General features: G+C 37.9%; 1 protein-coding gene across 1 annotated transcript; it reads left to right on the forward strand.

The window, feature by feature from the left end:
- Positions 1-59,893: 59,893 nt before the first annotated feature.
- Positions 59,894-115,716, forward strand: LOC149302799 (hepatocyte growth factor receptor-like). The gene is made up of 20 exons (XM_089481989.1): positions 59,894-61,084; positions 72,530-72,721; positions 75,916-76,050; positions 78,359-78,532; positions 84,068-84,225; positions 84,329-84,431; positions 84,527-84,663; positions 84,857-85,021; positions 85,666-85,765; positions 91,548-91,766; positions 94,388-94,534; positions 95,474-95,630; positions 95,748-95,888; positions 98,221-98,451; positions 99,266-99,346; positions 101,617-101,798; positions 102,490-102,599; positions 106,245-106,410; positions 114,594-114,730; positions 115,506-115,716. Exons 1-20 carry the CDS (start codon positions 59,894-59,896, stop codon positions 115,714-115,716), a joined length of 4,137 nt encoding a protein of 1,378 aa, XP_089338115.1.
- The last annotated feature ends 6,180 nt before the right edge of the window (positions 115,717-121,896 follow it).

Here is a 121,896-nt window from a genome sequence, read left to right on the forward strand (position 1 = left end):
TAACACAACTGTTAGTTTATATGAATGAGAATGTAAGAATTGTAAAGAAAACTTGTGAACAACAGCTGGAAGACCACTTTGCCCTACAGTGTACTATATAAAACATTTAAAAAATATATAAAACATACTTGCGAAATTAGATATAATGAGGCTTATGAATAAATAGCCATTTTGGTGAAAAAGTGATAAAATGGAGGAATCTGCAGAAACATTCCATTAGTCGCTATGGAATAATAATAATTACAGTGAAGTACTGTATTATTAATTGTACAGCGCTAATAGTTTACAAAGTGATGCAAAACATGGAATGTGCCAAATATTTACAGGGCAGAGTTAGAAGAGTACATTTTATTCACTAGTAATACTTTAAAAACCGGAAATTTAAATCATATATTTCAGAATAATTTAAAACATTATCCTACATTAACACCGGAAAAGAGTGAGGAATAGGGGAGAGATGTATTACCTGGCCTAAGGCTTTTTATGTAGCACTTAAATCTTACGTCTAAGCTTCTTTCCACAGATGATTCATTACATGGTACAAAACATACCGGTTAATAAACATATGTGACTAATAACGAGAAGATTGGAGGGGAATAAAAAGAATTGTAAAACATTTTAAGACAACGCAAAAGGATTGAATTTTACAATATATACATATATATATAATTCAAATATATATATCTGTTTTAGTACAGTTTGTCAACATAAACATCTATTTCTGTTAAATACACATGGCTTATACATACACATACAGTATATACACAGTGACACAGTATCTTGGCCTAGGCCGTATCTTGGCCCCCAGTGTCCTGCTGAACAACAGGCCTATCTACACTATGGAGGTTGTGATAGCTGTGCTCCTATAATGTCATATCCCTGAACCTGGTTCTTACTTATTGTACTCCAGGTTGATTTAATTTCTATCCGACCCAACTGCGCTTGGTTTGGAAATAGAGGGAGTGGCCACTGCCCTCCTTGGTTAACATTGGGTGCTGAGGACACCTTTTTTTTCCTATTTTTTATTATTTATGTATTTTCATGTTTTTTGTACAGGGGAAGGAGTGTTGGCTCACAATTTCATACATTGTCTTTGCTTTTTCTTTTTTCAAAATTTGAAGCAGAAATCTGCATTTTATGGTGACAAAGGACACGGACCATTCATACTCATGGAAATCTATTGGGTGACCTTGATTTGTTAAAAGCGGTATTGCAGTTCATATACATTTTTGCTTTTCGAAATATATATATATATATACATATACTGAATAAATGCTCTTTTGGCCTGTGATCTCCCCAAGCGGCCCATTTTCACCATAGAGGCTGTCCACAGCCTCTCTACACAGCTTTAAAAGGCGCTCCTCAGTGAAGATGACGGCCATAGCTGGGGTAAATAGGTGACTGTCTATATGTATATCCTGCTGGTAATGTTATGCTCCACATCAAAATATTTGTTTGTCTACTGCTCTAAAAAATACACATATACTAGGTTTCAAAGAGTCTAGACTATGAAGAGCTGAAGAAGGAGTCCCTCGAAGACTTTTGTCCCTCTGCCATACAGAACCGACAGCAGAATCTCAAAAAACCTGTGCCAGTCACTTACTGCCAGCAGCTATGTTTGTCAGATCCAAAATCGCTCCTCCTTACAGCTTATCTGTCAGACTTTATTGAATGCGCATTCTTCTAATTATTCTAGCACCAGGAAGATGAGTTGACTTTGTTTCTCTGAAAAACAGGAGTGTCGTTTTTTTAATACCTTGCAATTATTGCACAATTTCCTGGGTGTAGGATAGATAAAGAGATCTCCTAACAGTTATGAGCTCTGTGGGTCTACTGAAATATCATGTTGGTATTTGCTAATAAGACAGGCAGCCATTAAGTAATGCAATCCTGTAGCAATTACTGGGACTGTTTCAGGCTTTAGCACAAAGCTACGTGCCCCAATAGTGACCTGCAGCCATGACAGATCCTGCGCTTACATGTTTTGCTTTTATAAACATGATTCATAACATATATATTTACTATTTTACTGCAAGTCAGACCTTGTTCAAACACATTTACACTATTGTTATAATTAAGGAACAAAATGTATGACATTTTTCTAAGACACAGTAATACGTTTGTTTAAAAATATACTATAAAATTCAGTTACCCTCATAAAACCATGGATGTCCATTCAACCATCTGTGCTAGTAAATGTTAGACAACTGTGTATGTACAACCCTCCCAGTATTTCAGACAAGGGGACACTTGTTTTAGAAGGTGTCATCAGAGGCTGGGCTTTGGGATCACCTATTGATAGTTTATGTAGCCCGGTGATTTGTCTAGAAGTATATTTCATTTTACTTACACAATTTATTTTATTTACACATTTTAATTATAAAACTCATTGGGCAGCAGTTTCTGAAACACTCAGACCAGCCCATCTAGCATCAACAACCATGCAATGTTCAAAGTCACTTAAATCCCCTTTCCTCCCCATTCTGATGCTCAGTTTGAACTTCAGCAATATCTTGACCACGTCTACATGCCTTAATGCATTGAGTTGTTGCCATGCGATTGGCTGATTAGCTATTTGTGTTAACAGGTGTACCTAATAAAGTGGCCAGTGAGTGTATATATATATATATATATATATATATATATATATATATATATATATATGTGTATATGGGTAGTAGAAGCATTATTAAACACTTATCTACAGACACCAGTCAAGCCAGAAGGCTGGTTTTTCCCTCAAAATCTCATGGTGTTGCCACAACCACAAGTGATTCTGGGCAGGCACATGCAAATAAGGTCAACAATAATCACCTTTTGCCTCTGTATCCACTTTATACATGATTGTGTTTTTGGCAGTAATGATGGAACACAGTATTGTTCAGCCCTGTATCTTGCAACACATGTTTAGTCTGCAATCATTTCTTTTATATATACCGTATTTGCTTGATTATAAGACAAGGTTTTTTTTCAGAGTCCCGGCGTGTAGCTGGGGCAGCGTGTAGATGTCTACGCGATTCGCGTAGACAACTTCCACTGCAGCAGGAAGGAGGTGTGGCTAGCAGCAGGGGTTGTCTGCGTCGATCGCCCAGACCTTCCCCAGTTGTCAGAGATCAGAGTTCCCCGCCGGTGCGGGGAACTCTGATCTCTGACAGTCGGGGAAGGTCTGCGCGATGGACGCAGACAACCCCCGCTGCTAGCCACGCCTCCTTCCAGCTGCAGCGTAAGTGCGTGGGATCTACACGCTGCCCCGGCTACATGACAGGGAAGTCAGAAGCAGCGGTAAGTTGGGGGGGGCAGGGGGGAGTGTTACATGGGGGGCATAAGGCATTTCTGGAGGCAGAGTGCTTTGTGAAATGCCTTTTAACCCCCTTAATGCCACTCTGCCTCCAGAAATGCCTTTTTAACCCTCTATACGCCACTCTGCCTCCTGAATGCCTTAAACCTCCCTATATGCCACTCTTCCCCATAATATGCCTTTTAACCCTCTAAATGCCAGTGGCATATAGGGGTATAAGGCATTTCTGGAGGCAGAGTGGCACATAGGGTTAAAAGGCATATCATGGGGCACAGTGGCATATAGGGTTAAAAGGCATATCATGGGGCACAGTGGCATTTAGAGGGTTAAAAGGCATTTCATGGGGCACAGTGGCATATAGGGGGTATAAGGCATTTCTGGGGCAGATGTGCATAACTGGGGGGCAGGTTGGAAAATAGAAGGAAATAAAACCAAAATATTTTTCTCAATCATAGCTTTTATTTAAAAAAAATAGTTTAGATGAATTAACATTTACTGGTAAAACTTTTTTCCTATAGGGTCGTCTTATATTCAGGCTTTTTCTTTTTTTCCTAAATTAATATTCAGATTTGCGGCAAATCAGATAATCGAGCAAATACGGTATATATTTTGGAGGGTTTTGAGAATCGTTGCAAAGATAACTATTCGTAGCACTTTTCGTTCTAGTACAATGTGGAACATTGAAACTGTTAAAAATGGGTCCTTCCTCTGATGTGTTTGTTTCAAAAGCCGCATGATAAAAACACACTAAAAGTACAATACTTGTCATTTTGTTTTCCGCTTCCCTTTATTCTAGATCTTCTCAGTTGATTTCCTTATATGGAAATCTTCAATACTGATACACAGCTTTCAATCTTAATAAATACTGTATGATTATGCATAGAAATAAAAAATCAATTTAGAAACAATTTAGCTGTTTTTTGTTATATGGCCAGTCCAGTAAAATAAGACAGCTAATCTTGTTTTGTTTTGAGTTTTTTTAAATAGCTAGCAGCAGCTACAGTGATTTTTTTTTGGTTTCCTTGGTAACCGGATAGCCATCATACTACAGGATGCAGGCTATAGGCACGTAGCATTTCACAATGCTTTATGTACCCTTTTAGAATATGAAATTCATGTGCAAGTTGAACAGAAGAATTAAATCGAATGCAGTATGTCATTTCAAACAAGAATAAAAACAAACTGAGCAGCGGCAAGAAAAAAGCTTGTAGACTGTAACTCTCAAAGGCTCGCTGGGGATGATGAGTGTTGTAGTCCACAGCAGATGGAACTTCATGTTGTTATCAGCACATACAATAGATTACACTAGAGAAAGAGAGCAAGTTAAAACCCAAAATCTGGTCAAGATCTAAAATAAATATTTTCTCTGGCATGGAGAAAAGGGTGCGTGCTTTACATTTATAATATGTTCAAATGTTTGCTAAGTACTTACACGTGTTACAACATCCCAACTATTTTAGCGACTGGTTAATCATTTAATAGTAATTATGGTCCCAGAAATATTTCACCTTTTTAGAGCTTTGTTGTTAAAGTATGATATCATAGGTCTACGGCATTAAACGTTATTTTTATGTAGATGTTTTTACATAAGTCATGTTATGACTTATCGAAAAATATAAAGATGGTATTAAGTATGTTTTGATTATAGTGTTTATTATTTTACAGATCAAGTATTTATTAAAAGAAAAGGAGTTAATTACACTGTGTGAATGTCTTCTTGACATTTGTAGACAGCTTTAAGGGGAATCTTTGACAACATTTATGTCAAATACCATATTATTTGCAAATATAGACATAAGAATAAACAGATGTATAGTTTGCATTGAACCTTTTTTAATATAATTATGATCTAATCTTCCTAAGGAGTAGTATTCCAAATTTTAGCAAACGACAAGCTTTGAACTAAAAGTTATAATTATGAATAGGAAATATCTGACATGTTGGACAGGAAGAATAAAGGAGGTGATTAATCATTCTAAAATGCAGTGACTAAGTTAAATCAAAGTTATAGCTGCGATATATAAGGGCTAATATTAGTCACTCTTCAGGTATTATATTACCTAAGGACTTTTGTACTCATTGCCACTGCTTAGTTTTTTTACAGTTTGGCAGTTTAGGGTGCATGTATATACTAATGTTTATTATAGTATAGTTATTGGAGTTATTTAGATTTTCATTGTATGGTATGTCTTTAAGCAAAATGCTCAAGACTGTAAATCTGTGGTGTGATTACTAGCAGGCATAAGCATTTGTGTAAATAACTTCTTTAGGACATGTTGTTATTGTTATTGACAGCGTCATTATTCTCACGGAAGACCCTGGATATTTGCACGCACATAAAGTTAACAATGGTGTGTGTGACTGTGAGCCTAATCAGAATTACAGTTTGTTACAGATGTATTTAATGCATCCTATTTCTGCTGTTAATGTATCCAAAAGCTTGCATTGGGGGGCTTTTGTTTTCACATTTTTCTTTGCAACACTGATAGCTACACTGATGGCCATCTTTTAAGTAAATAGGTAGCTCTTTTTTAAGGTGTTAGCAGCTGCTGGACAGCTTTTGGTCGGCAGCAATGCCAGGACTGTGAGCGAGGCTCTACAAATTGTACACCGAAATACTGTGCTAATCGGAATGGGGGACTGATATTTGTTTCAATAATATATTACAACATGGGATGAATGTACCAGTGGCATCCAGTGGTAACCAGGTAGATGTCTTCCCTCCCAGGCACATCATATTATTAAATTAATATAGCCCCCTGTCCTATATTGCTAGTCCCAGAAGTAATAGAAGATAAGTGCGGGGACAGATTACAGTGTGACAGATTACTTTCATTGTATGGACATTACATCTCCTGTAGCTGGAGGACCGATACCACTGCAATAGTTAGATCAGAAGCCACTGGGCTCTGGCACTATAAAGGTTCTGTAAGAGCACATACTCATATCCACGTCAGACCCTCAGGTTGGGCCCATACAGCTGTACCAGCCATATTCCCCTGATGGTGCCTTTAAGAGGAGTACCAATTTCTGACTGTAGTGACCACCAAGAGAAATGTCCCAAGACATCCTTTTTACCCTTATGCGTAAATGCTGCCAGGAGTAAGGAAAAAGCTTTTTAGGGAGTGGAACATGTACTAATGAAACTACAATTTCAATATATATATATACAAAAATAATAAAACCTAGTAAAGAATAAAGGGGCACTAAACATCCATGGTACAATGAATTCATTTGTAGCATGTGTCTTTTTTTCACTTTGTGAGACTTTTTTCCTTAATCATATCCCTACCTCCACAATCAACCCCAACTGTACTACTGTTTCGTAATATACTTTGCTGATCTTGATGTGCGGTCATTTCGGTAAAATAGGCATACTCAACTTTAACACAGGTTCTTCTTACTCTTTTCACTCATTGGCTCATTTAACCACATCTAACTTTTTTACACCATTACCCATGCACGCGCATGCATGCTCTTTGTTAATAAACAAGCATTGCATAAACAAAATAAGCATTTGCAAAAACATGAAAGCACTGCTTTAGGACATGCTTAATCACCATGACAACTTCATGCACGACAAGTAAATCTCAGCTCTTGTGACTAAACAACATTAGCATACTGTGCCTGTGCATATTTCCTTAGTGATTGTGAATTGACACTCTTTCTCTGAAGTTTAAAGTAGCTAAAACTTTTAGGCAGCAAACTGATGGTACACTGTAAATAATAATGAGACAAGACTACATTGAGTCCTCAGGTCCCAACCTGTGTCAATATAGAAATAGTGAATACGTATAAATCTGTTATGAGCGCAGATCTACTGATTGGGGAGTATTTAGCCTTCTCGGTAATCAATTTGTAAATAATTTTGTCAATTTGTGGTTTAACATTAAAGGCTTTTTGACCTCTACAGTTCTTCCTGCTGACCTTGACTATTTCACCATACTGATTGCTTCCTGATTTTGACCGTAGTTATTGATTTGATTTTGGTTGCTATCGTCCTTGCTGCTGACCATCTTATACAAGTTCCAGACTATTGTCTTCTGGGTTCCAATGTACCTAGATGGTCATCAAGGTCCACTGGTAAAAGAAACCTCAAAGAGCTCAACCTCTGGGGAAAGATGGTTATTGGCGATTAATGCTAGCTGAAGAGACAGAACTAAGAGACACAGCCTCTCTGGGTTCATCTTTTCTGTTTTGGTAATACAGAAACACAATAGCATGTCTCAGAGAAACCGTCTGACTAATTAAGGTCTATGGGGAAAGGGAGAATATTAATATATACAGTGATGTACCAGCATTAGCCCAGTGTAGTATTTGGAGTTTGGAATGTAAATCTAAATATCACATGCCTGTCTTCAATGGTAACTTCCATATCTGCAGATTTATTGGAGACATGTAAAAACTCAGGTCTCTACTAAGGTATACTGCACTGTATTTTAAATTCAAAATTAAAATATTTTTCATATGACTTTCCCTTTAACCAGTGGCTGTGGTATAATTGCTGTTAACTTATCTTATTGAAATAGGAGAAACAAATCAAAGCTGCAGTAATGTTACCGAAAAACATTGTCATCAGCTAAGGTATCTCAAGCTCATTTTGTTAGGGATGTCCAACAGCTTGGCCCCTTTCCAAATGGAATGCACCCTAGCTGAAAATTAAAGGTCAGTTATTAATTTCCTATATACATTTACCTGTAGATGAGTTATTGATAATATTTCTGGTTGCTGTTGCCCTTGTTTTGGGCTCCTATATCTTTTTACATTGAGGTTGCTTATCTGACATGAAATCTAAATTGCTATTTTGCTAATTTGCTTTGAATTAACTGTTTTCCCCCAGGGTGAAATGGACAGTCCAATTGTTTTGTTAGATATTTACTAGTGTTAACAGTGTTAACTTGCTCATGTGTATTGTATAAAAACAAGTAGGCTTGTAAGGTGACGAATAGTTGTTAATATCACAGCACATGTATACTGAAGCGGAACTAGAAACTGCTAAACAAAAAGTGAAATTTAGTAGCCAGCATCAAAGGCCCATCTAATTCCCCAAATTGTATTTTTAACCCCTTAAGGACCGGGCTCATTTTTCATTTTGTACCCTGTGGGACCGAGGCTGTTTTGACACTTTTGTGGTGCTTGTGTTCAGCTGTAATTTTCTCCTCACCCATTTAGTGTACCCACATAAGTTATATATTGTTTTTTTCAGAACAAGATGGGCTTTCTTCAGATACCATTATTTTGACCGTATCATCTTACTTACTATAAAAACAATTAAAAAAACATGCTGAAAAATTGAAAAAAAACACATTTTATGACTTTTATTTGAAAAATCTTTTACTCGCCTAAAAAAGCAAGTAAAAAAACTAGCTAAATAGATTCTACTACTTGTCCTGAGTTTAGAAATACCCAATGTTTTTATGTTTTTTTGCTGTTTTTTGTAAGTTATAGGGCAATAAGTACAAGCAGCGTTTTATGATTTCCAAATCTTTTTTAACAAATCTGGTCAGTCTGCCTCCATCTCCTCTTTGGAATATCTTTGAAGTGGGTTAACTCAATTTAACCCATTCAAACCATATATTTTTGAAAACTAGACACCCCAGGGTATTCCAAATGCTGTTATTTTAACCCTTTCCATGCACCAATTATAGAACTACACTTTGTCAAACTTTGTAATAGTAATTTTTTTTATTTTTTTTTTCACACAAATTGTACTTTAGTTATAGGTATACAGGTTCTGGTATATGTCACTGTCAAACAACACCCCAATGTGTGTTCAGGAACATCTCCTGAGTTCAGTGATACCCGACATGCATGGGTTTGTCGGGTTGTTTGAGATTTAAAATTCCACATTTGGGAAGTGCGTTTTTTTTCTCCATTTTGGTCAGTCTGTACCTATGCCCTATCTTTGAGCTCGGCCACTCCAATTTACCCCATCAGCCATTTTTTTTATATATATTAGACACCCCTTGGGTATTTGAAGTGCTTTTATTTTAACTCTTTGTTGAGATTTTTGAGAACTTTTAGCACTTGCTCAAAATAATAAACTTTATTTTTTTATTTTATTTTATTTTTTTAATACTTTTTTTATATTTTTTTTTATACATTTTGCTGGTACTGGATGGTTCATCAATTGACATCACTGTATAATTTTTTTTATTTTTTTTTGAATATTTTACTAATCACATAGTGATTAGAAAGCTGGGTTCCATTGACTTGCTTGGTTGAATGCAGTACCTGTATTCAACCTGCAAGTGGAGCCAGAGTTCTCTAGAGGGTCTGGAGACCGTCTAGCGAACTCTTTCTTCTTTATTGGTTTTTTTCCCGGGCCGCCGCCATCTTGCTGATGGCGAAGATCACCGGCAGCTGCGGCTGTGACCGCTCTCCGGAGCGGTCACAGCCCATCCAAAGGTAAGTGTTTGGTGTCGCTGGATGCCTCCTGATCGAGGCATTCCAGCGACACCATTTAAGTTTGATCGTGTCGCTCCTAAACGCTTTTAAAACGGCCGTCCGCCGCCATTCAAAATGTATGGCGGCTGTTGACGCCCTGGGGAGGGGCCAGACATGGCCCCCGATGCCGATCTCGGCGTTACTGAATGCCTCGACATCGAGGCATTACAGTAACACCGTTTAAGCGAAGAAAGTGATCGTTGATCACTTTCTAAGCTTATTTAATTTTTTGACGGTTCAGGACCGTCAAAGGTCATTTAGTGACCTTCTTGTCATGACGGTCCTGAACCGGCAAAGGTCGCGAAGGGGTTAATGCATGTTGAAGTCCATTTTACATGGATTAGCTTGCATTTTACTAAATGTATTTGTAATATTGTCATAAACTCCAGACACTCAGAGATGACTTTTAACAGCAACTTTCTTTATTTTGTTTCTTAACATCACCATATTCCTCCTTCCATGTCCCAGCTCCCAGCAAGCCAATCCCCCACTTCCTGTTTCCTGACCAGAATCCTCTTCCCTTAAAGGTAGAGAGATGCTTACTGTATGTTACAGTATTGGACCATGCTTTGTTTAGTTATTGGCATTAGAAAGACGTGTATATCACTTTTCTCTTCTTCTGGCTGCCTCTACTAAAACCAGGAATTAGTTTGTACATTTCTTGCAGGTGCTCAGTAGAACTCTCATTGAAGCCACTGAGCAGCACCCAATCTTATGTTTGTTAGCAAAACATCAGTGTTTAGGTTTAGATTATAAACTCATTTGAGCAGGGCCCTCCTCACCTGTTGTCTCTGTTAGTCAATTTGTTATATTACATGCTACTTGTTATGTCCTGTCTACCCATTGTACAGCGCTACAGAATTTGATGGCGCTATATAAAACAATAAATAATAATAATACATGGGATTGGCTTCAGCTACCACTGATTTCATGCTGACCATGCCTCGAATGAGTTTTACTAAGCATGTGCACTGTACTGAGGAATGCTCGCTGCTTCAGCAAAGTCAGCTGGGGGAGGAGTTAAATGAGAGACACCAATAACTAAATAATGCCTGTCAGAAATAATATATTTGGTTACCCTGCTCTCACATATCTTGTTTTAAAACAATGCGGAAAGAGCTAAAAGGTGAGAAATAACTATCCACATAAGATGATGTTTCCTACCTCTCTATGAAAATCTGGGTACAACCCATAAGAGGTTGATCGAGAGATTCAGAAAAGATGGTAGAGGCTTCATTTATGTGAGTATTTTGTTGGGGCTATTTAAATAAAATATAATAACAATAATAATAATAATGTTCTGTGAATATGTTTCATAACCAGAAAATATTAATTTGCCTCATACACACATGTGAATACTATAGACAATGTATATGTAATCATTTATCATGTAATCATGTAGTGATTATTTTCAAAGATAGTTTTAAACTCTTTAGAAAACATTAGTTATAGTTCTGTAACATACATGACTTGTTGAATGAATTGTCATAACTTTTATGGGGCCAAATATTGGGTTATGAAGTCTAATAAAGTTAGGATTCTTGTTTTGGGCTGTTCAGGCATGGAGCCAGGATCACGGTCATATTTTATGGCCTTAACACAATTGAAATCTTCTGTTTTAGAAAGCATGATGTGCTTTTACGAGCCTACACAGTACTTGATCATTCTATATTTTGCTACAAGTAATAGATTTTGTTTTCTTGTAAATTGCCTACGTGAGGAGAGCCTTGAAAAAAACTGAATAAATTCTGATGATTATCCATATACTTCCTAAGAGTCTTTACTTTTCATCTCTTCTCTGATTTGCTCTAGTCTCTACAGTGATAGTCAGTGGAGATGCCCATACAGTATTCTAACACTGGAGGCCACTAGAGTGCAGGAGGAGTATTAAAGAATGTTCCCGCGCAGCCAGCAGCAATTCAAAAGATAATGCCCTTGCGACTTTTTTTTAAAATTTTTTGCAAAGGGACATTTTTTGGGATTGCCCCCTTACATGGAGCCAGAGCTTCATGTATGTGACCGTTTTTCCCTTACACGTCGCACCATTTGGATGACAACCTCATGGCACCGAAAGGCTGTCTAGATGGACCTTATTCCCTCTACCTAGGGGACTTTCGAGTAAGGGGTAGGTAGAGCAATGTATTTTCCCACAAAAAATAAATGGCGGCAAGGCATGAGGTCTGTGCCTCCAAACTGGATTTTACTTTTTAAAACCCTCTTACTCCAGTGGGCAGGGGATGGGGAAAGGAAAGCAGGGGAGGCACGGCTGGGTGTCAATGCTCCCAATAGGGCTTTTTAGATTACCCCATCCACATTAGCAGGGTATAAAAGGACATAAACCCCTAAGGGTTATTTTTTATTCCCCATGCAACCTGTTCAATGCATGGGGTGGTTGAACTGGGAGGCAATTGTCTGATCCCAATTAGTTAATAGGGTCAACAGGGGCAACTTGGAAGTGCATGCAAGTTTTTTTTATTTCATGCGCATGCTAATGCAAAATTGCAAGCATTCGTACTTAAGTGAACAGACAAGTCTGTATACCCTTTACAGATTAATTATGCACTTGCCACATTTACAGAGTAGGTGAAATTGTGATCAAAAGCTAGGCTGAGTCCAAAATATTCTAAGGGCAAATCCTGCATACGCTGAGTTTAATACCAGGGGAACTGCAGCAGATATAGTCAAATGTTTTAAAATCAAAATAGAAACAGAATTTGACAACAGATAAGAACCATTCGGCCCATCTTGTCTGCCCGTTTTTTTCCTGTTGTAAAAACTTCAAGCCTTATTTGGTCCATGATCTTGTCTAATATTCAGTATTTGCCCACCGTACATTTTTAAAGGTTAGTAAGCTTTCTTTCCCAGTACTTATTTCATACTGCCTGTTTACAGATATGGACGATTTGTTCTCACCTACACAAGTACAATCTGTGATGCGTTCTGTGAGTTTTTTTCTGCTTGGCCCCAAGCTATAAAGTAATGTGTATGTGATGCGACAAGATGTGACTATCCACCAGCAAAGTGGAAACATTAGCTAAATGAAGTGGTAGTGCAACTTATAAGGGATTATAGTAGCAGTTTATTGACACACAGTGTGAACTCTGGATTGATCCCATTTCATAGTTGACTGTTCTTACCCTGAAATATGAGAAAACATTTCACTAGCAGCCTTTGATAGCTCATTGAGTAAACAGCATATCATTACTGAAAATCATAGGCATTCAAATGGATTTCATACATTTGTCATTAAACATTTGTATATGATTCTCGAGTCACGTATGGCATAGATATATTGCAAACTCTGTTCGGTCAATGCGGGTGACCTAGGCAGTTGCCTAGGAAGCTGAGCTGGTGGGGACACCATTTTCAGGTTTTCTCCTATATTGGTAAACATGTTAAGGCAGGTGGCTTCCCCGGTTTGCAAGAAATACCAGAACCAGCCCTGCAATGGCCCATTAGCTAACATGTGTAGTAACTGGATATTCTAGCATGGCCTGGTGTGAAGAATGATGTCACTATGAATGTGTCATAATATTGCAATATGTACTATCCCAAACAAGCAAGGTTTAGTACTTTTATTATATGTTCTTAAAAAGATGTCTTATGTTTCTTAACGTATCAATCAATCGTACAGCAATGTACAGTACACCCTTGGGCCTTCAGGCCAGCCATTGGACAATTGGGGAGATCCTCTGATTTCTCATGACCAGCCCAGCAACTTGTAAAATCAGTGGAGGTCTGTGCTGTTAATTAAAAATAAACTTCCGTCTCATTTAACTCCTCATTTGAAATCCACGGGAGTAGTGTCTACCAATCACTGATGTTTAACTAGAACACGTGAAACCGGGCGCTGTTACTTCAACAGAGTTTAAGGGAAAATCCGCTACCACTGATATCATTACAGAGCAGCTACAGGAAGAATGCATCTCGCTTACATTTCCTGGTTTCAAAAGTGGCAACCAGGGGAGGCATTAAATGAGACAGAAGTCTCATTTCCTAACTCCAGTAACTAAAGAATACATGCTCTAATTTGAATACAGTAAAGTGCATTAAAAATGCAAATGCAAAATGAATTTGAAAAAACACTATGTAAAATCGAAGAACAAAAAGGAATGGAATATTTTTGATCTTATCATAGCTAATCTACAACTACAACAAAGTAAACGCCCTAGTTGAAAACTAAGCCAATTTCTTTCTTTGCAGGGATATGTTTATGCCTGTTCTTAACATATCTTCTGAATCCAGAAAGCCAATACCAGAAATATTTTAGTCTGACAATTCTTATAATTTTCTTTACGTTTTTCTCCCACAGCATTGAGGCATTGTATTTCACCAAATGTCACCTAATAGGGAGAAATACAAATATGTTGTCACTGACAGGAATCAGCAATCTTAACCATTAGCTAGTAGAGCTGATAAACTACATGCTGTTTATCTTTGTTTCATGTTTCTTAACATCTTTCATCTTGTAGGGATGTGGAAGATCCCAGACCAGGATGGGTCAGTGGGAGCATGTTCTACTTCCTGGCACAATACCTGTAAACTGGTCATGTTAGTCAAGATCCCGAGTGGCACAAAGCAAACATATTTTGGCTGCATGTTTTGCCCTTTTTAAATGCTAGAGGTGTAGAAGTAAAATTCCCCAACAGCACTCAGTGCAAGAAACATGTACTTGTTTTATATATAGAATTGGTTGCAGGTAGTTGGAGGAAAGGGGAAATACTCTTGCATACCAACTTGGCGGGTCTTATTCCTTTTGCCTATTCCAGAGTGTTACAAAGTTTTAATAAATTACTCCAAATAGGAAGGATAGTGGATGTCAAAGCACCATTCAGTTAAGAACTACCACTGTAAATTCCCACTGATCCAGTAAGCTATCCTCTTGTCCTAAACAACTGCCGGATACTTATCCAGATTTATCCATGAATTCATACTGAAGTCAAGAGGCTGAGACAACTCTCTCTTCAGTGAATAAATCCCAAACGTATAATTTAGGCTTAATAAAATAGAGCAGATTCAAAGTCAAAGAGCCATGGACAGCATGATATTATATCATTGTTATATCACTACATTGTCCATTGGTTTTAAACAAATGCTGCATAATATGTATATTATTGTCAGGTCATTTATAAATCACACTTTTTTGAAAGTGGCAAAAGGAGTACATGACATTGAAAAGCAATGTTGATCATGTTTTTTAAGAAGTATACATAATTTCCTCAGATCACTTCCAAAACCATTCCAAATCAGCGCTAACAATTGAGCTCATGTACAAAAATAGCCCAATTACAATATTTTGGAGGCCAGGAGTCTTAGAGATGTCTGGAATGTAAATCTGGCCCTGGTAACCCTATAACAGTGTGTGTAGTTCCTCTGTGAAATTGCATACCAAGAGATGTTCAGATATCACGGAGCAATCAACATTGAAACATTCAAGTTTGTGAACAGGTACATAGTTTTCTTAACTCAACAAGTGTTTTATAGAAGCAGAACATATATTTTAATGTATGTATGTATATTTTGATTTAAGTGCTAACGGATGTCTTAGCACTTTACAGTATAATATAAGGCGAAGTACAATAAATGCTCTCATATAAGAAGAATAATTTTTTTTCAGAGAACCATATGAACGAAGACACTATTAAAGGAAGTCCATGTCCCATAGAGCTTACAGTATAAGTAGTAGTAGGTAGTGAGCAGACACAATTAGAGGAAGTAAGTACAATTTACATGTTCTGCAAATGAAGTCAATGTTAAGTGCTAAAATTAAACAAGTTCCTTTAGTCTGCTTTTGAATTTGTGGAGAATTGTAATTTGGCTGATGGCAGGGAGTTCTAGAGATATGAAGCAGTAAGGGAGAATACCTTTAGGTGGGATAGAGCAGTAGCTTTTAATGGGACAGAGAGATGCCAGCTATTGATGGAGTGTAAGAAGAAATATAGGTATATGGCAAGATATAAGAGATGAAATATAGGATGGAGGTGAGCACTAAACGGCTGCAAAGATAAGGAGGACTGTGAATATAATGCACTGTTTATGGGAAGCCAGCACATATGTGTTGTGAGGGTGAATAGTGTTTCAACAACGCCTTTGACTGGCCATACATTTCATCCAAATTGTTACTGATCTATAGTGAGCCCCTACATGACCCTATGAATGTTCTGTTACATCCACAAAAAAGTGTATCAAGATAGCCCTTTGGATGTAGTACTGTATATAATACAAACACCAGTAAATCTTCACAGATCAAATGCCCAATTATACGATTTGGCCATTGCTCCCCAGCAGGGCTCACTGCTGAAAACACCAAGAGGACTAAGGAGAGGAGTAGAGACCCAGTAGAATCTGCCTGGACCCTGATGAAATCCCTGATCACCCCAATCCACAGCATCAACATTATATATATTTATATAGTGCCAGCAGATTCCATAGCACTTTACAATCAGAGTCAGAAGGGGGAATTTGAAATCACAAATCACAAAACTGATACAAAGGGAGAAGAGGGCCATGCTCTTGCGAGCTTACAATCTAGTCAGTAAAGGGGGAAGTGAAACACTAGGAGAGGACTGCTTGGATGAGTTGGTCGAGTCAGGCTGAGCTGTCAGGGTTGTTAGTTGTTCAGATAGCTTGATTAGGATGTTGGCTGCATGTGTCAAATAAAAAGGTTGTAGGCTTCTCGAAAAAGAGGTGGGTTCTTAGAGTGCTTTTGACATTTGCATACGAGGGGTGCTCGTAGTCTAATAGAAAGAGAAACCAAATTCCAGGGAAGGGGTACAGCACGGGTGAAATACTGGATGTGGGAGAGGTAATGATGGTAGAAGAGAGACAAAGGTCATGAGAGGAATGAAGATGGCAGTTAGGTCTGTATTTGGATAGGAGGGTAGAAATATATGGAGGTAATCAGCTAATCACACACACATTACAATCAGAAATGCAGGGCTATGGAGCAAGAAAGCAATGTGGCTCTGGGGTATTACTGTCATTGGGAAGCATTACTGAACATAAATTGTTTAGTTTTATCATTAAATAAAATGCAAAGTGTGTGAACCGAACAAAAATGTAAATGGATATCTAACTGTCCGTGTGAGCATGGATGTGTAATTGTGTGTGTGAGCATTAATGTGTAATTGTGTGTGTGAGCATGGATGTGTAATTGTGTGTGTGAGCATGGATGTGTACTCATGTGTCTGTGAGCATGGATGTCTGTGTGTGTGTGTGTGTGAGCATAGATGTGTAATTGTGTGTGTGTGTGAGCATGGATGTGTAATGGTGTGTATGTGAGCATGAATGTTTAATGATGTGTGTGTGAGCATGGATGTGTACTTATGTGTGTGTGAGCATGAATGTGTAATTGTGTGTGTGTGAGCATGGATGTCTGTGTGTGTGTGTGAGCATGGATGTCTGTGTGTGTGTGAGCATGGATGTATAATTGTGTGTGTGTGTGTGTGTGTGTGCATGGATATGTATTTGTGTGTGTATGTAGGTGTTTGTGTGGACATGTATGTGTTAATTGGGGTGAGATGGAGTGTGTGTTAGAATAAATGTGTATGTGTGTGTTAATGAGTAAGTGTGTATAATTCGTGTGTGTTTACATATGTGTGCCAGAGTGTATGTTGGATGGAGGACAAGGGGCAAAGAAGGGACAGACAAGCCAGTTGTTGGGGGCCCAGGGGCAATTTTCATACCAGGGCCCTGTGGTTTCTAGTTACGCCCCTGCTTCCATGAGAGTTATCTCATTTGCTTCCACAAGGGTTCATTTGGTATGTTGTGGTAATGGGCAGCATTTTTCACATCATGTTTAAATTGTGCTTCTTTACAGTATGTTAAGGTTAGTTACAGCTCCACATTTTAAATTCCTTAGAGTGCACTGTGTAATCTAATTTGCACTCTATAAAATTTTCATTTTTTACAGTAGTTTGTCAAAGCTAGCCCTCAAATATGTGGCCTTTCATTTTTGAAACAATTTGAAAGTCTGTTGCCTACTGAGCTACCTTTGCCCATGTGATGGGATCCTAAAAACATTTGTAATGGACACAGAGAAACCTCTATTCACAGGTACTGCTTACTAAAGAGGGGCGATTAGCTTGAACACTCTGCCTTGGGTGAACGGACTGGATGTCTATGCCAAGCTTTCCAGGTCCAGTCTGTGATATTGGTATAAACTCACAGAAGCCACCAAAGTTCTCCTGAGCTTCCATGGCAAGGAGACACTCTGTACAGTCTAGGCCCAGAAGGACCAGGGGGCTGTTTTGGTGATTCTGTTTTCGGGTTCTCCTTTTGTAAATAAGCACACAGTTTGTAATTCTTGTGCATTATTGCATTAGAGGAAAGTGCGTAAGAACCTTAGTGACGCCTATGGGCCTAAAGCTCTGGTGTTATGTAAAAATGTAGCGCTACTGAAGCTTCTGCTGCACCATTAAAATGTATTTCTTGTGTATGCCCACATTCATAGATTCCAGTCAAGTAGAAACAGCCGTGGAAAGTTGAAACATTGGAGTTATGTGTCATTTTAGGACGACTAAGGCGTTTACCAGCTGATAGATAAAGAAGAAACTCGCATATTATGGTATGTTGTCTTTAGTGAGCAGCATGAAGAGTTCCCACTGAAAGATTTGTTTTTGAAGCATGTTTCATGTCAGTCTGGCTCACAGGCAGCAAGCAACATCTCCTTCAGAAAACTGGTTATAGTTGAAGTAAAGCTCTTGTAAAAACAATTCCCTAAAAATATTTGTGAAATATTTGTGAAATATTTGTGAAAACGGATGGCTACGTAACTCATTAGCACATTTACAAAGCAAAGCAAAATTGTTCAGATTTGTCAAACGGTGTAAAGATTACCCATTTTATTATTTTTTTAGGTCAGATTGTGTTGTGTATCCACTGGCGCATGACTAAATTTATACACAGTGCTGAAAGATGTAAACAACTCCAAAAGTCCTAGAGGCAGTCTGTCAACTGAATAAATGTGACCTGTGTTTCTGAAAGCCCAAGGTAAATATTGGATTGTAACAGTATTCAAAGTTTACAATGCAATGGAATAAGCGTTAACCCTGAGTACACAGTTGAAAGCCACAGTTTGTAAAAAAAAGAATGCTAGGCACTTGCTTCTTCCTGACATTCGTTTCTTTTCACATCTGTAACATGGTCTATCAATATAATGTATAGAGAAACAGTCATATATCCTTTATATCCTTTTATTGCTCAGCTGAACCGCCATCCCATTATTATTTCCCTAGTGTGTTCTCTACATAATGTAAACAGTGATAGATGTGCACAGGGGTTTTTAGGATCTTTCTGTTTTATTTCATTTTGTAAACAACTATTACCCTTTGATTTAAGGTAGATATATGCATGCTAGTTCATTTTGTAAAATCAAGTATATGCAATTTTTAAATGATTTTAATCGGTGTCTTTTTTAACATAGGGAGGTGGGACCCTATATTTTTGAGGTAGCAGTAAATTATATTTGCTATAAGAGATAATAAAATGAAAAGAAATTAAAAATATCCGTCCCTCACAAGGCTTCTTGCTTGGTACCTCAACCCTTCTTCTTGGCATCAGCCACCCTCTACTGCTTCAGCCCTGTTATGCAGAGTGAATTGTTTGTTCGATGTTCTTTTGTCTTCCCACCTCATCACCTGCCCACTTGACCCTATTCCCTCGCATGTATTTCACTACTTCAATCCTTTATAAACACCCCATTACTGGAATAATTTCCTGTCTCATTCCTCTTCATCTGCTGTCTTGCTGTGCCAGTCTGTCCATTGGCTCCCCATACCCCCAGAATTAAACTGACCTAAATAACCCATAACGCTGCACCTCCCTGTATCTTTGCTTTTATCTGCAAATACCATCCTAACAGTCTTGAGTCTGTTGTGAAAACCATTCCAATGGAATTGGAACAATGGAACAAGTTTACTTCACTTTAATTTCAGGAGTAAGAACTTAGCCATACTCTCGTTACATGTGTTCTCTTTCAGATACGGGCTTGCCTTCTTTTTCTTGCAATCAGTTCCAGTTTCCGTTTTCTAATTGATCTAATCCAGTGTCTCAAATTTAAATCTGTTTATAACACCTAATGTTCCATTCTGTTAAACCATGTTTTTTTACTTTGTTTTTTAAAAGGATCACGCTTATGATAAAGTTCATGTTTCTCTGTTGGTTCTTCTTGACCATGCATTGTAAAGATACCTGCAGAATCTTGAATTAGGGTGGCTAACTTCATATTTCTTGCTACTTTTCTTTGTGTTGTGTGTGGCTAGAGGGTTCACAGGTGCAAAGCTTCGCACAGGTGTCATATTCCCCTAGGCGCTCCCCTTAACCCCTTCAGGACCGGGATTTTGATACTAACGTGTCGCTAAAGGACCGGAGCCGTTTTTGTGTTTTTGCCATGTCTTTCTTCAACTGTAATTTCTCTCTTATCAATTGGTGCACCCACACAAATCATATATTGTTTTTTTCAGCACAAGTAGGGCTTTCATTTGAAACCATAGTAAGCTGGGTAGTACATTGTTTTGTTTGAAAAAAAATGGAAAAAGTGGGGAAAAAATGAAAAAAAAACGCATTTTTTTACAGTTTTGTATACATACAAATTGTACACACATTAAACCAATGGGAAAAAATTATCCCAAATATATTCATTAACTTGTCCTGATTTGGAAACCACCCAACATGGCCAGGATTTTTATCTATTTTGACCAGTATAGGGCAAATATTGCAAGGCATGCATCACGTTTTTGAAATGTAATTTTTTTCAAATTTGGCATGGTAGTCTAATAACTCCAATAGTTGTCACAGATACTGATTACCCCCCCAAAATTATATGTTTATGAACAGTAGATAAGTCAAGGTGTACAACTAGCGTCATTTTGACACTTTTCAAACAGGGATTTTATCGCCAATTGCTGCCAAATTTTGAGGTATTTTTATATTTTTGGGGTTTTTTTTGCATATGTTGCAATGTTGCTTTAGATTTTATATTATATTTTGTATAGAATATGTGCAACTGCAGAACAAAACACCAAATTGTGTTCACCAACATCCCCCGGTTCCAACAAGGCCTCACATGCATGGTTCATGCATTTTTTGAGGAAGCTATGAGGGCAAAACTGGAACATGCGCATTTTCGTTTTCACATTTGGAATTTTCAGAAATTGGTTTCCTGGGCCCATATCCCATTTGGGACATTTTGGAAGCCCCCTGCTGTAAATTACCCCATAAAAGTATATATTTATGAACAGTAGACAAGTCAAGGTGTTCAACTACGGTAGTTTTGACAGTTTTCAGCTAGCCTTTTCTTCACTGATGTCTGCCAAAGTTCACGGAAAATTTATTTTATTGCGTTTTTAACAAATACATTTAAATGTTAAAATTTATTTCTTGCACAGCATATGTGCAACAGTGGAAGAAAGCACCACATTTTGTTCACCAACACCCCCCGGTTCCAACAAGGCCTCACATGCATGGTTCATGCATTTTTTGAGGAAGCCATGAGGCCATAACTAGAACATGCGCAAGTTTTCAGAAATTGGTTTCCTGGGCCCATATCCCATTTGGGACATTTTGGAAGCCCCCCACTGTAAAGTACCCCATAAAAGTATATATTTATGAACAGTAGACGAGTCAAGGTGTTCAACTAGGGTAGTTTTGACAGTTTTCAGCCAGCCATTTCTTCACTGATGTCTGCCAAACTTCACAGGGAAATTATTTTATTGCGTTTTTAACGCATACATTTCAATGTTGCAATTTATTTCTTGCACAGCATATGTGTAACACTGGAAAAAAAACACCACATTTTGTTCACCAACACCCCCCTGTTCCAACAAGGCCTCACATGCATGGTTCATGTATTTTTTGAGGAAGCTATGAGGGCAAAACTGGAACATGCGCATTTAAATTTTTTTAAATATTTTTTTTCATCTGATTACTTGTAAGTGACAGGTTTAGGCCGCTGACATCAATCAGGGAGACCGATCAATAATCAGCGACTTAAAATGTCACCGACAAGTGATCAGGTAATAATTATGATTTTTTCATTTATTAATAATTTGTGTTTTTTCATAATTACCCTAGATGACCCCTCTCTCTTTGTAGAGCAGGGTCATCCGTGGGCTGCCATAATGATCCGATCACTCCTATTGGCCAGGAGCGATCTGATCAGCCCAGCATTTGACCTGGAAGCACCCTGGACTTTCAGGTCAGTGCTGTTATTTTTTTTTTAATTATTATTATTATTTTATTAAATTTTTTTTATTTATTTATTTTTTCATTTTTTTTTTAAATTATTATTATTTTTTAAATTATTTTTTTTTAACTCTTTCAATGCTGATGCTCCATTGAAGCACAGCATTGATTGATATTTAGTCCCCCAAGCTTGTGGGGACTAATATTAACCCCTGCAATGCTGCGATGGGGGTCATACACAATCGCAGCATTGAAGGGGTTAATTGAGGAAGAGGGGGGTAGGGGTTAACTGAGGAAGGGTGGGGGTGGGGGGGCTGGTCTCCACACTCATGTGGAGACCAAAGAACCCTGTCTCCCTGTCCCTGAAGCTGCCTCTGGCAGCTGGGACACAATCTCCAATAGACTGGAGATTGTAGGGGAGGAGTCTCTCTGATCAGTCCTACAGGACTGATCAGAGGACTTCTGGGGGCTTGTTTTTGCTGTTGCTGGTCTGCCTGGGCTTCCAGGCAGACCACCAGCAGCAGAACCCCCTAACAAACGGGAATTAACCCCTTCAATGCCGCGATCGCGGCATTGAAGGGGTTAACGCTGCACTGACGCTCTCATGGAGCGATCAGGCAGCAGGGGGGTGTTGGATCAGGCCCCCACACTTGTGTGGGGACCCATTCAATACCCCTTCCCTGAAGCTGCCTGTGGCAGCTGAAACCGCGATTGCAGATTTTTCTGCAATCGCTGTTTCTGCCTACAAAATCACTCCGTGGGAGTGATCGTGGGCTTGGGGGCGGGCTTAGACAGGCTGTGCTGTCTGCCCAGGAGTCCTGGGCAGACAGCAGCAGCAGCGCCCCCACGATCACCGCGATTGTGGTGATGTGGGGGCGTTTTTTGGAGGAGACGTACCTGGTACGTCCCGGTCTACCGGTGACTGTTAACCAGGAAGTACCAGGTACGTCCCGGTACTGAAGGGGTTAAGGTATAGGGTATAGGACTACTTCTGCACTGGGCGGAGGGCAGAGTAACAGAATCCTACTTGCCAAGAGCAAAGATGAAGTAAGCTTAGGGTAGCCGAAGGGGGTCAGGATGGAAGGAATACGACATACAAGTATTGCACATCTGATTAATACAATCACTAAACTGTGGTCGAATAAAACAGAGGATCCTATATCCACATAACTTTAAATGTGACTATTTTAACATATCTCTCCCAAATCAGCTAAATTCCAAGCAGCAAATCGTCCTCCAAATTGGTGTCAGTCGCTTTAAACGAATAACTTTGAAATAATTTGTTAAATTAAATTTAAAAAAATATGTTTTAACTTATGGAGCCTTAGCATGCAACTTACACGCAGTAAAGGCATTTTAATTCATTTCAGTACAGCACCTGCAGGTTTTATTGTACAGACACATGCTGTATATCACACCTAATTAGGACGTTAGAAAATTATTAATTTTGTGTCAAAAGTGCAATTGAAAAACCTGCCATATCTATAATTAGCAGTTTGACTAAACTTTTACAAATGAAACTGTTAAGATAAGATGACAATTCAAGATCTCGCTTCCTGAGTTAACTAAATATATGTTTGACAAAATGCAACTTTCCTTTTTATTCAATTGAAAGTAAAGCTATCAATTCAACACTATACTTTTAACCTTTTGGATGCCAGATGAGGTGAGCAAATCATTGTCATGCTCATTATCATTCCCTCTTATTAGTGACTGAAAGGGTTAACCCGCTACCAAAGGCAAAGAGCTATATTTCAAGAACTAGATTAACATAATGCCTGTGAGTATCAATACAGAAGATTAAATTGAATAATACAGCCATTTTAGTGTATCCAAGAAAGATGAAATGAAAACTAATTTGCACTGTAAAAGCAATTTATATAAAAGCATTGCATAAAATAGGCCAATACATCTACATAACCTGAATGAAAAGCTGACACGTATGTCTCATGAGATCAGTAAAGGTTTATAAAAAAGTATTATGAAACTAAGAACTGACTTCATGGAAAACTAAACTATAATCCAAACTGGCACTTTGCCAACTCGAATTTACTAATCAACACCTGCTTTCACATAATATTCGTGGACTTTGTGATCTTCTTACTGATTAATCGCATGAAAGGACAGTTACACTCTGAGGCTGTCTCTTAGACTGTTAAACAAAAGGCCAACTATCAAGTGTCTGTGGATGGAAATTACCTTAGCGAATACTTTCCTACAAAGACTGAAAAGGATTATAGGCAGATAAAAGGGAGAGAAAAGGAACTAGTTTAATTGTAACAGTTGGATAGACAAGCACTTTATCTATGATGAGAAAAGGTGACTTTGAAATGACCTTATGTTTAGACAACATGCAATCTTGTGGGAAACTGGAACTGTAAATACCATATCTGAGGGCAGGATGATAACAAGCTTTCACATATCTGATAATAGTCAAGTCTGAATATATAGATAGCTTAAGGGAAATCAATTGCGAAATACTGTATTAAGTAGGCAACAAGCTAGGTATACACTTAGGTATATGCTTGTGAACACCCATGCATATGTTCTTGGTATATTCTTATTTAACCACAAAATTTGCGGGACAAACTGATGTGGCAAAGTGTAGAAATATGTTTGCCATATTTTTTCATAATTCTTGCCCCAAGTGTTTCAAGTCTCACCTTGAAATAAATAGCTCCAACAGTAAACTATGAATTTGCAGGGTATTTTAAGCTCCCCATTCTTATTCTAGCCCCACTGTTCTCCATTGAAGGATTTACTCAATTTTAGTCTTTTATTTCTTACAGAATGCAATCATCATCTTTGTTTATTTCTTTATTTTTTTGTTTGCATTAGCCTAAATTTTCACTTAATTTAATTAGACATATATGGTCTTATACTGCTGTCACAAATGTATTAATGTTCATCTATCACACTGCAGTTGAAGGGATTTAGTCCAGCCATGCACCGTGATAGGAATGGTGAGATATGAGTTGATATTCTTTTACAGTAGAAATGATGAATTGTGTCTGCGTGCTTGCTCACAAAACCTGAATATCCCAACTCTATTGACTATGAAGGTCCACTATTTAATAACACAAGACATCGCTGACCGTTTCCTCTTACTATTGTGCATCTAACCATATTTAATCCAAAGTTTAACATTGCCAGGGTCCCACATAAGGACACAATAGTGGAGCCAATTTGCAGTGAATACACACACTTGCAAATCATAGTCTTGCAAGCCACAAATCACACGAACAGTGTGAATAATGGGTTCAAAGCCATGTCCTACAGCACAGTACAGAGAGATAAAGTACAAGCATAGTCAGACGGTACAGATTCAACAACAGACAGCACCCATTCATAGTCAGGTCAACAGGCAAGAAGTCAGATGCTATATAACAGGACACAGCTATGAATTTAGGCTATGAGGGAGGTTTACATAGTCCGTCCAGGTGCCGTGATGAGCCCTGAGTGCAGATACCAAAATAACAGCGCAAGTAGTTATGCAATACTATGCATTAGCAGCACAGCCAGAGAAGTGGTAGGTAGAACCTGCCAGGTGTGACCACGACAAACTGTCTGCGGACATTTAATGTGAGCTGGTGCATAACCATGACACAAATCTTAAAATGTGTAGCAATAGGTTGCTCATATTCATCTCTATTCCAAAAAAGGTTTGCACTTTCACATTATACTAGACACATAGTGGTCTTACCACCTACGTAATACCAACTCACTTTTTGCTCCGTTGTTTGCATGCTTTCGTAAACAAGACTAAGAAATGGATAACCGTAGGAGTATGCACAGGTGTTAAACAGTGAGTCACAAATTATGGTAGCATATATAGCATATTATACACAGTACCACTTATTGCTGTCCGCCTTCAATTGGGCATAAATTAAAATGTATTTCATTGTTGCAAGGCTTGAATGTTGTAAACTGTAAGCAAAGTCGAATGTAGATGCTGAGGTCTCGCACACCAAAGGAAAACCCTCTGTAGATTAATGCTCTAGACAGTTGACCAGCTTTACCTTATCACCGGCTTCTTCCTGATCTAAGACAAAAAAACTAAAGCTAATTGGACGTCTGACCCAACCTATAAAGATAATTACCCTGGTGGTGTTGGTCTAGTGAAGTTACAGATCTCTTTCACTTATTCTGTCTAGCATTTGCAATGTGGCTTACCGAGATTTCATCACATTCTGGTTCTCTGTGCAACGTTAAGAGATCAATGAAAGAGGAACAAAGTCAGTTAAGCCTATCTCCGATTTAACGGTGCCACCCAAGGTACCCTCACACTGCTGATCACAAGCCATACCCATGTGTTAATGATTTTACAAATATCTTTAATGCTTTCCTTAAAACAATATGTTTTGAAAATGACTTTTCAGTAAAGCCCTGTGGCATAAAGGAAAGGACCTGACATAAGCAGAAGTAGCCAAAAATCCAAATTCTACAGAATATATTCTCAGCCATTTCATTCAACCATGGGCTGGCTGGATATTATGAGAGTAGTAGTCCACAGAAGCTAGAATTCCAGCTGCTTCCTACTAGTGCATTAATTGATATGGTTTTGATAAAGTGGCTGCCATTAAAATGAATCTAGTTTTTGTCCTGAGAACTGCAAGGTTAGCCACCTGCATCCTACTGCAAGTTTCTGCTGTGACACATCACACATTTGCAGTAGCAAGGGGCACAACCTGGTTAATTGCTATCTGAGTTTTGCTTACTCTTTCAACCTATCTGATCATAAAGTAAATGAGTAACAGGCACTTGCTGGTTTGTTTTTATTACACTTTTAGGGTCCTGGGTTGTTACTATGCTTCCTCTTGATTCTGTTCCAAGCAGCTTCAAGATTAAATTGTGAAAGATGAAGTATAATTGACTGATGTGACATTTTTCACACAAATGCATGTTTGTGTTCTCCTTTACCGCAAACCAGACTCCGCTTTTGCTTTTTTCATTTCCTTACATCTATAGCATGACTCAATTCAATGGTTAAGAGGTTGGAGTGAATAATATATCATTGGTTTATGTATCACTTCCCTGCACTATGCAGAATCCTCAATAATGTATAAAACATCAGAATCTAAAAAAAACCCCAAGAATAATACTGTTTGTATAAAAGGAATTACTAAGGAAACAAAGTTTCAAATACCTGTCACTTGTTGGTTTATAAAATGTAGACACAGGGGTGTACCTAGAGTGTTTGGCACTTGGGGCATATTCTGTATGTGGCACCCCCACACACAAAAAAAATCATGTTGGCAAGAATATTTGGTTCATAAATTTGTAAACTGTATGTCAACTGGAAACAACTAGAAATCAGAAAAAGTAAATTAACTTTTAAATAAATTACATACATTTACTGAACAGATATGGTACAGCTTAACTCCCATAACTATAAAATAAGCCAGACATTGATGTAGTAGGCCTCTGCCCCCTAAAACAGCCTGCCTGTGCCAGCTCTGCCCCCTCTAATCAGCCCGCCTGTCCCATTTCTGCCCCTAAACACTCACCCATTCAGTGCTGTGCCCCAGTCTCCCAGAAATCCCCTCTTTCTAAATATCTTCCTACCCTCTCCACTGACTGCTTCCGTGTCCCTTTCTCCATTCCTGCAGCTCTGTGTCTTCTCTTGCCTCTTCTTAGTTTTCTGTCTTCTTCTGCTTCTTCCTATGTCTTGTTTTTTTGTCCACTTCTCGTGAACCAGGCCTATCGTAGCACTTCTGCAAAATGGCAGGGCCTTCAGACATGGTGGAAAAGACCATGAAAGAGTGGGTGAGAGCGTGAGAGAATGGATGAGAGCTTGAGACAGCATAAGTGTGAGTGAGGATGTTTTTACATTTAAAAGTGCGTGTAGGGTGCCAAATATAGGATATTCTAGATACACCCCTGTTGTCCCTCTGTAAGAGGCCTGAGATAACGTTTTAACATTGAGCCAGCAACCACATGCAAAAACATTGCAGCCTATCATATGTTATAGACATAGTCCTGTGGCTAACTGTAACTGTGTTAAATATTGATACTCTGCTCCTGATCCAAATTCTTTATTTCCTCTCTAACATGTACTACTTCAGTCCCTGGTATTCTTTGTAACAGTCTTGTTATAAACCTCAAGACCGGCTGTATCAACTGAAGTTTTGAGAAGAAACAATACATTTTTATCTACAATACAAATTATTCCAACTAAAGTGCTTGGGGCAGGCACACTTTCTATAGGCGTGTTTTTGGCCACTAAAACACCTTTTAGATGTATCTTTAAATAGCAAAAGATCCAGGTTTCAGCTGAACATTTTAGTAGAAGAGTGTCAATTTAGTGAGACTTACTTTTTACAACATAAGAACATAAGAAGCTGATTGGACAACTACATATACTAAAATATAAAAAAAACATAGTATCTCTTTTCAGATCATAAGGAGTAATATAATAAAATAAAGCAGGTGAGGTGTTGATATTGAATTATTAACAGATATATAAAGGGATGGATACTGAAAAAGAATATTGTTTGTGGTTCTTAGGCTGTCATCAAGGAATGAGTCAATAATGTCACTTTCTAATCATGAGAAAATGAAAATTGTGTGCTTAGATGCCTCAGATGATGAGCGGATTTCTCAAGAGATAATAAATGCATTGCAGCATGCACTAATTGGGAAGAGACAAAGGAAAGCAGGCTTATTAAAGGTGCAGCTCTAACCTGAAGGAATAATATTACCAGGAAATATGTACTAATGGCATGGGTTTGTTCATCCTTTAGAATGCTAAAAGTATTTAGTCCTGAATACCCTCAGTGTCCGTCAGGAGACAAAATAATTTCTCTTTCTTCCAAGTAATCTAGTTGGAAACGGATGGGACACCTGCAGTTCATAAAACAAGTTTACTTATATAGTGCCAGCAGATTCCATAGCCCAGTTACAATAGGGGACAGTAGAAATATTTAACAATTACATTAGAGTTGACGAGATACAGAATTAATAATACATTAACACACATTAATATACACTGTTACATGAAGAGAAGCTCCCATGCTGGCTTGAGCTATGTTTAAGAGTGCCAGGGTGTAATGTCCTAGCATCTGAAATAAGTAATAAAACAGTGCCATGAGAAGAAGCAGAGGAAGAGAGATCTGTGCCAGGTGATTGAATATTCATGTTTCTACGGAAGGTGTAAGTCTCTCCGAGGCTGTAGTAGTTTTTCACCTCCTCAGGTGACCGGGAGATGGATATGCTTCTGTTATTTATCGGGAGCTCCATGTACAAAACCAATTACAATTTTCCCTTTCAAACCAACACATGGCTGTCATTGAAGGAGATCATGTTAGAGGGCCACTCCTGCCATCATATGCACATTAATCCATATGATAGGATGGGTGGAGGGATTTTGCTGCCTGTGCTAGGGTTGCCACCTTTTTGCCAAGACATTTCCTGAAGACTATTTGAGAGGTTGTGTCTGGGGGGTGTAAATAGAATGTGTTTTTACTAATGGCAGCTAACTGATGATGACTCTCCAGCAGCCACATAACAAAAATAGAAAAAAAAAACCTATTATTTAAAAAAAAAAAAATGAAGCACAACTTGGTCTTAATTTTAGTATGACAAACAGTCCGCACACTAGAAATCACTAGCACATGCACAGAGCAATATTGTAACCTACAATGCTAAACGTTGTCCTTGCACATGCATTCCAAGGCCCTGCTAAGTCCATCAACCAGCCACCTAATGGCTACCCAGTCTCCCCACTTTTCATTTATTTCAATCAGGGATTTTATTTATTAACTTATTTTGAAACACGGTAATTACAAATAAGCATTGTTCATTTGTGAGGATGCTTTGGAGTAGCTCTAATTTTTTCTTAACCCTATTCTGCCACTACTACAATGAAATAGTTATCTGCTACTCATCATTTTCCCTTATGGTGTTGTTTCCATTGTAACAAAACTAATTACCCATTTTAATATTACATTTTTTCTTTGCTTCTCAATGCAATATTACCTTAAATAATTGTACATTTATATGTATTCTGCTGGCCACAAGTCTGCATTGTTGTAATCTACCTTTCCCTGCGCTTCAAATCCCTGACCAAATATCATGGAGGTAAAATAAAAGCTTCTATAATGAATTGGAAAGCCACAAACAATCTTGGTTCAGATTGATATACATAATTCTTTCTGAGAGCCGACCAGCTGCGTCAAATCAAATAAGTCACAAACGTAACTCCTCTTCTTGCTTCTTGTCAGATCTTTGCTGTGCATTTAAATAGATGCAAGTTTATACACACATGAATGTATTCAGAACCATGCGTGTGGGAAACAATAGGAGGTTCTCTTTAATTTATACAGGTCTAGTGACTAGGAAATTATTTTCTTTATTAATCTTTTAGTATCTTTTCTAGCTACAGCACACTTTTATAACATAAAATTATTTATTTAAGATTTATTCAGATGCTTCATTTTTTTAAGTATTAGTCAGGGAAATTTCTAACAATTTTTGTCAAAGAGCTCTTATAGAATAATAAAATTATTATATTGATAATATGAAAATAATGCTACCGCTATGATTTTAAATGTGTGCCTGTACAATAGGTAAGATAGGTCCCTCCCGGGGGTGAATTGGCAATTAAAGTGTGCCCTGCTGCTTTAAGGCCAGCAGATGATAAAATGATGTACATGAGGTTGGCTGTTAGATACAGGTACAGTAGATGCACCACGCTCTTACACTTTTGCAGTATGTGGCCACATGTATTTAGGTGGCAGCTGCACAGGCAAGATCAGGATCTGCTGTATGATCGCCAATAAAGATATGTAGGAAGCACCACCAGAATTTTTCTGGTTTGTCCGATGACTACTCTGGCCCTGGGGCCTCCTGTGATCACTTAAGAAGTAAGAGAATTCCACCCATGAACAATCTTGGTAGCTTTCATTGATCCAGAATAGGAACAGCATCAAGATTCACTATGCCATGGAGCACAAGAAAGCAAAATACATTTGTTTCAGTACAGGGATATCCAAAAAATATATTCACAAAAGTGGAAACAGTTCAATGATGTCTAAGAATTCTAGACTCTACCTTGGGCAAATGAATCTCTGGCTATATAACATTTAGTTAACTCCTAGAGGAGTTTTACAAACACTTTATCCGTGTATCACTGCTTTTAATACAGTGGTAGGGGATTTATCTGTAGATGCACTATATTATTGGCTATTCTTGTATATCCTGCTTCCAGTGTACTGATCAGTGGAATAATTAAAGACAACTCCCTAGAGTGGCATGAAATCCGAGGACACTTCCTGAACCTCACACTTGGGCAGTAGGAAAATAATAGGCATAGGAAAAGAATGTTGCTTAATGGCCAGTAATGCTTTGTAGCGCTCCACCTACGTCCCGTGCAGACACTTTGCTCCATGTGACACTGCCATGCAGATAAGTGCTGGTCATGAGCACGATATACAATTAAAGGGTAATAACAACTGATTCAAGTACTACGATCCAAAATGAAAAATGATATACTGATACTTTACAGTTCAATAGTAGAAAACATGCTGCCAAGCGCTCTTAATGTCTTTTTTATTAGTGCATAAGATATAGTGTTTCACTAATAGTAAATTCTTGTTTAAGTGGATTTCCAAATGGTCATCTTATTGACAGCATCAATATTGACCGTATTTAATTATTCCTTCCAATGGCGTTACAGAAAATACCATTCTCCGTGCAAGCTGAGATGATTGTACCTTTTCTTAAATGTAAATGGCTATGTCTGTTGGGTCTACTCTCAGTCAAGTTGATAACTGAGTTGATTCGCTCAGGCCAAATGACTACAAGTCAAGTCAGCAAAAGTAAAAGGTCCTCTTGTGCAGTAAGAAGCCTTGGTGGCCCCTGGGTCTCAGTGTAAAAAGAATCTAGAGCAGGGGCGTCCAACATGCGGCCCGCGGGCCAAATGCGGCCCGCGTGACCTCGAGGTGCGGCCCGTGTGAGATCGGCAGCCAGGATCACAAGCCCTGCCACTTACTTGTGGGAGGGTCTTTTCTCTGCTCCAGTCCTGCCTCCTCTGTGGGGAGAACGAGGGAGGCCGCGCCCCCTGCTGAAGTCTGTGAGCGGCATCGAGAGCTGTAGTAGGTAAGGGGGTGGGGGAGGTTGTTTGAATGAGTATGCCTGTGAGGGAATGAATGTGTGAATGAATGAGTATATGAATGAATGAGTGTGTAAGTGCTGGAACCTAGGCATGATGGGACTGTGATTGCTGTTAGCAATCACACTCCTAGCATGCTAAGTCAGCCAGTACATGCTGAAACCTGGCTAGCTGCCCCCCTTGTGTATTGATGCTGCCAGCAGTATGGGGTCTGCACTTACAGCCACCCTGTACCAGCATGTACTGGCTGACTTGGCATGATAGGAGTGTGATTGCTAACAGCAATCTGCTAACAGCAATCACAGTCCCATCATCAGGTTCCAGCACTTACTGGTTGCCTGGGTATAAAAAGAGTGTGTTTGCTGTTACCAATCACACTCCTATCATGCCAAGTCAGCCAGTACATGCTGAAACCTGGCTAGCTGCCCCCCTTGTGTATTGATGCTGCCAGAAGTATGGGGTCTGCACTTACAGCCACCCTGTACCAGCATGTACTGGCTGACTTGGCATGATAGGAGTGTGATTGCTAACAGCAATCTGCTAACAGCAATCACACTCCCATCATGCCTAGGTTCCAGCATTTACTGGTTGCCTGGGTATGAAAAGAGTGTATTTGCTGTTAGCAATCACACTCCTATCATGCCAAGTCATATTGTTGATTTTTTTTTTGTCCAATTGTTGTGTGTTACTTTTAATAAAAGTGTGGTTACACACTAAAATTGGACAAAAATTACTGGTACAATGCCCAGCCAACCAGTACATGCTGGAATCTGGGTATGCCAGAGATTGCTGTTAACAATCATAATATATAATTTTTTTTGTACAATTTTGGTGTGCAACTTACTTTTATTAAAAGTATGTGGGGGGTCATTTTCAGTTTTGGCTAAGTGAACCCTGAATTTTCGGTTTTGGTCCAAAATTTTCATTTCGGTGTATCCCTAAAATAAATAGAACTATTTCATTTTAACTTATCCAGAATCCTGAATTTGTAGTCACAAAACTTTCTAGGCCCAGAAATCAGTGAGAGGAAAAGTAAAGGTTTTGTGTCATTTACTTTATTTTACTTTACTTTATTTTAATCTGCATATTTTATTAAAGGCCATATTTTCACGCAGTGAAAAATGAGTGCGGCCCTCGCACGTATACAATTCTGATGAAGTGGCCCACTGCAGAAAAAACTTGGACACCCCTGATCTAGAGGGTATAATGACGTGTATTTAATCTGGATTGACAGATGTACCTACTTCTTTTTCAGTCACATATTTGTCACCATTGCAGCCGTATTTATTATATATAGGAAATTATCCATGAATATGCAACTTTGTTTTTATTTCTTCATTTGCCCATAAATCATTCTATGAATGGAAAAAAAACACATTCAAAATGTAAGCAGTTTTTCCAGGAAAAAGGCCACCGAGCAGGGAGACTGCTGTCAGAATACAATTGATCACTGTGTTATATGAGTACATGTATTAGAAACAACAGGAATATAATTTGCTTTCATAACCACTGCTTTTCCAATATGATGCCTATACCAAACATTAATATATTTTTTTAACGTATGCATAGGGGTTTATTCACTAAGCATAAGTCGACAAGAAGTAGTAATTTCAACACAGTGACTTTACTATACATACATTATAAAATTGTAGGTTTCCTCAGCAAAATGAGATGGACTGGCACTGCTCTATGCGTAGTTCTATTGGTGAGGTGACAAGTACTTGCCCATTATTAAATCTGTATTTACACATGGTCAGATCAGGACAAGGCCACTTTGGTTGGCACTTTATAATGTACTAGCCAGAAAGTTCAAATTTCATTTTCCTGAAAGCTTCCCATTCAACTTTTGCTTTAGTGAATTAAACCCATATGCATGCATTGTTTGGGTATCCCTCCATGCTTAAAATTAGATGATGTTCAAGATAGCCAAGAAGAATTTACTAGAGCACCACGGCTTCATTGATCACGGGATATCTCTATAAATAAAGTGTTATTGTGTGCTTTCAGGGAAGATTCACCAAACTAGGAGTTGAGTTCTCAGCTACCTTACTTCAATATGCACTATGAAGGACCAACCTTAATTAGCTTTCCATTTTCTCTTGCATGATGTCATTTGAGTGAATAAAATGCCAATATCTCTCGAACATATCTATAAGATTTATGTGGGAGAGGGATGTTTGACTAGTGAGATTAATGTTATTGAGAAATCTAGTAGTGTATATTGTGGGGCCTACCAAAAAACAAATAGCAAATAGCTCTTTTTGTGTCCTGAAATGGTGGAACTCTGGGGTATGAAGAAATATAACTCTGAATTAAGGGTTACGGTCACAGAGGTGACCTCCCCAAAATAAATACATCACTGTATATATAGTCATAAAATCATACAGACCATATGGAACAGATTTCTTAGGCAATTGCAAAAACAGAAACCATCAAAACATGCACTTGGGAAAAGACTGAGATATACGCTTTATTTATTTTATAGGTTTTTGTTTTTGTTTTTTTACTTGGAAAGATAAAGGTCTATTTTGACATCTATGACATCGCAAACACTAGTTATACAATGTAAGTCTTTAGAAAAAGTGATCATTACATTTGAGAGTGAGCACAGATATTGCAATGTTAGCCATATACTGTAGCTTGGAAATACAGTACAAAGAAGAGGGGAAAAATGATCTGGAATATTACAAATAACACCATACGATGTGGACTTCCCAACATATGAGAAATAAACAAGTGAAATGCAACTGGATTGCCAACCGATCGTACTCATTGAGTTTGTATTAAAGACGTATATAGACAAGAAAGAAAGCTGCAAGCTTTAAAAAAACTGTCTGTCTGCAATTTGCTATTGTTTCCTTAGGTTATTAAGAACATTGAAACTAAACAAAACTTGGCCCGGGGCTGGACATCAGAGACAGCAAAGTCATAGTGTCAGACTCGAGAAGTTCAGGAGACCAACGTCACAAACACATACTTCTGATGGACCACACTCTGCATGTGCACAAAGGCACAAGCTGCATGCTATAGTTTTAAGATGCCAAAGCCACCTGTGACACTGGATTAATTCTCTTGGTCTCAGACAAGCAATTTCTGCCTCATCAATTTTAAGTTGATAAATTCACAACAGTAATTCTTCTAAATGGCTCATTTATAGCAAATACAATTGTATAAATGTATCAATAGTATTTGGAAGTTCTATGATTCATTGGACTAAAGTTTATATGTTATGAGGTGGAATGGCAAAATCTTGTGGGCACTGTGAAGCCCACTAGGTGCCACTGTCATAGTTAGCAAAAACTGTAGGCTTGTTATGCAGACAGTGTGTCCAAGTAAGCTTGTTTTGCACAAATAGATAACATTTATTAAAATAAACAGTAAACGTGTTTCCAAATGTGCAAACAGTGTAATGTAGCAGGTACTTTGACTATTTTGCCCCAGGTGCCCCGTCTGTTCTTTATCTACCCTCGGATGCAGCACAAAACAAAAACCTATCCAAACAGAAGAAATTACCCAGTATAATCTTTTTTTTAAGGGTGACTAGGAAGATAACAGATTTAAAAAAGATGAGACTTCTTTGCTACTAACACTGTCTGCATTCTCATGGTACTAGAACACATGGAGGTGATCTTGTGCGGAGTTAATCAGTAATACTAACTCACCTTTTCTGTTTGTTTTTGGTTAATTTTAGTTATCTCTGAGGTTACTGGGCATTGTACTTTTGCATGTCATTGTACTTTTGCATGTGCACAAAGAAAAAACCAACCTGCCATTACCAGTCAATAATGTGTACTGTTCCATTTAACATACATTTCTAATATTAAGGAACAGTTTAGTGTACCATGCAGCTTCACCAAAAAGAATGGATATTAAAGTACTCACCCCAGGGCCGGCCGAAGACTTAACGCCGCCTGGGGCGAAGTTTAAAATGCCGCCCCCCGCCGACGCCGGGGGGGGGCGACATTATCTACCCCCCCCACCGGTACTTACCCTTAAACAGTCCTGCGGCGAGTCTCCCTGTGCTGCCACGGTGCTGGCTTGTAATGCTGAGCGCCGGAAATTCACGTCACTTCCGGCGCTCTGCATTACAAGCCGGCACCGAGACCGAACAGGGAAACTCGCCGCAGAGGAGAGAGAGAGGGGCGCCGAGCGGGTAAGCGAAAACCACTCGGTGCCCCTCTCTCTCTCCTCCGCTTCAAAAAAATCCAAAACAAGTGCTTCTGAAGTGCCGCCTGGGGCAATTGCCCCAGTCGGCTCCATTGTAGGGCCGGCCCTGACTAAAAATTTTTTCACTCCACTAAAAATCAAATAAATGGAAGCACTTTTTGTGCATGTACCCTGCGATCCCCCAAGACTCTCATGTGAGCCAGTGGTGGAGCTGGCTGGTGGTGAATAGACTATGTGGACACTTGCAGCATTAAATGTGCTTGGCCAAACACATCTTCTACAAGCTAAACAGCTATTTTATCTTCTTTATCTTTGGCTGCATTCATATAACCTGGCATGAACTTCTGCCTAAATCGTGGCTCTTCCAAGGATGTCCTCCTGCCAGATCAGGTGGACGATGTCACCAAAGGTTTGGCGGAAGTTCACCCCAGGGTGAAATGGTGGCATTTTCAGTGACGGCTTCTCACCCAGTTGGAGGACTGCACATAACCTGGCGTGAGTTTCCGCCAAAATGGCAGCGCCCTAAGGTGAACTTCCACTCAAATAGCGTCACTTTGGTGATGTCATCCTCCTGATTGGAGGATCACGTGATATATATATATATATATATATATATATAAACACTTTAGATTTACTCTTATAAAGTACAAAGGAAATCAAGACAGGATTTCTTTTGCAGGAAATTTTATGTCAATTTATTGAGCTTCCTCATAAACTCAAGACCTCTAGACTGGGTATTAGCCTCACATTTGTAAAATAATCCTTCAACCCAGGATATCCTTCTTGACCTCTAATCATTTTAGATAGGTTTAGATGTGCATGTCCATGCAACCAGTATAGTTCACACTGGCTTCTCTTTGGAGTTCGAGTTAGGCGATCTGAGGGTAATGGTGAAAACGTGCCTTTTATGCCTGCTATCATAGAAACATCCTGCATCAGGATGCAGAAATTACCAGTTTCTATCCACTAACGTTGCGTCACATGAGACACTTCCTTAAATGCGACGTGCATCATGATATCACATTCAGGCATGAAAGGTATGCATCTCTACAGGTTTATCAAATCTGAAAGTGCTATGGGCACATTTCAGTTCTGTTTGAAAGCGTTCTAAAGAAACATCTACTCTGGCCACACACTAGTTACTGCTTATTCTATTAGAGCGATAACTAAAGGGAGATATTAGAATACAAAAGGCTTAGCTCAGTTAGTTGTTTGCTATCTACTTTTAAGATATGTACAATATGTGGCAAAAGGTTGCAGTTTCCTTTCCTTTCTGCTGGCTAAATGCCGCAGAAGAGGGCAGCTGCATGAAACACAGGCATTTCCAAGTAAAGCTTCCTCCCTTAGTCCTCAGGGCCAGTGGCCACACACTGCAGCAACTGAGCAAGTAGCCCTCTTGGCCGTTGGCCCACTAGAATTCCTAATTTCATAAGGACCAGGACATTCAACAAAAGCAAAATCTGGAGCCTAACTATTATATATAAAGAAAAGTTTTCATTATTAGTAATTTATAGCAGGCACAACCCAAAGCACTTACAACTATGCTCACAAAAACTGGAGGTGATAACGCAAAATGACATTGATAAGCCCACAGGTATGCACACCATTGGTAGGGGTAAGCCAGTTTGTTTTCTGCGGACGTACCAAAGAGTAAGTTTTTTTCCTTCAGATCTTTAGATCTTTTGAAGGACATCAATGGTCTTTCTTTAAAGAAGTGGCCCATTCTTTTATCTTTTTGTAAAATATGCCAATATTTGTACATGATATAATGTACAAATGCATATGAGGTGACACACGGAATACGGTTTAAGTTCTTACTGGATCCTGCTAGTATATCGGCCCTATTTTGTACACATGCTTGCTGCACTAATTTTTTAAGTTGGTGAACTTCATAAACCGCGGAGAGAAGTAAATCAGTTAATTCTTTAGATCTAGTACTAAATATGGTGTCATTTGGGATGGCACGTCTAATCCGTAAACAGACCATACGGTAAGTGTCTTACCAAGCTATCCTGGTGGAATGAGGATACACGTAAAAAATAAGACCGGGCTGTAGGTTTTAGGAAATCTGTTCTATCTCTACTATATTCAATAATAAATGAAATTGTCCTTTTTAAATTGATGCTCAGCCACAGTGTAACAAATAGCTTAAATCTAGAGTCTGTCCTATTGTACAGTGCTGTATATATATATACTTATAGATTTTAGGGAGTAGGTAGAAATTCGGGGTACATGGGTTATCACTGATTATCATTAATAATGCTTTGATTTTCATCAACAGGGTCCTGTCAAGGAACGAGGGATTCAGTCAGATAATCTGTACTGGAGCCAATCAATTTTAACGATACTTATGCTTATATTTTGTGTTTGATGAATAATGCATTTTGTTATTTTTAATACAGTGCACAGTTGATTGATTTGCACCAACGCCACAATTCACATAAGTTTATGGTGCTTTCAAAATGTATGTAAACACTTACATCTCCCACCCAGTAGACCCACATACATCAATGAATGTTTTATTACATCTTCTGTAACAGGAAGGTCACCGTATATTTCCGTTTACTCTATAATGAGGTATTCGGTAGCAGCACTGACTTTTTTTTCTTTACAGACCGCTGGGGTGAGCTATGTTCTTCTCACCATGAAAACAAGCCATTGATTTATGACTTCTAAAAAATTTAAGTAAGGGTAAAATCCTGTAATGTGAACAAAACACTTACAACTGACAGGCTAAAATAAATACGATGTCAGGTAGCCCATCAGTTATCCTAATCTATTAGGACACATACATTAAGCTGCCTATCAAGCTCAAGGAATGCCCCCCACATGTGAAGAGGTGGATGTTATATGCACATCATGCTGCTACATTAACCCCTTAATTTCCGATGCAGTAGCCATAAAGCACACAGCAAAAGCGTCCATTGAAAGGAGCATAAAAACATTTTAATATGTCCAAGAAATAAACCACTGTAAGCTCGTTTGAGCAGGGCCCTCCTCACCTGTTGTTTCTGTAAGTCAAATTGTTATGTTACATACTACTTGTTATGTCCTGTCTACCTTTGTACATCGCTATGGAATATGATCAACAATAAGTAATAATAATAATAATAAAATAATGACAGATGTACTATCCAGCCAAAACCGATATAACAAATGAGCTCCATCTCCACAAATAATTTTTTTCACAAACACTGAGCTAGTAATTGGATGGAAACAAAACTATGATAACAAAAACAAATATATGAATAAATCATCACTTTGAAGTGTAGTCTTATCTTAGTTTGCAGGTAAGAAACTAATAAACACTTACTGTGTATTTTACATAACTGAGTGGGGGACAGGTAACAGGTAGTTACATACCTGCAAAGTGCCCCTTTCTCTCTTTAGCACCAAAGTCAGCTCAGAATTTTTGGTTGGTATGAGTATATCGAGGTTTATAACATGTAATATGTTGCAGAGAAAAAACTAAATTCTGTTTATAATTGAATTAATTTTGTTTCTGGCTATTTTACAGATAAAATGTTTCAACAAAGCCTGTAATCTCCTAGCCAAAACTCTTCCCTTTTTGCCATGTGGACTTTTGAGAGTTGTGTAGTTATGGATACCACCGTTTCAGGTGTCCAATTGGGGACACTTGTGGCAGGAGGCGGTAAATGGCAGATCTGGGGTTGGAAGTGGGCAGGAGCAAAGGTATGGCTACTCACTCACCGGCCCCATGGAGCCACTGATCAGTCCCCAATGCCAAATGGGAGCAGCAACGTAGATAGATCTGTGCTGCAACAGAACAGACTTTCATCGGCTCTATAGCTCTCTGGACTATTCAGACTATCCGGTCCCAAGGACTGTTGGGAGTTGTGTAATTAAGAGTTATGATAATGGACTATGTTATAATGGAGACCAGGGCAAGCACCCAGTTAGATATAAAACAAATTCATTTTATTATGTACATTTTTCTACAAAGGCTAACAGGATTCCTGGCTCAAATTCCTGTAACAGGAAATTTTCAGTAGTGGTCCCATGGGCTCTTTGGTTGTGCTTTACCTCTAAATGTGACCAGATATGTTATATGCAATGCTATGGAATAATTTGACTTCCAAATATGAGTGGGAAACATGTTTTTATTTACAGAGGAGATAATTGAATAAAAAGAGAAAAATGATAGGGCTGATCATAACATGCTACTGTGATCAGCCAAAAACAAACATGGGCAAAATTAGATGAGAATCATATGGGTATATATTATCATGCTTACCATATATAGTTTGGGCCAGCATTTATAATCAGGTTTAGCAAAATGCATTGTAAAATATGACCAAATATTGCAATTTTTTAAAATATAAAACATATTCCAGCATTGACAAAACAGATATTAGCAGAACATCTATAATGTTCCCTTTCGTGTAATGAAGACCGAGAAAAGCAAACACATTGGTGATTATGCATGTGAGCAATTCTGGTGTAAAGTGGAAAAGTGATTCGGTCACCATAGCAATGAACGTATTCTTCTTGTTGACCTGAGCCATTGTTGGGGTTCCTGGAACCTGGGGCAGTATCAGAGGACCTACCACGTGACATCACTTCTGGAAATGGAAGGGGGCGCAGGGACATTACCACTAGGTGGCTCAAGAGCACCCCTTATCTTGCAGCACCTGCCTCTCTTAACCCACTGGGGTTAAAGCCCTAGTTGGCCTTGTCCATTAAAAATGTGCTCTGCTCCATAGGTTGGATGCAATTTCATGCCGTGTATGGCATTGCTGTTTCTAGAATACTGAATGATTGAACATTTTAAATAAAGAAACTGTATAACTGTACAAAAACGGTCTCAACACCCCTTCCATTCTACTACCACAAAAGTAACCCCCCATCACGGTCATCTCAGATTAGTATTTTCAGGGGATTAGTCACATTCTAAATCCCAATTAAAAAGCTTCCATGTGAACATAATTCTTATGTTGCCTGACTGAAAGGCTAAGGGCACGCTTTTACCATGAGTTAAACACAAAAGAAAGTAAGAAAAAAAGCTGAAAACAATAAGTAATATAACAAAAATAGGCCAGGCCCTTGGGTATAGTCTAGTCTGTATGGCAGATGGCTGGGGGGTCATAATGTTATAATTACACTTTCCTGCCCTTCCTCTCAAATACTGCTTGATCTGTACTTGTCATTTTTAAATAGAAGCCATACAATCCTTCCAATCCAGACAGGATCTCTCTTTATTTTGTGATTCTTTGTTAAAGGTGTTGGGTGACTGTCGGTGAATCTAGAGTCAACTTTTAGGAAACAGCAATAATTAGTAATGAAAGGACAAGGATTTACATAGTAAACTAACTTTTAGGTAGATCAAATTTCTGTTCAAACATGACATCAGCGTCATGCTTTAATTGTGAAATTGTATATCACCTCTTTGTGGCGGAATGTTGAAATTATTTGCTTTTCTAAGGTGCTCGTTGTACACCCTAACATTATTTTATTTATTATCAGAATACCCCCGACACATGCTAGACTTCAATATAGAGATTGGGACACTTTCTAAGGCCAGACTCCAGGGTCCAAAGCTGAATAATTTGCATTGGTTAGGTAAGAAGGGGAACTGGTTAACCCCTTAAAAAATCAACAACTTCCAACATACTAACAAACATTGGTATTGTAACACAGATTGGATTACTTTAATTTATGTGCACTATGTTATGTTATATGATAAACCATGATTTTGGTGCAATGTTTGGAAAGTGGTCTTATCCCAATAGCAACCAATGAAAGGGTCCAGTGAGCACACAGATTCTAATGGTTGCTATGGTGATAACACCACTTTTAAGCTTTTTAATATCATAACTCCCTATGGGAGCTAATAATAACCCACAACATCCTGTAAGCAAAAGTTTGTCAGAAACCTCTTATTCTGAGACCATGTGGAAATGAGGTTATATCGGGGTCCCCCCACCTGCTGTAACGTTATATTCTTTGCTCCAGATGTCTGTGAGTGCTGTGTGAAGGTGAGACATCCATACAATCAATGGAAGAGAACTGTGTGTAAGAGATCTATGAGCTCACCTATTCTTTCTGATACTTTTAAATGAATTGCTTCCTCAGTGTCTCTGTATCGCTGCAGGTCCAACTGGGCATCAATGGCCACCCCCAGATTTCTGTGACAAGCATTCTTTTGAATTTAAAATAGGTCACCCATTGCAAAAATTCTGGCAAAACTAATAATAGTGTATGTGTAAAATCCACCACATAGACAATAGAGAAAAAATAGATACACTTTAAGGATATATGTAGCTATCTCAAGTACAAATATATCCCCTTATGTATACTTAGATGTCAATATTATTGTTTGTAAGTTTTGCTGAAGCACTGGACCTTTTTGCAGATGGCCAATTCTGATTTCATCCTTCAAACTCTGCCCTCTGTGCCAACATGAGTCTGAAATCCGAGATACACTTAAGGAAGCCTTGTCTAGACTGAAGGGCTGCCGTTGCCTGCTCCTCTGCCTCAGATCTGGAAGCTAGTTTTCCTTATCACCCCCCCGGAGAGGTGAGGAGTGGCTGAGGATGAGTGCAGCATGCAGGGTCTGCTATTGGACATGTCCAGCTCCCCTCCTCCTCCCCCCACCGTGTTCTCCCGTGGCTCGCTCTCTGATTCAGTCCCCACTCGTTGACTCGCACACACGGATTCCTGAGACGCCTGTGACTCACTGAATGAGGAGCACATGTGGGAAGGAGGAGACACGTTTTCATCCGCTGCCAGGTTTTGGTAGCACTTTGGTGGCTCATCACTTGTGCCCGGGGACCGGGCTGTGACACCGGGTGTGGATGGTAATGCGGCATCTCCAGGCTTGACTTCCTCTTCTCTTCTACTCCTGTGGATTTCCAGCCTGCTGCGAGGTAAGAGTTACATCAAAAAGTACTTTTTAACGAAGAAGGACGTTGTGGGGCAACCTTTCCCATAGAGGCCGTTGAATTGCGTTACAGTGACAGGTGTTGGCTGTAATGGGTGGATGTGGCTTTAATCGTTCAGAGCGTGCACTAACTTCATCTGGCATGGTTAGGGTTAATGGATAGTGTGTGTGTGTGTGTGTGTGGGGGGGGGTATATTAGGGTCACAGGTTTGCAGAGGGGTTGAGCTTCTTTCCAGTTCCACCTGATCCCATAGCGCTCCGAGGTTATAACAAGTGGGTGCCGTGGCTGAAGTCGGTGTCACTTTGATGGGTCGCTGTACCTTTCAGCTATAATTGCACCCAATCTTTGTTACCGTTAAACATTTCATGTTTCCGTCTACAATCTACCAACACATACGATTTATTCCCAGCAAAAAAAAAGCAATACGATCGCGAGAATACTACAGACATACTCTGGAACTATCTGTTTTAATGCGGATTGTAGACGGGGGGGGGGAAAGCAGTCTGTGCTGGGCTCCGATACACATAGCGGGACTGTGCAGGTGAAGCATTCGCAGCCTCTGTGAATCACCCGGGGTTAGAGTGAGCAGTAGCTCGGAATGATGGGACTTGGAAGTGAGCAGCAGCTTAGAATGATGGGAGTTGTGATCCGGTCTCCCGCTCTCCAGGTTACACGTCCTTTCAACTCTTTACCTGTAGATCATTTTCCCAGCCATGTGCTTTCTGGGGTAATCCTAGAGTTAACATGGAGATATAGTTATACAGAGAAGTATTCGGAGCATTTAGCTAATTACAGCGATTTCCTGACATTCAAGTGTTACAGTGCCAAGTCCAGAGAGCACGGAAAATGAGTGTGCACTCCTGGTGAGGATGTTTGTGCAGAGGGCCAGGGCTTTCACATACAGAATGCACTCACATATATATATACGGTCCAAGTCATGGTGTGTGCTGCATGGGGCAGATGGAGCCCTGCTGTTTAATACACAATCAGAACTCAAATGAACTCACCAAACCCTGAAAAGGATTGTTTTTTTCTGTATGAACACAGGAAATCAACGATTTTGACTTAAAAAAGATCCCTAGTAATAATTAATGACACGTTTTATTACTACATCCAATAACATCACTGATGAATGCACCTATATAGGAATGATATCAACTGATGTCATCCTTGTAATGCAGATATATGAGTAACCCTTGGAAAATTCTACATGCAATGGAATTAAATTACTTCTTTATCAAAGCCCCATCCAATTTTGCTAATGTGTAGTAATGGTATAAAGTATATCAATATATTTGATATTGATGCAAGCAGATGATTTGTGGCAATTGTGATTTCAATACTTAGTAACAGATTAATAGCATTGTGTCAATGTGTTGTTAAGGCACAAGGGTAATTTGTAAGGTAATGAGGTTCCAGTTATTACACTGAAGAATAACTCATTAAGTTTAATAGTGTTGTAACAGCCAGGGACAAGCAGAGTGCTTATACCTGGATACAGGTGGCTATGGCACGGCTTGGGTCAACGCCTCCTATATATCAGATTAAAAGCAAGCAAGCCTTAATAAGGTAGGGCATTTTCTCAGTTACGGTCAAGTTGGTATAAACCTGACCTTTTAATTTGGAAATCAGCCTATATACATTATATCACTTAGTACAAGCTTTTGTTCTTCACACATTTAGAAAGTATGTTACCATGATTTTGTTTGGATAAGTTTAGTTTTCCAGCAAATTGTCAGCTTCAGCAACTGGATATTTACTTTAGCAGCTTTTGCACCTGCTGTGTTTGTTAGAGCATGTTGTAAGTTATGAGATTTAATCAAGGTTCTGAAGCTTTTTGAAAATTATTAATAATTCAGATTTTTGTTTAAATTTCTCTCCTTGGCATCTGTTACGAAATACTTTGACTTGGCAAACTCTAACACAAAACAGTTGTATAGATATAGTAGCCCAAAACACAACATTATCCTCTAGAACACCCTAAGCAGCTGTATATAAATCCCTGTGTCCATCAAGACTTGGTGTTCCTCATCAGCCGTCTGCAGTCAACAATAGTTAAAACAAATTAGATCTTCCTCAAATTATTTTTCATATTGTAAAGATGTGCTGCTTTTGTGATGTGGGAGCCTTTTCAAGAAAGCACAGAACAGCTTGCAGATATAAAGGACACCGTCACAATGATATAAGCAAAGGGACATGTAACAGAACATAGCCTGTATTCTCTTTGGAGCCTTGTAGTTTGGCAAAGTCTGATGAAAGATGCAAATCTTCATTTAATACCATTTCCCAGAGATATTTTGTAACGGAGCAGTCTAATCTCAGCATGCCACTCATTGTCTATGGTATTTGTCGGTGGGATCCAAGGTAAAATATGACTGCACTTATATAATGAAAGATGTATTATTACTCAAAATGATATATATATATATATATATATATAGGAAGGGAATAATGAATATGCACCTGCTGCTAGGTACAGTTGATTAATTATTTCCAAACAGGCTCTGATTCAGAACATAGGGCAGATGGGAGAACTAGTATATTAGAACACGTAGATAAAACTACCCTTGGAATCTGAGACAACTAGCATGCACCAGAAGATTAAACTGTGAAGGAAAGTTATATTAACCAACTTGGATCCATTTGAAATGTCTACCACTACCTGTATGTATCACCACAATAAAATTAAATCATTTCAAGAACAGTAGTAATCTCACAAGTCTACCTTCTGAGAAACATAAGGATATTTAGTGGTTTAGTGTAAAAGACATCAATGGCATCAAAAGAAAGCCTGAAATCCCGCTTTTGATGTCCACCTTGTCGCCTGAGGCATTGGTTTTAGTTACTTGTTGTCTCAAGTGTCATGTCCAGTGACATGCTAGACAATTACCGGACTATGTTTATGATTACATGTCCATGTTTTGTTATGCTCTTATTTGAGTCAAGTATTTGTAAGGCTACTGATCCTTTTTGAGTGCCCCAGGTACTAAAAGGGCTAAAACGTCTACTCATTATGAGGCTGTGGCCTCTTAGTATGTATTTTATGTAGGTGCCTGTTTATAGTTCATGATATTAATGCAGCATACCTCCCAAGTTTTACTCTTTAGGGAACCCAAAATGCATCTTTGGGACTCAACTCACCTTGTCCCACTTTCTTCCCCTGATGTCCCTCATTATAGCTCAGAATGTTTAGAGAGTTCTAGGGTTCTACAACAGCAAAAATGGCAAAAGCAATACATATCAATGTATGTAAGCAGCAGTTTATGATATATATTCTGAGAATAATATCTATATTGCATATTGATACAGAAACAGCTATCAGTAGGTCACAAAGGCACATAATCAGTCTTCCTAAAGTCATGTTTTCTCACCAGGCATCTTACCCTCCATCTAAAAGTGATTTTAAGTGTTTGGTGGTATAATGCTTTGTTTTTATTACTGAAGTATGTGTATTTATGTGATTGTTATAATATGTTTGTAGTGATACAAAAACAATATTAGTACTGCTGTGTTGCCTGAGCACAGAACTTTGACACTTATATTAGTGGTTGTTAAATGACTTTTAACATTGTATGTTTTGGTTTTTGGTACTTTATCTGTGTTTTGAATACAGCTCTTATTATTCATAGGCCAACTTTCCAGGATCTGTGTTAGAATAGTGAGAATAAGTAAATGTCATGGTGAATTAACCATGTCAATGACACTTGAAGAGCCAAAGTGAGTAAATGTCACAGCGCATGAAATATGTCATTACCATATGACAGACTGGTAATGTTTTACTAATATTTGGAATGCAGAATTATTATTTTATCTGGTTTTTTTTTCTGAATCAGAAGCCATAGTCTAAGAAACATAGATCCAGATAGATTATTTTAGACGTTCTATTATGAAAGCTAATTTTGCTCCCAGAAGGCTTGCAAATTGTTTATCTGTATTTATGTGGCATTCTCACATACCTTTTTTTTATTGGTGTTGTCAAGGGAGATAAATGTTGGTCTAGCTTCCTAGACATCTGTTTTGTATCTTATATGTATTAGTATTTATTTATTCTCGTCTTGTTTGTTGCTCTGTTGTGTGAAATTTGGATGCATTGCACTTATTTTTGTATCCTAAACACCACGGATTTCTCCATGAACTCACATTTTATTTCAGGATTAGTTTGCAAACCTCCATCTTATCTATAAATAAGAGATACCAAATTATAAACTTCCAGCAGTCTTAATAAACTTATTTCCAGAGGCCAGTGACTTAAAAATAGGACAGATTGTATATCATATATTTTGACTAGTAACCTATTAACCCAAACAATCCTTTGCTGTGGACTGCATGCACCCCAAACGTTACAAACTACTAGTGAATTACTTTGTTAAAAATATCGGTTTATAAAAAGTAAACAATTTCAAATAAATAATGCATCCTGACCCCCATTTATACCAAGTATCATTAGAACATATATGGATGTTACCCATGCAATAATGAATCAAAAAATTATATATATATATATATATATATATATATACATATAATACATATAATGACACATCTATCATACTGCTCATCAGCTTAAAATGTCCGCTTATTACCCAAGCAAAATAAACATTTTATTCAGTGTGAAAGTTCAACACTAGATTACGCATTCCGTACATACTGTAAAAAAATATCTATTTTAATCTCATGGTGCCATCATGAAGTTTGGGATGGTGGCATCTGTTTAGCTCAAGCATTTAAGACATTTTGGAGGACATGTCCCTTATCATTGCTCTCTAGCTCTTTACTGCGAAGAGTTCCTGATCTTTTACCAGGAACATAAACATTTATAAAATGTAAATGACAGACACACATCGTCACAGAATGTGCATTCAGTTCAGATTCAGTGCTTATCATTTGCCCTATAAACTGCGATACAGAAAGAGGTAGTGTCACTGTGTGACACTGGTAAGACATACCGTATTTGCTCGATTATAAGACGAGGTTTTTTTCAGAGCAAATGCTCTGAAAAATACCCCTCGTCTTATAATCGGGGTCTGACTATGAGACGACTAAGATCCAGATCCCCCGCAGCTGCAGGGGACCTGGATCCTCCTGTCTCTCCCCCCCCCCCACTTACCGGTACTTCTGAGTCCCCGGTGTGTAGCTGGGGCAGCGTGTAGAGCTCTACGTGATTCGCGTAGACAACTTCCGCTGCAGCAGGAAGGAGGTGTGTCTAGCAGCGGGGGTTGTCTGCGTCCATCGTGCAGACCTTCCCCGGCTGTCAGAGATCAGAGTGCGGGGAACTCTGATCTCTGACAGCCGGGGAAGGTCTGCACGATGGACACAGACAACCCCTGCTGCTAGCCACGCCTCCTTCCGGCTGCAGCGTAAGTGCGTAGGATCTACATGCTGCCCCGGCTACATGACAGGGAAGTCAGAAGCACCGGTAAGTTGGGGGGGCGGGGGAGTGTTAAATGGGGGGCATAAGGCATTTCTGGAGGCAGAGTGCTCTGTGAAATGCCATTTAACCCCCTTAATGCCACTGTGCCTCCAGAAATGCATTTTTAACCCTCTATACGCCACTCTGCCTCCTGAATGCCTTAAACCTCTCTATATGCCACTCTTCCCCATAATATGCCTTTTTAACCCTCTAAATGCCAGAGTGGCATATAGGGGTATAAGGCATTTCTGGAGGCAGAGTGGCACATAGGGGGTCAAAAGGCATATCATGGGGCACAGTGGCATATAGGGTTAAAAGGCATATCATGGGGCACAGTGGCATTTAGAGGGTTAAAAGGCATATCATGGGGCACAGTGACATATAGGGGGTATAAGGCATTTCTGGGGCAGATGTGCATAACTGGGGGAAGGTTGGAAAATAGAAGGAAATAAAACCTAAATATTTTTCTCAATCATAGCTTTTATTTAAAAAAATAGTTTAGATGAATTAACATTTACTGGTAAAACTTTTTTCCTATAGGGTCGTCTTATATTCAGGCTTTTTCTTTTTTTCCTAAATTAATATTCAGATTTGGGGGGTCGTCTTATAATCAGGGTCGTCTTATAATCGAGCAAATACGGTGTATATATAGATTCTTGTGACCTCCAGCAACTTGATATCCTAGTGCTTCTATGGGAAATTGGTTCATGGTGAATGTTATAATAAGACGTTAGGAGAGAAAACCCTAAGGAAAAACTAAAGTAAAATTTTGACCCCGAGGCGGGACCTTGATATAATCCATAGAGATCTGTTGGATGTTCTTAGTTTGTAAAGTTGAGTTTTGTGCTCTAATACTAAAACCGGGGCATTATGTTTTTCAAACTTTATAACTAACCCCACCCTTTATTTTGTGGTATGTGCCAGTTTAGTCACAGAGCAATAAGAAAGTTGTGTAATTCTGTGTTTTATCATATTCCACACTAGTTTACAAAATTGTGTAATTCCATATTTTGACATACCTCAATATAATTAATCAAGATTGTAATTCCAGGTTTTATCCTTCTTTCCACTAACTAATCAATTGGTTTAATAAAATAACAAAGCTGAGCCTATGAATTACTGAAAGAGTTAAACTGAGTGTGAATGTGTAAACCTAGCAAACCATTTACTTTTAATCTTTAAATGGGCTGTTACCCAGTTTTGTTGTTTTTGAAAATCTATACAGAATAGCACAACACCCATTCTAGCACACTGTGATTATTTTTTATTAATATATAACTGAACACAGATAAAACCGTTTAGATCCTCACTTACACCCACACCACCCAGTCTGAGATATATTTGTACAGCTGGAATTAAGCACAAACCCAAGAACAACGTGTCCAATGTAACTCTAATATTGTATCTGAACTATGTTAAATAATTGCATTTTTGGGGCACAAAAGTATATACTACACTTAAGATTTCGAACACAATGTTATTTTCATTTTAATTGTAAAAACAAATACTGACGAATATTCCAGAGTTCCATCTAAAAATTGATTAAATTAACCCTACTGATATATGAGACCAATCGTTTTACATGTGCTACAGCTTTTACTGCACCATATCAGCCATCCAGTGGCACATTCAAGTGAAGAGTGGGGGATCGCTTGTCCCACTGAAGAATCTTATCTAAACCTCTAATACTTGATGATAACACTAGCCCATCGCATGGTCATAAATGAATTACTCTAAAGACTTAATGTACCTAGACTTGAAATGGCTCATGCGTCAAGAAAGGTGTTAAATATCTTGTGTATACCTAGATTTAAAATTTTCTTAATTTAATATTGCTCTTTAAAAGTACATTAGCAAAAGTACATCACGCCAGTGGAGGAAAAGAAATATCTGGTTGCATGCTTCTTAAAGTAGCAGTTTGCTGTGAATATTATCGCTATTGTACAAGAACAAACAGCTAGCAGTATGAAAAGGCTGTACCTGAATCCATCAGAAGGAATCATGGCAAGACATCTTATATTCCATATGTAGTTGAATCAGTCTGTTCTAGGCGCATTTTAATGTTAAGCAGTTTATTTAAGATTTTACTTTGTGTCTAAAAGAAGTGTGGATTTCCTGCATACACATCCAATACAGCATTGCATAATGTCATATGTTGGCTTTATATTTGCTGGTTCGTTGGATGAAGTTTGTAAACTAATGGTTATCGTTCTCTGCATTAATGGAGAAATAAGCCTTTCTTGCATTAATGGGGTTAAGAGCGTGGCTATTGAGCATTTAAATTAAAGGATATAAAGTAATAGTGCCTCTCAGCATGCTTGAGATTTATATATATAAAACATAGATGTATCATGCAGTCTGAAATCATTACAAATGTGTGGTCTGTTTCTTTCTTTTACTTCGGCTATAGTATGGATTCCCTGCTTTATTGTTCTGTTAAAGCAGCACCTTTTGTATTTTTTCAGAAGCAGTCAGTGTTTGCTTTACTTCATATTGCTGCTTTAATGTAACGTTATAATTCGCTTATAAGTGACATTATAGATTTTATGAAAGCTGAGAGGATAGGAATTGACACTTTTTAAAAGATGCAGAACTTGGGCTTGACTATGAGGTCATATTTAAAAAACTAACATCATGCAGTTTGAACCTACTACTACAGTGTCTATATGTAGGTGTTCCTAAAAGGTAGCTCACTTGAAAACAATAAAATGTTTTATTATCTATATTATTCATCCAACGTCATCTGAATATGAAACAAGTAACTAGTTATTTATTATTCTCCAAAATACACTAAAATGTTTGTTTTGGAATCTCAAATGTTGCTAACTTGTTTACCAATTACAGCTTAGCAATTATTCTTATTTGTGAACATTGGATCATGATTACACAATCCTAGTTCATTAGAGCACTTAATTCTCTATAGGGGTTAATGGGTGAAGCCCAAAGCCATTGTAAAAGTATGTTCTAGCGAATTCAGTTATTACGGCTGTCTATGTGGTAAGGCGCACTGCAGTATGTAAGCCACTGTCTGTTTGGTGTTTCCACACAGGAAAATTATTAATATTAATGAAACGGAGCTCTAACAGTAGACTTGCAGCAACTTGGTGTAGACTGGAAGCGTATTTCTGGAAGCTTCACTGTTTTCCAAGAGCACAATTACTTTTTACAGAATGAAGGCATGCGTTTTTGACTTAAGCAGAGTGTTTGCTGTGATGTGGAGTATGGACATGTATTTCCATATCCTTGTGTGTTTAAGGGAGGGGAGTGGGCAAAGGTGAGCCGGCAGCTGATTAGAATAACTGCTCACCGCCAGATGAAAGTAGGGTGGAGAAATGCAACCTTTCCCGGAATCATTCCAGAGCTGGCACACCTGCTGTAACTATTAACTAAACTGCTGGAATTGGAAAGCAAAATCACATTCACAGGCTAATGAGCCTAAGTGAAAAAGTACAGTTTCTCTTTCCTTTTTATAATATACATAATATATATTCATCACTGCTACAAATACATAATACAATGTTTAAGGAAATAAGAAATAACAATTGCACTTAATCATGTTAAAAGTATTTGCAGGAGGAGTATCTCTTGAGTCAGAAGTAGAATTAAGGGAGGGTTCTCATATATCCCAAGTGTCCTGATTTTCAGGCACTGTTCTACCAAGCTGATCCATTGAACTTTTAAATTGATTGCAGCTCCCACATGGCCACCTAGCAATGCATTGAAGCAGAGTGTTCTGCTTCAGTGTACCGCAAGATGGCTGGATGGATAAAGTAGGTCAATGGTCCTGCCCCAGTCCCACCTACAACCATATCTCCATAGAAAGGTGTCCTGCTTTAGACACCAAAAATGTAGGGAGGTCAAAGGTCTATGGACACTCTATGCCACATATTCCACATACTGTAACAGTGGTATTTTAATGGTTTGCAGTTCTAAAGGCTCTATAGTATACTAAAGTTCTATAATGCGTAGGAACCTAATAGTAGGTTTGGTCAGTGCTTTAAGGCCCTTGGGTTGGATACTATATTTATTGTAATCAATTTTGTGTACAATCACTCAAGATTAGTACTTTAGCTCTTTCATTGACAAATAAGTGAGTCAAAGAAGCCTGAGCTACATCTAGCACTCAAAAAGCTGGATCATAGGGGTTACTCAAATATTTGATGTTCTCAAAACAGAACTGAAGTTCAGTTATCCCTGCCAAGTTTATGCCATGGAAACCTACTTTAGATGTCACTTATAGGTCTAGCTTTTAACTACATCAGGAGATTAGAACCCGTGGCTTAGTGAACCACACATATCGCTCAATTTCACAATCACAGGTTGCTCTATAACCAAGTTATTACTTTGGGAAATACTCTCTACTTTCCAAAATGTACTGCGTTATACAATATACAAAACATTAGTACTGAAATTGCAACAAACAAAAGCTGAAAAAAATAACAAATTATATTATCTACATACTATATAACGTAATATAATTTAATATAATAAAATTAAAAATAAATACACTTCAACCAAAGTGCAGGGATGTTATATATTCGGGACTCAAGGGGAGGTGCAGGTTCCTTTAGGGGGAATTCATATAAAAGCTAGCAGTGATTTTACTTATGCCGAAAGAAAGAGACGCGTCCTTAAGTGGTTCTCAACTTCAAAACATTTATGGTTTTCCTGTATGATTTTGCAGGCAAGATGTGTGATTTACAGAAAGCACTGTATTGCTAGCCCTTCCAGTTTCCATTATTCAAACTGTGGAATAATGACCCAGCTATTACACAGTTTTTAATATGTTATTTCAACAGCTCATCACATCAGCATAAATGTTCCTTCATCAGCAGTTTTCCTTACCAAGAGCAGCCTTGCTCTCTATGTCATATTAATGTCAACTTTATCTTGCTCTGCAGCTTGGACGTTCTACAGATATGTCCTTCCTTCCTTCAGTTTTGCCGCAGGTCTGTGACCTGCACAAATACGTTTTCTGAAATCTGCCCGCATCACATAATAGACGACATTTATTAAAATTCATAATATGCAGCAAAGCTTTGTATGATCACAGAAGAAGAAACAGTAGGGGATTTTCTTATGCAGATATGTTTTGTTGCTGTCTGCTTTGAGACATTGTTGTAAGCAGCTTGACAAGACAGGACGAAAAAAGTCCTTTTAACTTGGCATGTTGGCTGTATGTGCAAGTACTATATAATAGTATATAGCCATCGGCGGTGTCATCATATTAGCCTATTATGCCATTTCATAGGATCTATTGTGTAAAGTGGACTCCATTCATACTGTCCAGACTACTTTACTTCTATTTTTAAGCATTATCCTAATTAATTTCTAAGGGCATTAGCAAACATTATAATAATAATTCCTTCTTCCTCCTATGTGTCCCAGTGAAGCAACCCCCTGAGGGTTACCTAATACCTAATAGGGTCTTGTCAAAAAAAAATAAAAAATCACATTTCAGTAAAACCAAAAATGTATACTTGTTTCAAAACTCTGGGAACTAAGAGATATATGATGTTGCATGCAGTCATCTATAAAACAAAGCCTATGGTATAGGGAGTCTGTGGAGTATATTAAAGAGAATTACAGGAAGATTAGTCCATATAGTTAGTTAAGTCCAGTTGGTATTCACAGTTTGAGCTAGGGCCAACATCACTAGTCCCCTAGAACTAGTCCCCGTAAAACTGGCTGGGGCAAGCAGGGTGACCTAGCCATCCACATCTGTCACAGGCCCCTCATGGCTTGTACATGGCAATTGGCCATCCTGCACTGCTACCCGTGTCTGGGCCCTTTCAGGGCATTAGGGCCTGGTAGTGACCATGGGGCAGTGACAGTGGGCCCTGTCTTAAGGGTTGTACAGGACCCAAACATTTCTGATGGCCCTAGTTTGGGGAAGTTTTAACACTCCAGCTGCTGTGGACTGCAACTGCAATCAGTCAGAGGCTGATCGGATGATAGGAACGACAGTCGTCTGTGTTCTATGCCATGTTGGATTGGCTTGTCCAACTGCTGGATATTTCACAGTGGCTGAGCAAAATGCACTACGTGTTGGCAGATATGTGGGAAACATTCAAAGAATGCAGCTGGATTTGTCAAAGTAGATCACTGGTTATATATAGGTTTCCAGGATGTAAATAAATATATACTGGATTAAGCATTTCAACTGGGATTTATATGCGATTTATAGTGTATATCACTGACCCAGGAATTGTTATGTGGACTGGTGAATGCAATTACAGAACTCATATAGCAAGGACATTAATTCCTTAGAATGAGAACGGTCCTATGAATTAGCACATTCTATAAGATTCCAGTGTTTAAAATGTCTAGTTCAACACCATCATGTCTAGATCAACACCAATATAAGACATTTTTTAACCTCAAGCAGAGACGTCATTTTATTTTTATCCTATTTGTTTCTATACATAAAGTGATATTTAGTAGCTTAGTAGCTTACATTTTTTTTATTATATTATTAGAAAAAAATATATCACGGGTTATACCTTAAACGTAAAAGTGTCCTTATAAATTTTTTTTTTAATCTGTAATATGCAAACTTCCTGTAAAATGCCGCAATATATCACGTTAAGCGTTTAATATCAGTACAATATGACACCCTTTATAGACGATTCTGACACCTGCTAGCTCCAGGATCAGTAGATAAATCATTCCAAGCAGCTAAAAGTGGGAATATTTTCATGATGTGGTTTTATTCATTTGAATTTGAATGTCTGTATACATAGTATGGTTCTTTTGTGTTTGCGTAAAACATTCTGCCCCGCTATTATTGTAAATCAATTGAGAAGTCAGGTCTGTTCTAAACACAATGAAGAGTAGAGGAATTTGAATGAATGCCTTTGGGTGATTAATCACTTTCCCTCTTTTCAAATTATCAAAGATGTTAATTATGCACAGTGCTGTTATCCAGCTCATTCAACAAGTTTGAAAGAGCCCTGTCTGTTTATTTTCTCAATATAGCAGAGTGAGTCCAGACATTGCACAGATACTGCTATCAGCCAAGTACAGAAATAAGAACTTTTTCCACCCCATGGAATAAATAAATAAATCTTTACTGTTTGAGGTACCAGAATACTTCCTATGTGTCACCTGATCTGTCACCTTTGTCAAGTCCCCCAATATGTTATATAAACTGACTTAACAAATAGTATGTAATAGTCTTTATATACATATTAGAAAACCTTTCTATTCTATGGGAGCAGCCATCTAAACATACTTTCCTTAGGTTCTACATGATTATTTGTCCCCATTTGTTTAGTTTTCCCTTTTTTTGTTGTTGTTGAACTTGAACCTGCTGCTTACTTTTGCCTTTAGCCCCAAGTCTTAGGACCTGCACTGCTGTGTACTTCGGCTATCAAACCTGTCCTACCCAGAGGGCTCCTCTATTCACAGATCATTGACTTCCGGTGTTAGCCACAGTCTTCTGGACACATGTCTCTGCTTATAAACGTGTCCCTAGGCTTACCTGCAGATGGGGCAAAGAGGAAAACTAAAGCAACAGCAGGTTTCTGAACATCCTAGTGACTCTGACCAGAGACTCCAGCCTGACCCATCATCCTCTGTCGTGATAGTAGAAGAATTCCTAGATATGGAATGTATATACATTGAGGCGGAAAGTGTATAGGTGCTATCACTATAGAATTTCAGCAGCTTAAAACATGTAACACTGTGCCAGCATATGATTCCCGTTATTTTATCAGCAGCATTTGAAAAAAGGTTCCTCTTGTATGAAACAGCATGAGCCCTATTTACAGCGTTCTACTAGCTTTGTGTGGTCAGATCTGTAGCCCACAATTAGATCTTGGAAGTCTTATGTGACTCATAGTGAAGTCTTTGTAAAATTTTGATTGTAAAACAAACCACAAGTGAAACAACAAAAGCACTTTCTCATCAAAATCATCCGAATGACATCAAACACTCTAGGTTCTTTGGCTAATTTGTACCTAAATGGGTATGTGTGATACTTTCCCAGAATCTATTGAGCAGTGATTACTGTTTGAAACAACTGATGTTTTATAGGTATAGATGAGGAAAAAAACAAGTAAAATGTCTGCTTTATAGTAAAGAAAGGAAAGGAAAGTAAAGAATAATGAAGAATAATATTTCAGATCTAAATGATAAACGACATATACATCAGTGCTATTCTTTCTTAAAGAAGCTAAGCGTATTCCTTCCCAACACGGAAGATTCTAGATTCTTACAATTCCCAAGCTATTATTTCATGCACATAGCACACACTAGTATTCTCAGGGCAGAGGTCAGAGGTTGCTCTGGGGTCCCAAAAGCCTTAAGCAAGTGAAATCTGAGAGCACCATTTGCAGTGTACTCCAAATACAACCAACTCCAATGCATATATTTAGAATAATGCATACTACCACGTACGTATAGTTTTTACAGCATTCTGATATTTGTATCAGATTGCATCTATATTTGTAAGTCACCAAAATAAACTTGATAAAGACCTCATCGTGAGGTCAAAACGTTGTTGTCCTTCTCCTTCAATAAATCTGCCTGATGGAACCCTTGAGTGCCTGGAGCCTTTTTCTATTTTGCATGGTAGCCCTTCCCCTTATAGGAGTCCTTGCACCTGTTGAACTTTATCTTTAACACTGAAGTTAATACTCAAAATGTATAATCAGTTACAAAGTTGGTAATTTGATGCTTGTTATCTGTCATTGGTTTGCTATGGTGAAGCCAACCTGTACACTAAGACTTACCTTGGTTGCAAACTCATGCATTCTGGTGATGTATAGATGGCTTGTAACCCTACTGCCATCCATCTTATCCTTCTGTTCTCCAAATTATAAGCAGCCATGGAAGGTAAAGAGGGTAAAATATCTTGATTTACTGAAGCCATGAAGACACCTGTTTCAGATAGATCAGTTTCGTTGTGAAACAGATCCTTTATATCTTATTTTAATGTCTTTCCTGGGAACATACTCAGATTGTAAGCTTGTTTGAGCAGGGCCCTTCTCACCTGTTGTTTCTGTTAGTCAAATTGTTATGTTATATGCTACTTGCGCTATGGAATATGATTATGCTATATAAAATAATAAAAATGTATAATAATATGCGCACAAAAAGAAGTGTGTGCAATACAAACTGGTGTTTCTGTAATTAAAATATTGAGGTGAAATGCTGTATATAATGCAGAGTTAAAAAATATTTATTTACCAGAAATTATAGCCTAAAAAATATTTGCATGAAAACATGCCAATTGTGCATGACTATGTTGATTTTCCATTTTAAACTGAAGTTATATATATATATATATATATCTTTTAAAAGAAAAAAATGTGTAGTCACACATAAGCTCTATTACAGGACTGTTTAAAGTGCTTTCCATAACATCCTATTGTAAACATTTCTAAGGGGAAGAGAGACAGTGAATTGCCATCAGCACCATGGAAAATACAGAAAATAGCTTGCATCCTGACACTTTAATTTTCTAAAAACTGAAAGACTAAGAGAGACAAGATCATTCTCTGATCCCAAAGTCTTGCTGACATATACATGGCTTCCAGCAGACATTGAGATAATCGAATAACATTCGAATCGAATAAGAGATGTATAAAACATGATTTTGATCCATATCATGGACACTTTTACATATTTTATGTTGGAAGACTATACTGATGCAAATACCAAAAAACATAAGGAAAAATATTTCTCATTTATCTGTTTGTAATACAATCATTGTAAAATAATCATTGCTATGCACCATGACTACAAATAAATATTGTCTCTAAAATCTTTTTTTTTTTACTACATACAGAAAAAAAATTGCTAAAAGTGATCCTGGCACAAATATGGTCAAGTAGATTGGACCATTTTTTCTTTTTGCTGTTGCGATAAAACCATTTATTAAATAGAGACCCAGAAATACTAGCTATGGGGTGTCCAACCTGCGGCCCTCCAGCTGCTGCAGGACACCCCTGTACTAGCTACTGCCATTGAAGATACAAGTTTATACATGCTACATGTAAGCAACCAATGGCAGTTTAAAATATTGTAGAATATCATTATTTCTGTTTGTGAAAATTGGTGCAGCACTCAGATAGCGTTATAATTTTGCAGTTGTTTCTCCTTGAAGGCAAGGTTCTTGTTTTTTTTTATGTATGTAAGCTTTGCTAAATGTCAAAATAGGCATAATGTCCTTTGGATTGTCCTTTGAATAATTGAGGTCAACATGTCTCTGTTCTTTTATTTGTAAATGTCTGCAATTAATACAGAGGGTAGCTATACTATGTAGCTAGCTTGTACACAGTGACATCTAACAGGATGTCTGTCTTGGATGCTTTTTTAGCAGTATATGTTATATCGTATGTTCATTCCATATCTAGTGTAAGTGTTTTAGGTAGATGTTACACCTGTTATTGTGCATTGGGCAAAATTGATTGGTGTATATTAAGCCTGTTAGATCCCAAATGTGTTTTGGGTGGGTTGATTTTAGCTCAGACACCGGAAGTTGCCATCCATCCACTGCCCTTAATGCATTTTGGTGTGTGACCTTCAGGAGGCTAGAGATGGCAGTGTGATTCTCCATGAAATGATGATATGGTTGCCCTTCTATTGCAAAATGGCTAGACCTAGTCTTTGTTTGTCCTGTTCAAACTATATGTTCTTTATACTGAGTTAAATGGATATATTTAAGTATTATGATATGGGCAGATTATGCCTTTTACAGTTGTTTTAGTGAATACAAAGATAAAGACATTGTTTAATAAAGACTCTAATTAAGTAAAATTATATTTTTTTCCCTTTGGAAAGCCAGTTAATACACAATACAAATTTTCACTCTCTAGCTACACATTAGACAGAGTAATATATGCTCATTTTTGACTCACAGATCTGTGTAAACATCTGTAGCTTTTTATAACTTATATTGTCTTCGTGTACAACAAACTTATTTTGGGGCTAACAAAGTGTGGTGCTCTACGAGCTGAATAAAGGAACGTGACTCAGACAGTTAGTGGTGCTCTGTTCAATGTAAAACCACAAGTCATTTAGGCAGCCTCTCAGGGAGCCTAAAATGTCACAATTGCCACAAGTCTGAGCCACATCAAACTGCTCATGGTAGTTCACTGTTAAATAAATGTGCTGGCTTTGTAAAACTAATCAAAGCATGGTTAGAATTAGATTTCTTTCTCTTCACATCAGACACAGGTCATCAGTGTTTAACATTAAGTTCAAGCAAAATGTAATTGTTTCACATTTTTCATTTTTAAAAATGCTATAAATGTGCTATAACTGATGTCTAGACATGTGCTAATTGTTTGGGATATCTTGCTTTTGATCCCAGCAGTTCTAATTTGTCTTTATTGTGTTTACTTTATTTGCAGGTACTTTATGTCAAGATGACGGTGACTGTTCCTGTTACTTCTGTTCTTGTATTGCTGCTTGGTTTTGCACAGGAGTGCCTAGGACAATGTGAGGAAGCCTCCAAAATGACAGAGATGGATGTCAATATAAAATACAGCCTCGAAAACTTTACCACTGATTCACCCATACGAAATATGCTTCTCCACAGGGGCTATGTGTATGTTGGAACAATAAACAGAATCTACGTGTTGAATGAAAACCTCACTAAGCTTTCAGAGTATAAGGCTGGACCTGTGTTGGACCATTCTAGTTGTTTACCATGCAAAGACTGCATGGTAAATGGACAGTCATCTAATGCCACTTGGAAGGACAATATCAACATAGCTCTACTGTTTAACGATTTCTACGAGGATCAATTGATAAGCTGTTGGAGTGCCCACAGTGGGGCCTGTCAACGCCATGTGCTCAGCTTTGAAAAGCCTTGGGACATTTCAAGTAATGTTCATTGCCTGTACTCAGCGCATGTACAGAAGGATACAGATAAGTGTCCGGACTGTGTTGTTAGTGCCTTAGGAAGCAAGATCCTCCTAACAGAAAATGATAGATTTGTTAAGTTTTTTGTAGGGAATACGGTTAAGGAACCACAATCTAAACTTCATTCCATTTCAGTGCGGCGGCTAAGAGAAACACAAGATGGATTTGAATTTCTTGCGGATAAGTCCTATCTGGATGTGCTTCCTCAGTACAGAGATTCGTACCCTATAAAATATGTTCATGCATTTGAAAATAACAACTTTATTTACTTTTTAACAGTGCAGAGAGAGTCCCTTGATTCACAGGCATTTCACACTAGAATTGTCAGGTTTTGTTCTTCAGACCCTAAACTGCGCTCCTATATTGAAATGCCCTTGGAGTGTATATTTACAGAAAAAAGGAGAAAAAGATCATCCACCAGAAAAGACATTTTCAATATATTGCAAGCTGCCTATGTAGGCAAGGTAGGTCAAGCCTTGGCGGAGGAGATGGGATTAGGTTCAGGCGATGAAATACTTTATGCTGTATTTGCCCAAAGCAAACCAGACTCATCCGAGGTCACTAACAGATCTGCTGTGTGTGCTGTGCCTATGAAGATAATAAATGACTACTTTAACAATGTGGTCGACAAACATGGTACCAAGTGCCTGGAACACTTTTATGGAAAGGACAGTCGATTCTGTAATAGCAAGGTAAGATTATTCTTTTTTGTATTTCTGTGTTTCAAGATTCTAGGCTCGTTATCACTGGCCCTAAACATTACAGGCTTTGGTTTCCCTTGTCTGTGCCTCTTGAGAATTGTGAAATAAGACCCATGACCTAGGTTTCCCAGATGTTTTAGGTTTCTGGGACAAGAAGAGTCTTACATAACTGTTCAGGTGCCACAGAGTTCTCCCAGCAGGAGAACGATATGTCCATACATGGGAAATCTATGAAGGAGATGACCCTGGTGTCCATCCTCCTGTTTATTTTGGTCTGATTAATAGCCTAAAATGCACATGGTTTGTAAGTATTCCAAGCCAGTACCGAGGACTAGCAGTAAATATTTATTCATATAAATGTATCTGACACTATAGTCATGCAAATTTGGAATAATGAATTAAAGAAAGCCATGGGGGTACCATTAACAATTCTCAGGGAATTGAATACTGTTGAGCCTTCCAGTCCAGTCTCTATGGTCAGCAGCTGTTGGCCTCTGGAACAATCATTTCCTTACTGACAGATATGTCCCATGGGAATGCAGTGACACGCCATTGAAAATGGAGATTAACCCTTCCAGTTTGTTATGAGATTGTTTCCTTTCAAAGAACTCCATCTGTCAAATTAAACCAACCTATTTGTATTACTGAAACTATATGTGATCGTTAAACAATTGACAATATTTTCACAAACAAAAACAGTTAATTAAAGTTACAATGTATCATTAGTCAGCAAGGGATGTGTATTTCATCAGTAAGAAATTCTGATAACATTTCAGTCTTTTGTATTATGAAAAATCAAGGACAGAAAGACTACAGTGATTAAAAGAAACTTCTCCTTTAACCAATTGGGTGCCCTCTTGTTGAGTTGACACCTTACTCTTTTCATGAAGTATCATAATAACTGCTTTTTATTTTGTTAGAAAAGAATACCCCAGACAAATGGAAATAAGCCTGCATGCCCCTGGTGTCCAGTGGATTGCTTGTCAAATTGAGTCTAACAAGCTATTGAGCTTGGCTAGGTCATAGGTCATGCAAAAGCCTTAATGTAAATATATGTGTTCACTGCATTCTTAAATCAGTTTATGAATACTAATAGAGCTATTTCGCAAAATAAGTTTCATTAGAAATGGTTGTTTACCATCAGGGTAATATATATATAAACGTTGGCGTTAAAGTATCACACCAATTTTTATTTTTATTTAACATGGTTTGAAAATGATTTTGAGACATTTTTGGTTTTGCTTTTTTTGCATTTACATTTTTACGGTTTTTGGATTGTAAATTTGATTTAACAGTATTTATTTGGTTGCCTCATAGTAACCCGTTATGTTTTCACTGTATGTTAATAATGTACAGTGTTATTGGTAGATTGTACAAGAATCCAAATAACCTCTATTGCGCACTTAAATACAGCCAAGCATCTGCACATGTATCCAAAGCAGAGTTACCACTCCCAGTAGAATATGTCATTTTATGTAACAAGGTGTTTCTGCCAAATGCTGGGCCATTGTGGTTTATCCAGTCTCTCAACTTTTCAGTAATATCAAAAATATTTTCTTTTGGTAATGTTAAAACTGTTATAAGCACACAACAAAACATATTCCCAATTCGGCAGAGACAAAATGTATACATTTTGATAACAACTTCATTATGCTATCATTAGAGACGTAGGGGGTCAAGAACACGTAGATATATTGTATGTATGTTAGGTAATTTATGAATACCTGCCTCCCATAACTTAACCCCTTTGGTTTGTCATTACCTCATAAATGCCATTACTAATATTGTAAGCTGTCTTCATAGTCTATGGTATGTAGCCTGAGATGTAGTTAAAAATGATCATTGATACACAAGGTCATGTTAAGGTTATGTTACATTCTATACTGCTGCATTGAAATTACATCAGGAAGAGTAAATGTGTTCCATGTGTTGTAAAGCTGGCTAAAATGAGTAAATCAAAATACAGTATTAGCCGTCTGCAATAAGCACGACACAATTGAATTTTCCATATAATTTATTGCCTATTCACTAGGGTCACCATCTGATTTTCGTTTACATTGATATACCATAAGATAATGGATGGCACTATGGATTCTGGTTTTAGGATTTGGGGAGAAAACATCAGTAAGCCACCGCCAAATCATAATCCTGTACTTAAAACTAATAAAATCAGTAATGATGTGTAATTCCTCGCTGATTAACTCTTCTTGTAACATTAACCTACATGAAGGGGATAGAAGAACTTTGTAGGGATTTTTTTTATGACAGACAAATACAGTGAGGTTTAGAGGTTAATATCGTTGAGAATTTAAATATGAATGGGATAGATATAAAGCTATACTGAATATAAGACAAACCCAAGAACTGGATAAGGTATAAGGTTTACATATGAGAAAAAATGGTTAGGCTAGATGGGACGAGCGGTTCGTATGTGCTGTCAAATTTCAAATTAACAGCTGAACTGGCAGTTATTTTTAATTCTTTAATATTAGATGCTGCTGCCGATATATATTAATAGTAGCCCCTGGTGCCAATATATATATATATATATATATATATATATATATATATATATACACCTTTGCCCCTGCTGCCAATATATATAAATATTGGACCCTGTTGCCGATATGTATTAATATTACCCCCTGCTGCAAATATAAATTAATATTAGATCCTGCTGCCGATATATATAAATATTAGACAATGTTGCCAATATATTTTATATTGAAAAAAATTGGACCCCAGGAAAGCATTTCCTTGGGCCCCGTTCCACACTCCAGACCAACAAAAATATTTGCCATACTGACTGCAGATTAGGGATTGACTGTGAGAGTCAGTGCAGTCTTCCCTCCTTCTGACTTTACCGTAACATTGAGAGGTCCTCTCCCCGTAATCATCCACAGAGTCCCTTTGTCCCGCATTCACTAAACCACATCTCTCTTTACTTACTCCCTGTAGTTCAGGTATAGACCAAATAAACAACACATGGAAACAGCACGTGCATGTATAGATCAACTGAATAAGGCATAAAAACTTTATTTGCAGGTATACATAAATAATGTATGGAAACATAGTATTGCAGGTATAGATCAACAGAACACACAAACCCAGCATTGCAGGTGTAGATCAACTGGAAATCGCATGTAAACTCAGCACTAAGGGTATAGCTCAAATAAACAATACATGGAAACAGCACGTGCATGTATAGATCAACTGAATAAGACATAATAACTTTATTTGCAGGTATACATAAATAATGTATGGACACATAGCATAGCAGATCAACAAAATAACACAAAAATCCAGCTTTGCAGGTATAGATCAATTGGAATTCACATAAAAACTCAGCATTAAAGGTATAGATAAAACCCCCTAAATTACAGACATAGATCAACGGTTGCACACCCCAAAGCCAGCCCTGGCGTCCACATTCCCAACATAGAACTTGACCAGCACCCAAATCACACACATAGGACGTGCCATCTTTGTCCCCAAACAGCCCAGCATACGACTACCCTTAGTCAAAGCAGTGATTGGAGTGAATCTGGCCCAGGGTAGTCTAGCCCTAATTGTGTAATTATTTATTTTGCTACTAATGAAATTGGTGGCTACATGTAAGATCATTTGGAACTATGTTAGGTTAGCTGGGTCCTCATTTGTAACCCAAATTCATTTTATTTGTTCAGTCCTCCTGTTTCCTGTTTTTAAAGAAAAATGCAACATTGCACATATTATTATTGCCTAAAAAACTCATAGCAAAATTATTACATTTGAGAAGTAATTGACCAACAAGAAAGGAATTAGAAGTTCAAATGTTTGCATTGAGGTTTGGTTGCACTGTCCAGTATTCAGTTCTGGAAAAAAGGTGGTCACGTGGCACTCAATCAAATAAATTGCAATAGTTACTTACATGGTCACATAAAACCATTCAATTCTGTATAATTTAATTCAACCAATAACATGCGCATAAAGTTTCCTGTAACTTAAGTTCTAACACTGGGATGCATATTATAAGAGTAGCTCTCTAGCACGAGGGTTTTATAAGTAGCCACTAAATGATAAAATACTAGCATCAGATTGTAATATCATGCCAATGTTTACAGTCTTTGAGAGAACATTACTATTACTGTGAATGTGCATCAGCAAAGGCCCATGATTATAATGATGAGTTGGTGACACAAGCATGGTGATGGTTGGACAGCTTGTTCTGCGTGATGTCACTGCGCATTTTTGAACCTTTTGGCAATTAATTTCCTTTTTGACTTGCATTATTTCCCTATCTCCTGCTGTGAAGGTTCCCCTAATTTCAGATCTAGAATGCATATTTAACTGGGACATTAAGCAGAACATGCTTGTATAATCCACATAGTTTAAAATGCAAGACAGGGGTTAAAGACACAGAGCGAGACAAGCAAGTTTATCTGCTTATTTGGCTGCATGGAAAGAAATTGTAATATCATTTTACAGAAATCAAGATCTATGGTTTGATAGGAACTGAGTAAATGCAGTTTATTTAAATAAATGAAAAGGGTTTTGACACAAACCACTTTATCCTTATTTTAATAAAAGAAAACATGATTTATGGCCAGAATTGCTTACTGTGTGCAGACTAATGGAAGGCTATAATTGTGACGTTCCATCAAAAAAACCACAATTGCCAATATTGATCTATCATCCCCTGGGTATGTCCAATAAGATAACAAACCAAACTAAGACAAATTACTCTTTAGGGACCATATAACTGGAGTCCCACACATCATTTCATCTCGTAATCATTGCTAAATTAAAAGTAATAACACTGCTGAATAATAAAATGAGTCCACATAGATCCAAACAGTTTGATACTGGTAGAAGTAATCTTCTATTCATAAAGAGTGAGAACAACACTGGGATTCTCACTACTGTATAATATGAAAAATATTTTTTCAAACACAGAATTATATAAATCATGGAAGTAAAATCTATTTATTATCATTTTATTTGCATTTTTATATGCTTTTTTGTTAGCTTGGTGACTAGGGTGACCACATTCAGAGACACAAACAGGTATATATATATATATATATATATATATATATATATATATACACACATAAAATACGTTTTATATATTTTATATATATATAGATATATATATATATATATCTCACATACCCTGATTCACATATACTATTGTATATTAATTATTAAGAAGCCTTGGAAACCATGTAGATTTCAGATTTAATAATATACATACACTCATTACATGAGTAGATATAGAATGTTAACCCCTCTAATACCAGGCATGAGTAGATTCAGAGAATTAACTCCTATATTGCCAGAGATTACACACACAGTCAAACAAACAAACACAGTGACAAACACAGTCACACTAACAGACAAAAACAGTCACACTAACAAACACTGTGACAAACTGACAAACACAGTCACACACACAGAGTCAGACACACATACCTGGTGCTGGCTGCAGCTTACTCTGAGTTGGTGTGAAGGAGGGACTCAGCCTATCAGGAGAGGCTTCTGAACTCTCAGGCAATCAGGAGAGTTGCAAAGTCTCTCCTGATTGGCTGAGACCTCCTTCACTCAGACTCCTTATTCCGGGACAAGGCATTGTCCCGTATTGAGACTGCCCGGGACCGGGACTGTCCAAGGCAATCCGGGACATCTGGTCACCCTATTAGTGACCCTTTCTAGACCATTGACCCTTTTTTACCTTAACATAATAGTAATGATCCAAACTTTAACATCAGCCTTTACCAGCCTATTCATTCATCTGCATGCCTTGAATCACCACACCATCCACCACCTCCTTCATCAGCTATCTAAGTTGACATTTGTCTCCTTTGAAATGCACTGCAATTCATTGCAATCCAATGACACACTCCTTTAGCAAATCCATATTCACTTAAAGGAACCCTCCAGCCAACATATGCACTGTATTGCAGATAGTTGAGAAGTTCTGCTGTTGTGTCACCCTTGCAAATCACCAGGTCCAGATGGCATTCACCCCCGCATTCTAAGGGAGTTAAGTAATGTAATAGACAGACCCCTATTTCTAATATTCAAGGACTCTATAGTGACAGGGTCTGTTCCCCAGGACTGGCGCATAGCAAATGTTGTGCCAATATTCAAAAAGGGGACAAAAAGTGACCCGGGGAATTATAGGCCTGTTAGTTTAACTTCTGTTGTGTGTAAACTGTTTGAGGGTTTCCTAAGAGATGCTATTTTGGAGTATCTCAATGAAAATAAGTGTATGACTCCATATCAGCATGGGTTTACAAGGGATCGGTCCTGTCAAACTAACCTGATCAGCTTTTATGAGGAGGTGAGCTCAAGACTGGATCGGGGTGAATCGCTGGATGTCGTATATCTTGATTTTTCCAAAGCATTTGATACGGTGCCACATAAAAGGCTGGTACATAAAATGAGAATGCTTGGGCTGGGGGAGAATGTGTGTATGTGGGTAAGTAACTGGCTCAGTGATAGGAAACAGAGGGTGACTGTTGACCAAACATATCTCCTTGCACGTGATATATTTACCACCAGTCATCTGTAATGATGAGTTGGAAAACATTCCTGGGGAAAAACGAGACCCACCATGTCGTGAACATGCACAGTAAGCACTCTTGCTGATTTAAATTGAAGCATTTGCTAAGCATGCAGCTATCATAAACAGTTTAGATTCCTTCATTTCAACCCTGCTGCTGTGAGGATATTCCATTAGTTGGACAACCCACATGAGACTCTGTAAGGTCTAAAGCTTTGAGTGACTGAATGACTACTCAAGACAGGTCTTCCAAATAATTAAGTGCTGTGCCACAGTACCGTCCTGCTGTGCTGTCCATGTTCCTATAAATCTCTATTCCACTGACCACCAGTGCATAGCTTTTTGTTTTTCTGTATGCCTTCTGATCATTCATGTCTGCACCTGCCTCCAGCTACATTAATCTCTCTTGTGATCCCATTCTTCCTCTTATGTGTCAGATCTTTCTTAGTTGTTGTCTTGCTCTAGGCCCAAAGTTAAACAACTTTAAACACAATGTGTCTATAGCACCCCAACCTCTATACCTACTTGTTTTTTCTAAATTTCCTGGAATTGTTTGTATAAGTGCCCAAACTTTAGTACCTCCATCAAAGATGTTATTAACAGTCTGTGTGTTTCAGATAGGTGTTGCTTTTCTATTTTTAAGAAGCATTTATAAATTATATTCTTCTAAAAATATGTTTTTGATCAGTCACCTAACTATACGTTGCACTGCCAATAGATGGAAGACGTTGAGAGATAGAGACCATTAATGACTGGAAAACAAATGGATTTCTACCAAGCAGTGGAATGTAAAGAGTATTATAAATTAGCTTCAGGGCAATGCAGATTAATGCAAAAGGAAACCAAATGCCTTAAAATAACAGAATAAGGGAAGAGATAGACAGTCATGTCAAACCAATGGAATTGTAATGTGATCTTCCGCACTCTTACAGAGATAAATGCAGAAGACTATTATTAGGTTAGGTACACATCCAGCATCCCCTGTTATTCTAACCTGCACCAAAATGATCCTTTCATTTATTGCCTGAGTCAAGAATACATTCTTCCATCAATTACTTAAAAATAATTACAAAATGTATTCTTCAATACAGAAAAGAAAATGTTTTAACTCATGTTAAGGCACAACAGAACCAAAAAGGTTTTTTTGTATTGTTTAATAGAATTGTGATTATTGTTTATGTGTAAATCATCAATATATCCATTCAATATGAAGTAGCATGATAAAACTGATCTCATATAATGTATAAATAAAATGTATGGATGTATACTGTAGAGGTCTAACAAGATTGAAACAGCTATATGTAGGTGAAACTCTTTTCCTCATGAAATTACTTGAAGCTATGTATGAAACAGCAGAAATATGCAAATAAGGGAACCAGTATTGCACACTCTTATGAATTCAGAGCCGGATTGACATTTTGGTTGTATAAACATGTAAGCTTATACACCTATTGTTAAAATGGACAGATATTTTTCTTCTCCCTTTTCTCCTCTCTCTCACTCGCTTGTCTTTCTTCTCTTTCCATTCTCTCCTCTCTGTCCTCTCCCTCTTCTTCCCCTTCTCATAACATCAGCTTTTCTTAACTTTCATTTTATATACTTCCCAAAATGCTCAATGGCCAGAGAGATAATTTTTTAGAGGGTATGGTTGGAGGCAGAGCCGGCCTTAGGCGTTGTGGCACCCTGTGCGGACTACTCCTCTGGGGCCCCCCCTCACTACCCCCCCAAACTACCCCCCCTCAAACTACCCCCCCAAACTACCCCCCCCTCAAACTACCCCCCCCTCCCCTCTGCCCCTTCAAACTACCCCTCCCCTCTGCCCCTTCACACTACCCCCCCTCTGCCCCTTCAAACTTCCCCCTCAAACTACCCCCCTCTGCCCCTTCAAACTACACCCCCCCATGCCCCTTCAAACTACATTCCCCCATGCCCCTTCAAATTTCACCCCCCCTCTGCCCCTTCAAACTACACCCCCCCCACTTACATTGTTGCCGGAGTCCTGCGGTGAGAGCGGGAGGCATCCGTCTTCTCGCTCTGCCGCGGTGCCGGCATTTCATGTTGAGCGCCGGAATAGTCCGGCGTTCAACATGAGATGCCAGCACCGCGACGGTGTCACGGAGAGTAAGGGGCGCCGAGCGGCTGCTGAGAACTTCACGAGCAACCGCTCGGCGCCCCTGCCCGGGACTTAGATTAAAGCATCGTTTTTTGTTTTTTAAACTTTATTTAACATGAATGATGTTAAATAAAGTTAAAAAAAAAAACAACAAAAAAAAACCCCGATGTTTTAAGTTATGTCCCGGGCAGGCGCCCCTGCAGTCGCACAGGTCGCACACCCCTAGGGCCGGCCCTGGTTGGAGGCATTGCTGACTTTGACCTATTTATAGCTTTTTGTCTATTTGTTCTTTTTTGAATACATAAAGTAGTTTATTTGCACAATTTAATTTATTAACACATTCTACTGTTTAGTTTCACACAATCATGTCCAGCGAAAATTGCAAGGTCCTATGAAAGAGGGACATTAGAGGAAGAAAGAGGAACAGAGGGATTTGGGTCCCATAGAGGGACTGTCCCTCCTACAGCAGGTCACTTAGTATATATGGCTTGTTGGCCTATGCTAAGTATTATGTCTTTGAAACAGACTCCCTTGAGTCCTCTCGTTATTTTTTTTTCCGAAGTAGAGCAAACATTTGAGTGTAAAACAAGACACCTAGCGATAAAGGAGAGCGAACAACACAGATAGAGGGAGCCAAGAGGGACACCAAGAGAAACAGAGGTAGAAACAGCTGAAATAAATAGATAGATGATAGATAGATAGATAGATAGATAGATAGATAGATAGATAGATAGACTTCAATCATTTAAAGCCACATACCAAACAAAGAAAATCAATGAAAGACTTAATTTAAATACAACCATATTTCACAATTAGGCTCCTGGTTATTGTAGAAGCTAATTAGTGTGTTATATATAGCTGAGTCAATAATGTTTTGTTCCATCATGCTAAGTAAATTAGTATCTACAATACAGAGCAATGTTCCATAAGAAAAGCAAATACCGTATATCAATTGAACAGAAGAAAAACACTTAATAATTTTATTTAGTGATTATAGATGAAAAACACATCATCCACTTTATATGGGGTTATCTCACAGGAAAACACGGAATAAGGAATCACAATGTTTATTCAGAAATGACCTAGTGTTGTCTAAGCATGTAAATATAACCTAAAATAATTGTTTTCCTGGCTGTTATATCACTGTCTATTCTTATGAAACGACAATAGAAAAAAAAAGCTGAATGCAACCACATGAAAACCTCCAAGGCGTGGACAACATTTAATATTTCAGGTAGTGTATCCAGTCGTAACTAAACTTTATGCCCGGGAAATTGCTAGCACGTGTATAGAAAACAAGATATACTTTTCTGGAAATCCCTTCCCTTGCTGCTTTGTGTATACACAAATGCACAATGTCCTTTCAACCAACTTTTGTGGCACACAGACAGGAAAGAGGAAACATTTGTAATATTATCTGCATGCCCATTTTATACAGCCATACCTCCCAACAACAAGACCCCCAACTCCTCTGTGCTCTCAGTGGAACACGAGGCACTATGTCAAGTTTACATAATAGAGAATGGTACGAGCATTCCCAAAATCATTCTTTGTCCTGCTGGAGACACACTCCTCACTCACATTTTGCTACTTGCCTATATCTTCCAGTCCCTCTGATATAGGCATCTGGATGCCACAAAGTACCCGAGACAGAAAGACTGGAGAAAGCTGGATATTTATACAGAAAGCTGTTGATCAACAGCAGTTTACTGTGTCCCATGGGACTGAGAAGCTCTGAATCGGGACTGCCCCACATAAGTTAGGACAGTGTATTACACTTTGACGTTCCGTAGCCAATTGTCTTGAATATAACTTTCAGAGTCTCTCATATCTTTAGACGAATACGCATGCAGAAGATCCTGCCTCTAATCACATCAAATTAGAAAAAATCTAATTGTTCTTTCATTGTTGAGTATGCATGTAGTTTTCATTAGCTAAGTACCTGGCTTGACTGAATGGGTTAATTTTACAAGCCTGTAATAACATTCCATGGTAGCAGATCAAAAAGTATAGATTTTTTTTTTTATTGATGTGAATTCTCCTGGGATTTTCCCTACAAACAGGGCGAGTATCATGTTTCAGAAATGAAGGCAAATCATCGATATTAACCACATTACCAATTAATAGATTCCAATTGAATTGTCAGCGCAGTTAACGTCTTCGTTGGAAAGAATCCGGAGGTTCTGTATATAAGTGAAGAATTTAAATGAGCTGTCTAGACTGTGAAAGTACTAGTTGTATGCGGAATGAGAATATGAGAATATAACTGGAGTTTGTATTAGGTTATATTTGTACATGCTTGGATCGCTCCAACTCCCAAAAGTGCAATGGACCAATTTTAACACAAAAATAAAACATGATCAACAGAATTGATCATTATTAGATATTAATTAGAATATATTGTGGTAAAAAAAATCACACGAAAGAGATGAATAATAAACCAGGACCTGCAACACAATGGAAAAATGGCTGAGGATTGGAGTCGATGTTCTTTTTGTATATCATAATTGAACTAGCTAAAACCGCTGCTGTCAATACATTCGTACCGCTGTAAGGTCTTCAATAAATAAAAAGACGTTAAAAAAAACAAGGACCTTTGCTTTAAAGAGTCCAGTTTCAACACTCTGTGTTGTTATTAGAAAGTGTCCTATGAACCAGAACTCTCATATATTTATGCTGATCTTTCCTGATAACTGGCTACTGGAAAGTATAATAGGAGCAGTGTTGTTTTGGAAAATGCCAGTATAATTAACTGATTGTACACGTTTTATTTCAGACATTTCTAAGAAATGCATCCCACTGCTCAGGTCCAATTGACGAATACCGAGTAGAAGTCACCACTCCATTACAACGTCTTGACTTGTTTATGAACCAATTTAACACTGTCTTGCTTACATCGATCTCTGTGTTCATCCAAGGGACTCTCACTATTGCCAATTTGGGAACATCTGGCGGACGGTTCATGCAGGTGAGTCCTACTGAGATAATGGATCTTCCTCTTGGAACTTTGCCTTATCTAGCCAGTTGTAATACCTAGAATGATACCTGCTCATATTTATTGGTAAAGTAATAGGGAAAGTGTTATATTAAATAATTATATATAAATATATTCTCTTAAACCACTAAAGTGGAACGAGTCATCTGTACAGGGTGCAAGGTTTTTTGTTTTTTTTTCTGAAGATGGTTTTGGGTGCTTATAGCAAACAAAAATGACCATATCTAACTGTGTTTGGTGATAGTAATGCTTTCCCCAGCAGGGTGTATTACACTACTCACAGCAAATTCGTATAGAATTCTGCAAGCAAATGTTTCAGGGGTGGACCAGTCACATCATGTCAAAACACTTTAAATAAAAAAAAATCAATTTTAACTGCCAGTGTTATAAATACAAATAAAAAATGAGCTATTGGCCAAAAAATATTTCAAAATATATTGTAATTCTAAAAAGTAAACAAGCCTCTTATTGCAGTGAATATGATTTACTGTTAAAATGCATACTTTATAACATAAACTAGTCAGTTGATGACACAGTTAGTTTTTTATGTCATATTTTATACCCAAGTGACGTATTTAAGAGAAGGTTAAAGAGGTAATCACGGTTTTCTTGCTGTGTTTTGACATGTCAACATGTTTCCATTGTGGAATGCCTCAAATTAAAGACTACAGACCACTTAGCAAGATGTTTTGACTAATTAAGTGTTAGAACTTGTCTCTTAGTCACTTGCAGCTTTTTATTATTAGGCAGTGTGAATAATTATAAAACAGAAGGGTAATATCGTTCTTGGGTCAGCTGCCAAGTACGAAAAGGAAAAAAGAAACAATTTTGCTTCCTTCCTATGCTCAGGCTTGTTGAAAAGCTTTCTTTTAGCTGCTTTTTTATGAACCTTTTGCAGCTGTTTCGACCTCTTATTGTTTCAGTCTGGGGCTGGGAAAGAGCGCAGGCATTACAGCTGTCGGGTCCAAAGTGAATCAGGTATTTCACAGAGGCTACAAATTTATACATTCTAACACTGTTTAGTAATGCCAGAAATGAGCACTTCTTAACTGGAGAAAAAAACTTACAAAGTAATTAGATATTTTAAGAGAGATAACCAAGGAATGCCAATTATTCATCTCATAGGGCACTTGTGGAACTCTTGCTATGTCCAGTTATTGTATAATCGCTGTGGTCTTCATTCTATGTGAGAATCAGAGCATGAAGCATACACTTGAGAATGGGTGAAATTGGAAGCATAACGGCATCGTTTTATTAGGCCATGAACTTTGTACGAATGCAATAAGCATGTATCGCCCAACTCTGCTATTGTGCAAAATGACATAAATTTAATAGTAACAAATGTATTATGTGTATTATTTGTTAGATTTAGATAGACGTAAAGCAATAGAAAACACCTTTAATTTAAAATGTCATTTTAAAAATGGAAAGTGATGTTTATGTGTGTATATTTTTTAATAAACAGAAGCCATATTGAGTTACGTTGATTTGGTATCTGTATTATGGTGGTACCGTTCAAACCAAAAGCTGTCTCTTTAACTCTGTCACTTGAAACAAGAATAGTCGGAGTCTTTCTGTCTAGTTAAAAAGACACATAAAGAGTAAAAGAAACTTATGGGAAGCAAAGTCACAGACACAGACGGCACACATAACTTAGCAAAGTGTGGCCTGTACACCAAGATAGGAAATACACAAAACCTGTCAAAATTGGATACAGGGAAAAAACACACACATAGACACACGTGTACAATAAGAAAACCATATCATTGCCATCTTAACTAACACCTCTCTAAAACATCAAGAACCTCTCAACTGTTATATACAGCGAACAGGAAACAAGTCTGACTTTGAGGCCTGTAATAATTCAAAGCAAAATTAGGAGCCAAGCCACTTAAAATACACTATCTAGTGCTACCTAATGGAGATTCACCAAAAGGGAATGCACAACCCAAGACACCTTTTGGAGGCAAACCTCTATTTCTGTTTATTTAGTTCCATGTAACAAGCAGTCATTAAAATGAAATATATATAATGGACCCAGTCATGGTGATAATAATGTGCCGATCCTGCACATACGCTAGTCGCTCTTTTGGAATATGCCCCTCTGCCCTCTGTGACAGTCCTTCCATGGTTGTATATAGCTGTTCATTTCTATAGTAGTTACATGTTTATATCAGTGGTTACTGCAGTAACAAAATAAGTAAATGAAGAAGGGTAACATTTGCATAATGGGAAAGTTGTTTGTTGATGGTCTACATTCAAAGTTTGTTTCATTGTTGAAACCTACCAGCCTTGAACAGGAACCATTCCTCTTATTATTATTATCTTTTATTTATATAGCGCCAACACATTAGGTAAAGAGGACCCTGCTCGCAAGCTTACAATCTTATTTTCAGTGTTTCTGCAAAATAATATTTCAGAGTCTTTGTTTTCCACTGAATGGCTTTAGGAGAAAGTTCTCAGTAAGTTTCCTTTTTAATTATTACATCAATTTATAAATCACAATACTTCATACTAAGTACAAGTGCTAAAACTGTGAGAGGAGTAGAACTAATGCCAGACATTTCGAAAGCATAAAATTGGATTGGCATTTCATTTTCTGTGGTGAATAATGGTCTAATTCTGAATTATGTAGATCAGGGTAAGGGTTTTTTTTCCCACCAGAGAGGCTTGCTTTCATTTGTGATGGAATGCATTACAGACCTCTCTGGAATAAAAAGGCTTCAAATCACAATAAAGAGGTTTGGCGTATCCATCTGTAATATTGGTTTCTTCTCATTCATCTCTGCCGCGCATCCTTTTTGACAAATGGTGAGAATTCAGCCCCATCCCATTGATTGGTACATGGACTCAGTCACTGTAGGCCTCGTCTGTGATCTCAGATAAACTAATTTGTTAATTATGTAAACCATATTTTACTGTTTGGTGTGTCAGATAAATGAAAGTGTCAAAATGGGCTATATTTAGTGGACATAAGTAGAATATTTGGTGGAAAGTCCCACAGTTTGGCTCAATTGCCATTGAACCAAATATGTTGTCCTATATGATGAATTCATTCTCCCTGGTTGTACTGATAATATGGCTAACATGTGAACACACATTGAGAAACAAAAGCGTATTTGACCTGTGTACCTAAAATCACCAATTTTTTTTTATTTTATTTTTAGGTTGTGATATCACGCTCGGGTCAAACAAAACCTCACATCAATTTTCTCCTTGATTCAAATCCTGTTTCTCCAATAGTAGTCATCAACCAAACCTCCACTGAAAATGGATATACACTGGTTAGCACAGGAATGCAGGTTAGTCATTTGTGTACATATTTTGTGGGAAAGTCAATTCCGTAATAATAAACACTTTTTTCCCCACCATTTTACATTCATATGTTTCCTTTGTAATATTAACAGATATATCGGTAAAATGCAATGTGTTGTGAGTAGTAATAATAATAAATCTAAATTGATATGTATAGGGTTACACCAGATATCTGTTTTATTCATTAAAAACCTGCCTTTAAAAATTGACAATGACATCCCTCACATTCGCTGACCTCGTAACAAAGTATTCTCTCTTATCGCAATCTGCATTTTCATTTTCTTCTGGGGAGTTTGGTAATGTGGCCATTGACGAGGCGATATGCTGGCGTCAGATCGGAGCCTGTGAGTGATCTCACCGGGAATTTTAAAAGCAAATAAGTTTTGAATAAAACATTTTCTAGATCTGTAGAGAGACATTTCACTGTGAACAACATATTAAATTTTCATTTGTTACTGATACATTTATTTTCACATTTCAGCATAATGCATTGCCTGCATCAATATGTATGACTTACCTCACCATAAATACCTCCTCAGTAATGCATTGTGTAAAATTTTGTGTAACTTTTAGGGTGTATAAAAAATGGTTGAACTTTGCAGTTATGACAATGGAAAACCAATCGATTTCCAACTGTTGTTGAAGTACAACTCCTATGATCCCCACTCGGCTTTGATATGGTCATAAGAGTTGTGGTCAGTAGCAGTTGGGCGCTCTATGGTATCCATAGAGCTCCCAACTGCTACTGACCACAACTCTGTAGCTCTTGTGCAGCCTCAGAATAGCCACAGGTTCTTGATTAATGTAAACATAATATGTTCCTTAAATGGGTACAAGCTACTTATTTCCCTCAGTGGTAAGAATGCTCACCCCTAGTTTTACTGAAAATGAGCACAGTAACACTTTCTACGTCCTTGCCATCTGCAATACAGATAAATACAGTGCTGTGGAATATAACTGTGCCATATAAATCAAATAATTCATTGAGTGGGGTAGTTCATTTCTTGGCATCATAGATGTTCTAGCTGGCAGACTATCCTTATCAAGCAAAAATATGTACTGTAACTGGGAAGCAAAGAAACTAAAGGAATTAGATTTTAAAAAAAGCAGCAATACATAGAACTACTTGTAAGGTAATGATGTCAGTGCCAGTCTTTGGGTTTAAAGGGGTTAAGGTCTTGTAGAAAATGAAATATTAGGATAATGTCTATTGCCGTCTTAGCAAACCGAGTAACAATATTGTGGTTTTCCAAAGAAATTTGAAAGACTTTTTTCTTTGAGCAGAACATTATTATTTTATTGCATTGTAGAGGAATGATACTGAGCTTTATATAAAGAAATTCAAACAAACTATTGTTAGAGTATAACGCAACGTCATCTCTTCTGGGGGTAATGTGCTAATGTAACTTTGTTGGCAAATGACAGCAAACAAACATGTACCATATATATTCTCATCAAGGTGATTATACACAAAAACTCTGTTTTCTAAACAGAATTCTATTTTCATGTACATTAAATCTGATACTTAGTATAGGATTGTTGAATATTGCACTGTTACACAGATGGACACCGTAGAGAATCTACATTTTCAACATAGACATCATTGCCCTATAATTAGTTTGTAGTTTTTGTACAATGTTTGCAGTTCCATAAAACATATACAAAGTTTAAACCTGGCAACATTTTTGCTTTGATGCTTAATAGACAAGCCTTAAAAATTACCCTATCCTTCAGCCTTTTTGATGTGTCTAGTGCGCGTTACAAAAAGTCTAGCTATATTATTCAAAGTTATTTTCACAAATTGAATTTGTCTATGGAACTCAAACATAAATGTTGTCTTGGTTTCAAAGGTTGAGTTTGATCATGATGCCTTTTGTAGAAATATCATTACCAGAGAAGTTTGCTTCATAGTGGAAGAAGGGCCTCAAGATGGAAGAATTAGCCAATAATTTCTGAAATTTAGCAGATAGTTCAGAAAACCGTAATACACAGTGAATAGACCCAAAGAGATGTGCAACTGATGCGGTAGCTTGATATCGCTGTAGTCATTATGGACTATAGTTCTCATTATGCTCTGCTAGCTGCAGTGCTAAGAGCCAATCAAGCACAGATGCTTTGCTAAGCCCTATGTAACACTTCTGGGTCCAATGAAAGATTGAGTAATTCAGGAGATTTTTTTATTTTATTTTTTTCGTTTGTTATAGATAGATAGATAGATAGATAGATAGATAGATAGGTAGGTAGGTGCCTGGAAATTAGTTGACATTTTGTGACTGACTTTTCTTCCTGCCACAGATCTCAAAGGTTCCTTTGATAGGCTCGGGTTGTGAACATTTCAAGTCATGCAGCCAATGCTTTTCAGCTCCTTCTTTTATGGAGTGTGGATGGTGCAGGAACCGGTGTTCCCGAAAGCATAAGTGTTTGAATGAAGAGTGGACACAAGATTCATGCTCTCCAGTTGTTCATAAGGTGAATAATATAATACACTGCATCTTTTTACAGAAGTCTCTGCGTGAACAATGTTAGACAGAATCTTAACTCCTCTGCATCCATGTGTACTGGAGAAAGATGACATCAGTGCTAGACAGATAGTATAGGATATCATTTTATCTGATGGGATTGGGAGTGCATCAGTACACTAACAAAAAAGTCATTGTACATGGGATGCCTGAAGCCACAAATTAGTATGGCTAATCCTTTTTAATAATATATGCAGATTGAAATAGAGTAAATAACACAATACCTTTATTTTTCCTGTCCCTGACTTCTGGGCCTAGAAAAGTTTGTCCTCTGAAGTGGTCTACACATTCACAAGGGCATTTTATCTCTGGATACGGAAAAATTACACACACACCAGGACAGGCTATGCCACACCGACTCACAAACACCTGGACAGTCTCTGCCACATCGACACCCAAACACACAACCACCAGGATATCGAGACGAGCTAAACTACAACAATTAAAAAAATATATATTTTCTCCACTTCTTTTAAGTGATGGCCCCAGCTGCCTCCTTGTGTATTCATGTCGCCAGCCCCCCATTGTGTATTTGTGCCTTCCAGCCAGCCCCCCATTGTGTTTTTACTGTATGCCCTAGCAAGCCCCACTTTCTGTATTTATCAAACCAGCCAGTCCCACATTGTGTATTTATACACCACCAACCAGCCCCACATTGTGTACTTATCCAACCAGACAGTCCTCCCTTTAGTATTAATTTATGTGATGCCCCCAGCCAGCAGCCCCATGTGAATTAATGCCCCCACACCCTTGTGTATTGCCCCCAGCCAGCCCCACATTGTGTATTTGTATCCCCCCACCCCCCCTTTAGTATCATGTCAGTTCTACTGATACCCCAGGGACAGCCCCCAAAATGAGTCCACATCCATCATCACCCCACTCCCAACATATTTTTATTTACTTTACCTGACTCATTGACTGCCTGCTCTGTGCCCTTCTCCGATTACTCCTCCACAGGACTTACTCTTACTCTGTGTGAGCCCGCTTACTGAGGCATTAGGCGGCATGGCGGCCACAAGCTGGTGCCCCACCGCCCCCCCGCCCCCCCGGACCGAAGGTTTTATTTTAAAGATTTTTCACTTGAACAATCGAACTAGCTTTAGGGATAGGTGTGAATGTTTTTATAATGCAATGAAACCCAAGGTTATTATCAAGTAATGTTTCAGGTGTTGCAGAGAGTATTAGAATTGGCAGATTTAATGGGCTAAATACTTCTTATTTTCCAACAGATTCTGTTTCAATGTTTCTGTTGAAGTCATCATTTAGGTAATGTTTGCAAGGAGAATTAATGGAAATATGCCAAACAAAAGAGGTGCAAAGCACAGGGGTCAGCAACCTTTAGGACCTACTAAAAGATGCAAAGCTTAACATTTACAGGGAATGGCCCCCTATATCATGTTGTTCTACAGCAGAAAATCTTTGCCTCTTGCTGTATCCACACTAATGACTGTTTACGGCATATTACTTTGAGCCACAACTCATTAATCTGGGTAGAAAAATGACATGTCAGTGCTAGCGTCTGTACTTTTAGTCTGATATGTTGCCCGATTAGCCATCACGATGGACCACAATTATGTCAGCAAGTCAGATGTCTTTGCAGAAGTCCCTTTAGATTAAAGTGTATGTTATAAAATTAGAGCACTTGAAAGGAGGCAAGGGGGACCTTGTGAGAGGGAACCCAGCAACGGGTTTTTAACAACATCACCCAATTAGAGCTGAGTGATCTAAAACTCACTTAGAAATGGATTAAAACAAGAAGTTCTAAGTGTTTCCCTGACATTTCTGACCTCTGACCTTTACACTATTAAATCCAATTAAAAGCTGCTATGTACCTATTTCTCCACTCATAAATCATGCCATGACTCACTGCAAAAGCTTTTGAAGAATGATAACATTTTGTAGGAATGTATGATATATATTAACAGGAATCTTTTGTAAATGACAATAAACATGTATAGTAAATAACAAATTATGAATAGAATACTTACATGTTTTGGCACAAACACAAAAAAGGATTCATAGATGAATATCAGGGAAAATTGGCAGAGAACCCTTTGCCTTAATGATCATAATCAGTGTTCATCTACCCACAACATAATTAAATTCCACCTGTTTTTCACATGAGATAGTACTGATAAAGTAAAGCAATTTGTAAAAAAAAAACAAAAAAAAACCCCAGCAGTACATACAATGATTTTCTATCTCCTATGAAACTATAATCCCAATCATCCTCCATTAACAAGGATGTATATGTTCCCAATTCAATATAAAAAAGAAAGTATAAAGAAATGTGAAAACATGTAATATGTAAACTGTTTCACACAGTTTACATATTTGATGTAATAATCAAAAAACACAAATATTCGCAGAGTATTAGGATAACTGGAAAATGTGTTCTGTACGAGCAAAATGAAAGGCATGAGAAATTATTTAAAATTTGTTATGTAATATTTCCATATTTGAGAATGTTAAATGTGATGCAGTCGCCATAGCAACCATTGTAATGTTCCCAGTTATTGCGCTGCCATCTTGCACCAGAACTGCTTTTTATTCATAGCCCCATAGTATTGTAGAGGAGAGTGGGCTTAACATGATTGGCTAAGTGTGTGTTTATTCAGTTAAAATGGTTTTCCACATAGCTGTGATTTCCGTGTTTATTATGTGCTGTTTTAATAATATATATTTTTTTATGTATTTCTCATTTGTCATGTTTCCCTCGTTTCCTGTACGGACAATAATGTGAGTTTCTATATCGTATCACTAGTTCTGATACCCATGACCATCACTGAGCTCTAGAGCATGCAGTAAACTGGTAAGGTGCTCACACATGTATCACTCTCCCAAGGGTAATACTACAGTGTTTCCCTTTCTATTAAGATTCAGATTACAATTTTAGTCATTAATTTCAATCTAACTCCAAATACAAGTTACTAAGTGATTGTTATAGCGCCGAATGGATGTCTGCCAGTGATAATGACATCTCAATGAATATCAATGATAGTTAAGGCTGCCAGCAGTACAGCTTAAAGCTGATTAAACCATTTATTTATTTATTTACTGAAGTCCGAATGCACTGTTTCTGGTGAAGAACATTAGGTAGGATTCTTTATGTCAAACATTTTATTTCAAGAGCTATAGTAGAAGATACTGTAGATTGCAAAGGTATTACCGCCCATCATTGGCCAAAAGGCCAGCAGGAGGACCAGAGCTACTTGGTCCCCTTCCAAAGAGGTCTTCAAAGGGTGATGGCTAAAAAGACAGCTTATCTCCCTAAACTTCAGTGTTTACAATGACCAATACATACTATACGTCTATGTAAATTGTGATGCTGACTTAAATGTATACAGTCTCAGGCACATATTAAGGCTGACATTTTAGGATTTGTCATCTATCTTATCTGCCGATAAGTTATATGTAATAATAGTTGAATTACCAGAAATAATTTTTTTCTACTAAATAGTAAACTGTAGGGAGCTCTCCAATTAAGGATTAACTATGTATTATCTGACACATCTCATTCCTTCTTACATGGCAAACATGAGGCACCTTTATAATGGAAAAGTAATACCGTACATTAAAATGAGACTTCTAATCTATGTATTTTACAGGAATGCCCATTATTTAAGTTAGCAAAAATGATGACTACAGTCAACTATGTATATTGATCAAAGTCAATGTTATTGTGGTGGTATATACGAACAAGAACGTGTCAGTTGTTGGAAGTCCAGTATATACTTTGCAAAATTGACATGTATATACTGTAAGGTGCAAATAGTTTTACTATGACCTGTGAGTTAAGGGGCAGTTATTGTATGTTTGCCCTGTGTTTTGCACACAACCTATTACAGCTAATATCAATGTAGAATAAAGATATAAATAGTCAAACCCGCAGGAACCTTTCATTCAAGGTATTCATTAGAATTTTTTCTCATCATTTATTTGGCTGTGCTCTTAAAGTCAATTGTTAAAGAGCAGCATAAATGTCACACAAATGCCACTTAATGACTTTTCATTGGCACTGCTTCACAAAAGTCATCCGCACAGATTTGTATTTTTTCCCACCATTGTTGTAATTTTAGCACAATTTACAATATACAGAAAGCCCTTCCTCTGGATAATTGTCACTGAACTGCATGGAGTATTTATGCATTTTTATTCTACAAAGAATAGGCGGTAATCAGAGTTCATCCACAGAATAGTTGCCTGGTGCATGTGCAGGGTAGCCTGCAATAAAATGAATTGGCCACAGATACTGTATACTTCTCCCAGCACAACACACATTAAACTACTTCCTACTAACAGATTCATTCATTGTTCAACACGGCTGCCAGTGTGCAAACAATTGACATTATGCTGCTACGCTATTGTTGAAAATAAGTAACTATTCTTACAACTACCACACTAAGGTCAAGTACATAAATTAACATTAGAATTAGAAAAAAATAGTTTTCTTATATAAAATATGTTTGTAGAGTATCCATGTGGATTATTTTTAGGACTCTAAAGACTCTCCCAGCAGGTGGTATTTTGAATACGTAGGGATACATCCAACAACTTCTGTAGATTTACAGCGTCAGTAACCCCAGATTTGTTTTCAGGGATCATTGAACCAAACTGTATACGATTCTTGATACCTCCTGCTACATAAACAATGTTTTTTTTATACATAGGCAATGGGGATTATTATTATTTATGGATTTATATACAGTAGAGCCATTGTAATCTGCAGCACTGTACACTGGATAAATACATGATTGCAAGTTTAAATGATTAAACTGTTACGGTTTATCAGTACCAATGCCAGGTCAATAAACAAAGTAGAATGTGGTGGAAACAAACTGCTTTACACTATATGAAAGACTCTATGGAGCATGCTGGGGAGCATGTACATTTCTGACATGACTGTTCAAAAAAAATATCCCAGGAAATAAAATCTGAAAGTTCACTACATCTTTAATTGTTATTCTAAACATCTGGTATTTTCTGTAATACCAGACATAAATCTAAAACTTTCCCTCTACAACACGTGAGCAAGAGAAACCTGATGAAGTGGCTGAGCTATGGTGACTTCTACCACAGTAGACATCCTCAAGACGTGTTGTATATCTTACTGCTTAGAGGGCCTTATTCATATGACCTACAGGAGAATAATTGGGACTTGATTTACACATGAGAAGACTTAGGCAAAGATAGATATGGACAAATATTGTACACATGGATTTGTGCAGAGCCAAAATTTAAATTCATTCTCTGCCAGTCACAGGGTCTAACAACATGACCTAACAAGACAGCCTAGAACACATTGGAGAACATGCAAAAGGAGTCATCTGGTTGCAGGATGGTGAAAATGCTCCAGTCACAGGACCAACCAATATAACCTTTTACCTGTTTGTACCATAACTAAACATTATTCCCTTTGTACCTGCAGCCTGTTTAAAAGTGAACTGTACAATAGTGTCTTATTTCATTTTTACTTTATTTTCAGATTTTCCCAACTTCTGCCCCCTTGGATGGTGGTACTTCATTAACAATATGTGGATGGGATTTTTTTCTTAGTAATAACAATTTTGACTTTACAAATACCAAAATCCTTGTTGATAAGGAAAAATGCAAAATAGATGGAAAATACAGTAACCAAAACAAGTAAGAACTTTTTTTTTTTTAAAACAAAATATGTTTATATAAACAACACCAAATCAAAAGACCATAGTTTGTATTTTTATGAAATTGTATTTTAAATCTTTAGGTTGGTGTGTAAAACTGGCTCTGTAATCAGCCCCAAGTTTAACGTAAGCAGTAGCGTATCTAATGGAAAACAGGCTGCCAGCTTTAACACCTTTTCTTACGTGGTAAGTTGTTCTGACAATTTTTAGAGAGCCGGATGAAGCCACATGACATCTTAAGATCTGTAAGACAATAATACAAATCATTTTATTTGTTCTAGGACCCTGGGATTTCAAATATTAATCCACATTATGGACCAAAATCGGGAAGAACATTGCTTACTGTGAAAGGTCATTATTTAGACAGTGGTAGAGACAGGAACATTTACATTGGAGAAGAAAAATGTGTCATCAAAAGGTAAAAAAATATATTTAAATGCAATTTTATTTATTTACGGCATTCACAATACGCCACATAATGTTTAATCAAACATTATCTCCTATATACACAACACTGCCGTTTAACAGTGCTGTTATGTATTATGATTGTGTAACAGAATCTTGATAACCCTTGTGAAAGATACTTACATCTTCTATCTTCTATCCAACAGTGTATCCAGTACCTTTATAGAATGCTATACACCCAAGCAAACTACTGCTGCTGCATTTCCCGTAACTCTACAAATTGACAATGCCAACAGAGAAACAAACATAAAGTTTATCTACAAAGAAGATCCCATTGTTATCAAAATCCATCCAGCAAAATCTTTCCTAAGGTATATAACTTTTTGCTTTACATAAATCACACTTCAGAATCCCATCACCAAAAGCCTTAGCAGACTCTCTTTCCAGATATGCTTCACATACAATATATTGTCCATTTTAACAGTTCCCTTAGCATTCCTTCCAAATCCTGTCTGCTCTTTTCTAAACAATTTTCCGAAAAATCGTGTCAAGAAAAGTTTTAGAAAGGTGCAGATACTTCAGATTTTTCATTTGGTACACATGGCCTAAATTTTTATTACATGATAAATTATTATGGAAATGTTGCAACCAGTGTAAGGGAATTTGTAAAGCAGCACACTTCTCGTTGGTAGATCAAACGTGCCATAATTCAGATTTTTATCTATCATTTGGTTGATGTGATTAAGCTACACAGCTATTTCAGCTACTTAGAGTATCTGGCATGTTTTAAAGATTATAGAAGATTAATGAACAGGGTGTGTGGGTGAAAAGGCTAATCACTGGCGTTCTGAAAAGTAAGTATTATTAATTTGCTTTATAGTCTATGTAAGGAAGTGTTTGTGGGTTCTATCAATAATTAAAAAGAGGTATGGTTATGATACACCCATGCGTGTTGTCCCGATGGCAATACAGCTTTCCAGCAGAATCAGTTTTAACTTCTTTCTTCTTTCTACAGTGGTGGAAGCTCCATTACAGCCCAAGGGATAAACTTGAATGCAGTCGATTCCCCAAGAATGCTAATCCAATTGTCAAAACCAGATTTACGCTACAATGTGGTGAGTTCATCACGGTCTCTGACATCAGTTGTGGTTTTCAATACATTGAATGTATTTAAATAGGATACTCTACCATGCTTTTTCTGTTGGTATCACCTTTGAAAACAATTTTCTGTCTCTAAATCGTTTCAGTGTTTAAAAACTGCTCTGTTGAACAGGTTTTGTGTTTGATCCAGGAATGATTGAGTGACCCTCTTAACGTGTGCCAGGTGGCTAGATAAATATTTTATATTGCTGCATTTTGATTTTAAAAAGCATACAGCATCTCTTGTGTAGTGTGCACTAGCAAAGAACTTTGTATATAAGAAAATAAGGATTTCACAAATCATTGTGTGAAGTGGCCTCTAAATAACACATTGTCATCTAATAAAAAACACTAGAAAATATCCTGGCATCTAATAAAACTACCCACTAATAAACCATGCATAACCAAACTATATCTGACTGTTCAGCTATCATGTATGTATAGCCTTTTAGATCTATTTTATGATAACTGGGCAGAGGATAGGGATTATCACAGCAGTTTTTCCAGGTGGATGATGACTATGTGACGCAATGTTGCTTGGGCTACGGAAATAAAAATAGCTCAATAAATAACAGAAATATTTTCTGTAAATCCCTGATATTATACTCCTCTGAATAGCTCATACTGTTCTTTAAATAATCACTGTTGTGTCTGATTTATATTTTCTTCCTAGTACATGTTAAATGTCACCTAATTCAACTGAGCCTGACAGGAATAGAAGGCTGGTTTCTCACTGGTTTACTAAAATGCTAAACAACCTGGTAGTATGATGGAAATATCCCGCAAGAAAGGGCAAGGCCAGGCAGTTCCCATGATGGAAGCTAAAATAAGTGAAAGGGGGAACTGAGAAGATGACACAGTGCTTGTGTACACCATTTCATTGAGACTAATGATTCCTCCTCGCAATCTTAGACTTTATTATAACTGTTGTCTGTTTCAGATGATCTCTTACACAAAACTACATATGTTACTGTGTTAACATTTTAACCCTTTGCCAAAGCGTTGGAACATCAAGGCAACCTGTAAAGATGTAACGTCTGGCAGTTGCTGTATGTTATTCTTAATCATACTTTGAGGTGTCAGATCATACAGAAACGGTCGCACAAAAAGGCTGCCAATCTTTGAACATGAAACAATACACTAACAATGTAGATCCAGCACTAGTAGAAATTGTGAATTCATTATAGTGATCCCATATAAAACAGTTTTTATACACAATGTTGTATAGATGCTATATGCAACCATGCATTGCCCATTCTCCAATGGATGTCATTAAATCACATATATATTTCATAAAGCGGTGATAAGAAGTATATGTTCTCAGTCAACATATCAGGTTTATGATGCATTTCTCTTTGTTATGGACTAAAATATGATACTTAATTTCCCCCAATACAATAAACAGAAATATAACAATGATATTCACTTTTCCCATTAAAATGTATATAATTCAATCACACAGAAGGGTGCTGCTTCATAGGTACTGTTCTAATTGAGTAGCCAGTAGATTAAATTACAGCATTTCCTCATTGTTCTGCAATCCAATATTTCTTGAAAACTAAAACCATCATATTCTTCAATTGCTAAAACCAATTTAGAGCTTAAAATGTCATGTCAAATCACATAACAGCAAGGTCATCGCAAATGAGATTTCCCTGCCCTTACCAATCAGTCACATTGCATCACTTCTAAAGAGTATTATTAGATTTTTACCATTCCGTGAGAGCATCTTCTACACTGACCTCCCGGGGTAAAATGCGTAGTCTGCAATTGTGAACCTGTTCATTGGATAAAATACAAAAGAATTGTGTAAACAGGCGCTTCAGTGGTTAATATTATAGTGCTGCAACCTTCTGTGAACCGCTCTGAAGTGCTCACAATGTATACCAGTGGTGAATAACTACACCCTTATGTAGTAATATCAATTTGAAGGAATAATGAATACAGGATATCATAGTATAACACTGTATAAAAATTGGATGTTTTTCCCAGCTTCTCGAAGAGAGGTTTTAGGTGAGCAGTCCTCTGCCCACTGTTAATTGCCCCAGGAGACCCTCACTAGGGTTCTAGATAGTGAGGATTCAAAGTATCCTCCTAAAAAGACAGATACAAAATGTAAATTAGAATCACAATATAATAAAAAACATAATATCTGCTTAAATCAAAGTATGCAGTAAGGATCCTCCAAAAAAGCAGGTAAAAACACTGTTTTACTTAGCTCCCAGAGCCTAGAATGCCACAGTCCCAGATACATAGCAGATATTATGTTTTTTTTATATAAAATGCATTCAAATTTATACATTGTAACTTTGAATTCTGACTACCAAGGACTCTAGTGGGGATCTCCCTGTGCAAATAACCTAAAACCTGAGGGAGCTGGGGAAACACATCCAATTTTTATACAGTGTTATACTATGACAGCCTGTTTTATGTTCTTCTTTTGCAATGACGAGGGAGTTTAATTACTTACAGCATTAAATATTACTATTTTTTCAAATTGAAATTACTTCACAAGGTTGTGCCAATGTAATTAAACAGTGCAACACTCATATTATACACCATTGTTCTATGGGATAGCCTCAAAGATAGTTACATATACCACAGTTATTAATTTAAACAACTTCAGTAGATAACAAGGGCAAAGAATGTGCCACTAATATAATAAGAGAGAGAACTACACAATGTATGTGATGGTTGTCATTCAAGGAATATGTAGCCTTCTTCTGCGAAAATAGAGCTTTATTTCAGGGGCCTCCAGCAGTGAAGAGATGAGACGCTTTGACATTAAAAGAAAATCCTTGTTTTGACAAGGTGGAATTAGCTGTGGTTTAGATTACATCATTGGTATGAATGCTTTTGATAAAGACCCCTTGAATATTTGCGATGTTAACACATCAAGGTGTAGGAGGCATCATCACACAAATATACAATTTACATTCAAAATATTCTGGTCATTTGTAATGCCCTGTGCTTTAGGCTAGTGAAAGGATTTTTTCTAAACACTTTTGAAAAATATTAGAGCATCCATCAAAATGTACACCATATGAATGGGGTAAAGGATAGTGCATCCCTTTCTTTTTCCCCTGGTTCTCCAGGCCGGTTTCTTCTTTCTCTGGGCAGAGAAGCAGTGTATGGTCACTCCCTGGCCATATCCTGCGGCTCCACACTCACTGCCATCTCACCCCCACCCACTAAAAGCTGTCACTATGTGTAACCACCCCCTCTTCACAAAGTCAATAAGAGGGAGATCTCAAGGTGGGTCTACCATGGGAAACGTCCAGTTTTCAATTTATCTTGCAGATGCTTACCAGTTATTTTACACAGACCAATATCAGGTGTACACGTAATGTAGTTCATACACATTGGGGTTACATGTAAAGAGTTACTCTAGTGCAAAGTTTAAAAACAGGGTCTTATAGCCATAGGAAACAATGGAATGGTCTAACCAACAGGAAGATTTCATAATAAAAATGTATCTGTCACCAACAAATGTAATAGACGTACCACTAAAAAAACAGCATGGCAGTTTTAAGATATTTTTAGTAATGCATTTCTAATTTACTGAGAAACGTAATATTCTATGGGTATGTTGGGCATTCATTTAACTGTCGTCCTATTTCCTCCTTTCTATATTAGTACTAACAAGCATTTCAATCAATAGGTACATATACGCAGTGAATCCAAAAAAAGAGGCATAAGAGAGTATTCTAAGAATCCTAAGTGATTTAAAAAAAAGTGATAATACATTAGTAAATATGTTAATAAACAAGAACCGCTGGCTCCTTCTCAGTGATGGGTACCATGTCATTGGTATGGTAAGACATAGGAACATCCCTACAGGTATCTTAAAACCGAGTTTTGTCTGTTTGCATAACAATTTCCCTTCCCCTTGCATCTTCCTCAAAAATATTAAAATATTTATATAAAATTAATAATGTAAATAGCACTGCTTCATTTTAAATTAAGTTTAGTCTGTTATAATGTAAATTATTTCACATTTAATGAATATTAAAGAAGTGCCTGCATCCTCTGTATGAGAATCAGGAGCATTTATCATGTGGGAGAGATGGAATACTTCTCCCTAGTAACGATTTGTCATCTTCCCAACTCTCTCATTTCTCCGAAAAGAAGTTTGGCAACAGATAAGGCTGTGGCCAACTGCAATATTATCTCCCTCTGTACTCATCTGTGTTTAAAGAGAACTGATATTTTTCGTGTATAATGTTTTGTAAGTGAAAACATGAAACATATAATCTGACATTAGATAAAAGCTATTCTATCCGTTTAGTCTGCCAGTGTTTTTTGGGGGTTTTTTTTTCTGCTATAGAACGTCAAACATTTCTTGGTAATGTTCATTCTTATGTTTAGAATGGCTTTCTGTCTCTTATGCATGCTTTAAGATTATCTATTAGTTATCTCAAATATTAAATGCAATGGTTAAGTAAATAAACAAATATTAAATGTCATGGGTTAAACAAACATATGTAATATATATATTATTTCCCAGAAATAACTATTTTATTTAATTTTGCATCATTTGTAATTTTTGCCACACATTGAACTCAGTCTTAGACAAAGCTTATTTTGAACTGCACAATGAAAACCACTATGTCTTTAAGACATTTGCTTACTTTTCGGTCAGTTTTTGATATTTCTGTTTTAATGTATGTGATGGGACAAGTCACAGCTGAACCTTTAGTCTGCTCTTTTGCTTATAGTACCAAGGAAAATTACATACCGTATTGGCTCGGATATAGGCCGCACCCGAATATAGGCCGCACCATAAAAGTAGAGCTGCTTTTTTAAAGAAAAAAATTTCTGCCCCCCCCCGTGATATGCTGCCCATCTGCCCCCAAGATTCCCCCCCCCGAGATATGCTGCCACTCTATCCCCCCGAGAAGTGCTGGCAGGGGAGGCTGTCTGAGCGCATCGGAGAGTAGGATGCAGATTCCCTGCACCGCTGCGGGGGATCTGTATCCTAACCCTACTGCATGTCCCGGGCATCGGGCGCTAGACCCCGAATAAAAGCCGCACCCCCACTTAAAAGACTTAAAGTGGGGGGGGGGGGAGTCCGGCCTATATTCAGGCCAATACGGTATATAGAATTTGATGGCAAATAACCAATGGGTCTGTCAATTTTTTCCAGACCTTAATCAGTCTTCGGTCTTGTCTTAGATTCAGGTTTTCTTTATGTCTGCCCCATGCGTGTTTAAATTCCCTAACCGTATTAGTCTCTACCAGAGACGCTGTAGTTTTAGATTATGACCTCTTGTTCTAACATTTCTCCTATTTGAAAAACTTTCTTTCTGTCCTTTGTGTTGTGTAACTCACTCTCTAAAATAAAGAATGAGGTTTACAGCATTATTTTACAAAACCCTTTATCACTTCTTTCATTTCAACAATTAAGCATCACTTTTATTTCTACGATCTGTAATAAAATGCTCCCCTGCCTTTCTGATGTTTCTGCATTGTGAGTTATGTTGTTCATACCTTTGGCCCTGGGTAGTAAACAGATGAAATATGTACCAGTGCAGTAATTGACTTATGAAATAAGAAATCTAATAATGTAGAATTAAATCATTTGTATAGTATAATGTCAGTTTAATCATCAGTCATTAGTAAATGTGTGACTTATAGGTGAATCTTAGTTGTCCTTTCACTTTTTCTGTCAAAGTTTAGAATGAATGTCATGTGAGTATAATTCATAGGCTCATAAACATACATTTCTAATAATATCTCATTTTGTTTTCCATTTAGTCTTGTATCCATAGATCTGCATCAGAATTAATTTGCTGCTGTACCCCTTCCTTGAAAGATTTAAATCTGGAGCCACCCATTTTCACCAAGGTTTCCTTCATTATGGATGGAGTAACATCTACTAACTTTGAATTTACTTACGTACTTAATCCTGTTTTTGAAACATTCGAAAAGCCATTCATTGTTTCAGTGGGGAACAAACATATCTTAGAAATAAAGGTAAGTGAAGATGTGGAAGCAAGATTGTTATATGCTTTTATTTCAAAAACTAGAGTCCAGTACTTCAAAGGGAAACTCAGTAATAGCTTGACATATCATGATGTGCCCTCAGGCCCACACTCTTTGTTGCTTCTACTCAAAATTATGTAGCTGGTCAAAGGGTTGGCATCCCGGTTTCACCGGGACAATCCTGAAATAAAGAGATAAGTCCCGAAATCACATCTTTATTTCCCAGAAACCACTGAGGTGGTGGGGATTGGCAACCTATGTTAGTGTGAGCGTCTGTGTATTAGTGTGAGTGTCTGAGTCTTTTACTGTGAGTGTCTGGGTGTGCTTACATGTTGTATTTTATGTTATTGTTTGTGGGGGTGATAGTGTGTCTGTGTGTTAATATGATTGTCTTTATGTAGATGTAGATGGGTATACTAGTGTGTGAGTGCGTTAGTGTGTTAATGTGAGCTGTGTCTGTTAGTATGTGTTAGTATGTTTTAGTGTCAGTTTCGAGATAAGTGTTTGAGTATGTATGTGTGTTAGTGTGTGTCTATGTTAGTGTAAGTATCAGGGTGTGTGTTAATATCTAGAAATGTGTGTATGTGTTGGTGTGTGTTAGTGTGAGTTTCAGAGTATGTGATTACCTCTGTGTGTCAGTGTCTGGCTATGTGTGCATCTGTGTGTGTCTGTCAGTGTGTTTGTAGGAGTTTCAACGTTTGTGTGAGTTGGTGTGAGTATCCGGTATGTGTTAGTATCTGGATGTGTGTGTTAGTATGTGTGGGTGCAAGTGTCAGTGTCTGGTTGCAGGTGAGTCAGAATCTGTGTATGTGTTAGTGTCTGTGTTAGCATTAGTGTCTGTGTGTTACATGATTGTGGAGATGTGTCTCACGTCTCTCCTGCCAGTTTTCTATAATCTGTCTTCCTCTCTTTCCTCCTTCCTTTCATTCTCTTCTTCACTCATCCTACCGCTCTCTCCTTTCTCTTGTCCCTCTTTTTTATTGTTTCCCTCTTTCCTCTCCCACATCTTTCATTCTTTTTCTTTTCTGTTTCATTTCTCTCTGATGAATATGAAGAAAAATGTGTAAATTATAAAACCACCACCCCTGTCCACACCCTTGTCACCCTCGTGATCACTCCCCAGGGAGCAACCAGTCAAAGATTGTCCAGGAAATGGCTTGGTAAAAGGTGGCAACCAAATGTACAAAACCATGGAGTGATGTTTACTTCAAAAATGTTAACACTGTAAGCAGCTTACTTACTGTGACATCCATGATACTGTAAGGGTAATTGGAAATTGTTTGGTAAAAGTTCCCATATTGGAAATTGCAAACTCTCTAGAAAGGACTATTGTATTGAAATCAGATAGCTAGCTCTGTTTTAGGTATTCACCTTCACAGTGAGATATGTTGGAGATATTTGGTTGAAATGGATGTCACAACACTACCTGAAACTTAATCTTTCTAAAACTGAACTCATTATCTTCCCTCCCTCCATCTCCACTCCACTACCTGAATTCTCTGAATCATCATTAACAACACGACTATCTCTCCTACTAACCAGGCCCGATGCCTTGGGGTCATCCTTGACTCAAACCTCTCCTTCATCCCTCACATTCAGTCCCTCGCCAGATCCTGCCGCTTGCACCTAAAAACATCTCTTGTATCCGCCCATTCCTCACCCAAGAATCCACAAAAACTCTGGTTCATTCACTTTTCATTTCCGGTCTTGACTACTGCAACACTCTTCTGGTTGGTACTCCACTGTCTCGACTCTCTCCTCTACAGTCTATCCTAAATGCCGCTGCTAGGCTCATCTTCCTTGCACGTCGCTCCTCTTCTGCTTCCCCCCTCTGTGAAACCCTCCACTGGCTCCCAATTACCTTTAGAATTAAATTTAACATCCTGGTACTGACATATAAGGCAATCCATAATACTGCTCCTCCGTACATTTCTGACCTCATTAGCAAATACTCTCCTACTCGATCCCTACGTTCCTCCCATGGGCTAAGGCTCTCCTCCTCACTCATCACCTCTTCCTTTTCCTGTCTACAAGATTTCACTCGAGCTGCCCCATATCTCTGAGGAACCTTCAGCATTCACCCTCCCTCCCAACATTCAAGAAACATCTAAAAACCCACTTCTTCAGAGAAGCCGCACCATCTTAGCTGCTAGAACTTCCTTGTCATCGATACAATCACCACACTACCTCTCACCCTTTCTCTATGCCTTATGTTTGTCACCCCATTTCCCTCTAGATTGTAAGCTTGCAAGCAGGGCTCTCTCCACCAAATGTATTGATTTGTCTTAGTCTGTCAATTCTTGTCTTGTCATATCCCTTGAATTTATGTATTGTATTAAGCGCTGCGTAAACTGTTGGCGCTATATAAATAAAGGATAATAATAATAAAAATAATAATAAACTCTTTTTTTCTCTCTGAAGAACACATAAAAATATTGCAGGGCAGAAGAAGGCAGTCTTAATGCTAACAACATGGGGGTGTTGCGCGATCCTGGGCTTGGCTCCATTTTATCTATAAACAAGCTATATATATAGGTTCAAAGAAAAGTTGTTTTTTTACATTTTTTTTTATGTTCTGGTTGCCCAGTTAATCTTGCCATTTTATTTTTCAGGGAGATCATATCGATTCTGAAGCTGTGAAAGGAGAAGTACTGAAAGTTGGTAATAAGAGCTGTGACATTGTTCAGTCCAAATCAGATTCTGTCTCTTGTGCCATTCCCACTGATCTGTTAAAATCCAACAGCGAGTTAAAAATAGAGGTACGTACTTTGTGCTCTACTCATCTCATGCACACTACTGGTAGGCTCAACAGAATTTCATCTTTAGCATTACGTTGGTATGCCTTAATTGACAGTGATTTTCTAGTACTCACTTACACGCTGGCATCAAAACGCTGCATTTGTTTGTGCATTTCGATTTCGCGTTATATTATGGGCTTTTTAGGTTTGATTGTGTCTTCTGAAAACTCCACCAGTGATTGAACAATGCCCCTGCCGTGAATGTGGAATGTAAATAACCCGCTAATGATTTAAGTGGCATATTTGTAGTTATTAGCAGAGCTGTACCAGGCAGGTGCAGTTGTCAGCGTGATAATTTCTCACTAGGGAGTCACCAATGCATGATAAATAGCTATAGGCTAATTCAGTGTCATGTTTTTTAATATATAATGAATCTTATTTTAAAGGGACCCTCCAGCTATCATATGTACTTTAATGTATATGATAGCTGTGTAAACCATTTCAATTTTCGAAGTGCCCCACTTTTAAATGCAGTTGGGAATGCATCCAGCAATCTGCATTACGCATTGATCAGTCCAGCAGCAGATTGATAACACATTCTCAGGACCCCTTCTCTATGACCCCATGTACAGTTAGGGGGAAAAATGATTGCGCAAGTGGTCCTAAAGACAATTCTTTTTGTAACCTTTCCTGCATCTCCCACTTGCTAAGAGACATATTCAATGGTATTTATTAATATATACTGGCACCCCCCTCTAATGAAGAGTTCATATTAAATAAGTCTATGACCAATAGAATGTTCCTTCTGATTGTGCTACAATAAATTAAGTTAAGTTACAGCACACTTGTTACAATCAATGGATGAGATAAGAACAATGTGTTACTTTTGTGATAGATGCCCTTAAGCAGGACAATGGAGATAAGGTTCCAACCATGTTCTTTTTTCTTTTCGGTGCAAAGTTCGTGCAAGGAATATCCTCTGTCGTCATTGGCAAAGTGATGGTTCAACAGAATCAGGATTTCACAGGAGTAATCACTGGTGTCATGGCTTGCGTAATTCTTCTGTTTATAATACTGGGGCTTTTTGTGTGGATTAGAAAGAGAAAACAACTGAAAGGTAAAGAAAGACATTTTCTGTTGTATGATCTGTTGTATCTTTTTATTGGTCCTGCTTTCTCTCGAAAGTGTAATTCTCATTAGTTACCTGACAATTATTCCTTTGCATATTGGCAAGGTACAGGGGGTGATCTGGTTCTGTATGATGGAAGAGTACATACTCCACACTTGGACAGACTTGTGAGTGCACGGAGTGTTAGTCCAACCACGGAAATGGTGTCAAGTGAATCAGTAGACTACCGAGCCACCTTCCAGGAAGGTAGGATAAGTGTTCCTTTGTTTTAACCTTGTGTTTATACATACACAATTCTCTTGCTTTGAAAGGATGATCTGCGAGCCATTACATTTATCATTTATTCAAACCTAAAAGATCAATCTTGTGCTCTGTCAGTGGCCACAAATGTTCGGGGCACCACGCAAAAAAATCATGCTGGTCAGCCTCTTCAATAAACAGAATCTAGAGAAATAACATTATCAAATTCGTCCGTAATAGCCCCTGGCAACAATGTTCCCTCTCACAAATAAATGATCCCAACGAAACAATAAAATAAATGTTGTTAGTGTATTTTAAACTAAAATATGAAAAAGGTATTGTCACGGTTACCAATGTCATTTTCTGTTTTAATTTAATTACATTTTTTTGGTGGGGAGGATGGAGTATTGGGATCTTGACCTATTTTCTTTCATTTACTCCTTATTTTGAGTGACTACAGTTGGGCTATAGGTGTATTGTTGGTGCCATATTCTCATCTCCAATGCTGGCGACTTGTTAGTCATTATATAGAAGGTGGCTAAGAAGGGGTTTTCAATCAAGGAATCATGTTTGGGATTACAGATCTAGAATCTAAAATAGTGATAGTAAGGTAACATGGTCTTATCATAATACTTCTTAGTTTACAATGTTTCCATGAGTCAAAAAAAGTAAGTTTATTGTCTTTGTAAAGGTAAGTAAATTCAGACAGTCTGCTCTTTAAATAAAACCAATTTTAAACTGGGCTCTGATTTGATGGCTTGGGGTATTACATTGTGTACTTTAAGGGTTACGCAAACAAGACAGTTGACTCTGAACAAGAAATAGAGGCCTAACCTGATACTATTACGCTTTCAATGGAAGCGAGGTTGGCTGAGAATTGCTCTATCCTAGCACTCAATACAGGTAAAAATACAAAATGTCTATTATAAAATCAAAATTAAAATATTCACCCATCTGCAAAACAGCAACCCTCCCCCACACATAAAAAGCAGATACCAAATAATAAGAAAAGGCATGCTATAAAACACATATTTACACAAACTGCTGAGAAAAGGAGTATATTGAAATATGCTGTTAGAAGCAAGTCGAAGCTAAAGCAACGGAATAACACCAATTGAATTGGATCCCCAGTCCGTGGTAATAATATAACTGCTGGATTTAGAGCTATCCATATAATTAAGCCGCTACTCTCAATGTATATAGGATCAAAAAACAGTGTAACAACTTAAACTAAAACACAGACACTCAACTGAGTGGTGTGTTGTGGGGAGGGTTGCTGGCTTTGCTCCTTGGTTAATTTTAAATCTATAATAGGCACTTTGTATTTTAGTAATTTACCTGTATTCATTGAGTGCTATGAATTGGGTTACTTTCTTTCTCATTATAGTTTATATTAATTAACCCTTAGCCCCCCCTAGCTTAGTTTGGGTTCAGGGACAGGTTTACTTAGTTCCCTAGGAGCAGCTACTCATTTGTTTTTTTCTGTACGGCATGAAGTCTCCTATGAAGTATCATCACATAGGACACTGAGGCACTGTCAGACTATTTACATTCTAATAAAACATGGGCTTTTTAAAAAACTTTTTTAAAACCGCTTAAAATCAACCACTTCCTGGCTTTTTCTTGGCTTCATACTTATCAAAGCTTTACAAAATGTAACACCCATCTGATGTGTCCTCTCAACAATGTGCAGTGGTAGTCAAGAGCTGATTACTTACTCCAGCTACAGACTCCCTTTCATGTCCAGATCGACCTGCAAATTATGGGGGTTTTTTTTATTAGAAATAGTATTAGTGCTTGGTCTAGTTTTATGTTCTGTTCAGCCTTGGTTCTGTCCCATACAGGTTTACATTTCCTCAATATATTAACCTCTAAATTTCACAAAAGAAGCAAGGTTCTGAGGTGCAGTAATGGTTTTTGTGTTCACTGACCAGAATAAGGATTTCTCAGTAAAATGCCCACTGCAGTAAAATGCCCACTGTTTTAGATGTATTCAAATATAAAGCAAAGAACCTGGAACTTCACCCCTGGCGGATACTAGTAGCTCCATTCTGTACCTTCCGCCAAGAACTGGAACTTGTGAATCCTATTGTGAAATGTGTGCTCTTTGTTTGTAATCTGCTTGGCATTTTCTACTAACCATTCAGCCGGGAATGAGCAACATGATCCGTACACGTCGGCCTTTGTATCATAAATGCTGTGACATTTGTTCTTATATTATTTGCTTTTCAGTTCTACAACTGAATACAATTGGAGGTAAACAATGAGTTGTTGTCGTTATTTTATCCTATTCAAGTTTGCTTATTCTAAGACAAACCTTATTAAATATGCATTTCAGATCAGTTTCCGCATTCATCTCAGAATGGATCGTGTCGACCAGCTCAGTATCCCCATAGGGACCTGTCTCCCATTTTGTCAAGTGGTGATTCAGACATAGCCAGCCCTCTGTTGCAGAACCAAGTCCACATTGACATAACTGCTCTAAGCGCCGACCTTGTGAAAGAAATTGAGCATATAGTCATTGGTGTGGATAGCCTTCTAGTGCACTTTAATAAAGTCATAGGCAGAGGTGAGTATTCATGTTACCAGAGCACACATATTCTACAATGTTCCAGCAGTTAAAGGGGAACTAATATATTAACTAAACAAATCTTAAAACAATAGTAGGCACAATTTCATAAAACATGCACACGGACACAATACGGTAGGGACGTGAACAATGTTCCATCTAATTTTTCTTTGTTGGCGTGCGCAGAAAATTTCTCTTGTGCAAAAATTTTCACAGAGCAAACATTTTGTGTGCACAATATCCGTGCCGCATAAAGTTTTAAAAAAATGATTATTATTTTCTTTTTTGGGGAAAAACTGTTGTGCGCACAATTTTTGGACGTGTGCGCTCTCTTAAAAATCTATGTGCGCACGCACAAGCGCACAGCTTAGAGGGAACACTGGACGTGAATATAGAGGAACATGGACTTGTGCCAGTCACTACTCGAGATCGGCATCCACAGTTTGGCATTACTGGTGGGAAGTGCCCAGTGTCACTGTAAACCTTATTAATAAATGCATGTCACAAGATGAGTTTAATTACCATACACAAATTTCAGATTACAAAGAGAAAAAATGTGACCCTCCGAGTATTGTGATCTGCTGCATACCCAAGGACTGAATTATTATATCTCTACACATACGTCAGGGCACTTTGGGAATTACTAATCAATATATACCTTATATTGAAAATGAAGAAACAGTTGGAAATAACGAAACTTGCCATGTATACAAAGCAGTTGACTAAGCTGTAATAATCAGTTTATGGTTTATTCTTAGAAATTTTTGTTGCAATCTGTATGCAGAGTGAGAATAACAGTGTCTATTCCACGTAGGGCACTTTGGCTGTGTTTATCATGGAACTCTTTTGGATACCGATGGAAAGAAAATTCACTGTGCTGTGAAATCTCTGAACAGTGAGTAAAATTACTTTGCATTAATTACATCTATATGATGTATCGGGTAATTTTCGGTTCATAAATTCATATCAATGGTCTGATATTGAAAATATATTCAGAATACAAAAATATCAATGGGCAAATATTTCTGGGAAATAAGTCTCCATCCGGACTCTGTAAAAGGGTACAACTGGTTACTCTACTGTGAAGGCATTTCTATATGCACTACGGGGGGCGAAACCATGCTTTTGTGAAAAGGAAAGTAATGAGCATCTGTGCTTTATTTTAACACTTAACTGTATTCCTGTGTTAATGTCTCACGTGGTTCTAGGAGCAGAGTGGTGTTATGAGATGTGAATAGGTAGAAATACTACAGAGACATGACTTTATGTAACATTTTAGTCTTTTAACAAAGTAAGTGGTTCAATTGCAGGGGAATAAAGCTGCTTTAAGAAGGCCACACATTGTTATTCTTTTCCTCTTTACATTGATGTAATTGCCCCAAGGGAGAAAATTTATCTGCAGGATATTATTTATTGATTTATATAGCACTATCATATTCTGCTGTGCTGTACAATGAGATTTTGTAGAACTATATCATTTATATTTTATGACCTATTGTACTGTATATGGTGTTGTTTGTGTACCTAATTAGCATCAAAATAAAATTTAAGTAAGCAGGATTAATTTAAGGTGCTGGTTCTATTCTTGATTGGGAGTTGATAAGAGTACTGGTAGGATATTTTGTTTACTTCTGGAGTTGGGAAGTAGGGATCAGGCCCGGACTGGCCATCGGGCACACCAGGCATTTTCCCGGTGGGCCGGGCGGCCCAGGGCCGGATTGACGTAGGGGCTGATGGAGCTGCAGCTCCAGGCACCTACCTTAAAATAGGCTCAGTCAGGACCGGACTGACTGGGCCTATGCGGCCGCATTAATGCAGGGCATAAGGGGCACCTGCCCCTTAAGCCCGCAGCAACTGCGACCGTGTCTGCCTCTCTAGGAGGCCGGGCAACCCCCACCAGGGCCGGCCTTAGGGGTGCGAGGCCGCCCACGGCTTAAATTAAAACATCGGGGGGTTTTTTTGTTTACTTTATTTAACATTCTTCATGTTAAATAAAGTTTGTTTAAAAAAAAACAAACCGATGTTTTAATTTAAGCCCTGTGCGGCCGCGCACCCCTAAGGCCGGCCCTGGTGGGGGTTGCCCGGCCTCCTAGAGAGGCGGACACGGTCGCAGTTGCTGCGGGCTTAAGGGGAAGGTGCCCCTTATGCCCTGCATTAATGCGGCCGCATAGGCCCAGTCAGTCCGGTCCTGACTGAGCATCAATGGGGGCTGCCCGGCCTCCTAGAGTGGCGGACCCGGTCGCAGTTGCTGCTTACTCCGGCAACAAGGTAAGTAGGGTAAGGGAGGGGGGTGCAGTGAGAGGGGGGAGATGGGTTAGATAGAAAGGGGGAGATAGAGGGGGTACATAATGGGGAAGGGGGTACATAGTGATAAGGGGGAACATAGTTAGAAGGGGCAGATAAGAAGGGGATAGGGAGAGGGGGTAGTGTGAATGCGTACAAGAATGAATGAATAAATGTGTGGATGAATTGTGTGAATGCGTATGAGAATTAATGAATTCATGTGTGGATAAATTGCTTGAATGATTTGTGAGACTGCATTAATGAATATGTGTTATTGATTAGTGTGAATGAGTGAGTAAGTGTTTGTGTCTATCATGAATGTTTAAGTGATTTGGGGAAATGCAAAGATGGTACATGAAGGGTGGGCTTTAAAAATAAATAAATAAATAAAAATGGGCTGCTCAGTCTTAAATGCCCGGGCCTATTTTTTGTCCCAGTCCGGGCCTGGTAGGGATCATTAATATTATTACTATTCCTTTAGCTGCTTAGGATGTATGTTATGTATGTACGTTTTTTTTTATTTTGTTTGCTAGTTGGGTACTCTTTTGCATTTGAAAGTACAGATAAATACATTCAAAATGCATAAATGCAGCTAAAGGTTCACGTAATCCAATTTCTGCACCAAAAAACCTAACTGCTAACAATCTCACGACATATTCCAGCGAGATTGCTTTATCTGTGAATTACTTAGGCACATTATGGGAATTATGGGCATTAAAAAGCTACATTTCCTTCATTGGAATTAGCTTTTGTTTAGTACTGGCAAACCTCTTAATAACTATAAATCAGAATGAAGAATAGCATTTAGTAAAAACCTTAAACAACTATTTTAAGAATGTAACAAAGAATTACAAATAATGTTTGGCTTATTATTTTGTATAGGAATTACAGACATTGAAGAAGTTTCCCAGTTCCTGAAAGAAGGCATCATTATGAAAGATTTTAGCCATCCCAATGTCCTTTCCTTGTTGGGTATCTGTCTGCCTACCGAAGGTTCACCTTTGGTTGTTTTACCATTTATGAAACATGGAGATCTACGAAACTTCATACGGAACGAAACACACGTAAGTACTACATTACAAAACTGAATACACATTTGCAAGCACCTATGAGTTAAAGGCTCTTTAATGCCCAAAATTAATTAACACATTTGAAACAATTTCCTAAGTAGCATAGAAGTGTAAAACACATTGCATTTATTTTCATGTTATCTTAACCTGTGTGTAGAGCCCTGCTTTTATCCGGTACTTGTGCTTAAGTAAAAAAAAATGTAATGATATCCATAACTTAAAATAACAATAGTCAATAAAAGCAAATTCTTAATTATTGACCTTTAAAATAGACTTTAAAAATGTATCTAATTGTAATTGTTGAAGGATGGAGGAGAGTGTATAAAGTACTTCTAGCAAGAATGCCATCAAGCCTGAAAACAGCTAATCAGTAACTAACAATAAGCTAATTATGAAGATGGGCCCAGCTGCACTGATTAAACAAACCCAGTCCTTGATGTTATGGAGGGTGGATATAAATAAATTTAATTTAAAAACTCATACAGGCTAGTGTAGCTGCCTATACAACAACCAATTATCTATTCACGGACAGCGTCTATTAAGGCAGGAGGAGATAGTTAAGTGACTTTTTTTAAAATTTCAGTTGGTTGGCTGAATATTTACCGTTGTAACGTAAGCAATTACTGTAATGGTTATACTTATTTCTGCTTGAACTTTTTTTTTTTTTTTTTTTTTTTTTTTACAGAGCCCAACAGTGAAAGACCTCATTGGATTTGGCCTGCAGGTTGCAAAAGGGATGGAATACCTTGCAAGCAAGAAATTTGTTCACCGGGATCTTGCTGCAAGAAATTGCATGTAAGTGCAGAATTGTCTGGACTGTCACACGTATAGGTTCAGCTTCTGTAATCTTACTGTGCTAGCTGAGTATATATATTATGCATTCATCATGTATATTTTAAACATTATCATTGACGGACTATAATTTGCGGAGGTTTAACGTTTATGTGTTTATGAGATAAATAAGCCCGTTAAATTATACTGCTTTTCCAGACAAAATGCTCACAAGAAATAATGAATTGTACCAGCCCAGCATGCCCAAGAATTTCCATGGCAGAGAGATAGAGGTGGAGGGAGGTAAAAAGAGGGAGAGAGACCATCATTTTAATGGTGGGCCTATAGACTAGTGATTTTTATATACTATAGGTCATTTGCTTCATTGCTTATAATACCATGGGCAGATCTGAGAGGATAACGGGAAATTGCCTTCCTGAAGTCCAGGAGTTACCTCTTTATGCCACTAATTTCAACCCCGGGGTTGAGTGTGGTCACGTATTTTGGCGTTGCGTGACCCTGCTGATGTAGCGAGGCAGCTCGCTTTGTGTGTGTGAGCTGCATTGAAGACAAGCTAAATAAAGGGTATATGAGATGTGTGTGTCTGTCTGCTTGGGTTTGTGTGTGTCTGGTTATGTTAATGTTTATGTGTCTTGGATTGTGTCTGTGTCTGGTTATGTTGAGTGTGTCTCTGGATATGTGTTTGTGTCTGGGTATGTTGGCATATGTGTCTGAGTATGAGGCATTTGTGTCTGTGTGTGTCTGGGTAAGTGTGTATGTCTGGGTTAGTGTGTTTTTGTGTCTGGGTATGTTAGTGTGTGTTTCTGGGTACATGTGTTTTAGTATGAGTGATTGTGTTATTTTGAGTGTCTAGATAGGTTAGTGTAAGTGTTGGTGTGTGTTAGTATGTCTAGTTATGTTAGTGTGAGTTGAGTGCCTGGATGTGTGTTAGTGTTGAGTGTCTTTTTGCATGTATGTTAGTGTGAGTGTGTCTCCTGAGGCCAAGCTCTGGATCCGCCTCTATAACACTGGAGGCAGAATCATATTTTTACAACATTGTTTTAGTTTATAAAAGGCACCAACTATCTATCTATACCAAGTATTTGCTTCTAAATATTACATATTGACATTAGCAATTAATTTACAACTTACTTAGGGCAAAAATAAAACAGCTTAAATACCTCCCCTGGCAGCCCGTTAGATTCATATGCTACTGAAATATTCCAGGAATGTGCTTTGTGGTGACTTGGCTTGGCACATTATTGGCAATAATCTCAAACACTAAAATAGCTCTGCACAAGAGTAATGAAAGGCCTTGAAATATCTTTGGAAAATTAATTGAAAAACACTAAGAGGACAGTTTGTTTATTTAAAAAAAAAATGGTGTTATACTTCAGAAGGTTAAGCTAATTTTACCTGATTTAAGAGAAATTTGAGATTCAGCACAACACTGCACAGCACCAATATACCTTGATATTAAAATTGCATTTTAGGACAACAGTGAGTTTTTGTAATGTAAGCTCGTTTGAGCAGGGCCCTCCTCACCTGTTGTCTCTGTAAGTCAAATTATTATGTTACATACTACTTGTTGTGTCCTGTCCCCCCATTGTACAGCGCTACGGAATTTGATGGCGCTATATATAAAACAATAAATAATAATAATAATGCCTAGTTGCAATTATGTCTAAAGAGGGTTTCTACATGTCAGTAAATCAAAGTATATATATAAATATATATATATATATATATATATATATATACACAATATATGAGAAAAGGGCAGCCTATTGATATTGAGAGGTGATAAGGGACTAACCGGTGGAAAAGATCAATATTCTGCACTTGATAGGATAAAAGATGATCATCTTGTTGATGAATGAGTGGCATTAGCTTAATAACAGGTAATGTTTTTGCTTAACATTTTCTTAAAATCATGAATTACATTACATTACATATTATAAGTGGGAGAAGCTCACATGGATATCAATAAACATAATATAAGAGAACTCAAATATAGAATAGCAGCATTCAAAAGTGCTGCTCAATATTGTGTTAAAATGTACTATTACATGCTTTTTTTTTACTCCTAAAAGGGACTTTTTCTTCAAGTCTACAATCACATTTTCTTAGAACAAATGAAACACAGCATACTTCTGTTGCTATGTGACTTCAGCACTCAAATAATTAGGACACTGTTCTAAACTAAACCCAACTATTTGGTGCTGTATTAAAACATTATTTAATGGGATTTTACTTTTGTTCTTAATCGATTTTAAGCAATTAAAATTTTACTAGTATATTCCTCATACTGTACATTAATGTGATAAAGCTTTCACTTTTAACCCCTGGTTACATTCAGTAATAAATCACTCTCATTACATATAACGTAGGTTAATTATTGGCCCATTTAATCACGTTTAAGCTTTGGCATGCACGCCAAGGTACACAACCACGCACACTTACACTTGCAAATATTTAGTGTATGTAAAACAATTTCCTCTGCAAATCATTTAGTACCAACTACAATCCTGTTGCTTTACAAATTGTTTTAGAAAAGCTCCAGGTTGTCCTAATTCATTTTGCATCTCCTGATTTGTAACCTTTGCTTGCAAGACTAGATTGGGATGATACCATGCTATGCTATTTTGTGGGTTCAAATTTTCCATGAAGTAGCAGAAATTAATGTGTGTGGAACGTCTGTGAACGGATAAATCAATGTTTAAAATGTACTTTAATTCACAGTAGAATGTAACCTGATGAATGAAGACCACTTATGATGAGACAAGTTAATAATATATAAAATATTACTACCAAGCTGTAGCATAAAAATCCTAAAATTTTTGACAGCTTCAATTAAACTCTTCTTGCCTTCGCTGCGTGCAAGGCTGATGGAGTATACAAGTACCTTATCGGGTTACTTTTCCGATCAGACAATTCTCACCTTCCATCTTTCCTAACGTCCAACTAATTGATATCTTTTCTGAGTCATTCTTCATTTTAACATGTAGCAGTAAAATCCACATTTAATTAAAAGCAGGTCACTGTACTTAAAAAGTGTTTAAATTTACTCTGACATAATGATTTTAATGATTCAATGTAGTAAATTAAATATACAACGAACAGGAAGGCCGTTCTGGAAAAATGTAACAAAATATATATTCTTTTTACACAATGCATTTAACACTGTGACCTGTGGAGAAAAAAAAAAACTTACCGAAAAGCCATTTTGTATCAAAAACCAGTTTTATATGTGTTCATTACTCAGCGTGGTTATCACTGCGACTGCAATAAAGTATTGACAAGAATCCTTTAGTATTAGGCCTATCACTCAGCATCAAACTGTCTGAAATGTACTGTAAGTGTCAAATATATTCAAGAGAACAAGAATAAACTGCACGTTCATATTTCATTAAATCATTGTTGAAATTTCACCTTCTGAATATCTAATGATTTCTGAAGTTAGTATTTGCAAACAAATCGTAATCATGTATACATTACTTTCAACTCCTTCAGCACTTGCTGTAGGAACATTTCAAATCATTGACGTGCTCCTGATTGAAACCATATTAAATTGAGCTAATAATGTGAAGCCGGGAAATGCAACTCACCAGAGGTACTAATAATATGGAGTTTCTAAACAAGAGCATTTGTGTTGTTATGTTTTTTTAGGCTTGATGAGACTTTTACAGTGAAGGTTGCAGACTTTGGACTTGCAAGAGATGTTTACGATAAGGAGTACTACAGCGTCCACAACAAAACCGGAGCTAAACTACCAGTGAAATGGATGGCTTTGGAAAGCTTGCAAACGCAAAAGTTTACTACAAAATCTGACGTGGTAATTATATTGTTTTTCTGTTATATTTTTGGCTAGTGGTGTTACGGTTGATTGGATTGGATAATAATATGTAAGCGGGCATGCAGCTCAGTGCCACTAAAGTTTACCTGTACCCCACGACAGTGTCTCTGCAATCAGAATCAGAGCACCCCTTTTTCATAACGTAGCAGCTAATGTGCTATTAAATACAACATTTCAAATAAACTACAATAAGACGTTTATTGATAGATTTATTATTAGGTCATTGCGCTGTGTAGTATGAATGTCTTAAGACTACCCGCCCTGAATTTAGTCTGAAATGCATTTGCTTTTTATTAATCGCTCAATTATAAAGTGTTTGGAGTTCTCTTAAGTCCCATACACTGGACTGATGAATTGCATATGTGGTTTATAATATTACTACAGAACCAAAGTATAGTGCTACGGGCCCTAGGCAGTGTAATAAATCAGGGCCCCATGCTTGCAACGCCAAAGTACTTGCACATAGGATCATGCAGAACAATTAGCCCAGCTGCATGACGGAAATGACAAAACTCTATATTAAATACATAGGATTAGTACACTTGTGTGACAATCCATAATACTAATATTTGGGCCAAATCAGGTTTTCAAAATGTTATCCACAAGATCCACTTCCACGCTCTTGCCAGAATATTTATTTAGAGGCTACAATTGATATCTGTATATGCCATGAAACCAGGTAACTGACCATTAGCAAGTTATATATGTACTCTTTATTTATTTTAATTGAAGATATTTGCCCATCAGTAAGAACCATGTGCAAGGCATGTGAGTACTATAAGAAGCAGAACTTTAAAAGTTATAGAGGGTGCTACACCTCGCGGGCAAGATTGTATATGAAGCAAAAACCTTTTCTGCATCTGTGCATGTTTCGGGCTTCTGGGTCACCAACTCTGTCAACCCATATTAGATTTAACGGAGACAGATTGAAACAGACAACCTTATTTAGATCATATTGTAACAGATAATCAGAATGATAATTCCTAATGCAACCACAAAACTTAACTGTGCTTTGTTATTTTAGTTTTCGAGTTCTGTAACTCATTTGAATTTTTTATTTCAATGAAACATAAAGTAAATCAGATTGGTGGCCCAATGGATTTTATATAAACTTTTTTCCAGATATCTAGTCTGCAACATAAACATGTTTTCTTACATCTTGCTCAATGTATGCAATCCTTGAGCAGCGCTTCGAGGGTGCATATTGCTGTGCGAGATGTGTGCGGGTTGCTCATTTGGAAGCACAAATCCTGAGTCTAGAGGAGCAACTGGCAACACTGAGATCTATTGACAACTTGGAGAGGAGTCTGCTGCTCACTGAGCAAGCTCTCTCGCAGGTAGAGGTGGGGGAGGATAGTGGGATGGAGGTACAGGACAGTCAGGCAGCTAGCTGGGTTACAGTTAGAAGGCGGGGTAGGGGGAAAAGCGCCAGGGAGGCTAGTCCTGATCTAGCACACCCCAACAAGTTTGCCCGGTTGGCAGATGAGGGGGATGTTAGTTCAGAGTTAGCAGTACTGCAGCAAGTCACTGCCTCTGACCACCAGAGGGGTGTCTGCTCCAGTAAGGAGGGAAGGAAGAGCGCAGGGCAGGCCAGACAGGTGCTGGTAGTGGGGGACTCAATTATTAGGGGGACAGACAGGGCGATCTGTCACAAAGACCGGGATCGCCGAACAGTGTGTTGTCTGCCTGGCGCTCGAGTTCGGCACATCGCGGATCGGGTTGACAGATTACTGGGAGGGGCTGGAGAAGACCCAGCAGTCATGGTGCACATTGGCACCAATGACAAAGTGAGAGGGAGGCGGAGTGTCCTTAAAAATGATTTCAGGGACTTAGGTAGCAAGCTTAAGGCAAGGACCTCCAAGGTAGTATTTTCTGAAATATTACCTGTACCACGTGCCACACCAGAGAGGCAGCGGGAGATTAGGGAGCTAAACAAGTGGCTCAGAAGCTGGTGTAGGAAGGAGGGGTTTGGGTTCATGGAGAACTGGGCCGACTTCTCTGTCGGATACAGGCTCTACGGTAGGGACGGGCTGCACCTCAATGGGGAGGGTGCAGCTGTGCTTGGGGAGAAGATGGTCAGAAGGGTGGAGGAGTGTTTAAACTAGGGAAAGGGGGGGAGGGAAACTACAATATAGAAGGGGAAGATAGTGTAGATAGAGAGCTGGGGCTTATAAATGTACCTGGGGGTGGAGCAGAGGGAGGGGTTAGAATAGTTAATAGGGATAGGCTTCATAGGGAAAAAAACCATACACCTCTAAATTGTATGCTTACTAATGCCAGAAGTCTGACCAATAAAACTGACGAACTGGAGTTAATAATGTCTGAAGAAAATTATGACATAGTGGGTATAACAGAGACATGGTTGGATGATAGCTATGACTGGGCGGTTAACATACAGGGGTATAGTCTATTCAGGAAGGATCGGAAAAAACGAAAAGGGGGAGGAGTTTGCCTTTATGTAAAGTCCAGCCTAAAGGCCACACTGCGGGAGAATATATGTGAGGGAAATGATAATGTGGAGTCATTATGGGTAGAAATATATGGAAAGAAAAATAATAAAATACTGATCGGGGTTTGCTATAAGCCACCAAATATAATGGAAGCAGCAGAAGATCAATTATTAAAGCAAATAAACAAGGCAGCTAATCACAATGAGGTGGTTATTATGGGGGACTTTAACTATCCCGACATAAACTGGGAAACCGAGACCTGTGAATCTCATAAAGGAAACCGGTTTCTGACTATAAGTAAGGATAATTATCTGTCCCAAATGGTACAGGACCCGACCAGAGGGGGCGCCCTACTGGACTTAATATTAACCAACAGACCTGACAGAGTAACTAATGTGCAGGTCAGGGGACATCTAGGAAATAGTGATCACAATATGATGCATTATAACTTGTCCTTCAATAAGGGAACTCTTAGAGGAGCCACAAGAACTATGCACTTTAGGAGGGCAAAGTTTGATCAACTAAGAGAAGCCCTTAACACTGTAAATTGGGAAAATGTCCTCAAAAACAAGAGTACAGACACTCAATGGGAGATTTTTAAGAATATCTTAAATTCTCACTGTGAAAGGTACATACCGTATGGGAATAAAAGAGTCAGGAACAAGAGAAAACCAATGTGGATAAATAAAAATGTAAAGGGGGCAATAAATGGCAAAAAAAAGGCATTTAAGCTACTAAAACAGGAAGGCAGTGAGGAAGCACTAAAAAGCTATCGGGAAAAAAATAAAATATGTAAAAATCAGATAAAAGCAGCAAAATTGGAGACAGAAAGACTCATTGCCAAAGAGAGTAAAACAAACCCCAAAATGTTCCTTAACTATATAAATAGTAAAAAGGTTAACAATGAAAGCGTTGGCCCCTTAAAAAGTAATGAGGGAGAAGTTATAGACGGGGATCAGGAAAAAGCTAATCTATTAAATATATTCTTCTCTGCTGTATTCACAGAGGAAAATGAAATGCCAGGTAATATACAGCAGGATGAGATAAATGCCCCAGTACATGTCGCCTGTCTAACCCAGGAAGAAGTGCAGTGCCGCCTAAAAAAAATCAAAATAGACAAATCACCAGGTCCAGATGGTATTCACCCCCGCGTTCTAAGGGAGTTAAGTAATGTAATAGACAGACCCCTATTTCTAATATTCAAGGACTCTATAGTGACAGGGTCTGTTCCCCAGGACTGGCGCATAGCAAATGTTGTGCCAATATTCAAAAAGGGGACAAAAAGTGACCCGGGGAATTATAGGCCTGTTAGTTTAACTTCTGTTGTGTGTAAACTGTTTGAGGGTTTCCTAAGAGATGCTATTTTGGAGTATCTCAATGAAAATAAGTGTATGACTCCATATCAGCATGGGTTTACAAGGGATCGGTCCTGTCAAACTAACCTGATCAGCTTTTATGAGGAGGTGAGCTCAAGACTGGATCGGGGTGAATCGCTGGATGTCGTATATCTTGATTTTTCCAAAGCATTGGATACGGTGCCACATAAAAGGCTCGTACATAAAATGAGAATGCTTGGGCTGGGGGAGAATGTGTGTATGTGGGTAAGTAACTGGCTCAGTGATAGGAAACAGAGGGTGGTTATTAATGGTACATACTCTGAGTGGGTGACTGTTGCTAGTGGGGTACCACAGGGGTCAGTTTTGGGTCCTATTCTTTTTAATATATTTATTAATGACCTTGTAGAGGGATTGCATAGTAAAGTATCAATCTTTGCAGACGATACTAAGCTCTGTAACGTGGTTAACACAATAGAGGACAGCGCACGATTACAAATGGATCTGCATAGGTTGGAGGCTTGGGCTGGGATGTGGCAGATGAGGTTCAACACAGATAAATGTAAGGTTATGCACATGGGGAAGAAAAATCCAGGCTGGGAATATGTATTAAATGGGAAAACACTGAGGACGACTGACATGGAAAAGGACTTAGGAGTTTTAGTTAACAGTAAATTTACCTGTAGCGACCAGTGTCAGGCAGCTGCTGCTAAGGCAAATAAAATCATGGGGTGCATCAAAAGGGGCATAGATGCCCACGACAAGGAAATAATTCTACCCCTGTACAAGTCACTAGTCAGACCACACATGGAATACTGTGTACAGTACTGGGCACCAGTGTACAAGAAAGATATAGTGGAGCTGGAGAGGGTTCAAAGACGGGCAACCAGAGTAATAAGGGGAATGGGAGGACTACAGTACCCAGAAAGATTATCAGAATTGGGGTTATTTAGTTTGGAAAAAAGACGGCTTAGGGGGGACTTAATAACTATGTATAAATATATAAGGGGACAGTACAGAGATCACTCCCAGGACCTATTTATACCCAGGACTGTATCTATAACAAGGGGACATCCTCTACGGCTGGAGGAAAGAAGGTTTCTACACCAGCACAGACGGGGGTTCTTTACAGTAAGAGCGGTGAGATTATGGAACTCTCTGCCAGAGGAAGTGGTGATGGTAAACTCAATAAAAGAGTTCAAAAGGAGCCTGGACGTGTTTCTTGAAAGCAATAATATTACAAGTTATGGATATTAGATTAATAGGGACAGAACGTTGATCCAGGGATTTATTCTGATTGCCATATTTGGAGTCGGGAAGGAATTTTCCCCCTGGTATGGGGCAATTGGCATCTGCTTCATAAGGGTTTTTTGCCTTCCTCTGGATCAACACAGTAGGGACACAATATGTATATAGGTTGAACTTGATGGACTTTGGTCTTTTTTCAACCTTATGAACTATGTTACCTATAGCTTTGTTCATTATAACAAAAACAGAAATGTTTTTCTATGGCAGCTGGGTAATTTAGTTGTATAACTAGTTCTGTAATTTTTTTTTGAAGATAACAAAGCCAATCATACTTTTAGGAGTGTTTAGCTGCTTTCACAACACTCTGGGGCAATCTTACTTAACTGTGCCTCACCCAAGGTGTGCCCTGATCATTGGCCAACATGTGCAGATGGCAAGCACATGCGTAGTAAATCCAAGGAAGAACAGAAGTGCCTACAATATGCAATGTTTTGGGAAATACCTTATAATTGCCAAGCAAGACCTAATCAGACAATACTAATATGAAACAATATGACATTTAACAAATCTTCCAATGATTCTTGAAATCATTCTATGAAAAACTTCATAGTTCTTCAAGAAACCTCTCTATTATTTGAATAGTTTACTTGACATCTTCCTGGAGACCTGGTCTCCTTCTCATTTCCAGGATCTCACCACAGAATTCATTAAAGCCCACATGGATACCACTCTGAACAGAGAACAGAATCAGCCCTCTCTTTGGTGTCTCTCCTGATTATTCACAGTATAACTCCCAAGCGTAATGATATATTTAAAAAAAAAAAATGAATTTGAAAATCTATGCTATTTTAACCTAAACATTGTAGGTCAGTCAACTTTGGGATTTTGCCCTGTAAAGAAATTTAGACGAAACATCTGGACACCATATTAATATGTTCGCAAAGAGCAGGTCAAACTTCGTATACGCGTCATGTTCCCATAAGGCAGCTTTGTTAAATTAGTATGAACGTAAAGGTCCAAGAATATATTTGAGCGCAGTTCAATCATTCCTAAGATAGGAAATGGATTTTGTAAGATGCCGGAACCTAGAATAAAACACACCAGATCAGTCTGATTATTAGATAGGAATATTGCTGCACACATGGCAAAGAAATAAGGCTCCAGTTGTTAGAGGAACCTTTCTCCGATTAAACTCCTGCTGGCCAGGATTGTCAGATGATATAGGTAGATGGGAGAAATCCTTCTTTTTTCATTTCTACATAATATTTTTCTTCTATTCAAAATATCCACATTAAATATACTTTCCATCACATCATCAGACTTGTTAAACAAATGTATTTATTTTATGTTTTAACAAAAAAAAAGCTTAGCAGCATGGCTATCACACTACTTTTATAGTTGGCTATAAATATGTACCAATTATGCTTAGACACTTTTAACTAAAGTGTTGCATTATTGATTATTGCATTTTTGGTGACAGGGTCACTTTAATGGTTTCTACCAATGTACCCTATGCTTCCCATTTGTAAAAGCTGTATAAAACTATATTGAACAATCCATTTGCTCTTAAGTTCATTAATCATATTTGTTTTTGTTGAATACATTATTAGTCTTTTTTTTTTAATTGGAAAAAGCAAACTCCTGCTCCAAGTCAAATGTTTATTAAGAAGGCATGAAATATTATTTCACAAGGTGCACTGTGTAGTCTACTCCTCTTTATTGTGCTACAGGCAGTTTTAGATTTAAAGTTCTCTTTTTTTTTTCTAAACACGCTCTTTCTTTCTTACGTCTCACAGTATAAGCTGTGTGAGGCTTATATTGTCATGTGTTATGGTAGCGACAGTGCACGAGTTCCATGGTTCCCTTACAAAACGTGATGTGGGCATTCCACCTTAGACCCATGTGTACATTCTGCACTTTATTGCTTTTCACTTGGCTCCAAGCTAGATTCCATCCTGATTGAAGGTTGTAAGCAACACGGGTGGGATATGAGAAATGTCACTCCAATAACTGAACTGTAGTAAGTGGCTTCTACTTTAGATTCCATGAAAATAAAATAAAACCATTAGGCACTGGTTCTTTAACAGATAAGAATAGCCTCCACATTGCCTCCCAGAAGGTATGCCATTGAATTGTGTGTGTATATATATATATATAAAACATAAGTCCAGCTCAGGGAACCCCATTTTTTGTTTAACTTTCACAAACAAAAAAACTCACCGAATATAATCTCAGAAGGCATTGAGATCAACTTGTAGCAAGCAAGTGCACTTCAGTCTTGTCAACAATTAGTTGAACTGATGGCTCGATTTTTTTTGTGAATATTCCTCTTTATCACTATAAAAATCTGTCTTGTTTCCAAACTAAAATATGCAAATAAGAATAGTTTGTGAAGAATGCTTGACTTTTCCTTAGAGATAAAAAGCAATTGATATGCGCTCATTCCACACAGAAACAGTCTTAGAGTACAAGAAAAACAGAGGTTATTTAGCGATGTTCCTCTTCACATAACTGACATTTAATAGAAAATGATGTCATGAATATAATGTAATTTAAAGAGCTGAGAATTATGTAATTAAGGAGCATGTGCACAGAAACAGTAGGTTCCTTTTCTTGTGCTGTATTTTTAGCATATGAGTTAGAACTTTATAGTATAGAATTTATACTATATAGTATACTTTTGGTCTTTTTGTATTTGGACAATTAATTTAATTTCCTGCCCAGTCGTATTTGGATGAAAATGGGGGGCTTTTTACATTGGGAACCTAAATTCATTGACGTTTGCTCTCTTGTGGTCTATCATGCTTTCTCACACTGAAACCTACTCTCTCTCACGCTTTTTCAGAGTGAATAAGAGTATGAGAGTGAGGGAAAGTTAACTGAAAATTCTGAGCTCTTTGCTTCGTTTTAGTTTTCTTTGTTGAGGGAACCTCCTCATTTTCGAGGATTTGAACAATTTGGCGAAATATGCAGATTTTGTTAGATTTTCAATTCATACGAATCTGAATGCACAAGTCTATAGTATACACGTTTTTGGTATGATTTGATACTGAGAGAGGTCAGATTCAATATCATAAAAAAAGATTTAGGCATCAGAGTACTAATGGCAATGAACTATGTTTATTTTAAGTGGTCGTTCGGGATACTGTTATGGGAACTCATGACAAGAGGAGCACCACCATACCCTGATGTGAACTCCTTTGACATAACTATCTACTTGCTACAAGGACGTAGACTACTACAGCCTGAATACTGCCCTGATCCACTGTGAGTATCTGCTTATTGTTTGTTTTTTTCTCAAATGAAATGAATGCAAATTTAAACTGCATCAGTTAAGTGCAATCAGGGCATTTTTTCCTCTGTTTTTGTTTTATTGCAGCTTAATGTATAAGAAGGTCTTTTCTATACTATAAGCCATAGCTCTTCAATTTTGGTCTCCAGAAACCCAAGCAGTGAACAACTTCATCTCTTCAGATTGATTATGTAGTGTATAATTACAGAACCACTGAGCTCCAGATATGACAGGCAGAAATCCACTGATTTGCGCTGTTGTTCTGTGTGCAGTTGAATCTCATTAAAAATTCCATTTAAAATGAAAGCCTTTTGTGTATAGAACACCCTAAAATATACCACATGGGTTATTTTGTTGTCTGTCCTTGTTTTTTGTTCATAATCCCCTTTAGAAAAAATATCCTTACCTCCCCTTCAGAGATTGGGAAACGGTGGGAGAAAGTGTATATGTGTGTATATATATATATAGAGAGAGAGAGAGAGTTTTCAGCTATATATATTGGAATTCTCCTAGCTGAACACTAGCCTATTCTTCATCTAACAGATGTTACCTAGAACTATTATTTACCCTGCGTTAGAAAAGCTGCTATATTTTCACTTACTATAAGTAGATAGAGGGAAGCCAAACAAAACATTTCAAAATGTGTGCTATATATTGCAATAATTATCATATATATACAAAAATATTTTTGAAGTCTTGGCAAATCCTTGTCTTCTTTTTCAACATAATTAATTACTTTCCTGAAAACAGGTTTGAAGTAATGCTGAAATGCTGGCATCCGAAACCAGAACTACGTCCAACGTTTTCTGAACTGGTCTCAAGAATTTCTTCTATCTTCTCCACTTTCATAGGGGAACATTACGTTCTTGTTAATACCACATATGTCAACATAAAATGCACAGCTCCCTATCCCTCCCTTCTGTCCTCAGAAGATAACATGGATTTCAACGTGGAAACGTGACCAAATATTACTACCATTATTCAAATCGAAACCTTTTGTTATTCTGGTTTTTACATTTAATTTTTTTATTGCACTAGAAAAGAACTTTGCAAGTTTCTTGTTGCAGCTACAAATTGCTGTAGAAGAAATGGTACGAGATTTCTTTCTTTTATTTTGTGATGGAGGAGAAAACTTATGGAAATACAGCATGTATTGGATTTCAGGCTACTTTTTATGGGTTTAACTTGCTTATATGAACATGCTTTCTTTAAGCGCATTTATAAGAAATGTACCCATGCACTGTGGAAAGTGGCTTGTGTTATCCTAATGGTCAAATGTACCGACTCCTGCTATTCATATTTTTCTTTCCTAATTAATGTGACGTCTCTGCCTGCTGTATTAATTTCTGTGTTACATAGCACTTTTAATTAGGCAAATATTGCCTATGTTTAAACCAGAAGTAAAATTATTTTTGGGGACAGTTCTGCTGTAAGGACTCTTCTAAATATATTCACAAACTGTTTTGTCCATTGTGGGCAAGTAAGACACTAGTACCATGTTTATAGTGTTTTACAGGCCGAAAACTCTGATGTGTTGCACAGAGGTACATATATAAGGTCAGGGAAGGAGGCAAGCACACTGGCATAGTATGAACACCTGACCATTCTAGCGAACCATGTGTAAATGAACAAATTTTCTTCTTACTCAAACTCTGCCGTCCTGGATGGAAATAAAACAATACTGGATAATGCACTTTCCTGCAAGTCATATCTGGCCATTAACTATCTCTTATATTGGCCACTCCAACACTTTAGTAATCTTTCCAAAGTGAGTCAAGACAGTGACTGGAAATAAAACGCTTGTTCCTGTGGAATTTTTTCACTTAAATGTGTACAGTTTTCTTTGTCGTAGGATGTTACTGGATTTGTTGAGTTAATGTATGGCATTTAAAAGTTTTATATTTTTATAAATAAATGTTTATTTTTAATGCTATGTTCAACATTTCTTTAATGTGTAATTGTTATATATGGTGGAAATGTATCTTTCATTTTGATCTTACATGTGTTAATAAAGTTTAAAAAACAATATGATGTGTTGTAATAATACAAAAGGAAAAGGCACGGTAAAATGGCATTAATTCCCAAAGTGTAAAGAAAATGCTGTTGCAAATGTGTTATTATTTTTACTGTTGATTTGTGCCAGCCTATAGTAGCTACACACATGGTTGTCTACAGGTTGTGCAAAATGGGTAATCAGCCCCCTTTTTTTGCTTCATCAGCATTGAATATAAGAAAAAAGAAATCAATAAAAGTAGAGATAGATGGGAAGTGTAAAAAGAAGGGGAAATAATATATTTTACCATTTTCACATTCAATGCTACTAAACAAAAGCACACATTTTAGTATACATGCCTAATATTAAAGAAAAATACATAATGGTATTCTCACGCTCTGATGTATTTGGATTATTAAATCCTAACCCACTCATCGAATTACCCTGCGTTATAATTGTTAAGCGTTCAGCAAATTCAGGTTGTATTGATTTTGTATGGCGATATGTACATTCAAAAGGAAGGTCAAAAGGAATATGCTTACGGAATAAATACTAATTTTCTGCGATGACTTCTTTTAGTGCCTCTAATGATTGCTTTTCTGGGATGTAGAAACAAGTTTGAGCATTTTTTGTTGAACATACCAACACATTAAATATGATAAACATTTTGAAATTTCATATAGCTCACATAATTCGTGTGACGGAGAGTGCATCTTTTAGCACCGCAATAAATATGGCTAATTAGTTTTGCAAGATGCTCAATAAAGTGTTTTCTTCGGAGTAAGCATGCAATTTGTTCTAAGAGAAAGTGTGCTAAAAGACTGTAAACCAAGATTCAGTCTGCTGAAATTCTGCATTTGTGTTTCATTTTTCTTAAGGGCAAACTATGCAGTTATGAAGAATGGATCTTAGTTATAGAAAGGGTACAGAATAGCATGCAATCCACCTGTATTTCCTTACTTGTATATATGCAAGAATGCATGCTGCTCTGTCCACCTGTAACACCAGGAATTTGGAGAGTCAGCATGTTTACCTGTGCAATAGCCTATTTCATATTGTTACAGGGCTTGCTGATATGGTATTAATTCTATGAAAAAGATGTGGGAATCTAAAAAATACTACTAAACATTTAGATAACTGCCCTTAAGCTATTAACTACTAGAAATTAAAAAAAAAAATGTTTTACACCATATATTCAAGCATAGTCTCATAACTAAGGTAAGAAATTACAAGGTTGCTGGGAAATTCCTAGGATGCCACCAAGTTATTTACCCAAAGTCCAGAAATGAGGCAAAATGGAAACAATCATTACTGTGGAGATTCACATTTAACTTCAATAAGATTGCAGTAAGACCATGGATTAGAGAACACTAATAAAATGTAGATAGCAGGGTATATAACAATAATAGGTCCATAAAGACAACCATCCCGCCATCAGCAGGAACTCCCCCGACGTCAGGGGAACTCCCACCGACCTCACGGGACTGCCCACTGACGTCAGTGGGCATTCCTGGCCGCTTCCCGCAAGGTAAAGTTCCGGGTAGCCGGAGCCCAGAAGTTCCCATGTATGTTTATGCCTACCCAATGCATGTTTTAATTCCCTCATTGTATTAGCCTCTAACACCTCCGATGTTCCAGATTTTGTAAGGCTTACTGACCTGCAGTTGCCCAACACTTCCCTACTGTCTTTCTTGTGAAAGACACAAGCCATGCATTACGATTTCTGTCTAAAGCTATTATTATTTTTTATTGTTTTATATAGCACCATCAGATTCAGCAGCGCTGTACAATGGGTAAACAGGACATGACGAGTAGTGCATAACAGAACAATTTGACTTACAGAAACAGGAGATAAAGCGGGCCCTGTTCAAACAGGCTTACAATCTAGAGCATGACAGTATCTTTACACACACTATCCCTTAGTGAAGAAGTCTTTTGTTTCTTTTACTGACCTTTTATCACATTCACTTCTGTGATTCAGAGCTATGTTCCGCATGATGGCCTTCAAGTACAGTTTAACAATGTTTGGCAGGAGCGGACACATTACTCACGTTACATTAATTATATTGTCAGTAAACTTCAGCTGGATCAAAGTCATTGAGCACTGAGGAAGGAGCCATGATTCTTGGACAAGTAATGCAGCTGTGTCAGAAAGTTGAAGCTTCATTCATGCTTTGGCACTTACTGTACCCAGGAGTTGAGCAATGAAATCATTCAGAGCATTAAACCACTAACACCAAGTATAGCAGTGGTTGTTTTATTACATGTTGAAGATGGAACTGTCATCACCATTAAATTTACCCTTACTTACATGTCAATCCAACCTTATTTATCATGACATCCTATTCTGTACCAGGTAGATCTTCACATAATCTTATGATCTGCTGTATTTTTGGAATCAAGTTATACATGTGACTGAACCTGCTAGTCTTATTTCCTGACACTCCTCAATAACCCTTGTCCTAAGGAATGCATTATTGGGTGCATAACCATTCAAATCAATTTAACCCAAATTAAATTGATTATATATTATGATTGGGTTGGTTTTCTAGAGAATTTCTAGGGATAGTGGAACCGAAATGACAAACAGAACTCCTCATGTTCGCAAGGATAAGGAATTTCCATTAGCTTCATGCAGGATGGAAGAATTTGTCCCTACCCCCTGGAAAATCAAAGAGGCCCCATGGAGCAGCGGCATTGGGGGAGAAAAACAGTATACTGTTTAGAGTAGGTTAACTAGACATAGAGAGCAGAAAAAAACTAATTGAAGTAAGGGGAGTGCAGCAGAGTGGTTAGGTCTGCTTCCTTCATCTCCCTCTAGCTGGTCCCCTCTCCTTCACTCTGGCAGCTGCTCCTTCAGAGGAACAGATTCCCTACCTGGGCAGAGACACAGTTTGCATGCTGCAGACACAAGGTAGTTTATTCCAAACATGTATTACAGCTAGGGTTAGTTAATACTTCAGCTGTTGAGACTACATTTCCCATGCGTTAAGCTGCTGTGGGATCCAATTCTACAATACAAACACAAATGTTGACTGCACTACAATAATATTCAGCCAGCCATATTGCTGAACTTCATGGGAATTGTAGACTTGTGGTGGCCTACATTATACACTAACTTTTTTTTTGACTGCAGCTCCTTTGATATACAGTCAGTCATTTTTAGCTGAATACCATAAGAATTGTAGACTGGGGCAGTTGTGGCTAATTTTTATCACCCCAGGTATTCTAAAACTAAAGTTCTCATGTTGGGCAGGTACATGCTGGTCTGTTAGCTCCTGCTATCATGGTCATATACGTTTTCCTATTAATGGGTAACTAACATTTGCAAAAGGCAAACGGCAACATATTATATTTGGTTGCTCTGCCTTACTAGCATTAACAAAATGACGGGTAATATGATTAAAGGGACAGTAATGCACCAGGAAGACATGTCAGTCATTCTAGATGGAAACTGCATAACATTGTCAAGAAAGTATTTTCCTTGCAGAAGCTCGAGTGCTTGAATAAGTTTCATACTGGCACTCACAGACAATAAGTTATTCCTATAGTATTACATAACCGCTGTCGCCAGTTGAATAATAGGTGTAGGGGAAATGGGTAAACTGAGACAGGGCTTTGAAATTATTTCTGTTTTTCTTTAAACACAGCCCACACCTTTTATTTCATAATAAGAAATGAATAGTGGCTTAAAAAAACGTTAGTAAATTACTATTGAACTTTTTGAATGTACCTATGAAATAGGAAACCATATTCTTTAAGAAAATCAATGCTGTGCTAAATTGTTTTTTTTTAAATTCAGAAAGAGAGTGAATAAGGAGTACTCAATGTTAATGCATTCTCGACTTTAATTGAAATATTAATACAGTTTCATGTTACAGTATGTTGTTCAAAGGCTGTAAAGCGACTCTTTTTCTAGTTCAGTAGTGCAAGGTTTGAAATCCTATTTTTAGCTGTCTGCTTTTGAGTTTGGATATTTAACATTAAAGGAACAGTAATACTTCATAATATAGACCAACATTTAATCATATATCAATAAACAGTGCTGTGAAAAGAATTTGCCCCTTCCTGATTTCTTCATTTTTTTTATTTTTTTGTCACATTTAAAAGTTTCAGATAATCCAACTAATTTTAAGATAAGACAAGATGAATAAACACAGAATGCAGCTGTTAAATGATTATGTCATCTATGTGAAAAATGTATTGCCCCTAAACGTAAGAACTGGTTGTGCCACTCTTAACGGCAACAACTCCAATCATGTGTTTGTGATAACTGGCAATGAGTTTTTTAAGTCTTTTTAAGGTCATGCCACTGCACCTCAATCGGATTCAAGTCAGAACTTTGACTATGCCGCTGCAAAACCTTAATTTTGTTTCTTTTGAGCCATTCAGAGGTGGACTTGCTTGTGTGCTTCAGATCATTATCTCACCTCATAACGCAACTGTGTTTGAGCTTTAGGTCAGAACTGATGGCCAGACATTCTCCTTCTAGATTATCTGGTAGAGAATTCATTGTTCCATCAATTATTGCAAGTCGTCCAGGTCCTGAAGCAGCAAAGCAGCCCCAGACCATTACACTACCACCACTGTGTTGTTATGATGTTCTTATTGTGGAATTGTGTGTTAGCTTTACACCAGCTGTAACAGGACCCATATCTTCCAAAAAGTTCAGTTTTAACTCATCAGTCCACAGAATATTATCCCAAACATGTTGGTTGTCATCAAGATGTTTTTTGGCAAATGTGAGATGAGCCTTTGTGTTCTGTTATGGTCAGCAGTCAGGGCCGGCCCGACAATGGAGCCGAGTGGGGCAGCCGCTCCAGGCGGCACTTTGCCGCCCCAAGCCATTTTTATTTTTTTTCCCGCTTACCAAGCTGTCAGTACCCGCTCGGTGCCCCTCTCTCCTCTGCGGCGAGTCTTCCTGTTCGGTGTCGGTGCTGGCTTGTAATGCTGAGTGCCGGAAGATTTCCGGCGCTCAGCATTACAAGCCGGCACCGAGACTGAACAGGGAGATTCGCCGCAGGACTGCTGAAAGGTAAGTACAAGGTGGGGGAGGAAGGGTAGATAATATGGGGGGGGGGGGATAATGGGGGGGGGCGGCAGGGACTGAGGGAGAGGAAGGGTAAAAAAAGGGGGGGGCAGCATTTT

Source organism: Sceloporus occidentalis, unplaced genomic scaffold (genome assembly GCF_023333645.1).
Source record: "Sceloporus occidentalis isolate IW3139 unplaced genomic scaffold, rSceOcc1.0.p SCAF_17, whole genome shotgun sequence".
Classification (NCBI taxonomy): domain Eukaryota; kingdom Metazoa; phylum Chordata; class Lepidosauria; order Squamata; family Phrynosomatidae; genus Sceloporus; species Sceloporus occidentalis.

Bases quoted from the DNA above. Each gene is read 5' to 3' on its own strand.
- LOC149302799 (XM_089481989.1), top strand. From the start codon at position 59,894: ATGACGGTGACTGTTCCTGTTACTTCTGTTCTTGTATTGCTGCTTGGT. The intron at 85,022-85,665 runs GTATATAACTTT...TTCTTTCTACAG, and splicing joins CCAGCAAAATCTTTCCTAAG to TGGTGGAAGCTCCATTACAG. The intron at 94,535-95,473 runs GTACGTACTTTG...TTCGGTGCAAAG, and splicing joins ACAGCGAGTTAAAAATAGAG to TTCGTGCAAGGAATATCCTC.